Raw genomic sequence first — 144,179 nt, 5'->3', positions numbered from 1 at the left:
GATGCCGCTCAGGTAGAAGGCAAGAGAGGGGGTTGAATAAAATAAACATAACTATTTTTACTAGTTGGGGGTGCCATGGCCTCTCCCTGCAACCCAACACTCTAGTCACTGGTTCTCCAGTGCCTATCGGCAAACATGCCTGCTTAGTGGTAGTGTCACTTTTCTAATGAGGCATATAATAGGCAATATTCTTAAATAAACTACTCACAGGATTACGGGCAGCAGAGGCCGAGAGAACAGTAAAAAAAATCAATAGTGTTCCCGGACAGGATCCATCTTGCATCTTTCACAGGAGCCAGATCCCAACAGTCAGCACTTGTAATTACAAGCATATAGCAGCTCTGGCCGTCTGCACTTGTAAGGTACATTGTGCAGTAAAAATCATCATTCATAATACAAAACCTGCTGGTTACACATCGCTAAGCCACCTTCTTGCTGTAAACGTTATGTAAAACATCTTTCTCCTTTTCTGCTCTAACCTGAACACTTCTTCTTTCGTCAATAGTTGCAGAACCGCACTGTCAGATTTTGAAAATGAGTCCTCTAGCCTGTAGTGTAAAGCTATACACTGCAAGCACAGGAAGAAAACGGTTACAAATTAGTTAATGCATTCCAATTCCAAAAATTATTTTTGAGTACAAATGCATCAATTTAGAGAAAAATGTGAATGGAGGAGTCAATTGCCTTTAAGGTAACCAGTAACAGGCTTTACTTTGCAGCAGAATTAGCTATTCTGTCTTCTTGGCAAATAGTTTCAAAACTTGGTAGCACAATCTTTTGCATTTGCAACACAGTCTCGGTTTCACAGCTCTTGTGGTCCCAAGTTACAGTCTCTTTAAATACACAGCAGACCTGACATGCCTCCAGGAACAAACTCAATGGCTCACAGTCTCTATGGTGTAAAGGTTTCCACTCTTCCAGCTATACAGCAAGTCATCAACTAGAGCTTCAACCTGCTCCCACGGTCACAAGGCTCATGGGCTTTCTCATAGCATAGCTTTTGACTGCATTCAACCTCTCGGCAGGCTCCAGGCCGCTCTCACAGTTTATGGCTACAAGCCGCTCTAAACCTCTCAGAAGACTCCAGGACTCTAATGGCTCTCAGCTACAAGCCATACTCAATATCTTAGAAGAGTCCAGGGCTCTCTACTACAAGCCATACCCAACATCTCAGAAGGTGTCAGGGCTCTCTAGTGGTTCTCAGCTACTAGCCCTACCCAGCATCTCAGAAGGCTCCAGGTCTCTCTAGTGGCTCTCAGCTACTAGCCATACCCAACATCTCAGAGGGCTTCAGGGCTCTCTAGTAGCTCTCAGCTACAAGCCATACCCAGCATCTCAGCAGGCTCCAGGGCTCTCTAGTGGCTCTCAGCTACAAGCCATACTCAACATCTCAGCAGGCTCTAGGGCTCTCTAGTGGCTCTCAGCTACAATCCATACCCAGCATCTCAGAAGGCTTCAGGGCTTTCTAGTGGCTCTCAGCTACAAGCCATACCCAGCATCTCAGCAGGCTCCAGGGCTCTCTAGTGGCTCTCAGCTACAAGCCATACTCAACATCTCAGCAGGCTCTAGGGCTCTCTAATGCCTCTCAGCTACAAGCCATACCCAGCATCTCAGCAGGCTCTGGGGCTTACGAGCAGCTCTCAACTAAAGGCCACACTCAACCTTTCAACAGACCTTTCATACTTACTTGTGCAATCCACCACAGCATCAACAACTCCCTTGCATGCCACACCCACACCGCAATGTGTGATGATGAGACATGCCCTACCATTCATCCGACAGACTCATATGCTCTGCCCAGCATGGTGAACAGTTATGTAAACCTTGGAATGGCTAACAGACTGGGATCAAAACCATACAGTGTCTACAAGGGTCCACAACATTGTGACAACAATCAGATTATACAGTTGGATGATAAATATTAGCAGTTGTACAACAAACATCAGCAGCTATGACACTTATCCAACTACACAAAACTAGTATTTTCATCCCTCTTATATATTTCTCTGTAGATATGCAGGTGAAGGAGACCATCATTTGTCAAGTCTCAGTCTTCAAGTCCTCAGTGTACTGGATCTGCAATGGAAGTTCCAACACAGATGTGAGACCGGCCTTACTAGGGTATCCAAACCTCATAATAGATTTTAGCACAGTGAACACCTAGCGGAACAGAAGACACAATGTATCAACCATTATGCTTTATTTAAAGTGTTACGTTCATGACATTTGTAGCTGCGGTAGACTACTGCAGAGTATATTCAGAGATAGCAGTCAGGTTGTGGCTGTTTATTACTGTGACTGCCATACAGATTGCATCAAAATGCCATGGTGTAGCAGGGATTTGGTGATAACCGCAGAGTTTTGTCATGATTTTAAGATAGTAATGGCAAAAAAAACACTATGTTTCAGTATACTCTTAAACTACCATTAGAAAATGGTGCTAAAACAGTGTGTATCAAAATGATAAAACAACAATATATCAAGTGTTTAATATAAGAGATTTGTTGTTTCTGCAGAAGCGAAACACGAGTTATCCAGAATCTGAATAATCTGCATGTGTTTGCATGCATGAATTATAGTCAGCCTACACAATCACATTTGAATAGCATTTTTTGTGTATTGCTAGACTGTACTAGAAACCAGAAAGAAATGAAATGCAGACATCTTGTTATATAAGATGAAGAAACAATATAGAACAGTAATTTAATAGGGCTCAGACCTTCCATCATCTAAGGTGCATATTCCATCTGCATCTATTTATGCCCCACTGACCGCTTTCAGAATCCTGATCACCCAGGGTCCCGCTGCCGGCAAACAGCTGATTTAAGGCTTTTTCAGACGGCCATACCTGCACGTGTTTTTGCACATGTAAAATGTATGCACGCAAAACACAGAGAGTAGAACGCACGGATTTTTCTCACAAATGTGTTTTGCTCTATTTTCCTGTGTATTTGCGCACCAAGGGCCCCATAGAGGTCTACAGGAGATGTACAAATGTGCGCTCAATATGCGTGTAAAGGCTCAATATGTTGCACAATGCTGTGAAGAAAAAAAAACACATCTGGACCTCATTTGGCTAAATAGTCTTTTAATTCACGGAAGGGGTGTGTTGCACACAGGTGTGAGCATGCTTGAGAAAGGCTGCATATTGTAAAGCCGAAACGCGTCGCATTGTCAATAAACAAGTTAGTTCTTATCATCGAACCTCTCCATTGATGTCTGTGATATTATACGCTATGTGGAATCAGGGGTGCCGAGGACCAGGCACCCCTGTAAAGTAAGTTTTACCTTGTATATATCCACACCTTTTTATTTTCACTTATCTCACATTGGAGCGCTGGTACTTTTTTGGCCGCATTGTCTATTTAAATGGGGTGGGGGGATAACCTGTGACTGGCCCACTGTAGCCCCCTCCTCGCAGTTGGTGCCCTGTGCAACCACACAGATCGCACAAGGCAAAGGCTGGCTGCACTTGCAATAAGGACAGCTCAAAGTCTGCCAGAAGGGAAGCCAATCTAATAAAGCTACTCTCCATTCATAGAGCTTGGCCCCCTAGCAGATAACCCTGCTCAATGACATCCAAATGCCATAAGCCGGCATAAAGACCCGCATTACGTTCTAAGCACAACTCCATCACTGGGGCTTCTTCAAGGGTTTGGTCAAGAGCCATACCGCACTTATGCATGCTCACATTAGGCCCCTTTCACATGTATTAGCTATGTCAGATGAATGATATCCAAATTTATACAATTAAAGGGTCTTGTGCTATGTTTGAAAGTTACGTTAAGATCTGTAAGATCCGACTGCTGGGATTACGAGAACAGGGTAGTGGCGCATCTTGAAGTGGCGGCAACAATGGTTGCACATGTGCACCAGTGCTCCACTCATTTCAGTGGGACTGTCAGAGATAGCCAAACATTTGTCCTCAGCTATCACATGTGCACCCACTTCAAGACACATGGGAGCCCTGCTCTCAGTTGAGGTCCTTCAATCTGAAAGTTATCCCCTATCCTGTAAATAGAGAATAACTTCTAAACATGGCGCAACCCCTTTAAGTTAGTTATCTACTTTTCGAAGGGCCAGTAGATTATTATTTTTCCATATGTTTGACAGGTAATGGTATTCAATCAGAGGCGTAACTTGAAGCTTCTGGGCCCCAATGCAAAACCTATAACAGGGCCTCCAACTATAATGTTTTACTCATAGTACTGGGCTCCCTATATGGAGAAGAGAGGCCTTATGAGCCCCCTAAGGCTCCTGGGCCCGGGTGCAACCGCATCCCCTGCATCCTCTATAGTTACGCCCCTGTATTCAATATATAAAAAAGTATAGACTATATACAATTTTTCTGACAATGTAAGACAAGGGAAGATGTATTCAGTACAGTTATAGCCTTTTGCATAAAGTTTAGTATAGATTTTCTAAGAAAATAGAGTGCATTCCAGTGTACAGTTTGGCCATAAAGTGGTGAGAAGGCGGCGTTGATGCCAGTTGTCACTAAAAAATGTTTGTTGTATGGATGTGTGTGAATGGGTTTCGTTTTTCTGGAACTGCATTCATATAGTCCGTTTGAGACAGGAACCTTTCACACTTGCAGATTTGTGTATACAACTTCACGAGGTCACATTCATCTCTGTACCAGTAATTATTTCAGTCCAGTGATTGTACAACAATTCAGCAGTTATAAAATAGGTTTATTTTATTTGTGCTTGTTAAAAAATGGCAATAAAAATTATTTGCGCTCATTCACTTGTGGAGATGTATAGAGACATCTAATGAAATGGTCAGGAGTATTGAGAGAGAAAAACCCACAATAAAAGCTAAAGAAATCAGCTGGAGAGGATAAGTACTCCACCAAGAATACACATAATAAAATATTTATCAGCACAGTAAGAAAGAAAATCATGCTGCTGTCAGTTTCACTCTTGACCTTTTTAATCTCCAATCCAAGTGATTTCTACATTAGGATCGAGATTCCCCCGGAGTGAGCTAGAACACAAACATAATATGACCAACATGGGCACTGTATACTTCCTTTTATAATCACAAGATGCGATCATTATTTGTAAAAGAATAAAGATTATAAAGATTTATAGTATAAAATATTTATTCATATAAACTACAATTCCAAAAAGTTGGGATGCTGTGTAAAATGTAAAGACTGTAAAGTGTTTAAGAGGGGCCTGGATTAGAGATGAGCGAGCACGCTCGTTTAAGGCTCATACTCGAGCGAGCATCGGTCTTCTCGAGTAACTAAGCAAATGCGGGGGGGGGGGCGGGGGAGAGTGGGTGTTAGCGGGGGGGGGGGGGGGAGTGAGAAAGATCTCTCTCTTCCTAGCCCTCCCGCCGCCGCCTCCCCCGCATTTGCTCGAATGAGTAATCAGTTACTTAAGAAGACTGATGCTCGCTCGAGCATCAGCCTTAAACGAGCATGCTCGCTCATCTCTAGCGTGGATGCCTTTCTTGAGTCTAACAATATTGCAATATTGTATGTTATAATCACTGATTTCAGAAGGGTTGGTGATCCAGGGATTATTCCGACTGCCAGACTTGGAGTCAGGAAGGAATTTTTGCCCTTAAATGAGGATAATTGGCTTCTACCTCATTTACGTTTTTTTTGCCTTCCTCTGGATGAAGATTGGGGGTAATAGGGTGAACTGGATGGACATCTTTTTTGGCCTAGCATACTATGTTACTGTGAAGGAAAGAAAGCAACGATTTGGAGATTTCATCCAACCACATTTTATTCCCAATTCCCATTTCATTTTTTAAAAATTAACTCATTTAGAAATTAATGGCAGCAGCACATCTCACAAATGTTGGGACGGGGTAAGAAAAGGCTGGAGAAGTAAGTGATACTAATGAAAAACAGCTGGAGGGTCAATTTTCTACTGAGTTAAATGACAGTGTATAAAAAGAATATGTTAGAGAGGCAGAGTCTCTCAGAAGCAGAGATGGTCAGAGTTTGTGAAAAACTGGGTCTAAAATTGTGGAACAATTTCAGAAAAAGGCTCCTCAACATAAAATTGCGATTTTTCAATATACCACCACCTACAGTACATAATATCATTAAAAGATTCAGAGAATCTGGAAAATTCATGTGCACGAGTTACAAGACCAACAATCAATGTTGGATGCTCGAAATCTACGGGCCCTCAGGCCTCACTGTATTAAAAACAGGCATGATTCTGTAATGCAAATCACTGTATGGGCTCAGGAATACTTCCAGAAATTATGGTCTGTGAACACAGTTTGTCATGCAATTCACAAATGCAAGTTAAAGCTGTATCATGCGAAGAAGAAGCCATATATCAACACAATCCAGAAACATTGGTGTCTTCTCTGGGCCAAAGCTCATTTAAAATGGACTGAGGCAAAATGGAAAACTATTCTGTGGTCAGATGAATCACAATTTCAAATTCTTTTTGGAAACTATGGACACCGTGTCCTGCTGACTCAAGAAGAGAAGGACCATCCAGCTTGTTATCAGCACATTATTCAAAAGCCTGCATCTCTGATGGTAGGGGGTGGCATTAGTACCTATGGCATAGGCAGCTTACACACCTTGAAAGGCACTATCAATGCTGAGCAGTATAGAGGGGTTTTAGTACAACATATGCTCCCACCCAGACAACGTGTATTTCAGGGCAGGCCTTACATATTTCAGTAAGATAATGCTAAACCACATACAGTCCGGGTGCTGAACTGGCCGCCTGCAGTCCAGACCTCTCACCAATAGAAAACATTTTGGATATTATGAAATGAAAATTCTGGCAAAGAAGAGCCAGGACTGAAGCATCTAGAATCTTACATTAGACAAGAATGGGACAACATTCCTCTCCCAAAGCTCAGCAATTGGTCTTCTCACTTTCCAGACATTTACAGGTTGTTGTAAAAATAATTATGCAGGATTGCATAATGGTAGAAAAGTGTGTCAGAGGTGGAATCATCATGGAGGGCTTCACTCTCATTTAAATTATTGAGGGCTGAAGCCTCCTATTACACTTTCGACACTGGGGTCAGAAGTGGAAATGTTAAAACATGTTTCATCTTCCATTGGTTTCAATGGAAGGGAAGCCCTCTATGATGCTTCCACCTCCGGCACAGCTGATGATATCTGGCCTACACTGCACTTTCAGTAGGCTAGATGATCAGCTGATCACCGGTGATCCCGACTGGCAGGTCTCCAGCAATTATTGATGACTTATCTTGAGGATAGGTCATCAGTAAAATTTGTTGGGAAATTTCCTTCAAGCTGATCTTTGACCCATGTAAAAAGGCCTTTGGTCAACTTTGGCTAACCCAACATTCCTTTTCCAACTGGTACATCACTAAATTCCCCACTTAACCCCTTAACGACCAGCCCATAGTGTTTTTACGTCCTCCCGAAGTGGGCTTTATTCTCTGAGGACGTAAAAACATGTGTCCTGCAGAGAATAAAGCCCCTCGGGCTCTGGACGTGACAGCTCCATGCTGTCGGTGTCCGCAGGTAGCTGACAGCATGGAGCTGTCATCCCAGGCTGTTCGGACCCCCCCCCCCCCGGCATTGCGATCGGCGCTATCCAATCGATAGCGCCAATCGCAAAAAAGTAAATAAAACTGCAATAAAAGTTAAAGATTCAGCTGCTCTGATGGATCGGATCCATCGGAGCAGCTGAAATTACTCACCGAGGTCCGCCGCACGGCTCCCCGCTGTCCCGATGCTTCGGGCCCCGTAGCCGTCCTTCTGCGCATGCACGCCAGACGGCATTACGTCAGCCGCATGCGCAGAAGGCCCGGCGGCGCGGGAAATTTAAAATCTCCTGGCTCCCGGACCCTGTAGGTAGCCGGGAGGCAGTAGATGTCAGTGAGGACCGCGGTGAGCGGTCCTCGGTACCTCAATCGCCGTTATACAATGGATAACGGCGATCGCGGAAAAGTGAAAAAAATCTCCCTGCACCCGGCTGTCACAGATAGCCGAGTGCAGGGAGATATGACTGGGGACCGCTGTATGCGGTTTCCAGTCATACGATCACCGTTATCCATCAGATAACGGTGATCATATAAAGTTAAAAAGTAAAAAAAAAGTTAAAAGTTAAAAAAAGTTTAAAAAGTTAAAGTTTCATCTCTCCTTACGGATCGTATCCGTAAGGGGGGATGAAATTACGTACCCAAGGTCCCGGATTTGTTCCCTGGTGGGATGTTGATGCGTAGACCTTACCCCAGCTTCTGTGCATGCGCCTGTCAGCATGATGGCGGACGCATGCGCAAAAGTGAAAGATTGCCCAAGAAATTTAAAATCTCCCTGCTGCTGGCTACCAAAGGTAGCCAAGAGCCTGGAGATGTCACGGGGAGCCGTGGTATGCGGTTACTGGTCACGTGATCGCCGTTATCCAATGCATAATGGCGATCACGTAAAAGTTCTTTAAAAAGTGGCAGTTTCATCTCCCCTCACCGATGCGATCGGTGGGGGGAGATGAAACATCTTCTCGGAGGCTTCCGTATTTGAATCCAGATGCGATTATCCTCCATGGATCCTGCCAGCTACTGGGTATGTGCCCGCCGGCAAAATGCCGGACACATTCGCAGGAGCCGGGGAGCCCAGGAAATTTTAAATCTCCTTGCTCCCAGAGACCAACGGTCGCTGAGTGCTTGGAGCAGTGACCGGTGACCTCGCTGAGCGGTCCCCGGTCATGTGATAAAGTAGCGATCTAACATTAGGCCGGTCACGCATGACCGGAGAGGAATTACAGGTTCTGCATGCGCTTGATCAGCGGTAATCCACGGATCAATCGCATGCATTGGATTACACAATTCCCCCCAATCAGCGGGTCGGAATTACGTAATCCACTCGCAGAAACAGAACACAGCATGTTATATTTTACCGCGGAAATCCGCGACCTAGAGCCTATTGTGCTCTATGACCGCAGATATACCCGCAGCCCATATGCAAACACATTGTGTACGGGCTGCGGGTACCCGGGTCATCTCTAAGCGACGGCACGGGAAATATAAACAAAAAACCGCCTGTGTGAGCAGGCTGTTATGCGCAGTACATTACGCGGCCGTACGCAGGGTCACAGCCCATGCCAAAAAAATGGGGATGGCGGGGGGGAGGGATTATTTTTAGGAAGTCAGTTTTTTTTTTGTATAAGTGGGCAATGGGGCCTGGAATTTATTCAGTTCTGCCCTGAAATCCAGCGGGCATTCCCTGCATTATGGGCCTAGCCATGTGTCCTGTAAGTAGATTAGGGCCACAATGGGTATGTTTCTGAACACGGGACAAATGGGGGTATCCATTTTTGGGTGAATGTCTTTATTCCTATGTACACTGGACAAAAAAAACAGTTTTTAAATTGACAAAATTGCCAAACAAATGAAAATCGTAATTTTTTCCTTTTGCTTTGCTTAGATTCATTCAAATACTTTGGGGTCAAAATATGCAGTACACCCCTAGATGAATTTGCTAAGGGGTCTAGTTTTCAAAATGGGGTCATTTGTGGGGGTTCTCTATCGTTTTGGCTGCTCAATGGCTCTACAAGTGGGCAATGGGGACTGGAATTTATTCCGTTGTACCCTGAAATCCAATGGGTGCTCCTTCCATTATAGGCCTAGCTATGTTTCCTTTAAGTAGATTAGGGCCACAATGGGTATGTTTCTGAACACGGAACAAACGGGGGTATCCATTTTGGGGTGAACGTCTTCATTCCTATGTACACTGTCCAAAAAAACCAGTTTTTAAATTGACACAATTGCCAAAAAAATGAAAATCATACTTTTTTCCTTCTGCTTGGCTTAGATTCATTCAAAAACTGTGAAGTCAAAAAAGTCATCGTACCCCTAGATAAATTCGTTAGGGGGTCTACTTTTCAAAATGGGGTCACTTGTGGGGGTTCTCCATCGTTTTGGTCACTCAATGGCTCTACAAGTGGGCAATGAGGACTGAATCTCCTTCAAGCAAAATTTCTGTTCCGAAAGCCACCGGTTGCTCCTTTCATTTTGGGCCCCATTGTGCATATAGACGTAATACTAGGGCCACAATGGGTATATTTCTGAGCACAGGACAAACAGGGGTATCCATTTTGGGGTGCAAGTCTTAATTCATATATGTGCGGTACAAAAAAAAACTGCTTTTGAAATGACAGAATTACCAAAAAAATGAAAATTGTATTTTTTTTCCTTCGGCTTGGCTTAGATTCATTCAAAAACTGTGAAGTCAAAAAAGTCTTCGTACCCCTAGATAAATTCGTTAAGGGGTCTACTTTTCAAAATGGGGTCACTTGTGGGCGGTCTCCATCGTTTTAGTCACTCAATGGCTCTGCAAGTGTGCAATGGGGCCTAAATCTCCTTCAAGCAAAATTTCTGTTCCGAAAGCCACCGGTTGCTCCTTTCATTTTTGGCCCCATTGTGCATCCAGACGTAAGATTAGGGCCACAATGGGTATGTTTCTGAGCACAGGACAAATAGGGGTATCCATTCTGGGTTGCAAATCCTAATTTTCATGTGTACTATAGAAAAAAAGTCCTGTCTTTAAAATGACATATTTGCAAAAATATGAAATTTTAGTTTTTCTCTTCTAAATTGCATTGACTCCTGAAAACAATCTGTGGGGTTAAAATACTCATGACACCCCTCAGTGAATACGTTAAAGGGTGTAGTTTTTAAAATGGGGTCACTTGTGGGGGTATCTATCATTTTGACTCCTATGAGCCTTTCCAATCTTGGATTGGTGTAGGAAAACAAAGTGTTCCTCAAAATGCTGAAAAGTAAATGTTACATTTGTACGTCTCCTAAATGGTTAAAAAAAAACGAAAAGTTTTCCAATGTGCGCCCAAAATAAAGTAAACAGGTGGAAATATAAATCTTAGCAAAAATTTCTATATTATGTTTGCACATATTTGAGATATTGCAGTTGGAAATGTGAAAAAATGACGATTTTTTCAACATTTTCCCAATTTTGGCGCTTTTAATAAATAAACACAAATTCTATCGGTCTTTTTTTTCCACCTAAATGAAGTACAACATGTGGCGAAAAAACAATGTCAGAATCGCTTGGATATGCAATAAATTTCTGGTGTTATTCCATGCTAAAGTGACACGTGTCAGATTTGCAAAATTTGGCCTGGTCATTAAGGCGCAAACAGGCTTGGTCACTAAGGGGTTAAAAAGACTTTGACTGAACAACTCTTTGGTACCTGTCCCTTAATTTGTGGCTGTATCTATATATTCTTTTCCCATGTACCGTATACTATGCCCTTGTGTTTAAGCCATTTTGCTTCTTTTATTGGTCTAAGCATTTACATTTCTGTTTGCTTTGCCCTATAGTTTTTTTATAAGAATTTCTAATTGCTAAGATAAAGCATATACTTGGTTAGAGATTGGCTTTATATCTTCACATGACTTTAATACGTTACCTTTAGATTTCAAAAGCAAAATACTTATTTTTGTAAACACTCTAAGCAAATGAGTATTAAAATCCTAAAGTAGTAAAAATAGTCTCATATGTAAGAAATGTAGTTCATGTAATAGGAAATGAAATAGAGCATCTGGTGATTCGGACTTACTTGGCAGTCACACCTTCCCAGCTTGTATTGTAACAGTAAACACTTTGGAAGGAATAGATGTTTGGAGAGAATTGAGCTGTTACCGAAGCTTGCAAAGTAAAGCACAGTCAACTCTAAAATGTGTTGGTGACTGCAGTGTGAAAACGAAACTCTGCTTCATGATGCCCGAGGAAGGATCCTGAGAGGTTGGAAAGCTCGCTATAACATCATGTATTTTTGTTAGCCATTAAAAGGTATCATATCTACAAGATTACTTGGTTTCTCTTACTGAGAACAGTCACATTTTGCCCTACTGGCTAACACCGTACAAAACCTTTTTTTCGTTAAAATGAAACTCTCACACTGTAGTCATCAGCCTTGAACCACAGGGTGCATGTTCACTCAACTTGTATACTTTCAATGTCTGAAAATGTCCCCATCACAGGGCTACAGAGCACAACCAAAACACCATATAGGGAAAGCGCTCAGGTTCATGGACTTCTAGTTAGTGTCAAGATGGATTGGAAAGTTGAAATGGCCCTGAAAAAATTATATTGTAGGTGGGTCCAAATTACTACCAAAATGGGACAACCCAAGTATTATCTGGTGCTGGACCTGTGCTTTGAGATTTCCTATGTTCATTGCTTGTTTCTCTGGGCTTGGATCAGCTGAGTGCAATGCACAATTGCGAGGGTTAGACCAGGAAGTTCCAGGGTCATTTATTACCTCAGTAGACACCCTATACTGTACTTACTATTTGACTGCTAGTAATAACAAAGGAGCTGATTGCCATGAGTCAGATGTAGCTGTCATTAGCCTGGTGTGGCTCGATGACAGACAGCCTAGCTACTCTGGCCAACTAGTGGAAGTCTGGCTACCTGCCCTCTCTTTGCTAAGCCTGAGTCTAGACTACAATCAGTCAGTTCTTAAAAGAACTACCAAGGTGTGGAGTTGTGGAGAAACCACCTAGCATGGCCACTCCTTAAAATGTCATCAAAAGACTGCTGAACAGGCTTACCTATTTATTCCATATGCTCCTCCCCTACTAGTCCTGGAAGAACCAATAAAGAAATAGATGCACACCTGTAGGTTAATAGCGAAAGCTCATGCAAGACACTATCCAGATAGCAGACGTCTGTGCAAATCACAGACTTCAGAAACTGAGACACAATTGTCTCAGTTGGCAAGAGCATAGCACTAACAATGGCATGGTTGTGGGGTTGAGCCCCACACGGGCCAGTTACTTGGAGTACTGCCTTTAAGCAGAAGGCTAGACCCCATGATCAAATTTCCAACACCATGATCATTTTAGACCATTGCTATGCATTGCTCCTTTTATATGTGCGAAACTCCAACATGAGAAACCACAATAAGGTTAGCTCAGTCGGCAATTGCAGAACACTAACAATGCCAAGGTTGTGGGTTTGATCCCCCCCATGAGCCACTTACTTGGAGTGTCACAATATGCAGGAGGCCAGACCCTGAGATCCCCTCCAAATTCCATGATCATTTTAGCTATGCATTGCTAGTTTTAGATATCAGTCCAGCGATAATGGATAATGTCAGCAGACCATTGTACCTAATTAAGACATGAACAATGCCCCAGTATTAGTGTATCTTGACGCCACCAGGAAGTACTGGTGGAGTCAAATTTGACAGGGGCGTGACGCCCCCTGAACATGATTGGCTGGTGACCTGGATAGGATTTAGGTCCTGGCTGCCCACTAAGGATTTTTGAGGAAACCAGCATCCCATGCTGCAGGCAAGCAGCCAGCCGCAGCTGCAAGGTATTTCCCCCGGCGTGCAGAACGCGTCTGATCATACCGCAACCCATTCACTGCACAGGGTGGGACTCAGCAGGGACACCCGAGCAGCGTGTAGCCGGTTTCCTGATGGCGCAGCAGCACGGGGGCCACACCGCCCTGGTACACTCACTGGAAGCTGCCGCCCGCAGGTCCCCTGCTCCAGGCGCGCATTTGCTCTTTGGAAAGGGCCCTACCCGCCTGCCCTACCACCCTCTGTCTTAAACCACAGAGCGGGGTTAGCCTCAAGCAGTGGACAGTGAGGTGAAGCGGTTTTGGCGGTGCCGGCCCCTTCCCTCTCCCCCACTCTCCGCCGGCATATTACATTACTATAAGACGCTCGGCAGCACCGAGAACACAGCGTCAGGGGTACAGTGCCACTCCAGGGAGCCATAATGCAGCAGGGCTGGGGGACAAGCAGCTATCCGTGGTGAAGCACAGGGAGTGCTTCTCTGAGAGCACGAACTCATTGCCGGGGAACAGCCAGCTAACAGCACCTTGTAGGACCTTCAGATCTTCGGGAGCTAGGGCTGTAAGAGGGGCATTTCTCCTGTAAAAACCCCTACCTTCCGGTGGCTTCAAGATACACTAATACCCAATGCTCCTGCCCCTTATACAGTCTACAGTCCTTAGATCAGAAAAGACAGCAGATCCCTGTCATCACCAAGAAAAAACGCATCATGATTGAATTTATCAAGTAGACGAAATCGGTAAATCTATGGTAAAAACAATATACAAGCTTGGGATGTCATCGCCTTCCCACAATTATATGGCATAATCTCCCAAGCACAAACCGGAAAAACAGAGATAGACGAGGTAAACACACTTTTTTAGTCAACTGAGGAACAGAATCACCTAAGGGATAAATTAATCATGGATAAAACAGGTAAAGGACTAAATCTCATTCAACCCTTTAGGATGGACACAATCCAGTCTGAAAATCCATTGGGATTCTTTTTTCAGAATGCGATGGTCCCAAATACTCCCTCTTAACGAGGGCTATAAAAAACAAGATGGGACTACTACTTTGATCAGCTTGGTTCTGTTCTTGTATCTATGTAGTAAGCTTGGTTTTACTACTTTATCCATGTAGTAAACTTGGTTCTGTTACTGTATCTGTGAGCTATATTAATGTATTAACGTGAAAGGAAAGCTGCACTCCAGGATATTGTGAACTGCTCAACTTAATAATTCAACATTAAAACTAAACATGCATTGTAACTGTATAGATGGAAGGTGGCCCTGTGTTGACCTCCGTATGATACTGTTTGCATGGAGTTTTGACATGGGTTTCAGTATTAATTAGAGATGAGTGAGCATACTCGCTAAGGACAATTACTCGATTGAGTATTGTACTTAGCGAGTACCTCCCCGCTCGGAAGAAAAGGTTCGGCTGCCAGCGTGGGGTGACAGGTGAGTTGCGGCCATGAGCAGGGGGGAGCGGGGGAGATCTCCCCTCCGTTCCTCCCCGCTTTCCCCCGCCGCTCCCCGCCGGCAGCCGAATCTTTGCTCCTGAGCGGGGAGGTACTCGCTAAGTACAATACTCAATCGAGTAATTGTCCTTAGCGAGTATGCTCACTCATCTCTAGTATTAATACTTTAATTTTCAATAAATACTGTGAAATCTAAGAACAGTTTTCTTCTCACTTCCAGGGCAGAAAAACACAGCCTCAATCGTTATATTAATATTTTGGGATGGAACTGAAGAAAAATCTTGAACAACTATATATCACTGATAAAATGGTGATTAAAAACAACGAATTGTTGAGTACCCAGGAAATCTCATTCAAAGGCCCCATATACAGATGCCCATCACATGGCGCACATGTAGTCCTTGTTGCCATTATCTTTCTACAAAGATTTTTAAACTGAGATTTTATTAGAGATACCATTATAAAGGGAATGCGTTATCAACGGCCTATTATATAAATCAGGGGTCCCCAACTCCAGTCCTCAGGGACCACCAACAGGTCATGTTTTCAGGATATCCTATGGTAAGAACACCTGTGGCAATAATTACATCACCTGTGCAAGACTGAGGAAATCCAGAAAACATGACCTGTTGCCAGTCCCTGAGGACTGGAGTTGGGGAACACTGATATAAATGACAGTTTTGTGTTTAATGTATTTTTAAGTCCCTAAGGTTCCAGATCAGCTCTGTTAAGGGGGATGTTTTCCCGTGTAACTGGGGTTCATATGGATGCTCCACCTACAGTGTGAAATTTAAAGAAAAAGACAATGTGAATGACCCCCAGAGGTCTTGTATGAAGTCATGGAGGACATAGATGGTAAAAAACAAAAGTTACAAAAATAAATTAAAAATTGTATAAAAAAGAACAAGTCCATAAAGGACCCCTCCTATCTATTATGTGAATAACCTATGAGGCTTCTGTAAAGCATCTCTTTAAATGTAGCTCAGGCAAAATGGCCACCACCATTGTCATGTACAGACAGCAGAAGAAAAAATTCCACAATCAGAAAATAAAAACAGATTAGAAAGATGGAAAATGGTTTTCTATCTGGTTTTCATTAGTAAAAATAAAAATGTAGGCGATCTATTCCCTTTTACTGCCAACTACCGTATTTTAAGTACAAGGATGAATTCCCTGTGCAAACTAAGGGTACAGTAAAGAGGACTAAAGGTGGCCATACTCATTAGATAGGAGTTTGATGGTTGAACAACCATGGAACAATTGTCTGGTGAATGTTTGTTCCTCTGACACGGCTACACACATTTATAATGACCGCGAAGGGCAAACAATCTGTCTGGGAACGTACTTTTAAGGAAAGATCATTCATAAGAACGTAAGATCTTTCGACTGTCTGGCGGACAAGTATGTCAAGTCTGGCCAACTTCTTTTCAGATGACGAAGGCCTGTCATTGTGTGACTAAAACAACCCTTCCCATTGCGGCCCTTTTTTTTTTTTTTGCCCTACCCACTTTAAAAAAAAGAAATAATAAATAAAACTAAGGTTTTATTCTTCAGGCTGCATAGCCACATGAGGGCATGTTTTTTTTGCAGGAGATGCATTTTATTTTTCTTTAATAGTACCATATAATGTGCCAGAAAATCCTTAAGAATTTCTAAGTGAGAAGAAATGGAAAAAAAAGTCAACTGCGCCATTTTTTTTTGGGGGGGGGGGGGTAATTTGACATTCACAGAGCAGTAAAAATGACATTATCTTTATCCTGTGGGTCAGTACAATTACAGCAATACCAAATGTATCTCGATTGTCTTGTAGAGTAGTATGCCTTGTAAGAATAAAGTACTTTTTGAAATAAAAATTTACTTTGTCCCCATCTTTTAACCCCATTGCTTTGTTTTGTTTGTCAAAGGCTTGATTTTTGTGTGGTGACCTGCAGGGTTTATTTTTACCATTTTATCACTTAGTGATCACTCTTTATTCAATTTTATTTTATTGGATATGGGGTAACCAAAAAAACGCGCAATTCTGGTCCTGCATATGTTTTACCGATGGCATTCATTGTGTGGGATAAATAATGTGATATTTTAATAATCTGGACTGTTGTGGACTCGGATACCAATTTTTTACGTTTCTAATGAGACTGGAATTTTTTTTCTTTTTTTAAACTTTTTTTTAAAAATCAAAGCATTTTTAAACTCATTTGATTTCTTCTCTAAGGCAGACAAAGGACTTGAATGTAGAGCTCAGAGACAGGATTGTGTGGATGCACAGATCTGAAGAAGGTTACAAAATTGATGCTCTTTTGAAAGTAAAGGGCGGTCCCACCAAATATTGATTTGGTTAGTTTGGATAGTTTTCTCTTGTTCGTTCACTTTGCATGTTGTTAATCGACAAAAACAAACTATTAACACTTCTGTCTTTGAAAGCATTTTTTATACACCTACCTAAAACATTTGCACAATACTGTGTAAATAATACATAAAAATTTAGTGTGGCAAGGTGGTTCACATAAAGAGCCTGCAGGGGATGTGAAAGCAGGCCTTCTGTGTGATAATCAGCAGGGACAGCTATATGGGTGGCTGGAGGAGTTAAAACCTCCAGACGCATTGAGTCCACTGGTGAAAGCCAGAGAGAGAGGCTGCAGATGCAGCATCAGGAACTGAAAGCTTGACAAAGATCTCAATGAGATCGAAACGTTGCATAATGGGTGACTTGGAGGAATAAAGAAAAGATTTTATTTGCATCGTGTTGTGCTGCCGTGGACTTCATTTATCTATAGGAACTGAAAGCCTGAGGTCTGGTGTGGAACACACTGGGCCTGTCACGGGTCTGACGGGATGATGCCCCCCTAGACACCCTTGCTGGGTATAGGGCCGGGGACCCTGCGGTTTATGAACCCTGAAGTCGTATTGTATGCCGATGTAATCCTTTCCCATGGGTGAAATAAAGCTGGCAAAAGCCAGAGTTTGAAGTAATTCAGTCTCCTGATTCTCTATGAGAGTGGTGCCAACCATCCTGAAAGATGGCGTTTTGGGTGAGCGAGTAACACCCAGGTTCTCACAATATATAAACACATACAGGGTCCCACGTTAATAAATTGAACCCCTTTGTCAAGTGATCCGTTGGCTGCGTGAGCCATTACTGATGGTTGGGTGGCCACGACTGTGACACATTTCCAAATCTTCCCACTCAGGCCATCCCTTCAGTCTTCAGGCAACTGCAGCACTGATTTGTCTTTGGTGTTCACGAACAGGATGATACCTCAGCGCCTTGGACACTAAAGTGTGGAAAAGTTGTGGTGTATACATCGCTACCTAGTGTGGAATAAATTATGGACTTGATGGTTTGAACATAATTGAGAGGAGAATGGTGGATCTGTCGGGGGTGCAGGGCACAGAAGCCTCACCTATCCTGAGGGACTTGGTGTTGGAATATGAGACTGGTAAAAAGGGAAGAAAGAAAATAACAGATGTTTGCCAGATCGCCTTATCGACTTCAGGGGAACCGTGTTCAGATAACTTAGACTGACCAGTGTGGCTGTGGGATCAAGACAAGGAGAAGTAGACTGTGGTAAGGGACAGTTAGAGCAATAAGGACTGTTGGATACTACTGTTTAAAGAACAGTTTTTGTGGATGTTATCTATGCAATTTGCAAGCTACAGTAAAACTGTGTACCTCTGGTTTTGCACACACTGACTTGGCTTGGACTCCTTTATAATTTAATAAGGTTAGTATTAGAAGTTCTGGCATCATGTGACTACTGCTCTAAGCCTTTTGTCGAGTGATTCATTGATTGTGAATAATGGGCAGTATGAATCTGGAACAGGAATACCTGTTTTCCCCTATGCTTTATTCTGAAATGCTACAGCATTTCAGAATAAATACACTTTAAAGTTTGACTTGGAGCTTCAAGTCACGGGGGCGGGCACAAGCATGGAGAGGCCGGCATTGTCTGACCCGGAGACTCAGAGCTCAGATCCAAGCCAAACCTCAAAGTATATTTACTCTGGAAAAACCGCAGTGGGGGCAAAAGGTACCCCTGTCCCAGCTTAATGATGCTCGTGGTTCAGGCAGCAGGAACCTGATGACAGAACCCCTTTAAACTGTGCTGTCCCCCTTCTTTCTGCTCTGACCATGTGCTTATCTATATCCATCTATTTATCTATCTATATATAAAGACGAAAGCCCTCACTGATTCACTCACTGACTGACTCGCCCCTAATTCTCCAACTTCCCAATGTCGTAGAAACATGAAATTTGGCACGAGCATAGATTATGTCCAAAATAGGAAAAGTGAAGGGGTCCCAACTCGATTATTCAATTCTAGCGCAAAAGAATTTGCGTCCAAATTTTATGTACGTAATCTAATTCTCTCACTTCCCAATGTCATAGAAACGTGAAATTTGGCGCATTGATTGTCATAAATAGGAAAAGCTAATGGGTCCCAACTCGATTATTCAATTCTAAGCGCAAAAGAATTAGCGTCCAAATTTTACGTACGGAATCTAATTCTCTCACTTCCTGATGTCATTTTATATAAAGGATACGTCTCATGGTTACCTCCACGTGGTGTTTCCTGGGTAACGCAAAGAACCATGCAAAATGATGAACATATTTTTTACTTGGTATCTCTAAAGTAACCACGACTTCATAAGATTTTCTGTATGAACACCAGATAAAAATAACTCGGGCGAAGCTGGGTATATCAGCTATTTTGAATATAAATGAATGGAAGGTAGGGTGGCAAACTGAAAACTGTAGAAATGTGACACTACACAAAGTGCAACGTAGAATCCAACCTGCAAATGATTTATTTATTTGGATTCTCATTAGAAGCCTGTATTTCTTATTTCATGAATAATTTATGGCTGACTACCAGAACATCTGTTTACAAAGTGAAGCTTTTCAATGGCCCTTGGACCTAAGGCATGAAGATGAACTGTCAGCGCTCCTGCCATGTCTGCTTTATTAAATACTTAAAGTATATTCTTCAAGAAAAAAAACATTCCTGGAACTTTTTTTCACTGTGTGTTGTGCCATTTCTCAGTTATCCCTCCTGGAAACGTACGAATAGATTGACAACTGGGTGTTACTATTACCCTTGTCAAGAAACATAGTCTGATATAGTCCCTCAGTGCTAACAGCATCAGATAGTGTCAGCCAGGAGTCAGGTAATCAGGTTTCCCTTAGGCCGGGCTCACATGGGCGGTCCGGATTCCGCATGCAGCATCCTGCAGCGGGTTCTGATTGTTAGCCCAGCCGGGGACCCTCCGTATCTGCTATTACTGTATTGTGAATGACCGTGGCAACTCGCAGACGGTCATGCACAATATCGTGTTTTGTGTTTTTTTTTTCATCTGCGCATATGGGCTGTGGGTCGATTGGCCTTCATTGACATCAATAGATGGAAAAATAGAGCATGCTGCGATTTTTCTTCCGCTCTCTGAATACGCAATTCGTGTCCCCGAGTATACAGATTATACGAGCACAGGGAGGAGTGGAGGCATCGGGGGGGGGGGGGGGGGGGGGGGGGGGGGGAAGTGTTTTGATAAGTGGAGAAAGGCATTTTTATGTAATATACTACAAAGTTTCTCATCTTCATTTGTACTATTGATTTATGGTAATGAAAATTAAAGTGGTTATCCAGGATTTCTTTAAAAAAAAAAAGTGCACTACCCCGATCCAAAAATCATTTAAAATGTTAACGCCTGAAAGGGATATCTTGTGGATCACCCTTAATTACCCAATACCTGGTACACTTCAAACAGAACTTGAAGAATATTTTGTTCTAATAATCATCAGGGCCAAAATCTTATCAATTAAGTACTAAGCTGAGGCCTTCACAACAAGAGGATTTTTAATTACTCATCGTAAAATCCTTTTCTTCGATGTTCGTTGGAGGACACGGGTAGGACCTCGGGAATAGCTCCTGCCACACAGAAGCGGACACTGAGCAAAAGCAGCGTTAACTTCTCCTACCAGCTATACCGCTCATGCAGCCACTAAGCTATATTAGTTTGTACGCAAGCAGCAGGAGAGCAAGAGCCTTTAGGCCAAGTAGACATGTGAACTAGAATAAAACATACAACCAAAATGAAGAAATAAAAGGTGAAACCTCAGAAAAGAGAAACAGACGGTTTCCCCAAAATAAATGGGCGGGTGAGGTTCCCCCCCCCCCCAATGAAGATCCAAGAAAAGGATTTAACGGCGCGTAACAAAAAATCCTAATTTCTCAGCTGTGTCATTAGGGGACACAGCTAGGACCTTGGAACATTCAAAAGCAGTCCCTAGTAGTGGGTCAGAAATACTTGTGATGTGATCAGTATACTGCCACCTTCAGACTCCTGCGTCCAAGAACATAGTCAAAAGACGCAAAAGCATGCACCCTCTAAAATTTTGTAAACGTATGACACAAAGATCAGGTGGCAGCCTTGCAAACCTGAAGTGCAGAAATGTTATGTACCACTCTTTCGGATGCACCCATTGTTTTGAGTGGAGTAGGCCATGACCCGAAGGGGCGGAGTCCTGCGTTTGGAACGGTAGGCCTCCACGATCATCGACCTACTCCAGCGAGCGATTGTGGATTTGGTAGTTGCCAGACCCCAGGAAGGGCCATCAGGGATGAGGTACAGTGAATCAGAACGACGGTAGGGATCTGTGCGAGAGAGATAGATCCACAGTGCTCAGACAACATTGAGTTTATGAAGACTATGTTCTGTTTGTTGTGAAGGCTCTGGCTAGAAAAATTTCCTCATTGCGAGGGAAATTCGAAATCACCTGAGGAGAAAGGATGTAACTGGGTAAAGAACTACCAAATCCTGGGAGATCTGCATGATAGCGCAGCGAGTCTAGAGACGAGGTAGATCAAAGTGATGGCTACCAGGAAGGCGACCTTCCAAGACAAACGGAGGGAAATCTAATGCATGGGCTTTAAGGGAGATAATTGCAATGCATCAAAGGGCAAGTTCAAGTCCCATGGTTCTGACAGGCGATTGTAAAGAGGAGCAGTATGAGTTATTCCCTGAAAAATGTCCGAACCCCGAAAATGAAAGCCAGTGGGTGTTGAAAGAGGATCAATAGTATGGAAGCTTGATATTTTAAGAAGCTGAGGCTCATGCGTTCTTGGAGGAAGGAAAGCATTCTGGGAACAGAAAAATTCAGAGGCCAGAAGTGATATTGCTCACACTATCTGAAGAGCCTTCACACACTATGGTACATGTGAGAGGAAGAGGGTTTCTTGACTTTGAGCATAGTCTAGCAACATGGTCAGTGAACCCCTGCGCTCTCAAGCCTGCGGAAGGAGAAGTGATTCCACGGCATCAGTAAGAGACCACAGCTATCACTTAAGGATCATGAGTTTGTGACACAAACATTGTTAGCTAACTGTTGAGCCTAGATACCATCAGCTCCATGTCAGACACGCCCAATTTGGCGCATATGTCTGCAAAGACTTCCTCATGTAGTGCCAACTCTCCAGAGTCTACTCACTCCTTGCTGAGAAATTATACCACCTAATTTTCCACACCCAGGATGAGGAGGCTGGAACACGTGCTTCCACCTAGCGTAGAACTTCGGCAGCCTGCCTCATCACAACTGCACTTCTTGTACCACCCTGCTAGTTTATGTATGTGACTACCGTCCCATTGTCCATTTGAACACAGAATTTGAGAACAATGCGTCAGGGATAGGGGGATAGCTGAAAGTTCCAGTAGTGCTTGCACTATCCAGCTTCTGAGAATCCTTGCCCAGCCTAGGAGACTGGTATCTGTGGTAATCACTTTCCACCAGAGTAGGAGAAAGGACCTCCTTTTGAAGAGGTTGGAAGATGTTAGTCATCAAAGTAGGGAGCGACAGACCAAATGACGGAGAATCAATGGCAGATTCAAGGGCTTGTGCGACGTGTTCCAACTGTACAGGCTGGCTTGTTGTAGCAAGTGATGGTGGAACTAAGTGTACGGGATCGCCTTGAATATGGCGCCATCAGTCCCAGCACTAGCAGGCCTTGGTGGATTGGGAGGGGGTACAGGACCACAAAAGCACACCTGTTGCTGAAGTGTGAGTGTGTCCCTCAGAAGTTGTACTTTCGCCTGAACCGTGTGGAAGAATAGGCAGAGAAAGATGAGCTGATTTGATGGGATCAGGTTAGATTTTGGACAAATGATGATTCACCCAAAATGAGTATTCATGTCCAGCGATATCATAAAGCTGTCCACGTTGAGCCAGAGGGACGGTACTTTAATCAGTATATCGTCTATGCTCCCCCAGGAATGAAGAATCACCACAATGGTCTAGTGACACCTCCTCAAATATTCACAAAGGTCCTGTCGACCAAAGGGCAAGACGACAAATTGAAAATGGTTTGCATGGATTACAAAGCAAAGAAATCCATGGTGGGACTGGTGAATCGAAATGTGGAGATAGGTATTCACCTTGATTTATAGAAGCGATCACTGCTATGAGGAAGTCCATGCAAAAATGGCATACCTTAACGAAACTATGTAAGCGTTTCAGATCCAGGACGAGATGAACCGATCCTTCTGTTTTGGGAACAACTAAAAGGTTGGAGTAAAGTCTGGTAGAACGTTTGTGAGAAGAAACTAGGATGAGGACTCCCTGGTCGAGCAAGTCTTGAAGGGCTCGAAAGTTCTGGGAAGATCTGGCCTGATCACATGGTGGGGGAAGATCTGAAAAAGTGATCTGGGAGAACAGAAATAAAAATCAAGAGAGAAGATTTTGCATATCCAAGAGTCTTGAATGTGAGCGAGCCATACATCCCTGAATAGTAGACCATCTGCCCACCTTTTGTGACTAGGATATGGACTGCCCTTCATGCAGAGGAGTTTTTATCAGAGTAAGCCTTGGGTGCCTGCAGACAAGGGCACCATGAAAGTGCAGTTTGAAAGATGGACACTTTTTGAGATACTGGGAAGGCGAAAGCAACTCTGAAGGCTTTTTTTTTCTTCTTACCACTGTAATGCATAGTGGAATTATTTTATGTAAGATAGGAACTTTTTCCTCATATAACTTCTAAAATAATCTCATCGAGGTGGCTGCCAAAAAGACAAGATCCAGTAAAAGCGCAAGATGGTAAAGACCTTTTAGAGGTGGTGTCTGCAAACAAACATTTCAGCCACAACATGTAGCAAATTGCCACAAAAAGCGCAGAGGCACAGGCTAGGAGACTGGCAGCATCTAAAAGAGGCCTCACAGCCGAACTTGCCCACCTGATTGAGCTTGGCTAACTCCTCCTGGGGGCAATGGATAGGATACCTCTGCATAGCTATTTCGCCCATTTGAATGAGACCATACTAAACCCAGGATAAAGCAAAGAGGGGCGAAAGATCAATCCAGTAGCCTCAAGGGACAATTAGATGAAGGATTCCAGCCATTTATCATGCTGGTCCTTGAAAGATGATGCAGCTGCCAGGGGCAAGGTGGTGCATATGAAAAAGCAAGACACGGGAGGATGTATCGATGGAGAGGAGGACCACTTTTTAATCGATCCCTCAGGAAATGGATACATTACGTCAAGGCTTTTAGGGATGAGGAAACTTTTATCTGGAATGGACCATTCCTTGGAAACTACATTTTCAATATCTACGTGAGTGATGAATGTCTTGTATGTTTTGGACGTTGGAAGGAGTCTGTAGTAGTAGAGGAATCCTGGTCTTCTACAGACAGTCTCAGAGGCAGTTAAGGAGACACTATCTTGGTGGACACTTTGGATGACTGTTCCTCATCTAAGGAAGAGTCTGAACCTGAGATTTCACCCTCGGAGCAGGAGCTGTCCCTGGAAAGAATCACAGAGAGGGAGGCCACAAATGGACGGGAGGAGGTGACAGAGTATGGCCATGCGACCTTCAGGACAATTCCCGTTTCTTGGGCCTGTCACACGTGCATTCTGATAAGAAAGATTACTCTGCCTCAGCCCCTTCAGTTGGCCTCTGGCTGGATAATCTGCCTAGTATCTCCGCAATACACTTTGTGACAGTTTTGGACCTAGCAAAAGCCTCTGAAAGGGAGTGCACCCATTCGGGTTCAGGGCCCTGTAGGAGCATGGCAGCGGACATCCCTGAGACAGGTTTGCTGGCTAGTCTGGGAAGCAAGCAGTTTGTGCTGTAGCTCCTGCTGACCGCATGGGAATTTGGTGCAACAACAGGAGCAACAAGTGTGTGTCACAATAGCCACACTGTTTACTGATTTCTTCCCTAGAATTTGACATTGGGCTTGTATGTGCAAAAGGGGAAAATGCCTAACTGCAATCTGTGCGTATGGTAGCGAACGCCAACTGAGAATCTACAGGTGGGCTAAGGTGGTGAGCAACTGCCTGGGTCCAAGAGGTCCCTCTGATTTGTGCAATAGCGAAGTTGCAGAGAAAATGGTAGTTGGGAGTGGTAGCAGCATGGAAAAGCTGAGATGGACCAGTTTTTTTAGAAGTCCTACCCCCAAAAGATAGGATACCAGTAAATCATGTGGCAGCCGCAGGTGATTGTCAAACTGCAGTGATCGCATTCGAAAGGAAACACCCTTACCCCGGAAACAAGGGTAGATCGGAAGGGGAAGCAATGGAATGAGTGCAAGCCCGGCCATGAAATCGCACGCCATGTGATATTTCATCACGTAGCCTGCACAAACCAGAAGAGATTGCGACAGGCTGCAAATTGCCAAATACCCTTGAAGGGGAACACAGCCAAGTGGAAGCCGACTCTCCAAAAAAGGGAGGGACCCCCTCTGAAAAGGCAGCTGCGGTCAGACCCCTTACCCACGCAGGTCGTTACCTGAATGTGGAGCGATGGAAACAGTGAGGTGATGGGAACCGTGCAGAAGGGGACCACTTGGGCTTATACTCCCTTTTCCTGTAGGGATGATGATAGAGACAAGACACATGCCATGGCTATCCAGCATGATTCCTCACCTCCCTTTGGTGGGGTATAGAATCCAAGAGAACTTGAAGAGGATCTTCGTTGGTGGGTCACAGAAAAGTTAGGACTTCTGTGCCGCCTTGCCTTCAGGAGGAAGGGAGCCAGCAAGGAAGTTAACACAACCATGATGTCCCTCAGTAGGGTAATAAAAAGATTCGGTCATTCTGTGAATTCTCAAGTCCAAGTAACTTCAGGAACTGGGAGATCTACAGCAGGAAGGTCTGCCTCCTATAGACACTAAACTAAAATGGATTTAGCTTAGTGGCTCCAGGAGGAGTATAGCTGATATGAGTCAACTCTTCTTTTGCCTAGTGGCAGGAGATATACCAGAGGTTCTAGCCATGTCCCACAATAACAGCCAAGAAATTCTTATTTGCAGTAGTCTGGAGTAATAGTGCTTTCTTTTCAAGAGGCAGCAATAAACTTCAGGGTAATAGCACTTTTATTTCCTAGTCTAGAGCGGAGCATTAATAAGGTCATTAAGCATTTTTGTATCATGGAAAAGACATGTAAACTTTTCCTGTGACTGTATTATCTACTTCTTGGCTGTGGTAACCACATTTCTAACTCTCATTACAGCTGTGACTTGGAAGATCTACAGTCCTAATATATATTGTGCTTTTCGCTGTCTTAATTTTCAGTCTGCATATTCTCTCCTCTATATACTGTATTACCTGTACTTTTCAATTGTGTAATTTTTTTGCCATCTGAAGCCTCTGCATGACTTGTACTACTACTTGCTCTTAGCAGAATTTGCAAAGAGTCATGAGGCGCGATTCCACTGAAGCAGCTAACCTACTTGGGCACCGTTTTTAATTGAAAGGGGAAGAAAAAAAAAATATCTCCAAGGCCGTTTCCTGGATGTCTTCACTAAAGACTCAACAGCAGGCAAAAAACTGAAGTTTAGAAGTCATCTAGATCTTTAGAGTGGCCTTTGTTTTATGGTGTCTGGTATCTTTAAGTATTCTTTCAAACACTTTTTTTTGTTTAATCCTCAGTTTTGTGAGCCAAAGTGAGAAGGAGATCCAGCACGAAGGAGAAGTATAAATCCTTAAACTGTATTTCCCATTCCTTTTGAACCCACTCCTGGCTTTTGCTCAAAGAACTACATCAAAAACTGCCACAAAAAAACCTGTGTGTAAAACAACCTGAGTCGGGAGGGGGGAATGTTTCTCCTTGTGGAGAGCACTAGAAAAGGTGGAGGGAGTCTTATATAGGTCAGACAAGGCTTCTTAGTCTTCAAAAAAAAATGCTTGCAAATCATTGATGGAATAATCCTCCATAGCAGCATCTATTGGAACAGTAGCTACCCACAGTAGCTACCCTATGAGTCAATACCTATTAACAGGCCTCACAATATAACTAGGGATGGAAACCAAACCACAATATCCATCTAAGGACAGTTATTTTAGGGTTCTTACCCCTCATCATTGTGAGATAGGATTCTGGTTGGCTGGGTGAGAGGCCCTCAACGTGAGGAAGGAATTAAATAGAATGTAAAAATCTTGTTATTTGTATAGCGCCAACTTTTTCGGCAGCGCTTTCAAGTAATTTATTACCCTTCACCAAGCTGGGTACTCATTTTACCGACCTCGGAAGGATGAAAAGCAGAGTTGGCCTTGAGTGGGCTACCAGAACAATACGGGGGTTTAACTCGCAACCTTCAGGTCACGAGCAAGAACTTAGGACTGCATTTCTGCTGCCTTAGCACTCTGCACCACACGAGGAAGGAGAGGACAATGCACCAAATGAATCCAGTGGAAGGTGTGCACACACACATACTGTATAGTGACTGCAACAGCTGGAGTAGAACAGGGTTCTAACCCACAGCCACATGGGCCAGCTGCAGCAATACCTGCTAGCAGTGGTTGCTAATACAAGAGAGGGGGAAGCAGGACTGCACAAGTATATACACCGTGTGTATTTGCACCTCTTACCTGCTTCAGGAACCCTTGACTAACAGGAGATGGGTTCAGATTGGACCACCATCAGCAGCCAAAAATAAGCCAGTTCCTGGGATGTAGAAAGCACCTCAAAGTATCCTCTAGCAGCACAGAAGCCTTGATCACTTTCCCTATGGCATTTAAGTCAGGGGGAGTCAATTAGAGGATTCTCAGTTACATGATCTGTGACATTTTGTACTATTGAACTACAGGCAGGGAAAGGGACCATTTCATCAAAGTATCAAAGGTCACAGATATAGGTAATATACAATTGATTTATGGTCATGCAACTTGTATTAAGAGTAAAGGCCAATTTACACACAAAGATAATCTTTCAAACGATTAAAAATGTTAGCAATCTTCATTTGCATGTAAAAGGGCCTCCAGGAGCTGTTTCCAGAGCCCAGCATGTGGGCTGGGCTCTGCCTACAGCTGCATTGTTCTAGTCAGGGCTGCCAGTGAAATACAGTGTAATCTCCCACCTCCTGCTGAGAACACAGCATGCGGTCTGTTGAGAGATACTTTATCTCTCTGCTGCTGAGCGATGGATTTTAAGCTCACCTTAAAATCATCGTTCAGTCAAAAAGTGCATAAAAGGCAGCATTTACACACAACGATTATCGCTCATTTGTTGTTTGAACGAATTTTAAGTGATCATCGTGTGTGCAAATAGGCCCTAATGCTCCTCCAAATTTGGGCAAACTTAAGTATATTAGCAAGTTGCAAAAATATTTGTACGATTTAAATATATTTTTGAAAAGTTGGATAACCCCTTTAACCCCTTCCCGCTCCATGACGTATAGGTACGTCATGAAGCGGCGGGGTATGTATGAAGAGAGGTTGCGGGGCAACCTCTCTTCATACAGTGCGGGCGTCAGCTGTTTATTACAGCTGACACTCGCGGGCAATAGCCGCTATTGGCTGTTTGGCCGATCGTGGCTATTACCATTTAAATGCCGCTGTCAATTCTGACAGCGGCATTTAAATCCACCGAACGATATTCGGGAGTCCCGCAAGGCCCCCCCCACGGTGAGATCGGGGGAGCCGTGCAGGTGTCATGGCAGCCAGGGGCCTTCTGAAAGGCTCCAGGGCTGCCTTACCAGACTGCCTATCAAGCCATCCCCATGGGGTGGCTTGATAGACTGCCTGTTAAATGGCAGTATGACGTAATGCTATAGCATTACGTCATACTGCAGGAGCGATCAAAGCATCGCTGGTTGTAGTCCCCCAGGGGGACTTTACTTTAAAGTGAAAAAAAAAAGTAGTTATTTTAATTGTAAAAAAAAAAAAAAAAGTTATAAAAGTTTAAATCACGCCCCTTTTGCCATATCTATTATTAAAAAATCTATAATCATAAAATAAAAATATGTATTTGGTTTCACCGCGTCTGTAAAAGTCCGATCTATAAAAGTAGCACATTATTTTTCCCGCACGGTGAATGTCGTCCGAAAAAAAAAAAATAAAGAACGCCAGAAATGCACTTTTTTAGTTACCCTGTCTCCCAGAAAAAACGCAATAAAAAGCGATCAAAAAGTCGGATGTATTCCAAATTGGTACTATCAGAAACTACAGGACATCCTGCAAAAAATGAGCCCTCGGTCAACTACGTTGACTGAAAAATAAAAAAGTTGTTGTGCGTACAAAATGACCGCAGAAAATAATTGAAAAAAATGAAATGTCTTTGGAAAAAAAAAAAATAAAATAGTACAGTAAAAAAAACTATACAAGTTTGGTATTGTAGTAATCGTACCAACCCATAGAATAAAGTTATGTCGCTTTTGTTGCCGTTTGTGCGCCGTAGAAACAAGACGCACTGAAAGAAAGATGGCAAAATGTCGGGGTTTTTTTCATTTTACTCCACTTGGAATTTTTAAAAAGTTTTTCAGTACATTATATGGTACTTTAAATAGCACCATTGAAAAATACAACTCGACACGGGAAAAAACAAGCCCTCATACAGCGACGTTGATGGATAAATAAAGGCATCACGATTTTTTTGAAGGGGGGGGGGGGAAGGAAAATGGAAAAAGAAAAAGGGGCCGCGTAGCAAAAATGAACTAAGTCACTCTAATTAAAAGATCCATTTTCAAAACAAAGTCTCCGTCATTTGTAATTACTTTCTTAAAAAGAAAACCACATGTAATTAAAGAGAAACTTGACGTAAAGTATCTTACCCAAAGCCCATCAAGTACACTATAGTGGAAGACAGATTCAGTTTTCATGCTCTGAATAACAAACCTTTTAATCTATAGTGAAGTTAAAGTCTCCTATTACCTTAAAAAGGTAGCTAGGCATCAAGTTAAAAAAAAGCTAAAACTGTCTATTTCAACTTTTCTCCTCGATTATCAGCAATTGGTTGTGTTCTTTTATAGAAATTACCCATCACCTTACAAAATTGGATTTTTTTTTTGTGAATACGCGATGGATTGTATGGCGGTGAACTGCCCTTAGAAAGCAAAGCAAGTGAAATGCTGTTAGCAAATATCTTTTTCTCATATGTCGAGAAGTCCCATTTGCTTAGGCGTTCAAGTGGAAACTTTAGTGTTGCCCCTATTTCTGGACAGCCAAAGGATTCCCCTTGGCACACTTCCCATGTAGTTAAATGTGCATTCTCTTCCATCCGTAGACTTATGCACTCTGAAATCACAAGAACGGGAACAGCTATATTTAGGTCTCGTGATCTACCCATGGTGAGAACAAACATTGGAACAAAGAGCAAGCTAAATGCCCGAGGTATGAAGACAGACCGCTTCCTCCAAGATCCTCTCTAGCAATGTGCTCATCATTTCTGCCTTATTAGGTGCAGCCAATTTTAATTTTGGGTCATTAGTAGAGATGAGCGAGCACCAAAATGCTCGGGTGCTCGTTACTCGGGACGAAATTATCGCAATGCTCGAGGGTTCATTTCGAGTAACGAACCCCATTGAAGTCAATGGGCGACCCGAGCATTTTTGTATATCGCCGATGCTCGCTAAGGTTTCCATTTGTGAAAATCTAGGAAATTCAAGAAAGTGATGGGAACGACACAGCAACGGATAGGGCAGGCGAGGGGCTACATGTTGGGCTGCATCTCAAGTTCCCAGGTCCCACTATTAAGCCACAATAGCGGCAAGAGTGGGCCCCTCCCAACAATTTTTACTTCTGAAAAGCCCTCATTAGCAATGCATACCTTAGCTAAGCACCACACTACCTCCAACAAAGCACAATCACTGCCTGCATGACACTCCGCTGCCACTTCTCCTGGGTTACATGCTGCCCAACCCCCGCACGACGCAGTGTCCACAGCTCACACCAAAGTGTCACTGCACAGCCTTCAGCTGCCCTCATGCCACGCCACCCTCATGTCTATTTATAAGTGCGTCTGCCATGAGGAACCGCAGGCACACACTGCAGAGGGTTGACACGGCTAGGCAGCGACCCTCTTTAAAAGGGGCGGGGCGATAGTCCACAATGCTGTACAGAAGCAATGAGAAATATAATCCTGTGCCACCTCCATCAGGAGCTGCACACGTGGGCATAGCAATGGGGAACCTATGTGCCACACAGTATTCATTCTGTCAAGGTGTCTGCATGCCCCAGTCAGACCGCGCTTTTTTATAAATAGTCACAGGCAGGTACAACTCCGCAATGGGAATTCCATGTGCACCCACAGCATGGGTGGCTCCCTGGAACCCACCGGCTGTACATTAATGTATCCCATTGCAGTGCCCATCACAGCTGAGGTAACGTCCGATTAAATGCAGGTGGGCTTCGGCCCACACTGCATGCCCCAGTCAGACTGGGGTTTTTTAGAAGTAGACACATGCAGTTACAACTCCGTGTGGACCGACAGCATGGGTGGGTGCCAGGAAGCCACCGGCGGTACATAAATATATCCCATTGCATTGCCCAGCACAGCTGAGGTAATGTCATGTTTAATGCAGGTGGGCTTCGGCCCACACTGCATGCCCCAGTCAGACTGGGGTTTTTTTTATAAGTAGACACATGCAGTTACAACTCCCTGTGGACCCACAGCATGGGTGGCTCCCTGGAACCCACCGGCGGTACATAAATATATCCCATTGCAGTGCCCAACACAGCTGATGTAACGTCAGCTTTAATGCAGGTGGGCAAAAAATTAATTTGATTACACTGTAGGCGAGGGCCCCAAAAAATAGGTGTACCAACAGTACTAATGTACGTCAGAAAAATTGCCCATGCCCAACCAAGAGGGCAGGTGAAACCCATTAATCGCTTTGGTTAATGTGGCTTAATTTGTAACTAGGCCTGGAGGCAGCCCAGTTAAAATAAAAATTGGTTCAGGTGCAAGTTTCAACGCTTTAATGAGCATTGAAACGTATAAAAATTGTTTACAAAAATTATATGACTGAGCCTTGTGGGCCTAAGAAAAATTGCCCGTTCAGCGTGATTACGTCAGGTTTCAGGAGGAGGAGCAGGAGGAGGAGGATGAATATTATACACAGATTGATGAAGCTAAAAGGTCCACGTTTTTGATGGTGATAGAGAACAATGCTTCCATCCGCGGGTGCAGCCTACGTATTGTTTAGGTATCGCTGCTGTCCGCTGGTGGAGAAGAGAAGTCTGGGGAAATCCAGGCTTTGTTCATCTTGATGAGTGTAAGCCTGTCGGCACTGTCGGTTGACAGGCGGGTACGCTTATCCGTGATGATTCCCTCAGCCGCACAAAACACCCTCTCTGACAAGACGCTAGCCGCAGGACAAGCAAGCACCTCCAGGGCATACAGCGCGAGTTCAGGCCACGTGTCCAGCTTCAACACCCAGTAGTTGTAGGGGGCAGAGGCGTCACGGAGAACGGTCGTGCGATCGGCTATGTACTCCCTCACCATCCTTTTACAGTGCTCCCGCCGACTCAGCCTTGACTGGGGAGTGGTGACACAGTCTTGCTGGGGAGCCAGAAAGCTGTCAAAGGCCTTAGAGAGTGTTCCCCTACCTGTGCTGTACATGCTGCCTGATCTCTGCGCCTCCCCTGCTACCTGGCCCTCAGAACTGCGCCTTCGGCCACTAGCGCTGTTGGATGGGAATTTTACCATCAGTTTGTCCACCAGGGTCCTGTGGTATAGCATCACTCTCGAAGCCCTTTCCTCTTCGGTATGAGAGTGGAAAGGTTCTCCTTATACCGTGGGTCCAGCAGTGTGTACACCCAGTAATCCGTAGTGGCCAGAATGCGTGTAACGCGAGGGTCACGAGAAAGGCATCCTAACATGAAGTCAGCTATGTGTGCCAGGGTACCAGTACGCAACACATGGCTGTCCTCACTAGGATGATCACTTTCAGGATCCTCCTCCTCCTCAGGCCATACACGCTGGAAGGATGACAGGCAAGCAGCATGGGTACCCTCAGCAGTGGGCCAAGCTGTCTCTTCCCCCTTCTCCTCATCCTCCTCATGCTCCTCCTCCTCCTCCTCCTCCTCAATGCGCTGAGATATAGACAGGAGGGTGCTCTGACTATCCAGCGACATACTGTCTTCCCCCGCCTCTGTTTCCGAGCGCAAAGCGTCTGCCTTTATGCTTTGCAGGGAACTTCTCAAGAGGCATAGCAGAGGTATGGTGACGCTATTGATTGCAGCATCGCCGCTCACCATCTGGGTAGACTCCTCAAAGTTTCCAAGGACCTGGCAGATGTCTGCCAACCAGGCCCACTCTTCTGTAAAGAATTGAGGAGGCTGACTCCCACTGTGCCGCCCATGTTGGAGTTGGTATTCCACTATAGCTCTACGCTGCTTATAGAGCCTGGCCAACATGTGGAGCGTAGAGTTCCACCGTGTGGGCACGTCGCACAACAGTCGGTGCACTGGCAGATGAAACCGATGTTGCAGGGTGCGCAGGGTGGCAGCGTCCGTGTGGGATTTGCGGAAATGTGCGCAGAGCCGCCGCACCTTTTCGAGCAGGTCTGACACGCGTGGGTAGCTTTTCAGAAAGCACTGAACCACCAAATTAAAGACGTGGGCCCTGGCACGTGCGTGAGGCTGCCGAGCTACAGAGCTGCCACCAGGTTACGGCCGTAGTCACACACGACCATGCCCGGTTGGAGGCTCAGAGGCGCAAGCCAGCGGTTGGTTTGCTCTGTCAGACCCTGCAGCAGTTCGTGGGCCTCTTCTCTCCTAAGCTGAGTAGTTTCAGCACGGCCTGCTGGCGCTTGCCCACCGCTGTGCTGCCACGCCGCGCGACACCGACTGCTGGCGAAGTGCTGCTACTGACACATCTGGATTGCGAGACAGAGGTTGCATAGGAGGAGGAGGGTGGTTTAGTGGAGGAAGCATACACCGCCGCAGATACCACCACCGAGCTGGGGCCCGCAATTCTGGGGGTGGGTAGGACGTGAGCGGTCCCAGGCTCTGACTCTGTCCCAGCCTCCACTAAATTCACCCAATGTGCCATCAGGAAGATATAGTGGCCCTGCCCGCCCGTGCTTGTCCAGGTGTCCATTGTTAAGTGGACCTTGGCAGTAACCGCGTTGGTGAGGGCGCGTACAATGTTGCGGGAGACGTGGTCGTGCAGGGCTGGGACAGCACATCGGGAAAAGTAGTGGCGACTGGGAACTGAGTAGCGCGGGGCCGCCGCCGCTATCATACCTTTGATAGCCTCCGTTTCCACAACCCTATACGGCAGCATCTCCAGTGATAAATTTGGCTATGTGCACGTTTAACGCTTGAGCGTGCGGGGGCGTGGCGGCGTACTTGCGCTCCAACACTTGCGCTAGCGACGGCTGGACGGTGCGCTGAGAGACATTGGTGGATGGGGCCAAGCACAGCGGAGGTGAGGGTGTGGGTGCAGGCCCGGAGACGGCAGGCCAGTGGCAGGTTGGGGCACAGGGGGAGAGGCAGCGGTGCAAACCGGAGGCGGTGAACGGCCTTCGTCCCACCTTGTGGGATGCTTGGCCATCATATGTCTGCGCATGCGGGTGGTGGTGGCTCCCCGGCTGATCTTGGCGCGACAAAGGTTGCACACCACTGTTCGTCGGTCGTCTGCACTCTCAGTGAAAAACTGCCAGACCTTTGAGCACCTCGGCCTCTGCAGGGTGGCATGGCGCGAGGGGGCGCTTTGGGAAACAGTTGGTGGATTATTCGGTCTGGCCCTGCCTCTACCCCTGGCCACCGCACTGCCTCTTCCAACCTGCCCTGCTGCTGCACTTGCCTCCCCCTCTGAAGACCTGTCCTCAGTAGGCGTAGCAAACCAGGTGGGGTCAGTCACCTCATCGTCCTGCTGCTCTTCCTCCGAATCCTCTGTGCGCTCCTCCCTCGGACTTACTCCAATTACTACTACCTGAGTGATAGACAACTGTGTCTCATCGTCATCATCCTCCTCACCCACTGAAAGCTCTTGAGACAGTTGCCGGAAGTCCCCAGCCTCATCCCCCGGACCCCGGGAACTTTCCAAAGGTTGGGCATCGGTCACGACAAACTCCTCCGGTGGGAGAGGAACCATTGCTGGCCATTCTGGGCAGGGGCCCGGGAACAGTTCCTGGGAGTCTGCCTGCTCCTCAGAATGTGTCATTGTAATGGAGTGAGGAGGCTGGGAGGAAGGAGGAGCAGCGGTCAGAGGATTCAGAGTTGCAGCAGTGGACGGCGCAGAACTCTGGGTGGTTGATAGATTGCTGGATGCACTTTCTGCCATCCACGACAGGACCTGCTCACACTGCTCATTTTCTAATAAAGGTCTACCGCGTGGACCCATTAATTGTGAGATGAATGTGGGGACGCCAGAAACGTGCCTCTCTCCTAATCCCGCAGCAGTCGGCTGCGATACACCTGGATCAGGAGCTTGGCCTGTGCCCACACCCTGACTTGGGCCTCCGTGTCCTCGCCCGCGTCCACGTCCTCTAGGTCTACCCCTACCCCTCAGCATGGTGTATTACCAGTAGTGCAGAAACAGAATGCTGTAATTAAATGTGCCGCTTATTGGCCTGTGGTTGGAGGCTGACTTCGCTTACGGAACGCACAGCAGAGGCAGGAAAGAATTTTGCGCAAGCCTGCTCTAACACTTAGCTGGCTGCGTATGAATTAGGACAACTACCCCCAGCAGAGACCCAGTACACTTGTGGACAGGAATACAGCGGTGATGTAAGAGGCAACACAGAGGCAGGAAAGAATTTTGCGCAAGCCTGCTGTAACACTTAGCTGGCTGCGTATGAATTAGGACAACTACCCCCAGCAGAGACCCAGTACACTGAGGACGGTCACAGGCAGCCCAAATAGATTTTTTTTCCCAAATGTTTTTGGAAAGGCCCACTGCCCATATACACTAAATATGTCTTCTGTCCCTGCCTCACCACTACTGGCCCTGGACAATGTAAAATTACTGTAGGACGCAATGCTCTGCATGGCCGATATACAAAAAAAAAAAAAAGTGCAACACTGCAAAAAGCAGCCTCCACACTACTGCACACGGTTAGATGTGGCCCTAAGAAGGACCGTTGGGGTTCTTGAAGCCTAAAATAACTCCTAACACGCTCCCTATAGCAGCTCCGGCACCGGCAGCACTGTCCCTGATCTCTGTCAGAATGCATCTGTGGCGAGCCGCGGGAGGGGCCGATTTATAGACTCGGGTGACACCTGATCTCGCCAGCCACTCACTGCAGGGGGGTGGTATAGGGCTTGAACGTCGCAGGGGGAAGTTGTAATGCCTTCCCTGTCTTTCTATTGGCCAGAAAAGCACGCTAACGTCTCAGAGATGAAAGTGAAAGTAACTCGAACATCGCGTGGTACTCGTCTCGAGTAACGAGCATCTCGAACACGCTAATACTCGAACGAGTATCAAGCTCGGACGAGTACGTTCGCTCATCTCTAGTCATTAGGCTTCCTTCACATACTTTTTGTAAGAGTTAAGGGCTTGTAAAAAATGTGTTTTGTTAATTATTATTTTACACACATTATTTAGGATGCTTTTTCATTCACACATTTCTTGATGTGCCAACTTCCTATAGAAACGCCTATCGAAAAGCATCCGAAAAGAGCCATAATTAGTGCATGACATGCCTTGAAGTTAAAAAAAAAAAAAAACCAAAAAAAAAACCCACAGTAACTCATATTTGCCTATTGACTTTACGTATTCCAGGACTTCGTTTTTTCTTCCATTGATGATCAGTGCTTTCTGCTTCCTGCGCAGACCGCAGTGACAGCAGTCTCAACAATCAGCTAAGTGGTAGCTAGTCGAACAGAAGGTTTCTGTCAGTCCTCAGTTGAAAAATTAAAGTCCTGGAACACCTTTTTTAATATCTGGCTGCAGCAGATATTAAAACTGTTTGACATGCTTTTAACCACATTTACCATGTATTTTTAGACGCTTCCGAACTGTTTTTCCGACTGGTCCTTCAAAAAGCACATGGCCTAAAGATAGTACCAAAAACTGCACCGAATTACACCAAAATTTTGGCACAATTTTTGGTGTAAACTAAGCCAGCTAATAGGTGGATTGAGACTAGACGGTCGTTAAGGATAAGGAGGAAGACGTTCCAGGAAGAAGTAAAATCCACAGGATTACGAATTCTATATTAAAAACATAAATAGCGGTCGGCAGACCCCCAATTCCAATAGAATCCCAATGCGTTTTAAACTTTTCAGTTCTTCATCATGGCACCATGATTAGACAGTCCTTAAATTCAGCAGAGCCACCATGATAAATCCGGCACATTTTAAGACCGTCTAGTCTCTAATGGCCATTTAGGCCACCTGCACATGACCGGGTCAGATCCCACAGCAGAATTTGACCCTGTGCCCGGCTGGTGATCCACACACGGCCATCATACATGCACAATATAGATTATGCTGTGCTATCGCTAGGCGAGGACGCGGATCGGCGTGGGTTGGACGTTTTCCATTGACTGCAATGGAAGCCATCTGCATGGAATCCGCCTAGAAATAGAGCATACTGCAATTTTCTTAAACCACGAGCTGAAAATTGCAATTGATTTCTGCTCGTCGGCAGGAAAAAACGCTTTTCCATAGCATGCTATGGAAGGTATTTGATGCGGAATCCCAAGACAGACGCCAACTCTGGATTCCGCAATGCAAATCCATCCATGTGCAGGCAACAACAATGCCTCAGAATTTGAGCGATAATCGTTCAGTGTTCAGGCAGATACTCGAAAAGGACGATACTCGCTTGAGTATTTGTCCTTAACGGGTATGCTCGCTCATCTCTACTCAGTATGTCTAATTTGTCTAATTAATGCAAAATCAACTAATGTCTTTGCTGAATTATAATCACCTTTATATACTGTTTAAAAGAAGATCAAATATTGACATGTTCACATGTTAAAAAACAAAAAAACTTTACATCAGGTGATCTCATTCTTCACAGGACTATATAAAAAGGCATATATGCTCTTCAAGGTCCCAAACCTGTTAATTCGCAGGTTCGAGGAAAAGCCAAATACAACCATAGGCCTCCTTCACACGGGGACCTACGCGCGCAAAAAGTATGCGCTTAAAAAAAATCGCGGGCTAATAGAACCAATGGATTCCTATGGAACAGTTCAGACAAAAGAAATTTTAAAAAATTATAATAATTGGGAGGATTTCTACCGATTGATTGAGGGAATTCCGAACAGCAGCGCATTTTTTCCTGCAACACACAGCTCTCGATTGTGTGAATGGGCAATTTCACGTCTAATTAAGCTTGTGGCTCGATTACGGGAAACCATCCATTCACGCTATTTTTTGCGCAGTTAGCCACGATTTTTCTGCGTGGGTAACTCTGCCGTGCTTTTCACGCTCGTGTGAATGAGGCCTTAGCCAAAAGTATTTGGAGTGGAATCTATTGATATTTTATTGGCGTTCTTATATTATTTGAGGACTCCCAGGTAGAGAAACAGTGCAATGATGCCACGACGCCTATTCTTCCCAACTGCTTGAGCACAGCAGACACAAAAATAAAGTATAATCAGTTGAATTATGCATGTTGAGATGACAGATAGTGTTATCCGGGAGGCATGAACTACTACTGTAGTTTTAATGGGAATAGGCACATGCACAAAAAAAAAAAAAAATCCCACTAGCATGTGCACATATACACCAATACTGAAGAGGGCGGCTGCTGTTGGGCTTTCACCATGAAGGATATTAAAATCCCAAATGCGCACCGCCTGCTGGGAAAATCTATATAGGCCAAATGGATACCACTCGTTTCAGGAATCTAACAGAAAGAGGGAAAGAGCAAATGAAGAATATGTAACCATGTTCATACATGTGCCTGAGATCAGGTTGCCATATAAATAGGATAGAAAATGACAATTCATTTGGATTATCAAAATAATAAAAATTTTTTGAAAGGTAAAAGGTCCACAAGACTCAAAAGCCCTTGCTCTCAATTTAGGGGAGCCATATGCCATTCTGGTTCCCCCTCCTTGTTATACAAGAGTCCAGATTTACTAAAATGTCATCTTCCTTGACACCTTAGTCATTGTCCTTCTTCACAACGATCCAATAATACTTGATTCAGTTTCAGACACCTATCTTCTGTCTCAGGAGGGAGCCAAAACGGAGTCGTCACCCATAAGCTTGAGCCATAAATCAGAAACGCCCAAACGGGTTGGAAGCTTGCTGTGGCTGTGTGTCTGGAAAGAGAACAAGATTAGATACTCTGCCCCTGACCAATAACGCAAGCTGAGCATCACTCCAAAAACATAAAAAACATGGATGCATGCCTCTTCTGTGGTAATAATCCCGATTACCGTGACCATGAAAATCATCAAAAAAGTGGAAGGTAGCTTCCAAAATGTGGTGTCAAAAGAAAAAAAAAAGGGTCTTTTTATTCCGGTGAAGCAGCTGCAGTGTTTCGGGAGCATAGCCTTTTTCAAGCATAGCCAAACACTGCGTATATGCATTTTTTTAAATCCATCCAACGACATCAACATGTGCCTCGATTAGTGACATCATAGCAGTAGACGTACATACATCTATAGACTAATAAATATTGAGATACTCTGCCCCTGCGGGCTGCTGTATGGGGAGGGAAATAAAAAAAGAGCACAAAGTGCTGCGCATACTGTTCTAAGAGATTTCATTGTTGCAGGGTACTCAAGTAAACGTGCATAATTTATGAAACAGCAAGGTATACAGGGATAAGACAAGGTTAAATTGAACACGCACTCATACAGGGAATACTCACTGGATAACTGCTGTTGTAGTTGTCGTACAAGAGCTGCTGTCTGTTGCTGCTGCTGAGTTTGTTGCAGGCCTTGCCTCTGAAACTAAGAAGGCGAAGGGGGAAAGAGCGGCAGAAGGCGAAGGGGGAAAGAGCGGCAGAAGGGGGAAAAAGCGGCAGAAGGGGGAAAAAGCGGCAGAAGGGGGAAAAAGCGGCAGAAGGGGGAAAAAGCGGCAGAAGGCGAAGGGGGAAAAAGCGGCAGAAGGCGAAGGGGAAAAAAGCGGCAGAAGGCGAAGGGGAAAAAAGCGGCAGAAGGCGAAGGGGGAAAGAGCGGCAGAAGGCGAAGGGGGAAAGAGCGGCAGAAGGCGAAGGGGGAAAGAGCGGCAGAAGGGGGAAAAAGCGGCAGAAGGGGGAAAAAGCGGCAGAAGGGGGAAAAAGCGGCAGAAGGCGGAAAAAGCGGCAGAAGGGGGAAAAAGCGGCAGAAGGGGGAAAAAGCGGCAGAAGGCGGAAAAAGCGGCAGAAGGCGAAGGGGGAAAAAGCGGCAGAAGGCGAAGGGGGAAAAAGCGGCAGAAGGCGAAGGGGGAAAAAGCGGCAGAAGGCGAAGGGGGAAAAAGCGGCAGAAGGCGAAGGGGGAAAAAGCGGCAGAAGGCGAAGGGGGAAAAAGCGGCAGAAGGCGAAGGGGGAAAAAGCGGCAGAAGGCGAAGGGGGAAAAAGCGGCAGAAGGCGAAGGGGGAAAAAGCGGCAGAAGGCGAAGGGGGAAAAAGCGGCAGAAGGCGAAGGGGGAAAAAGCGGCAGAAGGCGAAGGGGGAAAAAGCGGCAGAAGGCGAAGGGGGAAAAAGCGGCAGAAGGCGAAGGGGGAAAAAGCGGCAGAAGGCGAAGGGGGAAAAAGCGGCAGAAGGCGAAGGGGGAAAAAGCGGCAGAAGGCGAAGGGGGAAAAAGCGGCAGAAGGCGAAGGGGGAAAAAGCGGCAGAAGGCGAAGGGGGAAAAAGCGGCAGAAGGCGAAGGGGGAAAAAGCGGCAGAAGGCGAAGGGGGAAAAAGCGGCAGAAGGCGAAGGGGGAAAAAGCGGCAGAAGGCGAAGGGGGAAAAAGCGGCAGAAGGCGAAGGGGGAAAAAGCGGCAGAAGGCGAAGGGGGAAAAAGCGGCAGAAGGCGAAGGGGGAAAAAGCGGCAGAAGGCGAAGGGGGAAAAAGCGGCAGAAGGCGAAGGGGGAAAAAGCGGCAGAAGGCGAAGGGGGAAAAAGCGGCAGAAGGCGAAGGGGGAAAAAGCGGCAGAAGGCGAAGGGGGAAAAAGCGGCAGAAGGCGAAGGGGGAAAAAGCGGCAGAAGGCGAAGGGGGAAAAAGCGGCAGAAGGCGAAGGGGGAAAAAGCGGCAGAAGGCGAAGGGGGAAAAAGCGGCAGAAGGCGAAGGGGGAAAAAGCGGCAGAAGGCGAAGGGGGAAAAAGCGGCAGAAGGCGAAGGGGGAAAAAGCGGCAGAAGGCGAGGGGGGAAAAAGCGGCAGAAGGCGAAGGGGGAAAAAGCGGCAGAAGGCGAGGGGGGAAAAAGCGGCAGAAGGCGAGGGGGGAAAAAGCGGCAGAAGGCGAGGGGGGAAAAAGCGGCAGAAGGCGAGGGGGGAAAAAGCGGCAGAAGGCGAGGGGGGAAAAGCGGCAGAAGGCGAGGGGGGAAAAGCGGCAGAAGGCGAGGGGGGAAAAGCGGCAGAAGGCGAGGGGGGAAAAGCGGCAGAAGGCGAGGGGGGAAAAGCGGCAGAAGGCGAGGGGGGAAAAGCGGCAGAAGGCGAGGGGGGAAAAGCGGCAGAAGGCGAGGGGGGAAAAGCGGCAGAAGGCGAGGGGGGAAAAGCGGCAGAAGGCGAGGGGGGAAAAGCGGCAGAAGGCGAGGGGGGAAAAGCGGCAGAAGGCGAGGGGGGAAAAGCGGCAGAAGGCGAGGGGGGAAAAGCGGCAGAAGGCGAGGGGGGAAAAGCGGCAGAAGGCGAGGGGGGAAAAGCGGCAGAAGGCGAGGGGGGAAAAGCGGCAGAAGGCGAGGGGGGAAAAGCGGCAGAAGGCGAGGGGGGAAAAGCGGCAGAAGGCGAGGGGGGAAAAGCGGTAGAAAGCGAAGGGGGAAAAATGCGAAAGACAGCGAGGAGGAAAGGTGAGAGAAAGCGAGAGACCAAATAGAGAGAGAAAAAACAAAACAAAAAACAGTTTAACAGTTGGTGACATTAAGTTGTCCGATTAAAATACTCAATATTGGTGCCATGGGGTTACAGTGTATCTGACTTCAGAGGACGTGTATGTACATGAGGAATAACACTATTTCAGACCATTCGATGACTTTTATCCTGCAATTTTGACCTCTGCAGGCTGTATATCTAATTCTCAGTTGTCCCTAAGTTGATGGGTGGAGACTACCTATAATGATGTCTCCAGACACTGAGCACAGAGAAGAGCAAAACAGCTTTTCTCTCTCTAGCACATCCTCATAATAAAAAGGATTATGCAGAACTCTATACAGCACTACTGAGATTTGTACTGTGTCTGAAAGCTGCTGAAATCACATCTAAAAAAAACAATTAGCTGCTGCAGTGCCTGTGTGCGAGTCTCTCTCCCTTCACCTCCCATGGACAGGATGAGTCACTACCCACTCCCGGTTATCAGTATCATCTCTGTTACTACAGACATCAGTTGACAGTGGAGAGTGGATTAGGAGGCCTCTAGTGGCAGCACTTTTAGCCCCTTTTGCACGGGCCGACTGTGGGGCACTTCAGTGTCCACAGCTCTTCCAGCAGTGATGATTGCTCCTGTGCCTTTACACAGGAGCGATCCTGGCTCAGTGAGTGGAGATGGAGCGGCCTGGAGATTATAAACGCCGGCCTGCTTACTGTAAATGGAAGCGAGAACTGATAGACGACCTGTTTAGTTGGAACGGTGCAGCGGCAGACCAATCATGTATTTTAGGTTTTGGATGACAGAACAATTAGAGATTTATTGCCGATTGTTCTTTCACTGCATGTGTTCACACTACACAATTATCGTGTAAACTGATTTATCCAACCATCGATTTGCATGATAATTGTGCCGTGTAAAAAGGTGCTTTAGAGGGATTTTAGACCACATATGAAACTGAAGATTAAAGTGAACCATTGGGTTTCAGGACAAAATTCTATCCTGGAATAGGAAGGGTGTAAACTACACCCCTCCGATCCATTGGTTTTGGGCTCCATGATTGGCTGTCCAATAAGTCTACAACTATTTTCCAACTACTAATGCACACTGTGCACTGCTCTAGGACAGCAGCTATGGCCAATCAGAGAGCAGGTATAGTGCACTAGTAGTCTAACACTACCAATGTACTGTAAGGATTAAGTAGTCTGTAGATTGCGTTGGCCATCATGGACAGACAGAAACAGGACCTCCCAACTCCTCCAGTCACTGGACAGAGTTTTGTCCCAAAACCAGAGGGTTGCTGTAACGTAATCTTACCAAAGGTTGCTGTGGTGCCAGTGTCTGCATGCCAAGCCCTGGGGGCTGTCCTTGTGTCTGTGCCTGTGGTACTGCTGCTACCTGCTGAGGTGGTGGCTGTGGTTGAGGTGGAGCTTGAGGCTGAGGAGGTGCCTGAGCCTGTTGTTGCTGTTGCTGCTGCTGCTGTTGTTGCTGCTGCTGCTAATAAAATTAGGAGGACCTGTTATACTGAACCTTTTACAAAACGGCTACTCATTTTCCTTCCATATAGGTTTTAAGCACTTACTCTTAATATCTGTTGCTGCCTCAGAAACTGCTGTTGCTGCTGGTCTGGTATCATCTGAGTGGGTCGTATTGTACCTGGTACATTCTGCGCAGCCATATGACCCATTCCGGTCATCATGCCAGCCTGTTGCATTTGTTGGTGTGGGAATCTGATGGAAGATGAATGTGGTAAAAAAGTAAATAATCCCAAAATAAAACGATAGAAGTTTAAAAGAGAACCTGTAGGTCCATTATGCTGCCCCCTCTCATGACAGAATAAAGTAAAGTAGTGACAGACATGCTGATGTGGCCTTTCATAGCTCTTGAATTTCGCAATGTAGACGCCAATGATATTCATATGTATTCTCCTCCCCATCCTCTACCGATTGATAGTTTGCTCACTACTACTGTGAATAGGTGAAAAACAAACAAACAAACCAAAAACAAATAAGCAACCCTGTAAATCAGTGACTGGAGCATGCATAACACTCTTTGCTGGCAGTGCTGCAGGGTTCAAGATGAACCCCTTAATGCTCCATGACTTAACTATATGTCATGGAGTTTCGAGACTTGTATGGAGCTGGATCAGGGGTCAATCCTGCTTCATACAATGCAGGCGTTGGCTGTGTTTGACAGCAGACACCTGCCCACAACAGCCGTGATGAGCGCTCATGCTGATTACGGCTGTTAGCCCTTTAAATGTCATTTTCAATTCTGACAGCAGCATGTAAATATCCCAAATGGAGTCTGGGGGTCCTGTGGATATAACTATTGCCACTAGAAGGCAGACACAAAGCAAAAAAGTGTTAACTGCTCCTACCAACTATACCCTTTATGGCGGTCTGTAAAACTCTTTGACCGAGAGAGGCATCCGAAGAAGTGTGTACTCTGTAAAAAAACTCTGAAAAGGTGTCTAGAAAGGCCCAAGTAGTGGCCTTACAGACTTGAAAAGTGGAAGCGTAATTGCGTACCGCCAAAGAAGCACCCACTGCTCGAGTAGAATGGTAACATGGAAGAGGGAGCACTGTGGATTAGGTCAGAGGTGGGGGAGGCCTATTGTGCTAAGAGCAAAGTGATACAACAGCTTTGGAAGCTGCAAGGTCACATATCAGGCCATCTGGGATCACACAATGAGTCAGAGTGCCTGAAAGCATACATCAGAGAGATAGATCAGCAATGCTTAGACTAGATTCAATATGTGGAGTGTGTGTTCCCTTGGATGCGAGGCACAGAACAAAGGTAAGATGAGGTCTTCATTGATGTGGAAGGCTACCACCACCTTAGGTAGGAAGGAGGCTAAGGGACACAGGACAACCTTGTCCTGATGGAAGATGGTAAACGGAGGTTTGGCCGACAAGTTTGCTAGTTCAGAAACCAGATGGATGGAGGTGACCGCCATTAGAAATGCCACTTACCAGGAAAAAAAAAAAAAAAAGACAAGCCGGGATGTCACGCAAGGACTTAAGTGGTGAGACTTAATCGCGTCTCAGTACCAGACTGTGGTCCCAAGGAGGGACAGGAGAATGGTATGAAGGGGTGGTTTGAGCAGAAAGGTACAGACGGCTGACTTGGAAGATGGAGCATTGGAAAAACATGGACAGCAAGTTGTGTTGTTTACAGCATAAGATGATAAACTCGAGAGGATGAGTGTTTTCTAGCTTTTATTCTAGTCTGAATGACAGATTCTGCAAATCTCAGGACCATGGCTTCAACTGCCACACCATTAAACGAAGCGTGGAGAACCTCTGATTGAAAAGAGGTTTCTGTAAAAGATCTTCTTAAAGAGTTTAAGGAGGTAGCACAAAGTGTTCACGGGATCCGCATACGTCGAGGCCAACCTGGAGTGATGAGAAATCACCAGGAGGCCTTCCATTTTCTTCTACTGGAGTAGTTGTGGAATGAATAGGAAGAGAGGGAAGATATATGGAAACTGGAAGTCGGTCAAGAGAAGTACAAGTGCATCCACAGCTTGAGCCTGGAGAGTTCTGAAACCTGGACACAAATGTTGGGACCTTGTGATGAATTCTGAACGCCATCAGATCGATGTCAGGTTGCAGCTCCCATTCATCCTAGGTTGACCATCTCCCTGCTCAGAAAGTTTGCTATCCAGTTTTCCACACCTGGTATATGGCCCGAGTGCGCTGAAAGGTGAGCTATGGCACATCAGGATCTTTGCTGCTTCTGCCATGACTGCTGTGCTGCGGGTCCCGCCCTAATTATTTATGTACGCGACAGCTATCACGTTGTATATTCGAACCCAAACTGGGAGACCTGTTAGCTGGGGTGTGAAGTTTTGAAGTGACAAGAGAATGGCCTGAAGTTCCAAAGAGTTTATTGGGAGAGCAGACTACCTTCTGGTCTAGGTGACTTGCGCCTTGAGTTTCTGCAGGGTTTTCTCTCCCCCAGCTGAAGAGGCTGGCGTCCGTGGTGAGTACCAGCCAGTAAGGTCAGAAAACAGAGCCCCATATGGATCTGAGGAGAGTCCAACCACCAGAGGAGTGAGAGTTGGAGCTGCTGAGGTAGGAGAATTTCTTGATCTAGAGAGTCCACAGATTTGTTCCATCGTGAAATAATGGCCCAATGGGAGGCAGAGCGTGAAATTGGCGGAAAGGAATTGCCTCAAAAAGGAGGAGACCATAAGCCACAGTACCCTAAGGCAGTGACAAATGGTAACAGGATTTTGCGTTTGCAGGGAGTGCTCCTGCACTTGGAGATGTCGTTTCTGTGGGAGTAGGACACGGGTACGTGCGGTGTCAAAGAAGATGCCCAAAAAGCCCAGATGTGGCGGAATGGGAGAACGTAGGGTGGTTGATGACCCCACCAAAATTGGTAAAGAGTCCAGTGTGATGTCCAAACTCCTCAGATTTCCAACCAGGGCCTTCACCAAGAGGTCATCCAGATAGGGTATGGCCACCATCTCCTTGCATTGGAGAAGAGCCATCACTGATGCCAGAACCTTCAAGAATACTCAGGAAGGCTGTGGCCAACTCGAAAGTAAGCCCCATAAATTGGTAATATGCCGACTAGATGGCAAAGCCGAGGAATTGCTGATGTCTTCAACAGATGGGGACATGAAGATAGGCATCCTTGATATTGATGGAGGATAGAAACTCTCCTGGTTCAATGGACACAAAGACCGATATCAGCAACTCCATGCAAAAGTGTCAAACCCTGACGCCCTATTTCAACTTCTTCAAATCCAGAATGGGGCCAACAGTGCCATCTTTTTTTCGGGACTATGAAGAGGTTGGAATAGAATCGAATCCCTTGAAGCGTTCTAAAGGAGGGGTAGGCAGGATTACTCCCCTAGTGGATAGCGTGTGTATTGTCTGGGCTAAAGCGTTGGCCTTTGAAGGAGACACAAATTCTGGAGCTGAAGAAGCGATCTGGAGGAGGTGTAGAAAATTCTATGACATAGCCTGAGGAAATGACTTCCTAAATCCAGACATCTGAGATGTGAGCGAGCCAGGTCTCCCTGAATACGGCAAATTGCCCCACCCAGATGGTTTGGGTGGGGGCCACAATCCAACAAAAGGAAGAACTCTTAGAGGCGGTATCTGCGGCCTAGGACTTGAGTCACAGACCCCGGTGTGTGGCTACTGAAGCTACTGAGGTGCAAGCAAAAAGTCTGAAGGCTTCACTTAAAATTTTCCCACCTGTCCTATCTGATATGCAAGGTCTGCCAATTCTTCTAGAGGAGAGACTGAAAAAATACCACAGCGTAACTGCTTAGCTCATTCAGTAGTGGCCCTACCAACCCAGGGAGAAGCAGAAATAGGCCAAACCCACTGCCTCAAAGGAAGTTTTGGCTAGAGGTTCCAGCTTTTTCTCACGCACGTCCTAGAAGGATGAAGTGTCCACCATTGAAAGGGTAGGGTGTTTCAATAAGCGGGATACTGGGAAATATATGGCTGGTGAAGACGACTACTTGTTGACTAACTCAAGAGGTACATGATGTGAAAACACTGGTTTGGTTAAGCATTTGTTGGGCTGGCTCCATTCTCTGGCCAAGACGTTCTTGGACGTCAAATGAGAAGGATACACCTTTGGAAAACATTTTGGGTGTCTGAAGGAACATGCTTCCACGGTAGTTGTAGGTGTCTGATCCTTCACGGCAACTACCAGGCTATCAACCATAGTAGAGATCTCAAAATTTGAGATGGACTTGGAAACTTCACCTCCTGATCAATTACAGTCTCTGAAGGAGGCTCGGGTGGTCACATTGCATTTTGATAGGAACTAAGCGAGAGGACAGTGCGGGGGATCTGGAAGACTGCTTCGAGCGAGAAGGCCTGACACACTTCCAGGTTCTACCATGGGAAAGGTCATGCGTGCATGACTCCTCTGTCAGACATCTTTGGGGATGGTTGGCAGTAAGTACGGTCATGTCTATAATGGCATTGGACACCTTACTCAGGTCTGACAGCAAGTGACAAGGAAGTGTACCTATTCCAGTTTGGCAGCCAATGGAGGTTGGGCGGGAGGTGTGACTGTAGGTGGTTGGATGGCAGCTTGCATCACTGGAAAACAGTTATGACAAAATGGCTCAGATCGTCCGCATGAAAATTTAGTATTACAGTGAGAGCACACAAAATATGTGGCTCTGGCTGGGCCCTGCCTGGAGTCTTCAGCTCTGGAGTCGAATATGGTACCAAAGGCCATGGACAGTAGTTTAGAGCACTGCTGTATAGGTCAACTGCTGAGGGCACTGCGAAAGGAGCAATAGGGAAGGGGAGCTAGAAGCCAGACAGAGCTTACCTGGTCCAGAGCTGGTCTGAAAAATGAGCTGAAGAGCCATTTAAATCGCTGCAAGATGAGGAGAAACACCCTTGAGGCACCACTCATCTCGGCATGCTGTTTATGAGATGACGCATAGCACCTGCTGGTGGCTCTCAGAGGGGGGGGGGGGGGGGGGGAGGTGGACAGCAATAGAAAGATGGAGGAGTGGCACACAAGAAAGGGACTGAAGGAAAGTAGGTAGATCTCCCTCAAGCACAGCCACCCGATTGGCCAGTGAGATCCACTGAGCCCATCACGCTGGAAATGGCCCAACTAGGCCTGAAGTCGGATTAGTGGGTGGCAAAGACTACAACCTATGACCAGAGCAGACCCCAGCCTGAGCAAAGCACAATGACCCACTGTCCACTGTGATTCAGCGCCGGGTTTGTGGCATCTGCCGCACGCAAGGACACAGAACTGCTGCGCACCACCACCCTTCACACACCCCCCCCCTCAGCTGCAGATGGAGTACGAGCCAGTTGGAAAGAATTAGCACCGAGAAATCATTGCCTGACAGCTCGCCGCATAAGGTGATGGACGGGTAGCCAAAGCCACGGCATTTTTTTTGCTTAGTGTCTGCCTTTTAGTGGCAGGAGCTATACCTATGTTAAAATTTGCTATCATTGTACTGAACCATAGGTTAAAGTTATGTCATCTTTGACAGTGTGTACATTGTAAAAACTAGACCCTCCCCCAAAAATGGCAGAATTTCATTTTTGTCCATTCTTCTCTGCTTAGAACTTTTAAAAGTTTCTCAATACATTATATGGTACAATAAATAGCACCATTAAAAAATACAATTTTCCCACAAAACACAGGCCCACAGACCGCTACATTGATGGATGAATAAGAATTACTTTTTTTTAAAGTTTGGAGGAACAAACTAGTGTCAAAAAAAAAAAAAAAATGCCACGTCCTTTAGGGGTTAAACACAAAGCGACAAATAGCCAAAATCTGTATCTCTGTCACTACTTTATGCGGACCTCAGTGCAGCAAAATGGACCCGACAGGTTCCCCTTAAGAAGTTCATATACCTCTGTCCTGTTTGGGGATTATGACCGTAACCAGATGCCTGCTGATGGACATAACCACTTGGCCTCTGCGGCATCTGTCGCACAGAGTCAAGGAGTGTTCCACCAGATGGTGGAAGAGCACCAGGGTATGATTGTGTATTGTATGCAGATGGCACCAAACCACTAGTCTGTGATGGAGGAGGATGCTGTTGCATGGGCACATGGGAAGTGTATGTTGTATAACCCTAAAACAAAAAGAACAGTGATGTAAAGTCATGCAACTAACAGAAAACAGGGTATATCAATTGTTAAACAGGTTCTCTCAACATTTCAATTTGACACAGACTTTATTTTAAGATTTCTTCCAAGTAGTAATCAAAATATGAACAAGACTCAAAAAACGCCATGAAGTAGCGATTACTTTTCTATCGAGTCGCTTCACTGTAGCAAATATGCAAAAAGTTTAGTAATGGAGGAAGCCAGGAGGGGCCCAGGTTTGCATCTTCTTTTGTGAGAAGCCCCATCCAGAGAAAGGGAACACCGATGTGTGTGCATCAAGCCTGGGCTCCTGCTCCTTGGTTGGCCATATTAGAATATTAATAGCATGCACAGCTTAAAAGTGATTAATTAAAATGTTTGTATGGCAAAAGTGCACAATATGAACCGTGTATACCTGTGAGGGTTGCATAGATCCATACGAGGGTGTTGGCGTCATCTGTCGAACAGGTTGAGTCATCATACCCTGCGTCTGCTGAGTGAGAGGAAGTAATAAATACAGAGGTAGATGCGTTTACTTATTTGTTTGCGATTGTATATTTTTTAGGGTGGTTTCACATCTGCGTTGGAACCTCCGACCAAAAGCTGGGCTGACCCTATTATAGTTAATGGGATCTGCCCGATCCTATTAGGTTCCGTCCGACGGAGCGGTTCGTGGAGCAGAAAAGGGGAATCCCGGCGGCCGGACAGAGCAGGAAAGCTGAATTCCCAGCGCAGGTGCGAAAGCACCCTTTTATTGGTTTTACACACCCTGAAATCACTCACCAATTTGGCCTGCAGATGCTGCCTTAGTAGTTGACCCTGGGGAATAGGAGGCTGCTGTCTGTACATGATAGGCTTGTAAGGATCAATCATCCCTCCTACAACCGGTGGAACACCACCTCCATAGGGAGGTCGAGACTGAACAACCTTTACCATATTCATGCGAGGGGGTCTGTATGTGTCCAGACGTGGTCCACCTGTTTCAAAATGTCAAGATAGTGGAGACACGCTGATGAAAGCGGATTGCAATGGGAACAACAATGATAAACTGATACTCTGCTATGTGGAATAGGTTTAGAAAATGGCTTTTGGAATTTACTGACCATGGCGAGAAGCAAGCTCACATATATGCTTCCTCAGTACAATTTTCAAAGCAGAGTACCAACTACACCTTACAGAAGTTTACAGACCATTTTTACATCATCTTCTTCAAAGGTAGCATAAAGTAGTGACAGATATGTCTGTCTTATGTATCTGAAAGTAGTATGTCAGGACCTTACAAGGACTACAGGAAGTAGTCCTAGATAGTCATGAACTGAAGGCTAGTCCCGCCCACCCCATCCTCTAGCCACTGATTGACAGCTCTCTCCCCATTACTGTGCATAGCGACAGCTGTCAATCATCAGCTGAAGGGTGGGGTGGGCAGGTCTAGCCTGCAGCTTATGTATTCTGAGGACTACTTCCTGAAGTCCACTGAGTTTGGCTGCTACTAATAAAATTAATATTTGACAAACTATTAGTCATGTTGAAGAAATCAACATGCCTGTCACTACCTTATGCCGCCTTCAGAAAGTATAACATGAAGGGGGTGATGAATTCGCTTTCAGCATTGTAAAAAATATCAGCTGGCCTGAACCAATCTATAAAACGCACCAGGAGGTAAGGGTTGATTCTGAGTGTATACACTCTGTGCTCCATAAGGCAACCGAGACATGGACCCTGCTCCTTGGGAGTGTAGAAGGTCAGTGGGAACTCCCATTTGATAAGGCATTGAACGTCCTCCACCGAGCCCATAATCCTGGATAAGACACAAAGTAATTATTTTACACTGAAGTCACTTTAACTAATTTCCAAACCTAAAAGAAACTACTACCTAGTGCATGTCTAACGGGAAGGCAGTAATAACTGTGCGATAGTCGGATATCTTCAATGTTACACAATTTTATATACCTCTCCTTTGTTTGCTGGTTGACGAGTCTTCTTGTTTTTCTTGCTTGGTTTCCTTTTTTCGTCGCCCGTACCCGTGCAGCCTCCTCCGCTCTTATCCACCTTGAGAGGCTCACTCAGCTTCTTGTCCGGCTCACTACTTGTTGGAGTTGGCGGCTCTTCATCTTCAGGAGGGAGAGACAATGGCTCCAGATAGTAAGTGCGTGGTTTAGGCTTCAGGTGTGTGTGGTACAAGAGTAATCTCTGCTGTTCTTCTAGCCGAGAGACACGTCTGTCTACACGCACTGTACCGAACCATCCCCAGGAAAGAGGAGCCGACTGTTTCAGACCTTCAAAAAGATCCCAAGGGGAAATCTTCTGCTTGGTGGAAACTTGAAGTCCCTATGAATGGAGATAACGGAAACGTAATTGCACTATATAACATGTAATATTGCACTATATAACATGTAATATTGCACGGCTTCACACAAATTCCCATTTTTACGGATAGGTTATCAAGATTTTCAACTTTCCCATAGGTTATCAATATGGTCTGCAATGTCTTGTTATACACCTCTAAGCGCAATCCTTAACCTTTTCACCCAAATAATTGCCATTTTTTAATTATTTACCTTATGTACATGCAAGTTTTGTTTCTAATTTCTAAATGGGTTAAAATTGTTTAATAATTAGTCATATTATAGTATTTTTGGGATTGAAGATGACTGTAAAAAAAAAAAAAAAAAAAAAATTCCTGTGACCACTAAGGAAAGTTTAGGAGCCTTTTGATGATAGTTAAAACCAAGTTCAGTGGGAGCTTCAAAAATCAGAAGTCTTTAGTTAGCTCTAGAGATGAGCAAGCGTACTCGGAAAAGCACTACTCGCTCGAGTAATTTGCTTTATCCGAGTATCGCTGTGCTCGTCCCTGAAGATTCGGGTGCCGCTGCGGCTGACAGGTGAGTCGCAGTGGGGAGCAGGGGAGAGCGGGCGGGAGAGAGGGAGAGAAAGATCTTACCTCCGTTCCTCCCCGCTCTCCCCTGCAGCTCCCCGCTCCGTGCCGGCACCCGAATCTTCAGGGACGAGCACAGCGATACTTGGATAAAGCAAATTACTCGAGCGAGTAGTGCTTTTCCGAGTACGCTCGCTCATCCCTAGTTAGCTCCTCAAGTCACACTGCAAGCAGCCAGAATTTTAGCATCTGACCTTTAAGACTGTGCGAAGGAATGAGAAGAATGTGATGCCCTTTAAATAGAAAAAAGAAGCTCTGACCCCTATAAATATGTACTATGAAATTAAAAAGCTCACAAATCCTGAAAGGGGAGATTCCAGTGCACCAGAATTATGCTCGGTCCATGCTCCAGCCCTGCACTGTGTACCAGGAAAGCAAATGGGAAGAAGTCCAGCAAATAGTCAAAACTATTTAAACTTTATTCCCACAGCATTCAAATCCACCATTACAAGATGCACAACAAAAGCGCAAATAGTTTTCTCCATTGGCTAGACTTTTTTTTCCTATAACTTCCCAGACACAAAAAAGGTGAAAATTTTGGTAAAATGTGGAGGCACTGGTTCAGATTTCTTGCTCTGTATCCAGTTTTCTTTCTAAAGGCAGACATCTGCACCCAATTGTCTAAAGCAGTCTTATGTACTAAGAGATCTGCCTTGGTAAAGACACCTCGTCTTGAGTCATTCCACAAAGTAGCAAAGACTTAAAAAGGAATGATTCACGACAGCCCATACCTGAAATGCAGAGTGCGCCTCCTGTCCATTCACTTCAATGTGACTGACGGAGCCAGCTATCTCCAGCGGTCCCACTGGCGTTGGAGGGAGGTGCGCAAGCGATTCTTCTGCTGCCACACACTTCGGGACACAGCTGGGCTGCATTCAGGTATGAGCTGTTGTGAGAAGCCCCTTTAATTTGCTTCCTTCTCCAGCTTTTAAGTGCATCCTTCTCCAGCTTTTAAGTGCATTTGGATATTCTTGAAGTCTTATATTCACACTTCTCTCAGAAGTATGTAATCGTAAGCCAGTTTAGTTTCTGCTGTAACCATTTAGGAGAAAGGCGGTAAGCTGCGATTATATGAATTTTAATGAGTCATATTGGACTCATCTATGCGGCTCAGTGGAAACTTTGATGTGTATGTTTTCTAGAACTCCTGAAGCCATCAGTATAACTGACAGGCCACTGAAGTCAGTGTGTCACCATACTGTACTGCTCTCAGCCCAGGCACTATTAGGGACCAGGCAGGTTCCTTTAAAGCTCCTTCACTAATAAGACTGTTTACTAAACAAGCAAACTTTATAGGATCATTATGAGGCTCCTCATCAGTAATGAGACACGAAGGTGTAACATTTGCCAATTTGTATTTTACTTTTTAACTAAAGTAATTCAATAGAAATTCCCCCATACACAAAAAATAGCGTGTTTAGTATGAGAAAATGAGACCTCTTGTAAGAAACCGCCACAGTGTCAGATGGAATTTCCCTTTAAGGGTTTTAGCACTGGTTATCACCTCCTTCTTGAAGATAGAGTCAAAGCCAGCAATCTTGTTTCCTTTGGTGTCAATAAGAGATCCCTGAGGTTCACAAGTTATTACATCTCGCGTCTGCTTTGGCAAGGGCAACAGCTGGCGTACTTTCTCCAAACTCTCCGACTGACGGTCACCTAACTCTTTCTGCGATACAGAAAAAAGTGAGTCATGAGAGCAAGAAAGAAAATTTGGAAAGAGAAAAAGTTATCAAAATGCCGCAAGTGGAGGGGAAATTACCCGCAGTTTTTTCACCAAATTCATATATGCCCTTTTGTTCTCCTCCATGCTGCCTTGGGAGATACTGGACATATCAGCAGCCAATGTCCCATTAATAAGCACACTCAGCATGTCCAACACAGTGGTGAAGAGCTCACTGCAACGGAAAGAGATGTTAATGCTACACAGTTAAAACAAGGAACTGACATCTTGACAAAACATGTAGGAAATAGGAGAACGCAAATTTTACAAACCTCCAAAATTTACATTTGGATATTTGACACTTCTTTTTGCATTTTTTGTGCCATAATGCAACATGTGTGGGGCAAATCCTGTTTTTGAAAGTTAAAGAAAAAAAATGTGCATGGAAGAAAAAGCTGCCGTTTCTGGAATAGGTTGGTGGAATACAATCGCTGCAAAGCCGAGAAAAGCCTACAGGACCATCTCTGTACCCAGTGTAGAGCTGGCAGGGGCAGGAAGCATGGGTAGGACCTAGTCTCGTTATTAGTGTATCTTGACGCCAACTGAAATAGAGGTGGCGTCCAGATACAGGGGGTTTGGCAGTGCGGTCATGCCCCCTATTTTGTGATTGGCTGCATGGCATTAATGGTTTCCTCGTTCAGACAGGTCCTGCTTCTTGTGCCGGTGTGAGTGTAGGCGGTGAACTTCAACGCTGCTGGGAGGGCGCCGGTACCTACTCTTACAGCGGGGCCAGGAGCAGGAGGTGTCAGCAGCGCGCCTACTCTTACAGCGGGGCCACGAGTAGGAGGTCTCATCAGCGCGGCCACCAGCCCGCCTACTGTTACACTGGGGCCAGGAGCAGGAGGTCTCAGCAGCATGCCCAGCACCTGCAGCTGTAAGCAGGAGGAAGGGCCAGCAGGAGACTGACAGTGGGGACCGCCTTACTAGTAAACGGAGCTGACATCGACGTCAGGAGCAGGCCAGCCACCAGCACGAGCTGTAAGAAGGAGGAAGCTCCGGCAGGGACAGTAACAGCGGCAGCCCTACAAGCAATCCGAGCAGACAGCGGATGTAAGCATTAGCAAGGGGCACCAGGGCGAGTGACAGCGGCCCCAAGGCAGTGGAGGGCATCAGCTGCAGGCCACCTTCAGCGATGCTGGCACGCTGGCTACAGTCAGAGCAGGGCCAGAAGCAGCACCTGTGAGGCAGAACAAAGGCAGAATGGCATGCAGCCAATCAGGAAAAAAGGGGCATCATCGCACTGTCAAAGTTCCTGTATCTTAACTCCACCACCATTTTCGGTGGCGTCAAGATACACTAATACCCCAAGTCTCTTTGCTGCTTGGTAGGTAAATTAGAAAGTTTGCAAAAGAAACCCACTGATCATAGCAGCGATGGACATTTATGGATGGAACCCTATTCTGGTGTAGTTTGTCAAGCATCATTAGCGACCTGCAAAGTGTCACATATTGTGCGTGTCTGTGTGTAAGGAAGGCAAGAACAAACTGTAATTTCAGCAGGCACACAGGGTAATTACTTATTTGATTGCATGTCCACAGTGCCACTGCTTATAATATCCAGGAGAAGGACTGCCCACTCGGTGGTCTGCTGAGTGCTGCGCTGAACTGTATCAAACATTCCACCCACCTGAAAAGAACACAAAAAGAAAAATCAAAGATAACAATATACATACAATAAACTACATGACATGTATATACACAGTTTGTTTTCTCCTCTCCAAATACACTATGCTCACATACTTTTGGTGCCTGGTTAACATCTATTATGGCATACTAGAAGTCTCGTCCTCATGACCAGTGCTGCAATCATGGCAGTGAAAGAGTTAACCGCCGGGATCCGTTTTTTTTAGGCAGCAGCAGCAGGTCTGTATGTAACAGCCCCACTCCTGCTGTTTGAAATACCCATGAGATTATGATGGATAGAGATGTAGCAAACATTAACATGTTATGAAAACTTATCCCCCTTAACGACCAATGATATACATGTACGTCACTGCTCTTTAGGGCAAGTATGGAGCAGGGTATGAAGAAGTGAAGCCTGCTTCATACGGAGCAGCTATCAGCAGCCGCCACGATGGGAGCTAGCTCCGATCACGGCATCTAAATGGTTAAAAGGCTAACTGCAGCACCTACCCAGCTAGCCACCGGGAACTGCCCGCACCAAAATGATTGCAGGGTGCTGATGGGTTGCCATGGCAGTCTGGCGCCTTGTGAAGATTCCCCGCTTGGCCTTCCATGAATTGTAGCCTATCATGCCCTGTGTTGTAGTATTTTGTACAAGTGATTAGACAGTCACAAGTTCAAGCCCCCTATCAGCATTTACTGATCATTGAGGATCCTGGAATGCTGTGCAGGGAACTATAACAGCCCCATTCACACAAGTCCCTTCATTCCTGGTGAGCAGCAGGTGTCACAGGGGTAGTTGGACCACCAATCAAAAGGTGATGGCACGTTACCTGGATAAGTCATGGCGTTATAAGATGGGAATACGCCTTTAAGGTTACAGTCCTCTAACAGAGGACATCAGGAACATTGTAGCAGATGGCTTTCTTCTACAGCCTGGTAATAGTCACATTTTACATATTTATAAATTGAAACACCATGCATATTTTATATCTGTTATCAAACCAACACATGGTAATACAATTACTCACCAGGTTCAACCTGAGCTTCAAGACATCATGGAGAAGCTGAGGCGTTTTACAGTCATCTTGATACTGATCATCTCGCCAGTTACTAACAATCTGCAAAAAGGTATCATTTAAAGAAATGAAGAAAACAATTCAGTAAAAACTTTTAAAAAGCTTAAAGAAAAAACAAAAACAAAACAAAAAATTCCTTATATGGTAGACGCTCCAAAAGTTGTGTGTTTCACCTGGTTTCCCACAATGTGACAAGTGCTTAACCTCTATATGATCACCCATATGGCTTTTGACGGTGGCCGTTAAAGGGCTTTAGTCTATTACCGGCGCTGCATCAGAAACCTGGCACAGAGACCTGTGCCAAGGAGAGTGGGTTCTCAGCTGTTATCCAACAGGCTGGCACCTGCTCAAACAGCAGGGATAAGAGAAACCTCCAATTCCTACTGTTCAACCCTTTACATGCCATGGTCAGTTTATTAATAAAATTCATAAAAGTTACAAAATACATTATATGTACCCAAAACTGATGCCATTAAAAAATACAACTTGTCCCGCAGAAAAAAAATCCCTTCATATGGCTATGTCGACAGAAAAATTAAAAGAGTTATGGCTTTAGGAATGAAATAAAGAGAAAAAAAACAGAAAAATTAGTTGGTCATTAAAGGCGCAAACCGTCACTAAGGGGTTAAGGGATTAAGCATGGTAGGCTCTGTTCACATTGAAATAGAGCTTTTTTTTTGTTAAAAGGTAAATGTTGGGGGTGGAGGGGTGTTCAGAGGGAAGGTCGTAACCTATGCTCACTGTATAATCATACACTGGCATAAGTCGCTCATTGTACTGTGGGTTTTTAACAGGGGTCATGGCATATAGAATAGCGCAGTCCACTATGCAAGTCTATATGGCAAAAGATTAAAAATGTACACAGATTGAAGGATGCCAAAATGAAACTCTTGGTATCCCTCAGGCAATCCGTCTGACACATTCTCCAGTAGCTCGCAAGGAGTATACAGCAAACATAGTGAACAGAGCCATATTAGCACCATTTTGACAGTTAAATAGACATTAACTTTTTACACAACTTATGCTTATCAGCCTGTGTATGTATTATCAGTCTAGTAATATGCCTGATTAACATTTTTTTTTTGTTTCATCACTGAAAATCAAGTTTGCCGTAGCTGCCACTAGGGGTATCTCTTCAAATAGCTTTGCAATCCACTGCCTGTTGTTAGGCATTTGGCTTCACTAGTAACAGGGATGTTAGGACACTGTTAGTTACTGCATGACATAGAGGGGCAGGCATACAGATGCTGTCTTACAGCTGATTGGAGCAGGGCTATGCAAAGCAGCATGGAAAGTGTGGGAGAGGAAGTCCCAGGCAGTACAGTACTGGCAGAATGGCAGGTTGAAAGGTCAACGACCAGCAAATTGTAGAAAGCACTACTTCAGCATTATCACTTACCTGTTGCACTTGACTGTACAAAGAAGTTAATAGCCCCTCCCTCTGTTCATCTTGCCCCTTTAAACAGGTTAACACCAATGATAAAAATGGCTGCTGACTGAGTAGAGACATACTGCAAGGAAAGAACAGAAAAAAATCCAACATTCAAAAAGGATCATCTTAAACAGGTTTTATCCTGTCATGCAGAAATCACAATAGCGGCTCATCCTGTAATCAATGGCAGTGGTTGCTCACACCTACGTTCCACCGGTCAATTCATTTCGATGGGAGCATAGGATATAGCAGAGTGGGGTGTCTCCAGCAGTCCCATAGAAGTGAATGGAGCAGTGGTGCACATGCACAGCCAGCCATCGTTCACTTCAGGCCGAGCTGCAACTAGGGTGCCTGCATGACAGGTAAAACTTATCAGAATAAATTCAATTAAAACCAAATCTCCAGAGCATCCATGCCTCCGCTGCAACATGGCAGGGTAAACCTTAGAAAAATCTATAGAGAAAACCTGATAACATCATATGTTATGCTGAAAACTAGACATATGTTCATCTAGTTCAGCTTATTCCCTGCCCCCCACCACCAGTTACAGCCTTCATCCAGCCAGGTCTCAGTTATTCCCACTATGTTGTAGTTTGCCTCAAACATTACTACTTCCAGGTCATCAAACTTTATAATTTTAAATGTATCCCTATTAACTGTTCTGCCAGTTCTAACTGTACTAACCCCTCCCACCGCTCCACCCCATTCTCATCACTTAGAATGTAAGACCATGTAGATAGTGGCCTGGGACTATCTCCTACGTCCCTCCCTCCTTAGTCCCTAGTTTAAAACACTCCTCCAACCTACTAGCCATCTTGCTCCCCAGCACAGCTGCACCCTCCCCCCATTGAAATGCAGCTCATCCCTAGGGTACAACCTGTAGCCAACAGTAAAGCTGGTGCAGTTCTCCAGTAACCCAAACTCCTCTTTGCTACAACTCTTGAGCCACTTGTTTACCTCCATAATCTCCCACTGTCTTTCTGGTGTGGCACAGTCAGTATTTTAGAAAATACTACTTTGGAGATCATTGCCCTAAGCTCACATCCTAGTTTCCTGAAATAGTTTTAAGGACCCTCCACCTACCTCTAACTTAATTCTTTTGTGCTAATGTGTACCATGACCGCACGGTCCTTTCCAGCCCCTCCCTGTAATCTGCCAACCCGATCCGTGATGTGTCAAACTCGAGAAATTAGGAAGACCACACACTGTTCGATGATCCTGGATTTTGTGGCACATTGCCTTGACTGTCCCCCTAATAATGGAGTCTCCCACTACCAAGACCAGTCTAGCATTCCCTGTGCTTCTATTCTCCTTCTCACTGGAGCAGACACCCTCCTGGTGGTCAGAGGGCATGTCGTGCTGCAGCAGTGCTAATCCTCATCTGCCAACTTTGCAAACTTGTTGGGGTGTGACAGTTCAGGACTAGCCTCCCTGGATCTCTTCTCTCTACCCCTCCTTCTGCCACCCACAGCTACCAGTAGCTGCCTGATCATCCTGCACGCTCATACTACTATCCAACCCTACAGCTGGCCACAGCAATGTATAGTGGACAGCATTGTCAATTGTGGAGCACTTTCTAAAATGGGGATTGTGCAGATAGGTTAGATAGAAGTAATATATGCAAAAATTTAAATAGATAAGCCGTAAATAAATACAAGTGACTCTTACAAAATCCCTGAATCCAAAGTCACTAATCTCATGTCACACACTTAAGAAACAGCACACTTCGAATAGAGAAATGCACGCTCTGCTCGCACGTTCACTTAGGTTTGCTTTATACATCTCTTTATCTGTAATTTCTGCTCCTCCTCTGTTTGGATACAGGAAGTTCGATAGACGCAATTTATCACACCCCGATAGGGTAACCCTGCCCCTAATCAATCACTTGTACAAAGCAATCAAGACCGAAACCCACAAGCAGACTGTTACGTTACTTCTTACAAAAATTGGGAACCGGACTACATCCATGCGGATAAACCTAAACCAATGACTGCCAAACGCTCAAAACACTCACCTACATACCTGCACACATAGCTAGATGGAATAACTTTAGGATGTACAAGATATTCATTCGTATTTTAACCAAGATACTAAAGCTTGCGAGCCCACTTCAAAGGTCTTTGTCTCGTGGGTCCCTACTAGAGATGAGTGAGCACGCTCGGATAAAGCAGTTATTCGAGCGAGCATAGCTCTTCTCGAGTAACTGCTTACTGGTCCGAGCAGGCTCGGGGGGCATGAATGCAAACCGCAAGGGAGAATGAGTAACACCAGCTCCCTCTAGCCATAGGGCTGATATTTATATGCAACAGACCGGTGAGGATTGGCTGGCTGGAGAACGCCACACCCAGCCAAGCTCAATCATGCCACACCTGTGACAGTCTGATCCTGGAAAGCCATAGGACTACAGGTTCCAGAAGCACAGTCTAGGGCCTCATATGCACATGGCCGTGACAGACCCCGCCAGTGGAATATCGCAGCAGAGTCAGTCACGGCGCCCCCCAAAGACCCGATACTCACCTCCCCAGGATCCGCCGTGCGTGTCCCACCTGCCGAGCCGGCGCACATGCACAGTACAGCACGTGACGCACCAGCAGTGCGACATGATGCGGCCGACGGGGACGCATAATCACTTGATACTTCTGCTGTGCTCACAGCGGAAAATATAGCATGACAGCCGGTTGCGCATTTTTCCGCTGCATTTAGAGCATGCCACGGTTTCTTTCACACTGTGGAATTCCACGGTAGAATTCCGCAATGTGAACATTGAGCTATTAGGTTCAATATAACCTAATAGCTGCGACATAACGCCGTGGATTTCCCCTGTGTGTAACGCGGCAGAAATCCGGCCATGGGCATTAGCCCTAACACAGACAGTATGTGCTTTTAAATGTAACAATGTTTACCAATATAACCCTCCAGTGTAAGCTAAACAGCCCACTTTAGAGACCGTACACTTAGATTACAGCACGCACACTCAACTAGGTTTGCTTTCTATAGCACTTATCTGTAACTCTTCTGCTCCTCCCTCGGTCATGTTTAAAAATTGAAATTAAAATCAACCTAAAATATGCAAATGTTCTTTAACCCCTTAGTGACCGTCCTATTTTATACATTAATGACCATTTCTAAGCCGCTTCATTGTTGTTTTGAGAGTGACATAGCTACATAGACAAAAAATATCAGTTATGTTAACGCTCGTTTTTTGCAGGACAAGCTTTATTTTTTTATGACATGTCTTGGAGACAGACAGACAGGAGACAGACAGACAGGAGACAGACAGACAGGAGACAGACAGACAGGAGACAGACAGACAGGAGACAGACAGACAGGAGACAGACAGACAGGAGACAGACAGACAGGAGACAGACAGGAGACAGACAGGAGACAGACAGGAGACAGACAGGAGACAGACAGGAGACAGACAGGAGACAGACAGGAGACAGACAGGAGACAGACAGATAGAATGGGGAGGGGGGGGTAAATAAAAAGTATTCCACCTTTGTTTTTTAGAGTTTGCTCTATAGGCATTCACTGTATGGTATGAAATAATGACATTACTACATTCTCTGGATCAGCATGATAATGGAGACACTAGGTTTATATACTGTGTTTTTTTCGTTGTGCTAATGTTTTTGCAGACTAAAAACACTTAGAAAAATAAAAATAAGATTGTTTTAAGGCGGGAATAGCAAAAAACAGCAACTCTAGAATAACCTTTTTTCTTCATTCTGTGGGTCAGTATGACAGTATGATTAAAACGATGCCAAACATATGTAGCTTACATTTTTTAATTAATTTTATTTATTTTAATAGAAATAAAAATTGAATTTGCATTGCTGCATTCCAAGACCCATAACTTTTTACATTTTCCGGAGCTTTTTAAACTTACTATATTAGGTCTTGGCAAAATGGATGAAAGATAGCAATTCTCACTTTCTTTTTAAAAATACTTTATGTTGGTCAGTGTGGGATAAATAACTAAAATATTACAAAATTGTTCTGGTTGTTACAAGCATGGCGATACCTACTATACACATATATATATATTTTTACATTTAAAAATTGTTTTGTGGAGGAATTCTTTCATTCATTTACAGTGGAATTTTTTTTACTTGAACTTCCTTTTTACGCTATTTTTTAGTCCCTCAACAGGATGCGACTGTTTGACCGCTAGACTAGTACACTGCATTACTTCTCTAATGCAGTACACTATGCATAAGCTTTCAGACAATTAGGAGGCAGGGTCTGATAGGCTCAGATACCTGGCAGACTCGGAAGCCTTTGTCAGGTCTCCTGCTGTCACTGTAACCCTTCGTACCTCGCACCTTGCTATTCATTGCGGCATGGAAGGGGATATAAAGTTAGGAATTTAAGTTTCTCTGCTCCTGGATCTTACAGAAGGGCTCAGCTGTCAGACAGTTAAGCACAAGCCCTGCTTCTGCAAGAAGCTTTAAACCCGTGCCATATATTTACTATAGGTGTGGGTTTAAAGCGCAGCGCCTGGTCACTAAAGGGTTAATCGCTATGCAAAAAGGTCTCGGTTTCCTGCCATCTTCAATATATTACTGCCATCTTCGATCTATCATTCCATTTTCCACATAAACGTATTTTCATTTGCACTGACCTTTTCTGCTTTTGACGGTCACGCTCCTTACGAGAAGACGATCCAAGATGTTGTCCTTTCTCCAGCTCCTCCCCAGCTGCTTTAAGTACATGACCTTGCACAGATGTTGGCAGCTTGGCAATCAGAGGAGCTACAAGCCAAACACCAGACCTCTCCAAAGCACTGAGATGACAAAGTGGAAGATAGGAGTCAGCAGATACTAAAACTGCGGTGTCAGATGAAGGTTAGAGAGATCACCTAGCTGCATTTACCTGAGCACAGGCTTAGATTTAGCATTGGGAGTTGCATTGCTACTTGGGGCATTGCTAGGGAGTGCAGCGTTAGCAGGGGTTGCACAGACATTCTCCGCCGACTGCTGGAACACTTCAATTGTAGCTTTAGCTATATTTTCCAGTAGAGAATTCATTTCCTACAAATTAACCACAAAAAAGATCAATTAGGTTTCTTCAAATCAGTAGAAAGTTTACGGTCCCCATCCTCAGCTAGTGAGCAGCGACAGCGCTCAGACAAGGGCTTCAGCTGGCTCATCCTAGCGGTCGGTGGGGGTCTCAGCACGATCAAGACTTCTGACATTTAAAAATATGCTGTCCAGGGTAAATAATAGAAGATTCTACACTCAATCATGTGGGTTCCTGCAGCTCCAGCATCGCTCCGCTGTTCTCCCCGCCAGGTCCGTTTACAGGCTGCAGTCAAGCCTTCTGATGGGATGTCAGAGTCTGCAGCAGCAAGTCACAGACTGATCACAGGCGAGAACGGAGATGCGGCGCTGGAGCTGCAGTGGCCCTGAATGGGCGAGTAGAGGATCTTTATTTTTTACCATGGGCAGCCTATTGAAAAAAAAATTAAAATAAACTTGGAAAATCCTTTTAAAGATATGCCAAAGGGACATTTTTAACCCCTTCAGCCACAGGGCGTAAGTGTATGTGCTGGCAGTGGGGTACTTAACTATGTAGATTGCGGCATGAGAAGGGTTCACAGAGGGAGCGCGCTCCCTCTTTGACATCATCGGTCTCTTGCGAGTATTGCCAGTGCTTGTGATTGCTGTAACAAGCGATAAGGCATTGCAGGACAGAAGTTCTGCAATGCCTTATCATAGTGATCAGAGCTGATATGGTGCAAGTCCCCCACAGGGACATAAAATGTGTATTTAAAAAAAAAAAAAAAAAGATAAAAATTATGTACAAAAAAGAAAAATGTAAAGGAAAAAAACAAAACATTTTTGTGCATATTAGGATTAAAAAAAGAAAAAAAAATAATAAGTTGAACATGCTTTTTTTTCTGCACAGCAAAAAGCATTTAAAAAAATCCTAAAAGAAACTGAGGCACAAATGCTAATCTACAGCATTTTGCCTCCAAAAAAACCTTAATAAAAGTGATCAAAAAAGCCGTATGTACCCCAAAATGGTTCCCATTAAAAACTACAGCTCGTCTCGCAAAGACCTAGCCCTCACAGCGCTCCATGCATGGAACAATGAAAAAGTTATAGGACTTTGCATGCAGTGATTTAAAAACAAAAAGGATTTCCAAAAAAAGGGTTTTTAATGCGGAAAAAACCCCTAAAAAAATAAGAATTTTGGTATCATTGTAATCGCACCGGCCCGCAGAAAAAAGTATTGGTGTCACTTATGCTGCATGATTAACGCAGTTTAAAAAACAAACAAAAAAACTATGGCAGAATTGATGCGTTTTGTCTCCCTGATATCAAAAAAATATAAAATTCATAAAACTTTTAAAATATAGTCTATGTACCCAAAAATGACACAAAAAAAAAAACTACAGTTCATCACACAAAAAACAAGCCCTTATACGGCCGCGTCGACGGAAAAATAAAAAAGCTATGGCTTTTGAAGAACGAAGATGAAAATCCGCCAAAAATCGTTGCGTCCTTAAGCCCAAAATAGGCCATGTCCTTAAGGGGTAATATAGCTATACAAGAACAGAAACTCATGCGCATGTTAAAGTCTAGATCTGTGTGCAGTTGTAGTATACACAAAAATAATGGGACGTTAAGTTTAGTATAAAAGAGAAAAATATCCGATTCCTTTATTGGCTAAACCAGAAAAATTATACATGCAAGCTTTCAGAGCTCGTCATCTTTCTCGTTAGCCAATGGAGGTAGCGGTTACTCTATACTTTATACAACAGTATGTAACATCATAGATTTTTCTGGCCAACATGGTAGCGCCCATTTTTACTGTACATTATATGCAAGTCAAAAAGCTTCACAGTTTTCTCCCCCTTCTTCATTGGCATTAGTTAAAGGGAACCTGTCACCAACTAGAAGCACCATAAACTAAGTAATAAAGCTTATATTTTGAGTCCGAAGAGCCACTTTTTATCCTCCCCCGATCATTCCTGCAGTGTTCCCCCGCAAAGTAGGCAACTGCGCCGCCAGCTTGACTTTTTTTTAGAGGGCTGGGCGCACGGAGACCCTTCTGAAAATAGTCATGCTGGCTTGGGTGCCTTGACTTTGCCAGGAGACACCACAGGAACGGGTGAGTCAGGAGTGTATGAAAAGGGGCCCCTGGACTCAAATTATAAAGTACCATAACTTAGTTTACGATGCTTCTATTTGGTGACCGGTTCCCTGATGAATGTTACATTATATTGATCTAAGTGCTTGCAACATCAAAATTACAGGATGAAATTTGTAACTTTATTAGCTTTGCACAAAAAAAAACAAAAAAAAAAAACACAAACACAAACTAAGGCTTCATTCACACGAGCATATATCGGCCCCATTTTCCCGTCCAGCTGATAAATGCTGCCAATCTGATAGGTGTATTCCTGCAGCGTAAAAGCGCCCGGCCAAGATAACGCATTTGGTGCGCATTTCGGCCAGGCGCTGTTACGCCAGCCAGGAAAGCTAGTTTAGGAACTATCTTCCGGCTGGAATACAGGGCGGCTCCCATAGACTCCTATGAGAGCTGCCGGAGAAGGGAGGTGTAGGAGTTTAGCAGCGTGTATGCCAACCTCCCACCCCCTTCCCTCCTCCTATCCGCCCCTTGCTCGCTACCAGCAATGGGAGGGGGCAGGATGGGGCGGGAACTAGTTGCTAAGCTCCCACCCCCTCCTATTGCTGGCAGCCGGTAAGGGGCAGAGAGGGCTTGGGAGCTTAGCATACTAGCTCCCGCCCTGTCCCCCCTACCTTGCAGAGAGCCAGCAGAGCTAAGCTGACTCCCCCCGCCTGATGGTATCCCAGGCTCGGTGTATACTCGCCGGACCGGGCCGTCTGAACAGGCGCACAAATGAGAGATTTGTGTGCCTGTTCATGCGATTTTCAGTTGCACTGTGGTCGTGACATGGGCAACCAAAAATTGCTTATGCCTGTGTGAATGAGCCCTTAACCACACAAAAACAAAACTAGAAAAACTTAACTTCTCTTACATTATTAGATGTCTGTTTGATCATCAGTTGAAGCTCTAGTGCTGACTGACGCATTGTCCACTGATCCAGGCTCTAATGGGTGAAAGTTATGGAAATCAAGGAAAAATAAGCTATTGAGGAAGAGACAATGAGCGTACAGAGATGTGTTAGGTGAAGTAGAAGAAGAGCGACACAACAACTGGTCACGGGTCTTTAAAATGTAGCATTATAATTGAACAGTAAGAACTCTTGGTAAAGGGTCAGTTTTTTCACCCACTAAGAGGTGTACGGATAAATAAATAGACCGCTAACTGGAGTGCCGCCTTTAGTTCTTGCAATTACCTAGTGTGTTGCAAGTACGAAACTATTTATGCAACTAGAGTACAATGTAATTATGATTTGAAAGTTGGAAAGACTATGAAACAGCAAGTAATTCCACTACTAGGTGTCACATTTGTCTCTTCTGTCTTTCTTACAGAATCCATTCTGTTAAGGTCAGTTTCACATCACATTTGGGAGATTCGCTCTCCTGTAGGTCTTCGTTGATGTAAAGGAGGATAGGATCTCCGCACAAGAGGAGAAACATTCTTGACATTTCTTAAGGCGACATTTCCCCTTTTGCTTACTCACTTTGGCTTATATGATATTCCAGCATTTCACAGTCAATAACAGGTTCTGTTTCCCTTATGAGAAGTGGTATAGACGGCGATGTTCCTTAGAAGGCCACTGCTATCTAGCCTTCTTTTGACAGTACATTTGCTAATTGAAGTTCCTCGTTCTTTATCCAGCATATATTTTTGTATTTCATGAGGCTGCTGTTCCCATCTTAAAAAGGGTCTGTGCCAACATGCACAACCCCTCCCAAAATGTTGGGTATATCTACCTTCTTAGTGAATGGCTAGCATATAAATGGTTAACTCGTTCCTGTTGTACACTGGTATGTAGATGCAGGCTCATACTACCCCATATCCTTTTCTGGCTTAGGAATGTCTTGAGATAGCGGGTTCTGAGTTGCTAGAACGAATACAGAATGAGCCTACTCTTCTTAAGTTTCGGTTTTCTAGAAATCACGTATTTTATAGTAACACACCTTAAGGTGTTAACATATGTCAAATCATTAGCTCCTAGAGCAAATCATGAGTTCTTATGATTACAAGGGGGTCGTGTATGTCTAACGATACTTAATCTAGCATATATTTGTACCGGGAGGATGTTAAGACAGAAGAGCATCATTGTCGGAGGATACTGGCTGTATCATGTGTCAGTGATTTGTGTACACAACTTCTCATATAATTCGGACCAGACAATGAAACATGCTAAGAAATCTCTGATGATTTCCCTAACACAACCAAGAAATGGATTATATTAAAGAAAATAAAAATCATTTTTCCTACATAAAGTCCCCCTCTCTATACGACACCCTTAACATTGGCTTGAGAAGCGGCATCAGAAAGGGCACATGTGAAAGCACCCTTCGGATCTGTCCCCTTTAAACTTTTGGTCAGCTTGATCAAGCGGCTTAAATAATTTAATGAACCATTAGACATGAAAAACCTTTCTTTATTTAGTAGAAATTATCACCCCACTATTATACCCCTGGTGTGTAGCTCAAGCTCCGATCAAAGTTGTATCTATATATACACTTCAACGAATAGAATAAGTCTAGAACTGCACATTGACATTGCAACTTCTACTAAAATCATAGCCTTAACATTTCCTTTTATGGGTGGGGTGGGAAACTGTGGTAAGATGCACAGGCATTTTAGGATCCATAGCTGATTGGGTGAACTATGCCCCACCCCCTCCCCTAATTTATTGGCAATTCATGCTTTTTGTTTTTAAGAAGTTGCAATATTCTCCATCCGATGTCATGTTTTTCAGTGCTGCAAGTGTAACAGCATGATGTATAGAACATTACTGACTGCAATATGGTGTGAAATGCCACTGAATTTCATGAAACATGAAAACTAGCTACAAAAGCACCGTGGGAGCATTTTGGAATAAAACTTTTCAATACAGTTTTGAAAAACATCCAGCGCTCTGCTTTCATTCCCTCACCTACCCCAGCAACACGAACCTCCCTCTGTCAGGGATCAGCTTGTATCCCAATACCGTCTGACTTTACCTGTAAGATATGCTTGATGCGCTGTCTCTGAGGGTTGTCCCCCTGCTCGGCATCACTTAGTCTGTGCGGATAACAAATCAACTGCATGAGACGTTGTGCCTGAGCACTGCTGAGAACCGGGTCCTGGAGATCAATGGAGTCTTCACACAGGGAGCGAACACATCTCTCCCCTACCCATTCCTGAAAAACGGAGGAAGCGAAAACTCATGGGGTAAGAAAAAGAAGCAGACAAGTAAAAAAAAGGACTACTTGGAAAAACACAAGGGTTATTCTCTGTTTGAAAACACAGTAAGTGAACTATATGTGACATGGTAGCGAAGATTCACCTGTTGGCAGATGCTGCGTAAAACATATTTGGCATACACATCCAAACTTGCAGTCTCTATGGATACAGATCGCCCACCTGCTCGGTTCGTTGACAAATCCTCATCAGTAATATCTTCAGTACCTGCGGGTAATGAAAAGCCAGAACCTTGCAACTCCGCATCGCCTGGAAAACAAAGGGGCATGGAAAGTTTATTGACACTTGTCATAGGGTTATCTGTAGTGCTGTACATGGAAAGTATTGAACCCCATCATACTTCTAGTAGACCAATTAAAGAGGTTGTCGGACTTTAAACCAGTTGTATGTTTATAGATTTTATATTATATTTATTTATATTTTAGGATTATATTATTTAGGCCTCCTGCACACCGCAGAGCTGAATTCCGGCCCTGCGAGCAGCGGCGTCCGCGTTTACCTGTTACTTTCAGTTTTCATCTGTGCCGTGGATGGTCTGCACGGCTCGCTGGCGGACATGCACAGTACAGTTTTGTTTTTTTTTAACTCCTGCATAGGCGATTACGCTGAATCCATGACCTTTCCGCAATGTCAGTTGCAGAAGGGCCACGGATCGGACTGCTTCCATTCACTTCAATGGAAGCTATCCGTGCGCAATCTGTGGAAGAATGGAGCATGCCGTGATTTTTCCTCTGCTTGCAGAAACTGCAATTGGGTGGTATTTGGGGCAGATCAGTGATGTGGACGCCCACCGCGGATTCCGCGGCGCAAATCCGTCCGTGGGCAGGAGGAGGCCTTATATAAAATATTGACAAATTTTACATTATATGTATAATATGTATAAATACATACACATATACAATTATCTACAATCCAGCACTGAAGCTGCGGCGGTTCCCCACTGTTCTCTGTTGTAACATTTCATACTGCTGGTGACCGCTACAGCCAAAAACAATAACCACAGTAGTGATACCAGTCGTAGGGCACGTGACCGCTGGGACCACCGCTTGGCAACGGGAGAGTTGGAAATTACTGAATACAAGTGCTTGCCAATATATACAGGGCCCCCACTGAAACGAATGGAGTAACAGCACACATGCATATCCTACACTGCATTTATAATGTAATCTTCAAAATCTTTGTTTGCGGGATTGCTAGGGGTTCCCACAGTCAGAAGCCTGGTTGCTCACATTAAGATAAACACACACACAAAAAAAAAAGCCAAGAAAAAAAACCCCAAAAAAACCACAACTGACCCAACATAAATATTGCCTTGAGCACAGCAAAAAGTGCCCCTGGTACGATGCGATTCTGAGACGCTGCTAGAAGATGGCGGTCACAAGATGAGCGAATACCAAAAGTTGCTTTATCTGAAATGAAAAAAAAATATATAGGAATTTTTTTTTTTTCTATGAAAAGGTCCACGTTCTAAAAATCCTCCATGTAAACTCTTTAACTTACTGCTGTCCGGTTCATATGGATTCAGCTGAGGAGTTCTGAACAGATGAAGCAAAATCCGACAAGTGAGCCGCGCTCCAGATTCAGAATCCTGTTCGCTACACGCTGTAAAGGAAACAGGATCAGATGTTACTAACAGAATGGACGACAGATGAAGTGGAAAGAAAACACAACTTTATCCAGTATGTTCATGGAATAAACTGAAGGCCAATATTTCATGAGCGGCGAATAATAATCAACCGAATCAATTAAAGTGCAAACAATGGTAAAGTAATTAAGGGGATGTGTAACCAGACACATCGCACCTTTCATCAAGTTCTCAATCTGCTGCTTTTTACACTTCCCCCTCAAATGCACAATATCGAACGACACTACTGTAAGTGCAAACAGGCAGAATCCCCACTAAACTGAAAAGTTCCTTTTAATGGTTTTACAAGAAGTCAAAACACACGAGAAAAAGAACGCGTTGCATTCGAGGAAAGCTAAACCTAGAAATGAATGAGACAAGTAAAAGACACACGTAGTTCCCCTCGTTGTCTGGATGTTCCTAAAACTGTCCTGTAGAGACCCTGCAGAAACCAAGAGGGTTAATGCAGAGGCATAGCTGGGTCAGGTGGTACCCGGTGCGGAAATTTTTTTTAGGAACATTTGGGCCGGATAATCAACCTGTGGAAAAGGACCTCACTAGAGAGGAGCGAGCGTACTCGGTTCGGGTGTTTTTGCGCTCGAGCACCGCTTTTCTGAGTAACTGACTACTTGGACGAAAAGATTCGGGGGGCGGCGTGGTGGAGCGGGGGGGGGGGGGGGGGGGGGGGTAGCAGTGGGGAACAGGGGGGAGCTCTCTCTCCCCCCTCCCACTCCTCCTGCAACCCCCGCTCACCCCCGGCGCCCCCCGAATCTTTTCGTCCGAGTAGTCAGTTACTCGGAAAAAGCAGTGCTCGAGTGCAAAAACACCCGAACCGAGTACGCTCGCTCATCTCTAGACCTCACATCTTTGAATTCTTTCTTCCTGAGGGCAATCTTATTTCATTTAATTGCAAACCTTAATAATCTTAAACCCTCTTGTATAAAAAAAGGCAGAAGTATTACAGAGGCGTAACCTTTATTGGGAAACCAGAAAAAATATATATTCAGGTTATACTCATTGAGCACTGGGTACCCGGGAAAGGAGAAAGCAGAAACGGTTAAAAACTGCTTCTCCCTGCTCCTCCGGGTTCTTAGCTGTGACTAACAGCCGAGTATCCGACCGGCTCCTGCTTGATAGCAGGAGCAGAGGCTTTAATTCACCTCCATATTTTTGCTATCGGCGGGGATTAAAGCCCAGGACCAAGCGCCGTATATTTACCGCACTTTGTCCTCAAGGGGTTAAACATTACTGAACAATATGGTACCCCATTATTTTTGCTCTACATCTCATTACAAACTCCAAAAAAGCCTTGCCATGGAACTGTTCCTAGTAGAGGTGTGCCTAAACTGCCTGGAAATTAGAATGGACCCCACAAGGACATTCACGCTTGATTATGTATTGAATAGTCCAACAGGTCTCCTTTTAAATGCATCAACTGCCTTTTTCTACAGTGATTGGGAGCCTTAGCAAAAATAGAGAAAATTTGAAGGTAGAGCTATTAAAAGGGTTTTCCCAACTTAAAAAGTGATGGCTAGGAAATAGCATCACACTGTGATCAGTGGTGGTCCAACCTCTGGAACCACAACCGATCCTGGGAACGAAAGGGCCACAACTGCAGCACTGGTTAAAACCACTAGACAGGGAACTGCATCTCATGAATGGGGTCCCCTGCATAGTCAGGTGGCTGGGAGCACCACTGTGAGGGGAACACTTACAAGGAGACACATAGGACCATCACTTCAGAAAGTTGGGAAACTCCTTTATCCTTTTGAGAAACAGAAGTGTATATTATAACACCGGCAAATCCTGACTCACCCGCTGTAAGAAGGGAAGGGATGGCTGCACATCGGATTAGATCCTCAAGTGGAAAACACTGGCGAGCCACAAGAATTGCAACAAATGTTGCAAGAGAATCATGGAAAGACAGATCACTGACCTACAATGAGTGCATAAGAAAAAAAAAATGTAAAAGAGTACGCTGAACTGTTAGGAAAGTAATATAAAGTACTTACGTTGTCAAATATAATTAAAAATTACGGGTAACACTTGTGACGCCATTTAAAGGGCTTGTCCGAGTTGCGTAAACTTAATGTAAAGGGGTCTTCCCTAGTAAAAAACGAAGCAGCTCATACTCTCCTTTCCCCACTTGCCCTCCGCCGGCAGCTCCTGACTACGTAATGTTTCCAGGCTGCAGCCATGACAGTGATGTCACAGGCTGCCTGTAATATTACGCTGGCAGGGGGACCTGATGCTGCCAGTGGGGGACGAGGGAGAGGAGAATATAACCTGCTTTTGTTATTTTTCACCATAGGAGGACCCATTTACACGCAGTTTACATAACTCAGACAACCCCTTTAATTGTTGTCCTTCCAAATACCCCATATTATGAACAGAAAATACCATTTACTTCTACAATGAACGCACTCCGAAATAACTTTGAATGGGAAACACCCATGAAGAGCAGCCCAACTATCTTAGTAAATGCTAAGCACACAACAGCATGTCGAGTATTTTCAATGGGCAAAAAAAAGTGAGACAAACAAGACTATATAAATATACGTTTCTGTGGGACTCACATCTACATTACACAACAAGTCATTGAAGCCACAGGTGCCATTATTAGATGAGCAGCACAGAGCTTTCAGGACACCCAGCCATTCAGAGCTCAGATCTTTGCAGGATCCAGTCAACTCAGCGCACAGAATAGCAATGTCATTAATTCTGCATAAGAGAAGCACAAGATAATTGTAATTACACCGATGAGATGAGCTGAACTCTATAGCACTTTACATTTGGGCGCTCTATCTTTACCCATCAGTGTCATGGTCCCCGGCACACACATGTACCAGTGCGTTGCACACAAAGCTGTAACGGTTGGTAGGAGAGTCTCTCAGAAGTTTTCCCAGCATGCCAAAGTTATAATTATGTTCCGTGGGGTTAGAGATTGTTTCCAACATAAACTCCTGTTCCCACAACATGTTGGAGTCGGATGGATCCACTATGCAGTATATCGTGTTCTTCACTTTGGAGCAGAAATCACTATATAAAAAACAGGAAAGGATAAATAAATGTGAGAGCAGTGACAGTAGGTCAATAAGAAAAAATAGTAAAACAATGAACAGATTGATAGTTAAAGGGGTTCCACTAAATGGTGGGATCTGTGGTGATCTGTAGTGGAATGGCCGCTGCGGACATTCTGCTGCAAATCAGCCAAGTGTGGACCCACCCTAAGGCCCAATATCCATGGGCGGATTGGATTCAGCATGCGGGAGCCTGCAGCGGATTCCGACCCTACAATTGAATTGTGGACTGGACTCAGATTGGACGGCTTCCAATGACTTCAATGGAAGCCATCCATGCGGGATCTGCAGCGAAATGGAGCACGCTGCGATTTGTTTTCCAGACCAAAAGGTCCGCAAAACAAATCCGCATCCTTTAATTCATGGGTGGAAGGCCCATGCTTTCCTATGGCCGGTGTTAAGAAAATTGTAGATTAATGTATCAGTTAATTATTCTATATTGCATTGTAGACTAGGAATATATAGCATGATACTAGTATAAGTAGTGAAGGGGTTAAATGAAACCCTTCTATAGGCCTGCATGTCTTCTGAGGTAGACAGATAAAATATAAGACAGTCTGCTAGACCACCCATGTATGAGGCCCACAGGAAATAGGACAGACGTCTAGATATGCTTTGCATTCCTTTCTCCTGAATTCATAACGGTTTTATTGTATGTAATAGATACACCTTAGGAGGTGTAACTTATGTTAATCATTTTTGTCTTAGCCTATCATGTATTCTTATTAATCTTGGAGGTATATACTTTTGCTGTGATGTCATTTATGGTACATAAGCTTCAAACACCTTAGAATAAATTAGAAATCATCTGATACCGCACAGGCTGGTGTGATTTGTATTTCTCCTGGGCCCAGACTTCCGCACGAGATCTGGGATCGTCTTCTCTTTGATAAACACATAAATTCTCCTTACAGTCGGCTTGATTTGCGGATATTCCATGTGGATTCCACAAATCAGATCCATGCATGGACATTGGGCTTCAGACTCGCTTCACATAGTGTTTCTCGCTATGCTATTGGAGGCCGTCACAGGGAGCCGTCACAGGTACTGAAAACGGCCATGGAGATTGAACCCCCAAACAGAGCCGTTACAGTCAGTCAAACGGCCAATTTTTGATGTGGTGTGATGTGTTTCATAGCTCTCGGTCAATTGAATGGGAGCTAAAGAAACGAAAAAACCCACAGTATAGCACAGTGCGCTACGCTGTTTATACAAATCCTCATGTTCCAGAAACAGCGTACCGCGTTGTGCTACAATGTATCTGTAGCTCTCAAAGTAAATGGGAGCTACAGAAATAGTGTTGTGCTAAGCGCTTGCCTCCTTCTGTAGGCTTCGTCCTGATGGCCGGTAGCCATGGAAGAGGTTTCCCATCTCTGCTATGAAAAGCCAAGATAGGAATACCCCTTTAATGATATCTTGATGACATTGTTGCAAAGCCATTGTGGTGGTGTACAGAGCCCAAATTATGACATCTGCGTCGGTGTCAAAATATTTCTGGACCCAACTGTACAAACACAGAAATTCTAGCAAATACAACTGTTTTACAGTATATATGTTCTCCTAATGACAGTTTTCAGTTTAAAAACCATTTCATCAGCAATAAGACGAAGTTTCACTTGAGAGCCAGAATGCTCCACTTTATATAAAGGGCATTGCCGAAATGAAGGCAACCCTCCATTCGTGGACAAAGATGGCCATACCGCTTTTCTGACTACTAGTTTGCATCATGAGTCTAAATATGCATGCTGCTTTGATTGGCCAGTGTTGCCCACATGAGCAGCATTGGCCAATCAGAGGAGCATGTAGGGTCTTAGACTACCGATACGTACTAGAGCACAGTGTGCATCAGGTAGTCCGAGAAGCAATGTGGCCATCTTTGCTTGTCAAGCACCGAATGGTTGCTTTAAACCTCCATGTAGGGATCCAATGTATTGGGAGGTAATATATGATAACTGGTGCCAAGAAATTATGGGATAGTTTCCCATGGCAACAAAATTATATCTGCAGGCTTTCAGAGCACAGAGACTAATTCATCAGGCAGGTAAAAGCAACCTCCTGGAGAAAACCAAGATGGCAGCGTCACTCCTGCTACATAGTGGTCTAAGTTTACACGCTGCTCTGATTGGCTAGTGCTGTTCACATGAGCAGTGGTGGCCAATCAAAGCAGCCTGTAGTGTCCTAAGACTACCAATGTGCATTAGGTAGTCAGAGAAGCGGTGCACCTTGGTTTATTAAGGACTGGAGGGTCACTTTAACAAATGAATGCCTAAGAGGCCAACACAAATTTGCCTGGTTAACACAGAACCCCACGATTTTTGCCATAACTTTGTCGTTTACCAATTTAATCTTTTTTTTTGTTCTACAGCATCAACCACAACGCACCTCCCAATCCATATTTTATATACTTTGAAAACATTGCATATGATCCGTACATAAAGCATATTTTTTCTTTTTCCACTAAACCCCTACTCCCAGCAGGCAAACGATTGGACAGTTGTGATGAACGAGGCCCAGTATGCCCTAGTTAGACATCCACTTTCACTGTGGAGCCATGCTGTGAAGCATCTGCACGGAATCGAGCATAATGGATATTGGAGGAAGTCCTGCCTTGGAGCGTAAGTTTTAGGACAGTCATTTCCCTATGGAAGAGTCTGCCTACCAAGAAAGCATTAGCAGCTAAATTAAAAATCAATACATGGAAGAGATAGCCGAGTTGTGCAACTTAAATGTGTTCCACTTACCTAAACAGTTCTCCATACTTGCTTTTGAGGTGACTGCAAGACATGTACAAGTCATACAAATAAGCAAGAATGCAGCGCTCAGCAGAAGAACCATCCGACCGGTTCATGCCGTGTTTCACCACCCCACACAGGCTGGAAAGAGAGAAATTAAATAGTCATGGCTCCGTTAGCCTACTAAAGATGGTTACACATATATTAGTTCCTGGCAAGGCGACCTACTGCGGGGAAACCTCAGCATTCAGCTGTAATCTGTCCTGCAGAGAGCGCCTCCGCAGGTGAAATTAAAAATTACAAGGCGCCCATTGAAATCAATGGGATGTGTACTTTCAACGTGCCAGGTCCTCTGCTCTGGATAAGTGAGGAGGGTCCGCCACAACCAAGTCCCGCTCCCCACCCCAACCGTGTAAATAAAAATCAAAAAGGTTACACAATTTATGTTATTTAATAGCTCCAATATCGTCTTTATTTAAATTGCAATACTTTAACAAAAGGCTACTGCAGTTTTTAAAAAAGGAAAGTATCCCATTTGCTCTTCATTTAGATGCAAGTCCCTGGGGGCAGCCATAATAGATGCAGAACAGTTGCTTTCTGAATTACAGCAATGTGTGCGCTTTATAGCGGCAGCAATAAATGGGGGTCAACGGTCAGACAAACGGCAATAGACTAGGTGTCTTTTTATATAGGATGATTAGCAGGCGCTTCAGCTTCTGACAGTCATCCCAGCAATAATCTTTCTTGTGCTTTCACAGAAGAAAGATGATCACTCAGCGAATTTAGGCGGAACGGGCTGGGAATCGCTTCCGTCCGTCCACCTAAATTTACAGTAAACACGCTGTCGTATATAGACCAACGACTGCCTGTTTACACAGTCCAATCATCGTTTGATTTTTTTTATGCCTGCAGAAAATGATGGAAGAATTAATTATTCAATAGAGCGATCATTAAATCCCCTGCTCTGCTGACCGTGTCTTAGTCTACACAGCAAAGCTCAACAAACAGGATTATTGTTACTTACCATAAAATCCCTTTGTCTTTCATTGGGGGACACAGCAAGACATTGGGTATAGCGCCTGTCAATAGGAGGCAGACACTAAACAGAGTTAGTCCCTCCTACCAGCTATACCCCTCCTGCAGGCACTAAGCTAAAATTAGTTTGTACGCAAGCAGGAGAGAACAACACGAAGTCGATCAATACAGACCAGAACCAGAAAACAAATAGTATTAGGTAAAAACCAGGCCAGATTGAGGATCCCTTTTTGAGAAAAGCAAACAAACAACTGGGTGGGTGCTGTGTCCCCCAATGAACATGACGAGAAAGGGATTTTACAATAAGTAACAAAAACCCTGTTTACTTTTCCATGTCCTTGGGGGACACAGCAAGACCTTGCAACGTTCTAAAGAAATACCCAAGGGGGTGGGAGAAAGAAAAGGTGGTGTGGTCAGCCAGTGGGTACAACTAACCAACAAGTTCACCGATGGCTGCCAAGTAATGCTTTCTATAGAACCTAAGAGATAATGAAGACTTCAAAGCATTCTTATCACTAGAAAGACAGAATACGCTGAGAACTGTCAAGAGAGCGCGTGCAAATTTAGTAGGGTGGTACCAATGAGGGAGGGGGACACCTTTGTCCTTTAACAGGTATGCCATGCTGAAAACAGATATGGAGAGACTAGTCGACAGAAGGTGCAGTCAGAGCCCTGCTTACCAAGGACAACTGATTTATGTAGGAGCTGAAGAGATAGACTCGACCCTTAAAAGAGCTGCAGAACAGGCGAGAAAGACAAAAAAAAAAAAAGAGGAAAGTACAGAATAGTGTCTGGTTGACACAACACTGAAAAGAGATTCCATCTTGACCTTCTTCAGAATCCTCAAAAATATAGAAATATCCAGCAGCACTCACTTAATCCCAACGACAAGTAGGGGGAGTTTAAATTATGGATAAATGCATAGCCAACCACGAAGTTGTGAACCATCAACCCCAAAAGTCACTCCGATATATAATGGATTGTGGCAGCATAACTGGTATAAGCAGCCTCTATATTAAAAGAGCCTTTATTGTTTCATAGTCAGACGTGTAGGCAACGTTTCGACCGCATAGGTCTTTTTCAAGCTTGCTACTAACGTGCAGCAATGGTCAGCAACCAGCAGAAGTCCAGCAGGTAGATGAGCTCCACAATTCATTATCTATCTGAGTGATCTTCTCTAGAATAGCAGGACCCATGCTCTGACTGCTCTATTATCGACAGCTGATGTTGGCCCTCCCCTGCCTGCTCTTGCATATAGAAACTCAGAAATGCTGTGTTGAAGCTGACTCTCCGGCTGTTCGCTCTTGGATGTAGAAAGTCAGTGTAGTACTTGAAGTAGCTCACCACCGTACGCTGGATGCCGCTGACATGGTCATAGCGTTGTGTTTTTGTCTGTGTTCGGTTGGCTTAGTAGGCCACTGCTGTAGTCTGCTTCGAGTGGCCCAGAGCAGAGAACAAACTAAGTAGGTCTGGTGCCTTAAGGAGAGAAGGGTTCCAAGAAGAACCTAGATGATGATCTCAAGGCATGATTCTTGAGGGATCTGTCCCGGAACGATAGAAGGGAATAGCCAGAATTCCCTTAGAGGGGCAATAGCGCCCATTGGAAAGCGAACAGCACCAGAGGAGAACAAGGCCCAGGGTGCTCCAAGTCTCTGTTCATCCAGGCGGGACGGCTCACAAAATAGGAGAGTGAAGTACTGGGAGAAGGATTGGGTTGTTTGAAGCTTGGATGTCCAAGAGAAAATAATTAGGCCAATCTGATGCTCGCCAGACTGCGGGAACCTGCTATATGGAATGTAGCAGCATTGTAACTGTGGTACTGTATGGAGGGTAGTACTCTGGGCTACTTGGATACTGCGTCACACAGTAATATAGATTACTCCTCCATGAAGAGTGAAAAGTGACCATTTGATGGTAGCAAGCACTGCACGATACCACAAGTCTCTGTTCGGGATAATACAGTAACACGTCATATGATGGCGTTAATGTGGCTGATTGAGATTGACATCACTACTTCAGAGGGTAGCTGTAATACAATTGTTCTAACCACAGAGGGGAGTGGGGTGTAGTGGCCTAATCTTGCAATCCCTGCCTAATGGCCCATTTACATGCAACGATCATCATTTAGAATCGTTCATACTCCCGCGGAAATTTGACCGATAATAGTCCCGTGTATATGCATGCTGTGACTGAACAATCATTCATTCTACCCGTGGGGCAGTAAAGGCGGCTTTATGTCTTTATTTACTGCATCATCATACCAATGCAGAGGCTAGGCGTTGGACATTTAGGTCTTCAGAAAATGACGTGCCCAATAGCTACAATTGCAATCATGGCACAAGTCCTCCAAGTGTGACTGGTCAATAAGGGGGTAGGATGCCCACTAGATCTGTAAAGTCATGAGTGTTAGTGCACCACATAGTATCACAGAACTACAGTTACTAATCCTACAAAAGGAGGCAATGAGAACGAACACCGCTTGCCATAACTGCAGTCATGTCCGATGCAGACTCACGGTACTACAATTACCCCTCCGAAGGATGGGGGTAATGCGAATGGACACTACTGCCATAACTGTGAAGTCCATTCCGCCTCAGAGACGCACAGTACTACCATTACTCCTATAGAAGAGATGGTTGTCAGTATGGAGTAGTCGTGTCCGGCATGGGGATTTGCAGTATCACAAATGTCCTTCCTATGACAAAACTTATCATAACTGTGTAGTCATGTCCAATAGAGACTCAATTACTCCTCTTTTGAAAGGGGGTAAGGAGGCTGTAGGTGCTCGCCAATTCCGGGACCCATGTCAGGTGCAATCTCAATGTGCAACAGTACTGTAGTACTACTACAAGTGTACTTAAAGTAGCTTCTCCACCATGTTAAGTACTGGTTTCAGGTGCACCTGTAGTATCCCAAGGAGGTCCTGTGCATCACCCAAAAAAACAGTAGGTATAAGTGTGACTAATCTGGATGAGAAGCTGTCAAAAAGGGGAAGCTCGCCCACTCCAGTTGAGGGACCGGTCAGCCTGAGGTGCAGGTCCTGATTGAAGGAATTCACCAATACCAGGTGCAAAAATATACTAAGGGAAGGGGAAAACTGGGCATCAGTGCCATGATGCCAATGTGTCACACACCTTCTAACCACGACTCTTGAGAGTCTAGAAGCCGGGATGCAAACCAGCAGAGCTGACCTGGCCAGAGGCACACAGAGGTCCCAGGGAGGTGCAGAGCCGGAGAGGTGTATGGCCCTCCACCCAGTACAGGTGTGCGCGAGAAATGGTGTCTGCGACAGAGCTGTCATGAGGGCAGGTCAGGACTGCTGGAGGGGATAGGGAGACAAGGGCCAGGACGGCCGGCAACAAAGTCGACTGACCATCCTCTTCGCTTTGGATCTCGCCAGGGCACCAGCAGGGCCACGGCTTCAGCGATGGTCACTTAGTGGTGAAAGATCGCTGGATATGGGGGAGCAAACCGGAATCTCACGTGACCACATGGCTGGCAGGAAGCAGAGTGCTGATCTGTTCCACTTTGTCTTCTTGAAGGAGGGAGTAACAATGTGTCAAATGCAGCACTGTTTGTTCCCCCAGCCCCACACACACTTAGAGACAATCAGAGAAGTTAGCTCACCTCAATTCCCACCTAGAGAGGAAAAAGTTAAAATAATGAAAGCAGAGCAGGAGTTCTGCCTCCTATGGACACCAAGCTAAATGGATTTAACCAAGTGCCTACAGTGGAGAATAGCTGATAGGAGGGACTAACTCCTTCTTTGCTTAGTGTCCACCTCTTAGCAGTAGGATCTACACCCAAGGTCTTGCTCTGTCCCCCAATGACACAGACGAGAAAGTAGGCTACATGAAGCATCAGCCTATTATGTATTGCTCTAGTGGCCAGTGTAAAAACTGGACTATTTCAAGATTTTTTTTTTATACTATCATAAAAAATTACCTCCAGGAAGTGTGCACGCATCGATCACCAGAGAGGCTTGGGCACAACTTGCATTGGACAGCTGTAGATGTGCTGCCCAGTTTATGCACCGGCTGCACATTGACATGCTTTTGCAGGTCTTGTTTCTCATCCAAGATTCGGAGAGGAATAGGACATGCAATGGGTATTAGTGCATCTTGACGCCACCACAAATTGCTGGTGGAGTCAAGTTTGACGGGGGGTAGGGCAACGCCCCCTGTACCTGATTGGGTTGCGCGTTTGCTTGGCTGCAGTTCCTGGCAGCCCACTAGCAGACAGCTGAATGTGTCTTAAATGGAATCTGCGGCGCCGGCTATACTGGCGCATCCACCGCAGTGAGGAGACTTTTCCTGTGGCGGCCGACAAGCGCGGCACCCTCCTTCAAACAGATGTACACGAGAAATATGTGGCCACAGCATAGGAGGAGAGACAGTGACAGACGCCAGGGCAGGACTGAGGGCACTTTCCCTTCGGCGGGTGACAAGCACCGCTCCCTCGTCTTGAAACACATTAAAGGGAGAAAAGTCTTCCCACAGCATGAGGGGAAAGACAGTGACAAACGCCGGGACCAGACTGTGGGCTGTGAGTGCGCCCAGAGCACAGCAGCACATGACACTCGCTGATATTACTCCCTCCGCACACAGCTGTGGTCAACTGCGGCGGGGGACTGTCACTGCTAGCCACCGGCCACAGACAAAAGCAGGAGGGCAGAGCGCAGAAGGGGGACAACCAGTTAACTGCTGTCAGAGCGCTGGAGCTCAGCAGCGTCCGCTTGTAGAACAAAAGCAAGGTAGGAGGACCTTCCAATCTTGAGCCAATCATAAGCTAGGGGTGTGACATGGGGTGTTCCTCATCCAAGCCCTGTCAAACTCCTAGCTTCTGGTGGCGTCAAGAAGCACTAATACCCATGCAATGTCCATGTACATAGCCTCATATGTTCTAATGTGCAGCGTGTGCAGCGTGCTATCCGCAGATTAACACAAATAGCAAACTGCCACAAATACGCTAGTGTATCGGAGACCTACAAATGTAAATGTTTATAATGAAAAAAAACTCAAAATAGAAATCAGCTTTCTAAAAAAGTATATTTAGAATTTGCCTGCTTTATCACCGCTTTGTTGTAATCTGTGCAAAACTGCGTAAAAAAAAAAAAACACACAAAACCCAATTGTTACCCATATTAAAATATGCTTATTAATGAGCAAGTTTACGGAATAAGGAGTCCATGTAAATGAGGAATAAAACCATTTCAGGCCATTATTTGACTTGTAGTTAGCATCTTTTGCTACCATTCTCCTTCTCTGCAAGCTATATCTCTAACTGTTAAGAAATTACTGAGACAGTGGGAACTTACTATTTAGAAATGCCCTTCACAGATTAAGCACCCTTAAAACTTTCACTAATTTAAAACCAAAACCTACAGGCCATACAAAAGATAGACATGACATACAAACAAACTGTATTTCCCCGGGTCAGTAACCAGGGTCACCCAAAATGAGCCTCTACACCCACTCATTGGGGGAACCAATATGAATACATAAAGTCAGGCTATAGGAGTCTCCCAGTAGGATGAACACCTGATCTCTCAGTGAAGCTGAGAAATCAGTTAGTTTGCCTTGTTTATAGATTTTAATTAACAACTTTAAAATGAGTGATTAACGAAGTAGTAAGAAGTAGCCCTTTTCTGTACTGACTGTAATGAGTCATATTACAAAGTTTATCTTCACTTGTACTACTGACTTATATAATATTTTTTTATTGCATATTACACACACACTATAATTATATATTATATTTAATATATATATATACACATATATATATATATACACATACACACACACACACACGCAGTATATGTATCTATTTTTTTAATATATATATTAAAAACATACATACATACATACATACACACACACACATACATACACATATATATATATATATATATATATATATATATATATATATATATATATATATATAATATAAAAAGAGTTTAGTAACACTCGCTGTCACTTGTTACTTTTTCTGCACTGCTCTCTTACCCTTCGAACACCTGTGCCGTCTGCTCCTGGTTGAGAATCAGGCATGTGTTATAATGTCTCAGTACAGCAACAATACACAAACAAAGCCCCATTGTGTAACTACCAACAAGGTCGGAAGACTTCAGGAGGAGCTCCGCTTCAACAACACTCAGCTCATTTAACAACTGCAAGATGAAAAGGAGAAATTAAAAAAAAAAAAAAAAAAGAATTAAATACATTAAAAAAATTTTAAAAAGTTTTAAAAAAGGGGAAAATAAATAAATAATGCAAACCTGAATGGCAAAGTCAATGAGACCACTGATATTAAGAGAATACTCCATAAGGTCGAAGATGAACTGGACATGCTGCACAAGAGGAAGGTGATAAGACAAGCCCAATGCGAAGCTTGTAATCTGTTCCAGAACATTTCGAGAAACCTGTAAGCAGCAGAAAAAGAAGTTACACTTCGACACGGCAGACCTGGGGTTCTCATTGAGGAATCCACAATCAGAGTATAGTGCATTACAAGTGATTAGGGCTTTAGACATCCCAACTGATGTGTGTGTGGAGGGAGACATACGCTAGTATGCCCGATCAGTGGATTTCACACACTACCATGCAAAGGATGAAATCTGCAACAAAGTATTACATGTGGATTTTGCTGCAAGTATAAAGGCCATCTATTAACAGAAAGATCTGATCAGGGCTTCAGAACAGGCCTAGCTACAAGAATATTAGATAGAATACACAAGTACCATGCTTTCCCTGAAAATAAGCCCTAGCATGATTTTTCAGGATTTCTGGGGAGGCTTGAAATTTAAGCCCTACCCCAAAAATATTTCCTAGTTACAGTTCATGAAAAAAAAGTCATTAGGTGCGTGAAAAGGGCCATAAAAAAGCAATTGCTGCATTTTTATTGAGCTTTTTTTTTACACAGGTCAGCCGAGTAACTTACCCAGCAGACTTTGTCCATGTCCTACCCATTGCTCTGCTGAACCCCGACGCAGTTCCCACAGTCCTTAGCCCCCCCACACAGAATCAGTTCCTGGTTACGGGATTCATAAATCCCGCCTCTGCGGCTCAGCCAATCAATGCAACATTCAAAGAACCAATCACAGCCATCGCTTTGTAAAGGCGGGATTTATGAATCCCATAACCAGGAAGTGATCCTGTGTGGGCGGTGATAGCGAAAGTCTGAGTGACAATAAGGGTCGGAATTGCTGGGTTTCACACACAGATCAGGTAGTCCCACTGTTGTCAAAATAAGACATCCCGCAGTGCAACCTTTGGAGCAAATATTAATAGCAGACCCTGTCTTATTTTTGGGGAAACACGGTAATACTATATCAGGCTATGGATTGAGTATATTCATAAGTATAAAGAAAAGGTCAGATGAAGGAAGTATAGAAATTGGGTAAGCCATGCTGGAGGTCAATGGACAAGGTTACATTAGTAGAGGCAATTGAGCAAGTACACAAGTACAAGACTTATTCTCTATAACTCAGTAAGCCATAAAGGTAGTGCAGTCGGTATGCTGCGATCAATGAACAAGGTTAGCCTTAGTACTAGGATGTCAGGTGGCGTAAATCACAGCCTAACAATCCCGCGCCTTACACTACACTGAATAAAAGGAAAAAGGTTAATCGATTCATAAGGACAGCATATTCACGGAGGAAGGTCACCAACAATTACAGTTTCCAGAGCAATGGAACTATTCTTAAGGAAATGTATTGCTTAGTTTTTTTCCTCCTAATTAAAAACCAGATCATGAAACATTCTCTATTTTCCTAATCTGTTTTTATGTTCTTTGTTTTTTTTTACTCCAATGTCTGTGCATGATAATAGGGGCTGGCATCTTGCCTTTTCTGTAGTTATCAGCAGAAATGAGGCAATTCTGAATGAACAGGAGGGGTCCCATTGACTCCTACGGTAGAGTATTGAGGGCATGCTCATTGCGCAGGGAGGGGAGGAGGTGAGCCATGTTCATCATCTATTGTGAATTCAGTTTTTCTATTTTTTAAATCTGGAGGCTGGAGGGTGAGGAGCAAATTAAGTTTCAACTCTTCCGCAACCAGGGAGGTTTTGGACATCATTGGGGAGGAGGGGGAGGGGGTGGATGATGACAACACATGGTAGCTTTTGGATTTTCTTACTTAGAACTAGGACAGACTATTTACAAGATCGATCTATAAAACTAATGGTCAGAAATTTCTGATAGTTCCGATTGGTGAGAAGAGATGACACATAGTATCGGAGGTCCGGCACTGTCCCTCGCCGGTGATTAGAGTACATAAGCTATATGCCAGGCTGCCGATGACAGTAGTCGGCACATAGCAACTACAAGGAACCATTGTCATGGGTCCCTGGTCACATGGATTGCTGGGATGCACTTATGACAGCCCTCCATACCACTTGTTTAGTAAATACAGTACAGTATTACTGCTGTTTATATCTCCTCACTGAGATCCTCGGAGAGGAGAGATATAGCGCTACTAATACTGTGCTGTAGGGTTAAAGAAAGCACCCCTCATCACCCTGATCACCCCCTTCACCCACAAAGTGAGCTATAGTCCTGTTTACGCTTTTGTTTGTTTGGTGGGTTATAAAACTTTTTAGGCAGCGTTACGCTATTGCGTGTTGTTAACTGCTGTTTATCTTCATTTTTATTTCTCAGTTTTCATGGTTTATGTGGTTGCAACGGTTTTAGACAACATTATGTTATTACGTCCGTTTCACATCAGCCACTTCTACGTTGCTCCTTACAACAAACAAAAAAAATTGTTTTAAAATGACGCATAGCAGGGATTCAATTTTTTTTTTTGTACAGGTGTGCAATGGGGCCTGGAATGTATTCAGTTGTACTCTGAAATGCAATGGGTGTTCCCTCTATTGTAGGCCTAGCCATGTGTCCAGTAAGCAGATTGGGGCTACAATGGGGGTATATTGCTGAACACAGAAGAGCCAGTGCAATACAATGCTTTGAATTCTCCCGCCGTCAGCGCTGTGTAAGTAAGGGCTGTGATTGGATCGAGCGCCAGCCAATCACAGCGGGCGTTCAATAAACCAATCACAGCCATTCAGTGATGTCATCCACTGAATGACTGTGAATGATCGAGCGCCAGCTGGGATTGGCTGGCGCTCGATCAAATCACAGTGCTTACCTACACAGCGCTGACTGCAGGGGAATTCAAAGCCGAGCAGGGAGATGACAGCAGGGAGAATTCTCAAGCAGCTTGCCGCACCACCGGGGAGACCATTGCAACGAGGACACAGACGCAGGCTGGGAGGTAAGTGTTGCAGGTTTTTTGTTGTTTTTTTTCACCTCACTCGAGTATAAGCCGAGGGGGGCTTTTTTAGCATAAAAAAATGTGCTGAAAAACTCAGCTTATACTCGAGTATACACGGTAATTTTTTTTTTTATTGATTTTTTTAGTTTTTCTAAACTCAATTACTTTTGGCAGCACCGGCCACTAGGATCAACATTGTGTTCTTTGCAATGATCAAATGTTAACAGTACATCAGATCTAATTCTTAAGCGTTTAGGTCTTTCACAGCTTGTGTTTTGGGCATTCGTGCTCAGAGCATTTTTAAAAGGTGACTTTTTTTTTAGCCTACCCCAAAATGTTTCATATTTAAAACTACAACATATAACAATAAGCATGGACACGTAGAGAGGACACACATCACATCCTCTCTCCATGCCTCTAGGCCCCCATCCGCAGAAGGAATCTCTGTTAATGTCATTGCTAGAGATGAGCGAGCACCAAAATGCTCGGGTGCTCGTTACTCGGGACGAAATTATCGCGATACTCGAGGGTTCGTTTCGAGTAACGAACCCCATTGAAGTCAATGGGCGACCTGAGCATTTTTGTATATCGCCGATGCTCGCTGAGGTTTCCATTTGTGAAAATCGGGGCAATTCAAGAAAGTGATGGGAACGACACAGCAACGGATAGGGCAGGCGAGGGGCTACATGTTGGGCTGCATCTCAAGTTCCCAGGTCCCACTATTAAGCCACAATAGCGGCAAGAGTGGGCCCCCCCCCCAACAATTTTTACTACTAAAAAACCCTCATTAGCAATGCATACCTTAGCTAAGCACCACACTACCTCCAACAAAGCACAATCACTGCCTGCATGACACTCCGCTGCCACTTCTCCTGGGTTACATGCTGCCCAACCCCCCCCCCACGACCCAGTGTCCACAGCGCACACCAAAGTGTCCCTGCGCAGCCTTCAGCTGCACTCATGCCACGCCACCCTCATGTCTATTTATAAGTGCGTCTGCCATGAGGAGGAACCGCAGGCACACACTGCAGAGGGTTGGCACGGCTAGGCAGCGACCCTCTTTAAGAGGGGCGGGGCGATAGCCCACAATGCTGTACAGAAGCAATGAGAAATATAATCCTATGCCACCGCCATCAGTAGCTGCACACGTGGGCATAGCAATGGGGAACCTATGTGCCACACACTATTCATTCTGTCAAGGTGTCTGCATGCCCCAGTCAGACCGCGTTTTTTTTATAAATAGTCACAGGCAGGTACAACTCCGCAATGGGAATTCCGTGTGCACCCACAGCATGGGTGGCTCCCTGGAACCCACCGGCTGTAAATAAATGTATCCCATTGCAGTGCCCTGGACAGCAGAGCTAACGTCAGATTAAATGCAGGTGGGCTTCGGCCCACACTGCATGCCCCAACCTGACCGGGCTTTTTAATTCATAGACACGGGCAGGTACAACTCCCTATTGTGAAGTCCCTGTGGACCGACAGCATGGGTGGGTGCCAGGAAGCCACCGGCGGTACATAAATATATCCCATAGCATTGCCCATCACAGCTGAGGTAATGTCATGTTAAATGCAGGTGGGCTTCGGCCCACACTGCATGCCCCAGTCAGACTGGGGTTCTTTAGAAGCTTACACATGTAGTTACAACTCCGTGTGGACCGACAGCATGGGTGGCTCCCTGGAACCCACCGGCGGTACATAAATATATCCCATTGCAGTGCCCAGCACAGCTGAGGTAACGTCAGCTGTAATGCAGGTGGGAAAAAAATTAATTGGATTACACTGTAGGCGAGGGCCCCAAAAAAATTGGTGAATTGGTTAATGTGGCTTAATTGGTAACTAGGCCTGGAGGCAGCCCAGTTAAAATAAAAATTGGTTCAGGTGCAAGTTTCAACGCTTTAATGAGCATTGAAACGTATAAAAATTGTTTAGAAAAATTATATGACTGAGCCTTGTGGGCCTAAGAAAAATTGCCCGTTCGGCGTGATTACGTCAGGTTTCAGGAGGAGGAGGAGGAATATTATACACAGATTGATGAAGCAAAAATGTCCCCGTTTTTGATGGTGATAGAGAACAATGCTTCCATCCACGGGTGCAGCCTACGTATTGTTTAGGTATCGCTGCTGTCCGCTGGTGAAGAAGAGAAGTCTGGGGAAATCCAGGCTTTGTTCATCTTGATGAGTGCAAGCCTGTCGGCACTGTCGGTTGACAGGCGGGTACGCTTATCCGTGAGGATTCCCCCAGCCACACTAAACACCCTCTCTGAGAAGACGCTAGCCGCAGGACAAGCAAGCACCTCCAGGGCATACAGCGCGAGTTCAGGCCACGTGTCCAGCTTTGACACCCAGTAGTTGTAGGGGGCAGAGGCGTCACGGAGGACGGTCGTGCGATCGGCTACGTACTCCCTCACCATCCTTTTACAGTGCTCCCGCCAACTCAGCCTTGACTGGGGAGCGGTGACACAGTCTTGCTGGGGAGCCGTGACACAGTCTTGCTGGGGAGCCATAAAGCTGGCAAAGGCCTTGGAGAATGTTCCCCTGCCTGCGCTGTACATGCTGCCTGATCTCTGCACATCCCCTGCTACCTTGCCCTCGGAACTGCGCCTTCTGCCACTAGCGCTGTCGGATGGGAAGTTTACCATCAGTTTGTCCACCAGCGCCCTGTGGTATAGCATCATTCTTGAACCCCTTTCCTCTTCGGGAATGAGAGTGGAAAGGTTCTCCTTATACCGTGGGTCGAGCAGTGTGTACACCCAGTAATCCGTAGTGGCCAGAATGCGTGTAACGCGAGGGTCACGAGAAAGGCATCCTAACATGAAGTCAGCCATGTGTGCCAGGGTACCTGTACGCAACACATGGCTGTCCTCACTAGGAAGATCACTTTCAGGATCCTCCTCCTCCTCCTCAGGCCATACACGCTGAAAGGACGACAGGCAAGCAGCATGTGTACCCTCAGCAGTGGGCCAAGCTGTCTCTTCCCCCTCCTCCTCATGCTCCTCCCCCTCCTCCTCATGCTCCTCCCCCTCCTCCTCATGCTCCTCCTCAACGCGCTGAGATATAGACATGAGGGTGCTCTGACTATCCAGCGACATACTGTCTTCCCCCGCCTCCGTTTCCGAGCGCAAAGCGTCTGCCTTTATGCTTTGCAGGGAACTTCTCAAGAGGCATAGCAGAGGAATGGTGACGCTAATGATTGCAGCATCCCCGCTCACCATCTGGGTAGACTCCTCAAAGTTTCCAAGGACCTGGCAGATGTCTGCCAACCAGGCCCACTCTTCTGTAAAGAATTGAGGAGGCTGACTCCCACTACGCCGACCATGTTGGAGTTGGTATTCCACTATAGCTCTACGCTGCTCATAGAGTCTGGCCAACATGTGGAGCGTAGAGTTCCACTGTGTGGGCACGTCGCACAGCAGTCGGTGCACTGGCAGATTAAACCGATGTTGCAGGCTCCGCAGGGTGGCAGCGTCCGTCTTGGAGTTGCGGAAATGTGCGCTGACCCGGCGCGCCTTTCCGAGCAGGTATGACAAGTGTGGGTAGCTTTTCAGAAAGCGCTGAACCACCAAAGTAAAGACATGGGCCAGGCATGGCACGTGCGTGAGGCTGCCGAGCTGCAGAGCCGCCACCAGGTTACGGCCGTTGTCACACACGACCATGCCCGGTTGGAGGCTCAGCGGCGCAAGCCAGCGGTCGGTCTGCTCTGTCAGACCCTGCAGCAGTTCGTGGGCCGTGTGCCTCTTATCTCCTAAGCTGAGTAGTTTCAGCACGGCCTGCTGACGCTTGCCCACCACTGTGCTGCCACGCCGCGCGACACCGACTGCTGGCGATGTGCTGCTGCTGCTGACACATCTTGATTGCGAGACAGAGGTTACGTAGGAGGAGGAGGAGGGTGGTTTAGTGGAGGAAGCATACACCGCCGCAGATACCAGCACCGAGCTGGGGCCCGCAATTCTGGGGGTGGGTAGGACGTGAGCGGTCCCAGGCTCTGACTCTGTCCCAGCCTCCACTAAATTCACCCAATGTGCCGTCAGGGAGATATAGTGGCCCTGCCCGCCTGTGCTTGTCCACGTGTCCGTTGTTAAGTGGACCTTGGCAGTAACCGCGTTGGTGAGGGCGCGTGCAATGTTGCGGGAGACGTGGTCGTGCAGGGCTGGGACGGCACATCTGGAAAAGTAGTGGCAACTGGGAACCGAGTAGCGCGGGGCCGCCGCCGCCATCATGCTTTTGAATGCCTCCGTTTCCACAAGCCTATACGGCAGCATCTCCAGGCTGATCAATTTGGCAATGTGCACGTTTAACGCTTGAGCGTGCGGGTGCGTGGCGGCGTGCTTGCGCTTGCGCTCAAACAGTGGCGCTAGCGACGTCTGGACGCTGCGCTGAGAGACATTGCTGGATGGGGCCGAGGACAGCGGAGGTGAGGGTGTGGGTGCAGGCCAGGAGACGGTAGTGCCCGTGTCCTCAGAGGGGGGCTGGATCTCAGTGGCAGGTTGGGGCACAGGGGGAGAGGCAGTGGTGCAAACCGGAGGCGGTGAACGGCCTTCGTCCCACCTTGTGGGGTGCTTGGCCATCATATGCCTGCGCATGCTGGTGGTGGTGGCTCCCCAGCTGATCTTGGCGAGACAAAAGGTTGCACACCACTGTTCGTCGGTCGTCAGGCGTCTCTGTGAAAAACTGCCACACCGTAGAGCACTTTGACCTCTGCAGGGTGGCATGGCGCGAGGGGGCGCTTTGGGAAACAGTTGGTGGATTATTCGGTCTGGCCCTGCCTCTACCCCTGGCCACCGCACTGGCTCGGCCTGTGCCCACACCCTGACTTGGGCCTCCGCGTCCTCGCCCGCCTCCACGTCCTATAGGCCTACCCCTACCCCTCAGCATGGTGTATTACCAGTAGTGCAGAAACAGAACGCTGTAATTAAATGTGCCGCTTATTGGCCTGTGGTTGGAGGCTCACTTCGCTTACGGAACGCACAGCAGAGCCAGGAAATAATTTTGCGCAAGCCTGCTGTAACACTTAGCTGGCTGCGTATGAATTAGGAGGACAACTACACCCAGCACAGACCCAGTACACTGAGGACAGTCACAGGCAGCCCAAATAGATTTTTTTCCCCAAATGGTTTTGGAAAGGCCCACTGCCTATATATATATATATATATATATATATATAAAGCTGAAAGCCCTCACTGACTCACTGACTGACTGACTGACTGACTGACTCGCCAAAAGTTCTTCAACTGCCCACTGCCTATATTCAATAAATATGTCTTCTGTCCCTGCCTCACCACCACTACTGGCCCTGGAGTATGTATAATTACTGCAAGGCGCAATGCTCTGCACGGCCGATATACAACAAAAAAAAAAATAAAATGTGCAACACTGCAAAAAGCAGCCTCCACACTACTGCACACGGTTAGATGTGGCCCTAAGAAGGACCGTTGGGGTTCTTGAAGCCTAAAATACTCCTAACACTCTCCCTATAGCAGCTCCGGCACCAACAGCACTTTCCCTCCTCTATGTCAGAACAAATCTGTGGCGAGCCGCGGGAGGGGCCGATTTTTATACTCGGGTGACACCTGATCGCCCCAGCCACTCACTGCAGGGGGGTGGTATAGGGCTTGAACGTCGCAGGGGGAAGTTGTAATGCCTTCCCTGTCTTTCTATTGGCCAGAAAAGCGCGCTAACGTCTCAGAGATGAAAGTGAAAGTAACTCGAACATCGCGTGGTACTCGTCACGAGTAACGAGCATCTCGAACACGCTAATACTCGAACGAGTATTAAGTTCGGACGAGTACGTTCGCTCATCTCTAGTCATTACAGGATTTCGTTGCAACTACCTGGATACGGGAAGCCATCCTTCCGCATTTGGGAACATAGCATTCTATATGAGCACTGTGTTTGGAGTTCCTTGTGAAAGTGAACTGATTACAACTCCCTGTTACAATACAGGATTGGCTAATCAGTGCAACAGCTCGATCCCGCTGATAGCCCCCGTGTGCGGGAGCGCACCATATCATCAAATATAACAAGTAAATTAACTGGCTGAAGGGACACGGACCAGCCTGCTAGTCAGTTAATTGATGTGGCGTGGTTGGGAAGAGGTTAACAGAGAAACGCCATTTATATACTAATTTCTTGATAACACATTCCCTTTAAATGTCAACAATGTAATATCATCCAACTTGCCAGCAAGAACTTCCCAAACTTCACCCCTCTCCCTTGATCTTAATTTGGTTTACCTGAGCTGTAACTTGATGCTGGTCAAAGTGCGAGAGCTGTTGAAACCTGTGGAAAATTTCTTCTGCTGTCGGAAAAGCTTCAGGCTTTACCCTTCGCCTCCGTTGTCCTTCATTTGACCCTGGGAGGGATTTAAAGTCATAATTAGAGATGAGTGAGTATACTCGCTAAGGCACATTACTCGAGCGAGTAGTGCCTTAGCCGAGTATCTCCCCGCTCGTCTCTAAAGATTCGGGGGGCCGGCGCGGGTGACAGGTGAGTTGTGGCGGGGCGCGGGGCGGGGGGGGATCTCCCTCCGTTCCTTCCCCGCTCTCCCCCACCGCTCCCCGCCCCCCGTCGGCCCCCGAATCTTTAGAGACAAGCGGGGAGATACTCGGCTAAGGCACTACTCGCTCGAGTAATGTGCCTTAGCGAGTATACTCGGTCATCTCTAGTCATAATCCATCAACCTGCGTATTTCACAAAAATGATCAAATCATGAAGTTGCACCCGGATTGTTCTCACCTGTCTCCGCAGTGCTTTTCCTGTTCAGTACCTTCAGAATGTCTCTAGTGATTTTCTTAATTACATGGCGGGCGTCATCTCGTTGCCTGCCCACGCCGAACAGAACTACTAACCGCTGATTGCACTCATGACTACAAGATTCTTCCTGGAAGGTAAGAAGTTCAAAGCTGAAAGAAAGATCATCTCAGCAGGAGAATGAAAGTAAACTGCAAGTCAACACTAACCTGCGGGATCGGGAAATGAGTTGCGTACTGAATATGACGCGGTTGATCATAAAGGGAAGCTAGCAACCCATCGCCACCTGAAGTCTTCCCTGGCCTACGGCCTTCACTCTCCCCCTCATCGGGGCCTGGGCTCCGTCCTTCACAACGCATGGCAGGAGAGAACATCTAAAAGAGATATCCAACAACTTACTGTAAATGGTCAGCTAATGTGTCCAAAGACAACGTTTACCATCCGCTAAAGTAGCTGTACCAACTATTTAGCGCAAGGTCTACATTCAAGTATCAGCAATGATTGTCTAAAAGAGTTTCCACACAGACCGCAGTCTAGAGCTGAGATGCTCTGACATTTGCAGCCAGGCCTCTGATGTTCCAGTCCATTTAAACATAACAATAGTATTTTCACTTGATATATGCTGACTGTCCAACAGAAATATGGTGTCAAGTAGATATTGAAAGGTTGTTGCTTAACCAGAGTCACGACTTAATGTGGTGGCGAAATATGCAGAACACACATCAGACTTACCTGAAAATCACTTTTCTCCATATCATCAAATAAAGCCCCGGAACTGTGATCAATATCCATGGTTTCCGAAAGTGCTGTGTCCTAAAAGAGAAAGATGGCAGAGGTTACACTGACAGCATGGACTGAAACCCAAGAGGGGCAACACCCACCGAGACCCAACTAGGCTTTGATAGGTTTACATATAAACCAAATGAGAAAGCATATATTTATGTATAATAAGTGAAGTTAAAGGGATTCTGTCACCAGGTTCATGAAGTTTGAGCTGAGTTCTGAGTCATGGAGGTGACCCATGCCGGCCTCTCCCCGCCTGCAGCGTGCAGAGCGACAGAAGTGGAGAGAGCTGTCCGTCTGCATGATGCAGGCGGGAAGAAGCTGGAACAGCCCACTTCCATCACTCGAAGCTCAGTTCCATGTCAAACTCCATGAACCTTGTCGCAGAATCCCTTTAAATGAGGCTTAAATTGATGCTAAAAAGGGGATTTTCCCAGGTCTTTAAAATTGATGACCCATCAGCCATTTGCCAGGCCAGCTATCACCGTGTATGGAGCAGTGTACACTGCAGTGGCTCGGTTTGGTACTGCAGCCACAGCTTTCATCGAAGTGAATGAGAGTTGTGACTGCAATACCACACAGAGCCACTGCACAATGTATGGAGCTATCCGCTTCCTGTTCTGTAGAGGATAAAAGCTAGAACAGTATGTATTACAGTATGTATAATATGTGGTGGAATTGAATATTTGCACAGCAAATCTGGTCTGGACAAGAGGGTGATCTTTTTAAAGAGGGTGCGCTGCAAATCCTTTTTACAGTTGGAGAAAAAAAAAACATCAGAATAAGTGTATAGTGATAGGAAACACATTTCTAATATCACCTTAGAAAGGATATCCAAGATGAGAATACCCCAAGTGACAGAAACAGCAGAGCACGCTTGAACATCTCTGCACTCAACTGCACCATGGATGTGGTGGCCAGATTTCTACTCAGTGGGTAAGACCGGGTTGGAGGTCCCCCAGGACAGATGTGGGTTTCACCTCTGGGACACATCAGACATTTATGACATATCCTGTGAATACTGGATGAATGTTTAAGGCTGAACTCACACGCGTGTCGGCACAGTGTAATCGGAACTCCGGTCTTGCGCACACAATACGCTGTATTATTCTGCCATAGGCGCCCATGTTGCCGCTCACACAACTTGCAAGAAATATGCGCACAAAAATAAAAAATTTAAAAAAAATCACAGCATGTTTAATCTCGGCAAGTATTACACAAGAATACACGCCAAGATAGTGCATGAAGATAGGCGGAATGCAGCCAGTATGCAATATCATTGCATACTGGCTGCGTGCCACGTGCATATATCTCAGAGTCTGCTAGAATACGTTTGCGTGAGCCCCGCCTTAGATAAAAACGCTCCTTTAGGCCTCATGTCCATGGGATAATTTTTATTTTAAATCCGCAGCGTTTCTTCCGGACGCGGATCCGCGCCCCATAGGGATGCATTGGACACCCGCAGGTAGTTAAATACCTCCGGATGTCATTTTTCCCATCAGGCGCGGATCCGAGTGCGGGAAAAAAAATGGACAAGCTCCATTTTCGTGCGGGTCTCCCGCGGGGACTGCTCCTGCAGGCTTCTATTGAAGCCTATGGAAGCCGCCCGGATCCGGATCTTCTTTCTTCGGCCCGGCGGACGTGCCCGGTGCCAGCGTGCCGAGCACATCCGCCGGGCCGAAGAAAGAAGATCCGGCCGCGAAGGAAGGAAGATCCGCATCGTCCGGAGCAGGTGAGTTTATTCTGATTTTTAGGCCTCATGCCAGCGGGGCAGAAGGGACCAGCTACGGATTCTACATGAAGAATCCGCGGCGGGCCCGATTTTCCCCGGGGACATGAGGCCTTAAGGGGCGATTCACCCAGGCATCCCCATGTTCAGTCAGCAAAATAACAGATACATTAAAAATTCGGAAATCATACAGACGCTGCTCATATGCTGTGCAATGTTATGCAAATGTTGACCTTGAGCGGACTACTCTCATCCAAGGAATTGGAACAGTAAAGCACATGCTACAATGTGTGGGTTTTTTTTGTAAGCCCGAGTGAACGGCCTCATTGACTATTATTGGTGTGTACGCTGTCTGTGGGAAGTCCACTGAACACAAAAGTTGTAAATAACTCCCAAGTATATGAGCCCTCAGGGTTTATAGGCTCATATACTCCAAGTTTTTTTCCAACAGTCAATCACTTAAAGAGTAGATTGCAGACAACCATAAACAATCAACATCAACCATCCTAAGGCCCATTTACACGCAAAGATAATCTTTCAAACGACTAAAAGATTTTGCAATCTATTTGCATTAAGTGTTAATTGTCATTAAGAGTATCATCTTCATTTGTATGTAAAAGGGCCTCCGGGAGCTGTTTGCAGAGCCCAGCCTGTGATTAAATCACACGCCCAGCTGTATACACAGCTGCATTGTTCTGCTGGAGGCTCCCAGAAATGTTACAGTGTTATCCCCCGTCTCCCATGGAGATAATAGCTTGCGGTCTACTGAGAGGTAAATGTGTTTGTTTTACGTCCCAGTAGATGAACCATGAATTTTAAGTTCACCTTAAAAACATTGTTCAAACGAAAACTGCACAATGCCTGCGTTTACATGCAACGATTATAGCTAATTTTTGGCCTTTTGAGCGATATTCGTTGCATGTAGAGGGGCCTTTAGAGTAGTCACCTATTTTACGTACCTCTAGTTTTATGCTATTGTTTGTCTCTCCTTCTTTGCGGTCTGTATCATCAGCAGTGTCCTCGTATGGGGAGCGAGGTCGAGGGGCATGAGGGTCTAGTCCCAGGTCTCCTCTTGATATCAGTGTGCACATATACATGTTGTGGGAAAAGACGTCATGTCGGATAAGCTCACAAAATAGCAACACCAGATTAAAAAATTCTACACGTTCTCCTTCATTTGTAGGGTCCGCTGTGAAAGAAAACAAAAAGGCAAGGATTAAGAAAGCCCTCACAGCCCCTTCATAGTTAAAGGTAGTGACATAGGCACAGTGTAACCAGCTGGCACAGGACAGAGGAGCTGCATCACCTTCTCAGACATTGCCCAAAGTCGCCAGTCCGGCCACTATAAATTATTCAGGCCTTAGGCCAGCTTTACACGATCAAATTCCTATTGTTGAATCCGCAATTGGGGTCCGTGCCTAGGATCCGCAGCGTATCCCACCAATTGGAAGGTATGTACTTTTGTTTTTTCACTCACACTCGCGGATATATATTCCGTATAGAGATGGCGCAGGAAATACAGATATTGGGGGAAAAAAATCTGTACTGCACGTAACAGACGGCGAGCCGCAACAAAGGGTCACTGGCCAGCTTTACAGTCCGAATCTGTTGCGGGATCCCGTTTGCAGAATCCGACCTTACGCAGCCAGCAGTGGATTTCTGCAAATTAGCTGATAAGTTACACAAATCTACACTAAAAGCTGAAGCAAAAAGAAACAAATTAAAAAACACATTGGAAACATGAAGAAAACAAGAGGCAGGGCAGTGATGGCGAACCTTTTAGAGACCAAGTGCCAAAAACTGTAACCCAAAACCGACTTATTTATCACAAAGTGCCAACACTTCAAGAAGGAGGGGAGGGGGGTTATCATGACGTAGGATTTTACCTCTGTCGTTCTAAAAAGGACAGGGCAGCTTCAAACTAGACCGGGTTTTGACTGCTTTTTGGATGTGGAAATGTTGCAGAATTTGCCACGGTAATTTCCGCTGAGAACATTCTGCAGCATTTCCGCCACATGTAAACATACCCCAGCGGTGACAGTGACCCCACCCTCCTTCCCTACACGCCAGCCCCAGCATTAACAGTGACTCCCCCACCCCCCACCCCTCCACCCACGGCGGCCCCCGAGGTAACAGTGACACCACCACCCCCCCCCTCCACCCACGGCGGCCCCCGAGGTAACAGTGACACCACCACCCCCCCCCCTCCACCCACGGCGGCCCCCGAGGTAAGTGACACGACCCCCCCCCTCCACCCACGGCGGCCCCCGAGGTAAGTGACACCACCCCCCCCCTCCACCCACGGCGGCCCCCGAGGTAAGTGACACCACCCCCCTCCCTCCACCCACGGCGGCCCCCGAGGTAAGTGACACCACCCCCCTCCCTCCACCCACGGCGGCCCCCGAGGTAAGTGACACCACCCCCCTCCCTCCACCCACGGCGGCCCCCGAGGTAAGTGACACCACCCCCCTCCCTCCACCCACGGCGGCCCCCGAGGTAAGTGACACCACCCCCCTCCCTCCACCCACGGCGGCCCCCGAGGTAAGTGACACCACCCCCCTCCCTCCACCCACGGCGGCCCCCGAGGTAAGTGACACCACCCCCCTCCCTCCACCCACGGCGGCCCCCGAGGTAAGTGGCACCCCCCCCCCCTCCACCCACGGCGGCCCCCGAGGTAACAGTGACACCCCCCCCCCCCTCCACCCACGGCGGCCCCCGAGGTAACAGTGACACCCCCCCCCCCTCCACCCACGGCGGCCCCCGAGGTAACAGTGACACCCCCCCCCCCTCCACCCACGGCGGCCCCCGAGGTAACAGTGACACCCCCCCCCCCTCCACCCACGGCGGCCCCCGAGGTAACAGTGACACCCACCCCCCCCTCCACCCACGGCGGCCCCCGAGGTAACAGTGACACCCCCCCCCCTCCACCCACGGCGGCCCCCGAGGTAACAGTGACACCCCCCCCCCCCCCACCCACGGCGGCCCCCGAGGTAACAGTGACACCCCCCCCCCTCCACCCACGGCGGCCCCCGAGGTAACAGTGACACCACCCCCCCCCCCTCCACCCACGGCGGCCCCCGAGGTAACAGTGACACCAACCCCCCCCCCCCCTCCACCCACGGCGGCCCCCGAGGTAACAGTGACACCCCCCCCCCTCCACCCACGGTGGCCCCCGAGGTAACAGTGACACCCCCCCCCCTCCACCCACGGCGGCCCCCGAGGTAACAGTGACACCCCCCCCCCTCCACCCACGGCGGCCCCCGAGGTAACAGTGACACCACCCCCCCCCCTCCACCCACGGCGGCCCCCGAGGTAACAGTGACACCACCACCCCCCCCTCCACCCACGGCGGCCCCCGAGGTAACAGTGACACCACCCCCCCCCCTCCACCCACAGCGGCCCCCGAGGTAACAGTGACACCACCCCCCCCCCCCTCCACCCACGGCGGCCCCCGAGGTAACAGTGACACCACACCACACCCCCTCCACCCACGGCGGCCCCCGAGGCAACAGTGACACCCCCCCCCCCCCAGGTAACAGTGACACCACCACCCCCCCCCTCCACCCACGGCGGCCCCCGAGGTAACAGTGACACCACCACCCCCCCCCCTCCACCCACGGCGGCCCCCGAGGTAACAGTGACACCACCACCCCCCCCCCCCCCTCCACCCACGGCGGCCCCCGAGGTAACAGTGACACCACCACCCCCCCCCCCCCTCCACCCACGGCGGCCCCCGAGGTAACAGTGACACCACCACCCCCCCCCCCCCTCCACCCACGGCGGCCCCCGAGGTAACAGTGACACCACCACCCCCCCCCCCCCTCCACCCACGGCGGCCCCCGAGGTAACAGTGACACCACCACCCCCCCCCCCCCTCCACCCACGGCGGACCCCGAGGTAACAGTGACACCACCACCCCCCCCCTCCACCCACGGCGGCCCCCGAGGTAACAGTGACACCACCACCCCCCCCCCCCTCCACCCACGGCGGACCCCGAGGTAACAGTGACACCACCACCCCCCCCCCCCCCTCCACCCACGGCGGACCCCGAGGTAACAGTGACACCACCACCCCCCCCCTCCACCCACGGCGGCCCCCGAGGTAACAGTGACACCACCACCCCCCCCCCCCCTCCACCCACGGCGGACCCCGAGGTAACAGTGACACCACCACCCCCCCCCTCCACCCACGGCGGCCCCCGAGGTAACAGTGACACCACCACACCCCCCCTCCACCCACGGCGGCCCCCGAGGTAACAGTGACACCACCACCCCCCCCCCTCCACCCACGGCGGCCCCCGAGGTAACAGTGACACCACCACCACCCCCCCCCCTCCACCCACGGCGGCCCCTGAGGTAACAGTGACACCACCACCCCCCCCCTCCACCCACGGCGGCCCCTGAGGTAACAGTGACACCACCACCCCCCCCCTCCACCCACGGCGGCCCCCGAGGTAACAGTGACACCACCACCCCCCCCTCCACCCACGGCGGCCCCCGAGGTAACAGTGACACCACCACCCCACCCCCCTCCACCCACGGCGGCCCCCGAGGTAACAGTGACCCCTCCACCCACGGCGGCCCCCGAGGTAACAGTGACACCACCACCCCCGACCCCTCCACCCACGGCGGCCCCCGAGGTAACAGTGACACCACCACCCCCCCCCCTCCACCCACGGCGGCCCCCGAGGTAACAGTGACACCACCACCCCCCCCTCCACCCACGGCGGCCCCCGAGGTAACAGTGACACCACCACCCCCCCCTCCACCCACGGCGGCCCCCGAGGTAACAGTGACACCACCACCCCCCCCTCCACCCACGGCGGCCCCCGAGGTAACAGTGACACCACCACCCCCCCCTCCACCCACGGCGGCCCCCGAGGTAACAGTGACACCACCACCCCCCCCTCCACCCACGGCGGCCCCCGAGGTAACAGTGACACCACCACCCCCCCCTCCACCCACGGCGGCCCCCGAGGTAACAGTGACACCACCCCCCCCCCTCCACCCACGGCGGCCCCCGAGGTAACAGTGACACCACCCCCCCCCCCTCCACCCACGGCTGCCCCCGAGGTAACAGTGACACCACCCCCCCCCCTCCACCCACGGCTGCCCCCGAGGTAACAGTGACACCACCCCCCCCCTCCACCCACGGCTGCCCCCGAGGTAACAGTGACACCACCCCCCCCTCCACCCACGGCTGCCCCCGAGGTAACAGTGACACCACCCCCCCTCCACCCACGGCTGCCCCCGAGGTAACAGTGACACCACCCCCCCTCCACCCACGGCTGCCCCCGAGGTAACAGTGACACCACCCCCCCTCCACCCACGGCTGCCCCCGAGGTAACAGTGACACCACCCCCCCCTCCACCCACGGCTGCCCCCGAGGTAACAGTGACACCACCCCCCCTCCACCCACGGCTGCCCCCGAGGTAACAGTGACACCACCCCCCCTCCACCCACAGCTGCCCCCGAGGTAACAGTGACACCACCCCCCCTCCACCCACGGCTGCCCCCGAGGTAACAGTGACACCCCCCCCCCTCCACCCACGGCTGCCCCCGAGGTAACAGTGACACCACCCCCCCTCCACCCACGGCTGCCCCCGAGGTAACAGGGACACCACCCCCCCTCCACCCACGGCTGCCCCCGAGGTAACAGTGACACCCCCCCCCCCCCTCCACCCACGGCTGCCCCCGTGGTAACAGTGACAGAGAACAGAGAGGCAGTATATAGTGTCGGGGCGGTAGCACGACTACTTCAGACTACAACTGACGGTCAGGCTGCAGGCTTCAGAGCCAGGAGTGGGATACGGAGAGCAGAAGTTGAGCTGCCATCATCACCACCACTTTCACCGACATCGACATCTACCCCATATTACAGTGTTACCCAGGTGAGCAGCTAGTCCTTCATCGCCCAGCGATGGGTACATAACACCCTTCCCCCCCCAAACCATCCACAAGCACAGAGTCTGAATGCAAACATAACACAGCTGCTTGCAGTCATGATGACGCACTGATTAGTATGACCATCCCTCTTGCTTGACTGTTGGAACTGCTGCTAACAGGCCTCAGGGACAATGGTGTATTGTCACAGGAAGAGGAGGAAGGCATACCAATCTCCAACTGTCTGGCCAGGTCGCCATTACTCAACACCACAGGGAGGGTGGCATCTTCTCAAACACGTTTCTCCACTCATGGGAGAAGTAAACAGGAAGAAGAAGAGGAGGGAGGATACTATAGGACCAGAGGAAGGGGAGGAATCTAGGCAACATTCTTTTTATCCATGACTAACCCCATCTATTCTATGTGGATGGCAGGATCAGCCAGAGGTCACTATTATTCCTCGCGGTCAGGCCTGTGGGCAATCACCCTTAGGCACTTTAAGGCATACAAGTGCTTTTATGCTGCAGTGCTTGCAGAAGGGCCGTCGCATAGCCCACATCAAAACATTAGCCTATTACACCCTCCTTGATGCACGCTGCAAATTTAAAACGATAAATCTCGTTCTAGCACTGGAGAGGGACCTTAAAATGCAGCATTATTAGGACAGACTTAACCCCTTAATGACACGGCCCTTTTTCCCCCTCCATTTCCGTTTTTCCTCACCCCTTTTAAAAAAATCGTAACTCCTTTATTTATCCAGACACGTCGCTGTATGGGGACTTGTTTTTCGCAGGACGAGTTGTATTTTTAATGGCGCTATATAATGTACCATATAATATACTGAAAAACTTTTAAAAATCCTAAGTGGAGTAAAATGGATAAAACAAAAAAAAACAAAACGACATTCCGCCATCTTTCAGTGCGTGTTCTTTCTACGGCGCACAAACTGCAAAAAAATGACATGATAACTTTATTCCATGGGTCAGTACGATTACTACGATACCAAACTTATATAGTTTTGGTTTTTTTGCTGTACTTTTATTTTTTTTCAAAAACATTACATTTTTTAAAATTATTTTCTGCCGCCATCTTCTGCGCGCAATAACTTTTTTATTTTTCTGTCTACGTTGTTGTGCAAGGGCTCGTTTTTTGCGGGGGCTCATTTTTTGCAGGATTTCCTGTAGTTTACGTTGGTACCATTTCAGAATACATACCACTTTTTGATCGTTTTTTATTGCATTTTTCTGGGAGACAGGGTGGCTGACTGCAGTTATTGCCCGGGGGTGTCAGCTGTAATAAAGAGCTGACGCCCACGCTGTATAAAGAGGGGTCGCCCCACGATTGCTCTTCATACATACCCCGCACCTGCATGACGCAACGGACAGACGCATCCGCCTGTCCACAGACACTGTGAATCACCTGACATTTCTAAAAATGAACCAGTTGTGGATTTACCTTGACTTTTGCACCCCCATGGCAGATTAGTTAGCACACTGGCAATTTTCACTCACATGACTGAAGATAGATTTTTATCAAAAGACCACATTGCGCCCTCAAGGTGCGATAGCTGTTCTCTTTCTCTTGCTTCAGCCATGTTTCCTCCTCCTACTTTGCAAGTAGTAAATCCACACGAAAATTTGCAACAAAATCTTATGTGGATTTGATTGTGAAATTGCGGTGCGGATTTATAGCAAAATTTTTATTTTGTGTGAAACTAACCCTAAAAAGTAACAAAAAAAGTACAAAAAGATCAAATTTGAAGAGCTCACACTCACTTAATACTGGGGCCTGCGTATCAAGAAACTGGAGGAGGACATCCTGGAACACAGGGGGTGAACTAAGTGCAGATAACGACCCTGAAGACACAGAGCCCTTCTCATCAACTGCTTCCGAGTCTCCACATCTCTAATAAAGACACAAAACGACCATTAAAAACAAGCTAAAAACCAAAAAAGCCTTCTAGTAGGAAGCAAAGTAATTTACTATAGATACCTCAGCTTCAATCTCCATCTGCCTCTTCTCTAGCAATTTAGCTACAACTAAGGCACGGTGATGTCCATAGCGCTTGCAACTGACAGCCCATTCACACAGAAGTGCAACAACAGCATCATCATCTGGAGTGATCTACAAGGCAAAGACAATCAGAACGCACTAAAAACAAGTGCAGGCACCACCAATACAATAATATACTAAAGCATGGGTCCCCAACTCCAGTCCTCAGGGACCACCAGCAGGTCATGTTTTCAGGATATCCTATAGTAAGAACACCTGTGGCAATGTCTGAGGCACTGACAATAATTACATCACCTGTGCAACACTGAGGAAATCCTGAAAACATGACCTGTTGGGGGTCCCTGAGGACTGGAGTTTGGGAACACTGTACTAAAGTACAGGATTCAGAACGGTCAGACTTTTCCATCACCTCGTGACCATCCTTGCCAAGACCCAGCCCGAAAATGCGATTATAAAGAGAATCCAAATTGTTACTAAAGTCAGACTTTTCAAAGCTGTGGCTGTCCAGAACCTCCAGAGTATGAAGAACACGTCCAATGGGAAATCCTAAAAAAACAAAAAAAATGGTAACTTGAAAAAAACAAAAACAAAAAAAACAAACATAAGCAAAAAGGCTGAAGTTTTACAAGTAGGACAATACCTGCTGTAGCTTCTTGACACTTATCAAATGACCACCGAACCTCTACTGCTCGTCCACGCTCCTTTATCTGCTGCTCCATTTCCCGAAGTTTCCTTCGAACCTAATTCATACAAATAAGGAAATTGATGATAAATCAATAGAAACTTATAAGAAAAGCATTAAAAGATATATTTACTTAAAGCAGCATTTTAGACCCCAGTCTAAGCAAAGGCAACGCTATCCCAAAGTGCTCCAAAATTATTATAAGCACAAGTCTCTTAATGCATTTGGTGCATGTTTCGGGAGGTCGTGCGCCAGAGCTGGCTTAGAGCTCAGCTATATATTAAGCCAGTTTCAGGTGTAAATTATAGTAAATGTGATGGTTGTACGTTGACCTGCCTCCTTTTAGAAAAGTGGAGGAGGAAGGCATACATTGATGTGCAATGTTTATTACATATGCGCCAAAGTACTAAAAAGGAATATTCTGTGTCAACGTTTAGACCCCATTTACCTGCTGGGTGAATGCAGAATTGCCACCTGGCATGGGCAGACTGGAAGGAGCAATAGGAAGATGATCCAGAGGTGATCCAGTCTTTATTCTGTTGTCGGTTAAAGAGTAATGCCACACAAGAGCACTGGGACAACAAAGCACAATACTCTACAAAGGGAAGTGAGAAAAACAAAGCAATATTAATGTGTTTTTATGTTTAAAAATGAAAAAAATAAGATTAACCCTTTCCAATCCACTGTCTGACGTCTGAAGACATTCTGATTGAAGGCTGTACAGCTTCTGAGGTTGAAAAACGTCCGGCGGGGTATTCTTACTGTATATTACTGGCCGCTCTGTTTTTGGGGGCCTCTCCAGCATGTCCCATACCGCAGTACTGGCTTTAGCCAGCAGATGGCACCATTGTATAACGGCAGGAAGAGAAAGCACCCTAGGAAACCATGAATCCAAAATTGGATTCCAAAGGGTTAAGGCCTCATGTGCACAGGCGGATCGGATGCCTCCTGTGGAAACCATTTGCGGGAGATCACGGATGTACTGCGGATCATCCGTGCAGAAAAAGATTCTGCAACCCCCACCTCCCTAATTGATTTTAACCTTCGCACCCGCAATTGTAATTGCGGATGCACTGCAGATCATCCGCACCCACTGACTTCCATTGAGCCTGTTCGCACAGAATCCGCACTGAAGTAGAGCATGATGCGATTTGTTTTCCGCACCAAACATTTCGCAAATCAAATCCGCACGCCGACATTCAGTTGTGGACGCAAATGCTTTCCTATGGGCACTTTGAATTGAGGATCTGCCGCGTGGGTGGCCCGTGCAAATCAAATCAGTGCATGGTGTTTGTGAGAAATACAGTCCAGATAACATACCTGTAGCATGCAGCTTAACCCGAACACAAGAGGCCGATGCTGCGAGCACTGTAGAAGATCGCTGAATGGGGAAGATGGAGCGGATCCTGAAGGCGGAGGGGGTGCGGGTGCAGGGGGCAGAGCTGTACCAGTCTGTGCTGTAAGAAGGTGACCTGTATGGCCCCCACTACTTTCCAACAGCTGCGCCAAACGTCTTGTGCAGAAATAGGCAAGCCGCCGTGACAGGTAAGCAGACTGGACTAAAGAACCTGAATACTATAGAAAGGGGAAAACCAAACAAAAATAACACAATAAGTGGAATGCAACAGGGACAGAAAACAGAAGATTGACTGTATATCACACTCACACGAAGGAGGAGAGGAAGCAGCAGCTTCAAGAGCTCATCTTCCCCTGGACGGATCTTCTCAAAACACTCCAGGACCCAAGTTAGGAACTCATGTCGATCCAACATACCATCCTTTAATAGTATATATAATATAAAAGGTTACAAATATAAAGGCCCTGCATACTGTATATCTACCACCATTTACAGGCGGCTCATATATAACTTGTTGCACACAGCGTTTGGTACAGAATTTATACCTGGAACATGAACATGGCTAGCTTCTCATTATATTCCCATTGTTTAAGGGCCAGCTCAACCTCCGGAGGCATCGGTCCAGATGAGGGTCCAGTGCCGCCGTTTACTTGCCGGTAATACTCTGCAATCTTCTGCAGCTGCTCCCACAGATAGCGGGTGATGATTTGTGTCCACTCTGCCAAACCAGAAGTAGTCAGCAAAAGAGCAGATCCATCTCCATCAATCATCATCATCCAATACTACAAGAGGAAACGGCGCATTACCTATGAATGGATCCATGACGTGCCTTTTTTTCACTTTGGTTTCTGTAATGGCAGCATAATAAGCACAAGTCATCTTAATAAGCCAAGCGGCGCGCATAACAGGAACAGAATACCGTGCCAGAAACCCAAAAACCTCTTCCTTCTTCCCAAAAATGGGAACCTGTTAAGCAGAAAAAAAAAAATTTGCGATTGAGAAATTATCTAGATTTTTCTTTGTAGAGCGTTACATTTTTGCCAAACCATAACACAATATCCTTAACCACTGGCGCCATTCGACATGTGTGTAAGGTTTGTACGGAGGGGGCTTGGGAGTGGAGTCCGCTCGGACCATAGCGTGCGTCAGCTGTCTGGCTGCAGACACCAGACCACAACAGCTGCTATTGCAGATCGCTCCGATTGTGGCAATTTACAATTTAGATGCTGCTGTTAATTCTGAGAGTGGCATTTAAATGGCCCAACAAAGGGTGGGAGCTCCTCCCTGTGTGACCCGAAAGGTTCAATGGTGGTGAGATTGCAGGCAGCTCTTCATTCATTATGTCAGTCTGGGGCCTTGTGAAGGCTTCCAAAGTGGTCATGAATGCATGTCTATTAGGTTCCTTCACACGGGCAACAGTCAGGATTTTCTCGCCTTGTGACAATGCTACAAAATCGCATGTATGTGAAGCCCATGCTTTCCTATGGGTTCCTTCACATTTGTGAGGTTTTGTAGCATGCGACATTGTGAGTTAAAAGCCTTGCAGGTTTCGCGATATGCGCGCGACTTGCAAGGTTTTGTAGTCCATGTCTCCTGGAGCCTTCCTATTTTGTTGCATCTCATTAAAACGCGATTTTCATGTGGGATGATGCAACTTTGACAGTAGGAAACCCTACTGTCAAAGCCCTAAACTAATCCCTGGCTACAGGAAAAAAATAAAAAAAAATACATCCCCTAGCAGCACTGTCCGCCTCTGCTGCATATTAATCCTGGTCCCCTGCACAATTCTTCATCGCCTCTTCTGGCTGGAGATTGAAAAATCCCCGCCCCCTAGAAGCGCTGCCTCTGATTGGCTAAGCATCATAGTACTCAGCCAAGCAGAGCCAGCGCTCAAGGAATGGCTGTGATTGGTTCATCGAGAGCTGGCTCTGATTAACTGAGCACTGTGACGGTCAGCCAATGAGATGCAGGACTTCCAGGAGGCCGGGGATATTTCAATCCCCGGCTAGAAGAGATGAAGAAGAATAAATGCCGGGGATCGGGAAGTAGATGCAGCGGAGCCAGACAGCGCTTTTAAGGTGATGTATTCTTTTTTTTTTTCTTCCTTTCCCTGCAGCTAGTGCTTATTTTTGGGGTAGGACTTATATTTCAAGACTTCCCCCTGAAAATCCTCGCAAGTGGTGCTACAAAGTCACACGACTTTGTAGCGCCACAGAATCTTGGTATTACTGCCAGAAACCACAGCGATATTGCACAGACCACCGATGCGATATCTCTGCGATTTTCTAGCGGTGACATTGTGTTGCCCCTGTGAAGGAGGCCTTTAGCCCTGTGAGTTCTGGTGCTTTACACGTTTTTATTTTTTATTTTTTTTATCCCCAAATTAGATAACTACTTGAAGTTAGACATATGAAAAACATTCACTGGCACGAAGCCCAGCGCTCACCTTCTTAGCAAGATGCGTAAGAGGTTTGGTTCCTGACAGATCTGTGAACCAGTTGTTGATGGAGCTCTGCGAGCGAGCAGTGACCAGCCAGAAGTTGTCCTTCTGGTTAACTTGAGGCTTTCTCCGACCGGTGTCCGGTAGGGTGTTGCACCGCAGCTTCTCCGCCATGATGTTACTGAAATTGGAGCTAATCTAAAAAAGTAACAAAAGGACAACATAAGAACAAAAAAGGAGAGAAAAACAAACCAACTGATCAAAGCGATCCGTGCCCGTCACGTGGTTACCTTGGCTGGGTTGAAGTTGACATTTTTCGCGCTGCCATGTTCATCTCCCGATACAGCCGGCTGGTTATTGAATCCTTGCTTTACATTAAGTGCTGTAAGCTCGTCCTACAAAAATAAAAAGTGGCAGGCATCACATAAGGGGGCACAGAAGTCCTGGACCCAAACACAAGCTTTTATGGATACATTTTTTACTTTACCTACTCTTATTTCATGTTTCATCCTACAACACTATGCTGCACCCTAGGCCAGTGACATTTTGGTTATAGGCCACTAAGGGTTAGGATGGGGTGATACAAAGACCAAAGTTTCCAAGTTAGAAACAAGTTATGAAACTATTAGATACATTTACCAAAAGTATGTTCTTTTGCAGTATTGCAGGGCGAGGACAATGTAAGGAAATCCGTCAAATAAACATCCCTGCAGTACAGATAAAGGCGGTTTTCAACCATGTACTTTCAAGGCACATCCACAGGATATGCCCTTAGTGGGGGGTCCAAAACAACGGATCAGGGGAAGATTGGGGTTCCTCAACTCTTGTGTAGGCAAGTGAGCTGGCAGCATGCAGATAGGAGGTTGAATGGAGAGGTGACCCCACCGAAAAGACACTTATAGCATGTACTGAGGTGTAGCTAGAAGTCTGATTTCATATGGGCACTATCTCCATTGTTAAAGTCACGCTCACTGGAATGCTTCAGCTATATATGACTGCAGTAAACCTACCATTAAAAGTGGACAGTATAAAAAACAAAAACAAAAAACTAGTAGTTACATGGGAGACAAGTAGATTTTTTAAGCCCAAAACTGCATTTTGTCCTGATTTGCGACAGGTTCGGCACTCTCTGCGTGTGTTCTACTGAAGCCGCGCCATTTCCGGTGTATGCCCACACAGTGTATGTCCTCTGCATATTTTCCACCACAAAATAGTCTGTAGTGAGTTCAGTGTATTGGAGTACGAGTAAAGCGGATCAGATTTAACGCAATCTTATTTAGAGGCAATAGAAAAAACTGCAGCATAATGCCGCCCGCCCTCAGGCGGGACGGACTTCGCATGCGGAATTCCGCAGCCGAGTTCACCCCAGTGCCCGGCCAGCGATCCCTGCGTACCTGTTCGGCGTCTCTTCTCTGTGCTGCGGATATGCCGGCCTGCACTACGGCACGCAATGATGATTGCAGAACGGCCGCGGGATGGATGGCTTCTTCGGACTTCAATGAAAGCTGTCAGTGCGTACCCCGCACAAAATTACGGCACGGTGCAATTTCTTCTCCGCGACGTGAAAAATTGCAATTGATTTCCGCTCGTGGGCAGCTCTATCCACCGCTGAGGTGACTTAAAGGGAACCGGTCACGTCCAATAAGCACCATTAACTGAGTAAGGCTACATTCACACGGGTGAGTGTGATACCAGGGCAAGAAACCCGTCCCGATATCGTGCTTGTCAAAACGAGTTTTAGCCACGGATGCGAGGCATTTTTCATGCAAACAACTTCAGTGAAATTGCACTCCTCCGGCGCTTTTTTCACCCATGTCGCAGGATCTGCCAGTGCTGCCCATTGATTTTTACAATATGTGAGGGATTTGACTGTCTCACCACCGGGCTTCCTGCCTACTATTCTCTGGGCTGCTGCACTTGTGCACTGAGCTGATTCCTGCAGGAAGGAGACAGCTCCATTTTCACTGCAGTGGCCAGGCTTAGCATTACATGCAAAGTTGCTATTCATTTTAATGCCTGTAATGCCAAGCCTGGCCACTTCAGTGGGAACGGAGCTGTATTCTTCTTGCAGGAATCAGCTCAGTGCACAAGACCACCAGCCCAGTGAACAACTGATTAGTTGGGGTCTGGAGCATAGGACCCACTGCTGATCTACTATTGATGACTTATCCCACAGATAGGGATTTACAACTGGGCAACCCCTTTAAATCAGCAGATGCAATCTATTACGGATCACTTCTTCCCTGGCATGAAGTTCAGGTCACACAAATGAGAGAGGAGAATTGCAGAATGAAGACTGAGAAAGTGAATATTTCTACTAGGGAGCCATAGCAGGCACTGCTTGCAGAATTCTGAATGCCAACCTAGCACTGTGGGGCATTTTAGTAAATACTGGGGATATTGTGGTTGGCATTGTAGATAGTAATGGGGATTTTATAACTGGCACTGGGTGAAGCATGTGACTACAAATCCAGCTCTGGGGACGGCGTAGAAGATATATGGGATATTGTGGCAGCAGATGGTAAGGTGAAGAGGAATTTATTATGTTTCAGGCTTCTTTCACACGGGAGTATATACGGCTTGTTTTCACACCCAGGCACATATACGGTACCCACATGAAGCATTGGTTTCCAATGCAGCCGTTCACATGGGCAAATGTACAGCGCATAAATACGCCGGCAGCGCGATAAATAGAACATAGATGCGTCCGGCACATATACACTGGAACTATGTTTTGGCCAATATACGCCGGTGGGACCTATTGATTCCTATGGTAGCAGGGAAAGAGAAGGGAAAGCGAGGCATTTTTGCAGCGTCCAAGGCTGCGAAAAGCTTACAGGTGTCTCTATATAAGCACTGGAAGGCATCCCCAGGATTTTGGCAGAGCGAGGGTTTTTCGGGGTGCGGCGTATTTTTCCGCTAAAAATAACACTTGCGGTTGTGTGAATGGAGGAGAAAATGCTGGTCGTGGTCGCAGAAAAATGCCTATTCAGGCGCTTATATGGAGCGGGCATAAAAACGCCGCCGCCGTTTATGCTCTTGTGTGAAAGAAGCCCAACATTAAGGAATCCGTTCAGTTACACAGAGGGGGTGGAATTCAGTCTGAGGATGGTCAACGCCTTCTGGGGAATTAAGGCCCATTTACACTGGACGATTAGCGCTAAAAATTTGCTAATCAGCGATCGTTTCAGCGATAATTGGTGCGTGTAAATGGGCACATTACAGTCACTTTTATCCGCTAGTTAAAATCAAGCTCACCTAACCTCACTTTTATCAGCAGTTCTCCATGAGGAGTGCTGATCGCATTGTTTTCCTCTGGAGAACACATGATCTGAGTGCAGATAAGAGCCTCTGGCTATTAGCTGTGTTCAAGGAAGGCTTCATTTGCATATATAATTGGTATTTAAATAGCTTAGTAGCTACTTAAGTACCAATTATTTTTTATGCAAAATAATCGCTCAAACTGTCAACTGAGAGATTATCTGCTCATGTAACTGGGCCTTTACTCAATGGCTGGAACTCAACAATCAGTCAATACTTCTAGATAAAATCATTGGTATGTGTCACTCAGTGCCAATTCATGCCAAGAGGGCTAATCTACAAGAGTACACAGTAGCCTGAACTCTACATCTTATAAGCCGATGTCTTACAGCACTTGACTCCTCTAAGGGTCTGTTCACATAGGCGATTTTGCGCCAGGAAAAACAGCACATACGCGACCAAAATTATACGCTGCCAGAAAAGCTAGGTCTTGCTCCATCTTTCGACAAATATACGCTGGCGGCTCCCATAGACTCCTAGGGGAGCTGAATGTGACAGTCCCAGAGATTTCTGCAACAAGCGGCCAGAAGCAGGAAAGCCCCGTTCAACAATTCTATAAGGGGGGAGTGTGTGTCAAGGATTTTCAGGCCCGAAATCGACATCAAAAATCCACAGCAGATTGCAGGCGTACTAAGCAAAGCAAAGGGCGACATCCGCAGCCAGATATACAAGGTTATTCATAGGTAACGCGCTATGTCATCAGATCAGCATAAGCCATGAACTGTATTGCATTTCCATTCCTAACAATTACCAGATCCTATAATCCGCTTCTGCCTTCTCCTTTCCCCAGTACATAGCACTCAACAAGTGCTATGTACAAAAGAGTGAAAGTCAAAAGGTTTCTTCCACTATGCAACCCGGCGATCACGTGACCGCCGCTTCCTCCTGTTACAGCAGAGCTGCAGGGTCCTAGCAGACCCTGATCAGCTCTATCAGTGACTATTGTCACTACAGGGGAGGTTTACCCCTGTAACTGCTGCTCATATGGATGCATCAGCTACAGTAGAAAAGTATGGAAAAAAAGAAGGAAATGACCCACTGCCAATTAAAACAGTTACCCTAGCACCCTGTAATCCAAAACTATACAAGTTATAGATCACCCCATTCCCTTAGTATACTTAAACTGAGATAAAAGTAATTTTAAAAATAAACTTTTTTTTCCTTTTTTAATTATTTAACCCCAATAAAGCTAAAATTCGGGGGAAAAAAAAATCAAAAGAAAAAAATCAATGAAAAAACCCTGGCCCGTAAGGTGTTAAAAGGAGAAGCCAGGAGGCCACCATGAGCAGGGCCCAAGCCTCTGTCCACAGGCCCTGAGACCTTGCCAAGCATCTGCAGTCTACCCAGTGAATGGTAACTATAGTGACACTGTGCATGTGACAATGCGGATATCTTACAAGGACAGAGCGAGGCGGGGTGACCGATGAGGGACTGACGGGACGTGCAACCAAGAACGTCAGTCTCCACATCACCTTGGGGGCGCTCTAAGCCGGGCCGCCAAACTCAGTCACCGATTGCCACATCAGCCTTAGGCCCTATTCACACTAGTGTAAGCGGATTTGCACGCTTTTTTTGCGTAATGGCCGTTGCCCTTTGCACACGCATCAGTGTATTTTACTGTACAAGTCACATGTAATAAAACCGTAACAGCGCTCTGAGACGTGGAAATGGCCAATAGTTCCACAAATTCAAAAGGGTCTCTGTCCCTGCAGGATAACGGAGCCCGCTGCAAATTTCTAGGAGCAACCGAATTGCACACGCCAGATGGGCACACGTGAACCAAGCCACCAAAATCAATGGGTTCTATTTTCTATGTATCACACGCAAGAGTGTATATTAATAGTGTCTCCTACATTGCCCCCAGTAGTAATAGTGCCCCCCCTTTTGGTCAGCCAGCATCCCTGCAGGCATTCATCACTCAGCCAGCCAGCAGCCGCTGCAGATTCTCTGACTGCTGACATCCCAGCGCCCGCAGACACTGGAGGAGGGAGGGCACAGACTCTGCACAGCCACCGGCGAACCGCAGCTGCAGGATGGGTGAGCAGAATGCCCGTTGGTTCGCTGCACAGCCGATGGGCCACATAAATGAGGCGGCGGGCCGGATTCGGACTGCGAGCCTTGTGTGCTCTGGCCAGAACAGCTGCACTTGGCATAACACAAGATAAGACCTGAAAGCGAGCAACTACTGAAGTGGTCGAAGAACAGAAGCAGAAGGCAGAAAAATAATACCAGCATCCCTCCTGGAATATCAGGGGGCAGAAACTTTAGTTTTTTTTAGTAAGCATAAATGAAAAATATTTAGAATTATGGGCTTTAACTATAAATATTCTTCGTGGTCAACCACTTTAAAAGGGTCATCCTATCACACTCTGGAGGTCTCCTCTGTGTATTGCAGTCCATTCCCTGCAGTGCAGCCCCCTGTTTGATGCTTATCAGGCTCCATGTTGAGAGTTTATTTTATTTTTTACTTTCATTTTTAAATCAATCGCATGAGGCATTGCAATGGTATTGCGTCCTCCGTGCACAGTGATCGGCGGCACGCAGCATCTCGGAGTATATGCGTCAATCTGCGCCGAGATACAACAAGCTGTGATTTTTTTGCGCAATATGTGTGAGCGGCAACATCGGTGCATATGGCAGACTGGTATAGCGGACTCCACACGGAATACACTGCCGCGCCCCAAGCAGATTCTTGGTCTGTGTAACAAAATGAAACGGGTGCTGATCAACATACAAGTCCTTCGTACAAAGGGGCAAGAACGTGGCCCGTGTAAAGCCACTGTTAACGATGTGTCCCCTTTTACATGCTTGCTGCCACCTGGCTGTTGGTGTACGCGCCCCATTCAGGCGCTGCCGTTCCTATACGGTAGGTGTCCGCGGCTTCACCGTACACCGAAGATGATGCAGCGCAAAAACAGCACTGCAGTCCCTTCATTCTCAGGATCGGTGGGGGGCCCAGAATGTTGGCCCCTCTTCAATCAAAGGGATGCCAAATCCTACAGATCTACTTTAACTTTATGAGGTAGGAGACAAAAAAAGAAGCAAAGCTTTTAGGCCTCATGTCCACAGGCAGAATTCATTTAGCAAATCCGCGTGTCTCCCGTGTGTGAAATCCGCAGATCAATTTTCTGATAGGGAATCATTTACCATCCGTGGTTAACCCCTTAGTGACAAGCCCATTGTCTTTTTATGTCCCGCCCAAATGGGCTTTAATCCCTGAGGACATAGAGATATGCTTCCTGCAGGGATTAAAGCCACGGGGGCTATGGACATGACAGCTCCATGCTGTCGGTGCCCACAGGCAGCTGACATCATGGAGCTGTCATCCCGGGCTGCAGGGCGTCCCCCCGGCCCCGCGATCAGCGCTATTCAATGGATAGCGCTGATTGCATTAAAGTGCAAAAAAGTTTTTAGAAAGTTTGAGTTTCAGCTGCCCTCATCGGATCCATGGAGGCAGCTGAGAATACTCACCTCGGTCCTCCGCGCTGTCCCCCACTTATCTGGTCCTCCGGGAGCAGATTAGCCTATTACTCCCCACTTCTACATAAGCCGACCTAAACAACCAATCACCGGGAATCAGCCAGCTCAAATAACCAATCACCGGGAATCAGCGAACCCAAATAACCAATCACCGGGAATGAGTAAATCCAAACAACCAATCAGGTCGCACATGGTGTGCATTTCGGGAGTAATATAGATATTGCCCTCTGCCCGGAACCGTGGCAATTTCAAAATCTCCTGGCAGGAAATGTCACCGGGGAACGTGGTCCATTGTCCCGTGATCGCCGTTATCCAATGGATAACGGCAATTACAGAAAAGTGAAAAAAAGTTAAAGCTTCATCTCCTCTCATGGATCAGCTTCATCAGGGGAGGCGAAAATACTCACCTCCGTCCTTCATGATCTCCGCCAGCGATGTGCAGCTGCCGTGGGCTTCTGCACATGCGCCGATGCGATCGGTGAGTGGAGATGAAACACCTTCCCAGAGGCCTCTGCAGTTGAACCCCCGACGCAATCATCCTCCCCATGGACCATTCTGGCTTCTGCACATGTGCCCACCAGCAAAATGCCGAACACGTTCGCAGGACCCAGGGAGCCTGGGAAATTGAAAATCTCCTTGCTCCCTGCAACCAGCGGTCGCCGAGAGCCTGGAGCAGTGACCGGTGGCCCCGTTGAGTGGTCCCCAGTCACGTGATAAAAAGGTAGCGATCTACCATTAGGCCGGTCTCACATGACTGGATAGAAATTGCGGATTCCGCATGCATTAGATCCGTGGTAATACGCAGATCAATCAAATGCACGGATTGCATAATTTCGCTCACATTAGTGAGCCGGAATTATGTAATCCCTCGTGGAAAACAGAACACAGCATGTTCTATTTTACCGCGGATATCCGAAACATACAGCCTATTGTACGCCATGGTCGTAGATATACCTGTAGTCCATACGGAACTACATTGTGTACGGATGTGGGTACCCGCGTCATCGCTAAGCGACAGCGGGGGGGGGAATATAAACTAGGAAAAGGTGTACTGTGCATGACCGCCTGTGTGCGTACGCAGTTATGCGCAGTACACAGATGTACACAGCGCCACGGCCGTGCTCACAGCTGAGATACGCTGCTGCCCTTGCAAGCTGATTCCACCTACGTCCGTGTGAGCCCGGCATTATTCAGGCCGCTACCTGTAATACGTAATTTACAAGAAGCCCCGGGAACGCTCGCCTTCCTGCAGTTCCAGGAGTAGCTTGTTGAGCGCCTTCTGTGTGAGACCGCCGCACCTCCGCAAGATCACGGAGACTCACAGAGCGCTACTTTTTTCACCCCATCCCTGCCCCGCAAGAACTACCCCCCAAAAAAAAGCATGAAAGGAGGAGGGGGGATACCCGGTTTTATTGCCCCATGTACCCATCCCATTTCTCCTCTAAATTGCAATAACCCCTGAAAAAAAAAAAAAAACTGTGGGGTCAAAATACTCCTGACACCCTTCAGTGAATACATTAAGGGGTGTCATTTTTAAAATGGGGTCATTTGTGGGGTATCTATCATTCGGACACCTATGAGCCTTTGCAGTCTTGGCTTGGTGCAGGAAAACAAAATGGTCCTCAAAATGCTGATAATCAATATGAAATTTGTACATCTACTAAATGGTTAAAAAAAAAAAAAAAAAAGACAAAAGCTTTTCAAAAGTGCCTCCTGAATAAAGTAAACAAATGGAAATATATATCTTATCAGAAATGTGTACAGTATGTTTGCGCATATTTGATTTATTACAATTAAAAATGCAAAAAAAAAAAAAAAGACAATTTTTTCTAAATTTTCCCAATTTTGGCGCTTTTAATAAATATGCACAAATTCTATCGGTCTAACTTTATCAGATAAATTAAGTACAGCATGTGGCAAAAAAACAATGTCATAATCACTTGGATATGCAAAACGTTTACGGAGTTATTCTATGTTAAAGTGACACATGTCAGATTTCCAAAATTTGACCTAGTCATTAGGGCGCAAACAGGCTTTGTCACTAACCGGTTAACAGCCGAGGACGTGATTTATTTTGATTTGCAGATGTCACGAGAGAAAAAGAAAAAAAAAACACATCATACTCCATTTTAGCGCGGATGGGCCCCATTGATCTCTATGGGTGTGGGAGATCCACGGTACACCGGCGCGTGAAAAATCCGCAATCCATGATCTCCTGCTAGCCAAAAAAATACAATTTAAAGATAATCCACAGGGCATCCTCTGCAGAAATCTGCATCAAATACCCACGCGGGCCGTATTATGCCCGTGGACATGAGGCCTTAGGGTGGCTTTCTACTTGTGAGAAAATTGCATGTTTTTTGAGCGATGCGAAAGTGAGTGAAAATGCAGAATTATGAAACCAATGATTTTTCAATGCTTTCCTTTACATTTGTAATGTTTTTGCGAGTGATATTTTTGTGAGAAAAAGCAGCACTGGGGCGAAAAAGAGAAAAAAAAAGTGTTGTGATTTTCTCGCGGCAATATCACAATCGCCAGGATGGAGGAGCCCTTAAAGGGAGTCAGGCAGCACAATTTTGCCCAAATGAACGCCAGTGCTTAGTAGAGCGCCTAAAGACAGGTTGACAAGTACCGCTGTTGCCCTCCATGACATCTTCATTGCAGAGAAAATCATTTTATTCAATATGCAAATTAGCTGGCCAGTGCCCCGCCCCCAACCCCAGCAAACACCCCATTCTGACTTGGTATTCCCGCCTCACAGGTCACCGTTCGCCCTGACTGACAGCTCCAGCTTTTGCCGTGGCTAACCCTCACAAACACATCATTCATTTCCGCTGATCTCGCTCCGTCCGGAGCCGGGAGAAGAGTACCGACCCCCGCTGTTCTATAGAAGATTATACAGATGGTGGAAGTTCATTCACTGCAGACTTTGTTCCACATTTCTCTTCATAGGAATTTAGGAAAGTTTTGAGATGTCCTAGAACAGTGGTGGCGAACCTATAGCACACGTGCCAGAGGCGGCACGCAGAGCCCTCCCAACTGGCACGCGCTGCCATCGGCCACTCACCACGTTAGTGAATACTGGCAGGGGCTGGGGCTCCCCTGCCGGTATTCACTCAGCTGCGCTGATCCCGGCACACACTGGGATCCTCCTCTCCTGACGTCTCCTCTCAGGTTTCGCGAGAGTAAGGGGAGGAGGTGTCCGGCAGCACACTGACATCACAATGTGCACCCGGGATCAGCACTGAGCAGCAACGACGAGCAGAGGAGGAGCTTTCAAGAGGAGGAGAGGGTATGTATGTGGGTCTCGGGGGAAATGGGGTGTCACTATTACACTGGGGGCCACTGTGGGGGTGTCACTATTACACTGGGGGCCACTGTGGGGGTGTCACTATTACACTGGGGGTGGGGGGCACTATTACCGCTGGGGCTGCTGGGGGCGGGGGGGGGGGCTGTCACTATTACCACTGGGGTATGTTTACATGTGGTGGAAATGGGCAGGGCTGTTACAAAATAGACCGGGTGCAGATTTTGACTGCTTTTTGGATGCGGAAATGCTGCAGAATTTTTCACAGAAATTTCCACTGAGGACATTTTGCAGCATTTCCGCATCCAAACAGAAGTCAAAATCTGCACTCTGTTTATTTTGAAGCGGCCCTGTTGTTTTTAGAACGATGGAGGAAAAATCATACATCGTGATAAGCCCTGCCCCCTGACATGTTGGCACTTCACAATAAATAAGTGGGTTTTGGGTTGCAGCTTGGGCACTCGGTCTCCAAAAGGTTCGTCATTAGGGATGAGCGAACGTGTCCGGTACGGACACATCCGCACCCGGACACCGGCTTTGCCGAACACTGCAGTGTTCGCGCGTAAGTGTCCGGGTGCCGCCGGGGGGCGGGGAGATGCGCGGCGGCGCGGGCGGCAGTAGCGGGGAACAGGGGGGAGCCCTCTCTCTCTCCCTCTCCCCCCCACTCCCCGCCGCACCCCCCCGCGCTGCCACGGCGGCCCCCGAACTTTTTCGCCCGAACACTGAAGTGTTCGCAAAGTTCGGTGTTCGGGCGAAAAAGGGGCGGAGCCGAACGTGTTCGCTCATCTCTATTCGTCATCACTGTCCTAAAACTACCGGTATATACCCGGTCAGAAAAAAATAAAAACTTTTCTTTTTTTTTTTTTAAATCCTGCCCCTAGAAGTTATCGTCGAGCTGTAAAACCCGGCATGCAGTTCCATCTCAGACAGATATATAAATGATGAGAGTTGTGGTGTGATTAGATGAACGGTCTTGCCACCTGAGGTCCTACAAGTGGTTCCCCCCTTGGCCTATAAGAGGCTCTCGGAGGCTCCTTGTGTGTAGGGACCTCTTCTTCTGCTCATGTAGAGCTTGTTGACCACTAGATGCCTCTACGACTCAGAGAAGAGATGTCACCCCGTTACCAGAGTCTGAGGGGGGCGCATTATTGGAATGTGAGAAGCTGGATGGTCGTATCAGTGAATTGCCCGCCACCTGGGCTGTTCTGACCAGACTGTTAGGTGTTGGACCAGTGGATGTGTGAGGGCACACTAGGTGACCGGGCTCAGGACCCCCGACAGAACACCAGTAGAGAGGAGCGTCTGATTGTTCGACAAGCACGAGCAGCTCCAACTGTTCCGTTGTCCGCCATCCAGAGACAGGTGGCGCCATTGTTACACCCCTGTGTCTGTCTGAACTATTTCCAGGCACTTGGCTGAAGGATATTTGAGCCCCCAATACAGGTTCGGCCTCTAACACCCGCCGTCACCTGTGTTTGCAGCTTTGTTATGAACAACAAAATCAGACTGCTACAGAGAGGAACGGGTTGTCTTCAGCAATGAATACAGGTTTAGTTTGCACCCGGACGACAGCCATGTTTGTGTCTGCAGACTTAAGCGTGAGCGCCTCAATCCTGCCTTTGCTGTGGAGCACACACTGCCCCCTGCTGGTGTGATGGTCTGGGGGTCATCGCATATTACAGTCGGTCACCCCTAGTAGCGGTACGGGGTACAATGACAGCTCAGCGATATGTTCAGCACATCCTGCAGTCACATCTGTTCCTCTCATGGCGGTTTCTAGCAGTATAACCCTCAGCCACACACACAAGGAGGTCACAGGAATGTCTCCACAACATTGTCACACTTCCATGGCTGCCCGGTCACCAGGTTTATCACCAATATAACATGTATGGGACCATCTGGGACGCCAACTTCCACAGCCTACGAGTTTGCGCAATCTGGAGGCTGAGTTAGAGCAAATGTGGAGCGATATGCCACAGCAAACCGTACGGTACCTGCATGCCTCCATGCCCGGCCGTATCACAGCTTGCATCCAAGCTAGAGACGGTACAACAGAGTACTACAGCCTCCATGCCCGGCCGTATCACATCTTGTATCCAAGCTAGAGATGGTACAACAGGGTACTAGAGCCTCCATGCCCGGCCGTATCACATCTTGTATCCAAGCTAGAGATGGTACAACAGGGTACTAGAGCCTCCATGCCCGGCCGTATCACATCTTGCATCCAAGCTAGAGACGGTACAACAGGGTACTAGAGCCTCCATGCCTGCCTGCATCACATCTCGTATCCAAGCTAGAGGCGGTACAACAGTGTACTACAGCCTCCATGCCCCCCTGTATCACATGCTGTAGCCAAGCTAGAGGTGGTACAACCGGTTACTAGGGCCTCCATGCCCTCCTGTATCACATCTTGTATACAAGCTAGAGGTGGTACAACAGGGTACTAGAGAAGCTATGTCTGCCAGTATCACATCTAGAGGTGGGACAGCAGGGTACTAGAGCCCCCATGCCCGCTCGTATCACATCTTGTATCCAAGCTAGAGGCTGTACAACAGGGTACTGGTGCCTCCATGCCCGCTTGTATCACATCTTGTATCCAACAGGGTACGGGGACTATTCAGCTGAGCCCCCATTTATCGGACACATTGAAGGAGGATGTGACGATTATATTGTCATAACGGTGATGAAAAGCCGGACGTTCCCATCTTAACGCAGAACTTTATCGCCGCCGGTTACATGAAGGAGTCGGAGTCGGTGGCTGGGGAGTTGGGGGTTTTGGCTTCTGCCCCTTTCCCCTGGGCCTGGAACCTCACCATTCCCGTTTGCCCGATGGAACGGGCTCGTTGGCGCTCGGGCAGCACGATCATTTTGAGTGACTTTGTGAACGATAATCGTTCTGCGTAAGCGCGGCTCCCGTCTGGGGGCAGAGGCGAACGTACGGCATGTCCGCAGCAGGGAGCTTATCACCCACAGACCAGGAACTAACAGCGCGTGTGCAAAACATTACAGGCCAGGAATAGTAACCATGACAACAGCGACAAAGGTTGGCATCAATCAAGGTAAACCAGAAGCGGGACACTTGGCACAGGCGGCGCGCCCCGCGGTATTTCCAAGCCGTCCAACATAACGAAGAAGACATTTTCTCAGCAACGAAGACTTTTTGAAGAGCAACAGTGCCAGCCCGGCTCATGCCAACTTGCATCTAAGTGCCCACCAAGCGCTGGCTAGTAAAGTGCCCATCAGTGTCAGGCAGCCCCTCTGTACATGGCAGCTGCACCCTCTATATAAGCCCCGCCCCCTGTCTATCTCCACCAATGGCAGGCGGAGCTCACATTTCCCCGCCCACTGGTGGCCCCTCTTCCCCCTTTGTCCCTCCATTCCTCTGGGTGGCGCTCCCCACCCGCACCCCCTCATCCTATCACCCCCGCACCGACCCCATAGAGGAGCCGAACTCTGTCTTCCCCATTTACCCCGCACAGAGCAGCCCACGTCCTCCCCTGCAGCGCCCCCTAGCTGTACTCGCCTCCTTCTGCTTGGCGTCCTGAGGGTACACGTCGGGTGGTCCGAGCCGCGGTCTTTTCAGCGGCCGATGTTCGTAGCTTAGTATACCGAAGGCCGCCATCTTCCTTCCCTGCTAGTGGGGGCGCGCATAATATGACGTATGAAAGAAACAACTAGTCGTGAGCCGTCTGTAGGGAGCGCGCTGATTACGTCACCAGCAGTGAGGGCAGTGGCGCCATGTTTGTGAAGGGCAAATTCCTTCTGAGGTCTAAGATTTCCTTATCATATGTACTGAATGACATCTTTTAGATGCAGATTTATAAAAACTGTCTAAAAATAAGAAACAACTGTCTTTGTTGCCCATAGTAACCAATTTGGGCGCAGATTTCATGTTTGAAGAGAAGAATACAAAGTAAAAACTGCTACAATAGGGTGCTAGTCGCCATACCGCCCAAGTAGTGAAAAGAGGGACAAGACCTACAGTGCGCGACAGAGCTAATGTTTTCACATCTGGCCACGTTCCTTTTACATTAAAGGGGCTGTCCAAGTTTCACACAAGTAACATAACAAACTCATATTCTCAGCTCCCCGCTGTGTCTCGCTCGGTCACCGCTCCGGTCTCTGCTTACAGCTGTAGTCCCGCCCAGTTTACGGGATGTCGCAGGGGCCACAGCCAATAATAGAGCTGCATGTTTGTTATGCACTGCGTTTTCCCATCTATCGCAGGTGGTTAGTCTATCTCCAGGTAGCCAGCGCTCGCATTCATGGGGAGGCTTTGTAGCCCAAATACAGATGTCTGGGCACCCATCTATTAAGGTTCGCCTTGACGTGGCAGATGGGAATACACGAATTTGCATTTTTATGCGGTTAGGCCAATTTCACATAGTGGAGAAAATCTCACACGAGCGAGCATTGCCTTTAGCGAGTACCTGCCCGCTCGAGACCAAAGGTTCGGGTGTCGGCGGCGGGCAGGGAGCTGCGGGGGAGAGCGGGGTGGAACGGAGGGGAGATCTCTCTCTCCCTCTCTCCCCCCGCTCCCTCCTGCTGACTGCCGCTACTCACCACTCCCCCGCGCCGGCACCCGAACCTTTGGTCTCGAGCGGGCAGGTACTCGCTAAAGGCAGTGCTCGCTCGAGCAATTGCCTTTAGCGAGTATATTCGCTCATCTCTATGAATGATTTATTTCCCGTATGTCATATATTTGGGCATTCCCTAGGAACGCCTCGCAATGCATCACCCATTGTTTTCAATGGGTCGGCAAAGCATCGCACGGCATGTGAGGTGCACGCAAGTGAGATGTGATACGAGGTTTCCTGATGAAAACAATGGGAAACACTCGGCGGTCCTCCGCCGCGTGGCGAAGAATCACTACTTCCCTGAAGTGATGCAAGGTGGTTTTAACATAAGCCACAGGGATTTCACATGTTGGCGAGCGTGATATCGGGCAGAGTTTTACGGCCCAGTATCGCACTCACCCATGTGAAATTAGCCTTAGTATAAATAACGGTTGTGCATTTTTCTGCATATATTAAGTGCGTACGAGTGTTTGTTACCATGATGTAATAGCGTGACATAAAGCGCTGCTGTGTCCGCACCATCAGCCATAAACAGACAACCTGCTGCTGTACGTCCATCTAAGAAAAGAAGCGATACCCCGCTGTCCCTACTTACCAAAGCGGCTCACAGCCCCCTGTCAGGGGTGCGGAGGAGGCAGAGAGCCGGGTGCTAGATTCAGACGCTCGGCAGTGCAATCAGACACCGGAAAGCTATAAAGCTTACAGCTTAAGTTTATTATCAACGCGTCGTAAGGGAGGCCAGCTTAAGTAAAAACCGCTAGCTGTGCACAACCTAGGAATGCGCACAGTTAAGCAACAGGCCCGTTGTGCAGGATGTGGACGGTACTGGTGCTCGTGGGTGTGAACTAACAGGATAGAGACATATGAGCAGGAGTTCGAATGCTGTGTCTCAGTTGGACTGTGCTGCTAGTAGCAAAGTGGTCTCCCCTTAAAGTACAGACTGTCTGATACAAATTTTGTTTAACAAGATTGAGCCCTTTACAGCATTAAGCGTATGCGTTTTTATGTTCCCTCGGCCACGATATTAATTCACATGAATGGACGATTTTCCGCAATCAAGTCCCGAGCTTAATTAGCGTTTTCTCGCCCATTCACACGGCTTGGCGTGATATTTTAGCGAAAAAATATGTTGCCGCCTGGAAATCCCTCGCTCAGCATAAATCTTTGAAATGACTTCAAATGCCTAAATACAGGGAACCAGTAAGCTTTCCCCTGTGTTGGATGCGGCTAAACTCCCTCCCCCTCCCTTTTTTTCCAGCTCCCATGAGAGGCAATGGAAGCCAGGTGTGTATATTGGTCGAAAGATAGAACCAGAACTATCTTTTCCGGCCGTGCGTAAAAACGCCCGCCAATTTTGGTTGTGTATGTTCTATTATTTACTGTGCAACCTTTTTTGCGCGCCGCAAATTCGCCCGTGTGACCAAATGCAATGGAATCCAATGCCTAAGATGGTCACGTATATCGGCCGGGCATGAAAGCGCAATATCAGGCCGAGAAATCCATATCACTCTCTTCAGCGTGCTTTTTACACGGAGAATCCAAACCGAACAGCGCCAAATGGAAACCATTGACTATAATGCGGTCCGCTTGATTTCCGCTCAGCTGCCTGGCTTTTGTATTTTGACCTGGATCTGAAACCGGCCTTAGCATTACTTAAATCTACGGTAAGGCTGTTCCACCCGCGGCTCCTAATCCCGGGATTAGCCAGCCATGTGGACGAGATTTTGCAAAAATCTCACCCACAGGGGCGGCCAATCTGTTGCAGCAAAGCCGGGCGGAAATGGACATGCGGCTTTGAATTTAATTCCGCGGCATGTCAATTCTTTTTTTTCCACTGTGGCCTTACTCCTTTCTATGGGGAGAGAAAGCCGCGGCGGAATGCCAACGGCCGAACCGCTTCGGCTTTCCCGCAGAAATCTCAAGGTTTTTCGGTGAGGCCAAGCCGCGAGATTTCTGTTCCGTGTGAACCCAGCCTAAAAGTTAAACTTCTGGCTTTTTAATACAAAACTCACTTTCATTCATTTGTTTTGTAACTCCTTTTGCTGCATCCTGAATCTGCGTTGCAATGCCACCACTTGCTATAGTGTTGCTTATTGAGTTTAACCAACACATACACGCACGCACGCACATACAAATGTTGCAGTTTAGAATTAGTCAATGTTAGAGACATTGATTAAAAAAACCTCGCTATGCTGGTCCCACTTTACTACAGTGTCACATCCGGCTGTGTTTTCCTGTGCGTATCAAGGATTCAGAGGATGACTCCACCAGCAGATGGCAGTACATGAAAGCAAAGGGAAGCCATTTGCTATTAATTAGAACAAATGTAGCATAAGTGAAGTAAATCGTGGCCCGAAGACTGGATAAGATCTGTCTTCGTCACACTTCCAAAAAAGGTGATGTTCCAATAACCGCCCCATCGCCCTCATACCTCACGCCAGCAAAATTATTTTAAAGATCATACAAAAACACATTGCTACAATTGTTGAACGGGAACTGCTGGTCGTTCAAGCTGGCTTCTGCAGAGACCAAATCGCGAACCTGCGCTGGATCATGGAGAAGACCCGGGAGTATCAAAAGGACGTGTAAAGAGCCAACAATGCAATACCTGATAAGGTGCAGAGCAAGCACTATTGCTGTAGGGTAGGCACTATCGCAGTAAGGGTAGGCACAATCGGCGGAGACCCCCAATAAGATGCAGTAAGCCAGACTATAGACTGTAGGAACGAATTGTCCAGTGCAGACTAATATGCAGCCACCCACTGAACTCAGCCCAGATTGGGGAGGAGTGACTGTAGATGAACCTAGTCTGCAGTGTGAACCATACCATATAAGCCAGCCAATGGATGGGTGCGTCCCACCATACAGGATTACAACTCACACTGAGGGCTTTTACCAACTAGAGGTTTGTTTTTTTTTGCTGCGAATTCGCTGCATTTTTTTTTCCAAATGTCAATGGGACTTTCTAATGTTAAAAACGCAACGCACCAAAAACGCAAGTTGGAAAAAAAAAATGAAGCGAATTCGCAGCGAAAAAACCCCCCACTTGTGGGTAAAAGCCCCGACATAGTAGCCAAAACGCAGAACTAACACCCGCATTTTATTAGTGTGTATCAGTATTTCCTTTATGCAGTTTGCTGTAGACATCTAGGGGAGCCCAAGATGTCAGCCAGTGTGACCCACTGTTGAGATACGGGGCAACCCACTGCTATGTCAGTTGGTATGTTCTATCTTTCTGTGTGTAGCGATTATTTTTATATATATATATATATATATATATATATATATAGTTGCGATGCGATTCTAGTATTTTTTTTTAACGCAGCATTTTTTAACGCTAATGTCAATGGGACTTTCTAATGTTAAAAACGCAAAGCACAACAATTGCAAAGCACAAACCTGCGATGTGTTTTTAACATTAGAACGTCCCATTGACACTTGCGACAGTGCATTTCTCTAGTGCTGATGTCATTAGCTTAAAGCTAGACTAGTTATTTCACAATGCAAATTGTCAGTTGTGGCTCTTACATCAAATTTAAGTGTTTGCTCAGTTCTTCCAGTGCCGGTGTCTGCAGCCCATACATCTTAAGTTGGGAAAGTTTCTAGGGTCCAGACAAGTGTAGTCAACAGAATATTCCACTGGGGAGAATTCATACTCTTAGTGATTACATCAATTATGTTGTGTACTTTCACAGGTTGTAATGCAGCGACCGGGAACCAGGCCTTCAGCCGAGGGGACGGCGCAATATATTTTGGCAGACAGTTCGCGGTGGCTCTACCGTCTCCCTCTTTTCAAGATGGCCGAAGGATAGCCTAGCCCAGCCACACACCCTGGGAGAGGATAAGGGGACTATGGGGACTTAACTTAATTATCCCAACGGTGTCCTTATTTGTCATCGTGACGCCAGTGCCCCTGAATAAGTGACAAATTACCCACCCAGAATAAAGATCAGTCCATAACAAAATGCTTTTTAAAACCGGTGTGCTTTTACTCACGGTTAACGTGGTTATTTGCAAATACAAACAGTTCACTTGACCTTGGCAAAGTACGGCTTTCAGAGGTTCAGCATAAACCTTATAGAATTTACATTTCTTGACTCATTCAGAACAAAGTAAGTTCTTCTCCCAAGGCACACACATCCTCAGTCGCAGTTATCTGATGGACGCTTCTCTTGAGGCAAACTCTCTAAGGCCCATTTACATTGGACGAGTGTCAGGCAAGCAATGCCCAACGCTCGTCCCTGTATCCCCGCACTCCCGTGCTCCTGCACGGGAGCTAGTAGAGCTGGCTCGCCACGGAGCGGCCAGCAGGGGGGCGGGGCAGTGCAGGAGATTTCTCTTCTCTTGCTCCCCCGCCCCTCTCCATTCACATAACACAGGTGCCGTTCGCTATTGAATGGTGGCTGTTTAAACTGCACGATGAGCGATGATTGTCATCGCTCATCTTTTGTGCTGCTGGCGAGCCAGCTCTGCTAGCTCCCGTGTAGGAGCACGGTAGGGCGGGGATACAGGGACGAGTGTCGGGCACCGTTTGCCCCACACTCGTCCAGTGTAAATGGGGCTTTAAACATCACCTTTCTTTCAGACACGTTCCTTTCTGTTGCTAACGACAATCAGCTTTCTTACTGGTTTCTTTAAGCTGCAGTTCAGCGGGGGAGAGGGCGGCATTCTCACACCAACTCCTTCTCTGCCTTTCCTACATTCCTTTCCCCGGATGGGATGAACTTCCCATGAGGAGAGACTTTGTCTAGGCTCACCCCCGGCAGGAGCAGCCCTTCTCTCCTCCATCTCCATTTTCTCTACTTCACTTCTCTTCCATCAACTCCTGTCTCTTCTTCTCTCTCACACTGTCTCTAACTCCTCCCTCTAATACCTGACCTACTACAAGGCAGGTGCCTACAGAAGTTAGGACAGACAATACAAATGACTAGACTAGACTGATACAATTCCAGACACCACAGATTAACTCTTTCATGCCCTGTTTTGTGTTAATACAGATTACACTGCACCATACACCACTCATATCATACAGTGATATGAGACAAACACAAAGACAAACAGGTTCAGTTCTGGAGGGGCCCCTAACTCTGGGCCACTACAGTAATAGCATTACATATTGCTTCATCCTAACAGATTTACCAGCCATGATTTCCTTCCTCCTTAGAAGGGTTGCCTGAGTTCTGTAAAGGGCATCCCAACGGATCTTCCATTGTGTAATATAGCAAAGCAGCTGATACTCACCTTTCCTGATCCCCGCTATTTCCCTGCTGGCGGCTCTGGGTCTTCCTGCTGACATCATCTTTAGAGGCTGCAGTAGAGTTGAGTAGCAGCTTGAGTATGCCCTTTTTTTATAACTCAGACAACCCCTTTAAGCTTTTTAAAGAAAAGGTAATGTGTATGTCAGCCCGCAGTCGTTAAGTTATTGCAGTTTATTTGTCCACTTGATGAAATCCTCTGCAGTTTTGTATGCAGCAAAGCGTTTAGCGAGGCGGCGTGGGACTGGGGGCGGGGCGAAAAAGGTGAGGGAGATTCAAAATAGTGAGGGTTTAGAAGGAAGGGGAGGAGCTACAGGCAGGAAAAGACGAGAGCGGGGGAGCGGGAAAGCAGTTAGGTGTGAGTCAGCGAGAGAGAAGGAGCGCTAGAGAAGAAACGGGAATAGAAGTGAAAGACTGCGTGAAGAACGGGGAGAGCGGAGTGAAGAGACGGCCGGAGAAAGCCAGGAGTATCGGGTGGAAGAGGACGCCAGAGAAGAAGAAAAGGAGGACCGGGACCAGCGTGTGGAAGAGGGCAGACGGCGAAAGGAGTAGAGCGGGATTATCGAGTGGAAGTACAGGCCGAGGAGGCGAAGAGAGTGCGGGACTATCGGGAGAGTTTCTTTCCAGCGCCAGCCCAGAGGAAAAGTTTTTCCCTTGGATTACAAATATGGAGGACTTGCAAGGCCTGATCAAGGAAGCGGTGAGAAAAGACGGGACCCGGTGGCTCGAGGAGCTGCTGGCGGCATGCCAGACACCAGCGGTCCAAGCAACGAACACCGGGCAAGAGGAACGTCGCCAGGAATCGGGAGAAGATGTCGGCATTCAAGAAGAGGCTCCGCGAGGCCGGCCGAGGAGACGGAAGCAGCCGCCGGTAAGGCTCAGCCCGAGCCCAGCGAGGAAGAGGGGGGGGCGGAGGGACAGCCGTGCCGGCGATTGCCCGAGAGGGTCCGGTAGCCCCGGCGGAGGAGGGGCGCCGGCACCTCGGCGCGCGGCAGAGAGACCGGCAGCACAGGCCCTACGGTCGGCGGCCAGCGGGGACACCGAAGGCCGAGGACGGACTTCGGCAACGGGGACTGGCTCCAGGCATCGTCATGAGCGCGCATCCGGGCGCAGGACAACGACGGCGGCAGCAGGTGAGCTCAGGCCGAGCGAAGAGCGGCAGGGAAGCGCGCGGTTAGGCCGCTCGTCCTCCCAAGATGGCGGCCCAGCACGTGGGGGGGGGAGGGTAGCGCACGAGGTGTGCAGCAGCTTTGGCCCAGGCAGGCACACAGGAGGCAAAGGTAGGGGAAAGGGAAAGGAAAAAGCAGCCAGCAGGCCTGCATATAACCCCCCTACACATAGTCCGGAGATTTTTAGTAGCGAGTACAGCAGCAGTAGGGAGGGGGGGAGCAGCTTAGGGGAGCCCATAGGGGAACCAGCTAGTTCCGAAGAGGAAGGCCACACAGGGAGGGGGAGGGGGGCTAGGAGGCGACAGCATTTTCCCGCCAGCAGGCCTAGCGTACAGCTGCAGTCACCCCGGCACGTAGCAACCCCTTCACAGGATACAGCCATGGGGAGGCAGCAGCCTCCGGGCCAGATGCCATTCTATGACCTTAACGAACCGACGGTTTCCTACCGTCGGTGTTATGTTAACCCACGATACACTGCCCCGCAAGCTGAATATTCTGATTACACTTACCCACAACCCCAGCCCCCGCGCAGGAGCTCCAAGCGGCAGGGCCAAGGGGCAAGGCAGAGGCAGAAGGCGCGAGCCAGGCAGGAGAGGCAGGAGCGTTTAGAGCGGCAACGAGCGCAGCAGTCAGGCTTGGCATGCGTAGGCAGGGAAAGGGGCCGCGAGTCAAGTAGCAGCAGCGGGCTAGAGGAACCGCAGCGATTGGTGGAACAGCCTCGGCAGTCGGACCCGCAGTTATCCCTCTATCGCGAGGACCGGGAACGGCAACGGTGGCGAGACCACGATCACAGTCGCTCAAGGCGGGAACAGCCTGGCACGTCGCAACCACACAGCGAAGGAAGGGCACTGTATACGGCAGTGCATCAGCCCGGATATGAATCGGTCAGGAGCCGCGGGAGCGGAACAGCGGGGACAACACCCTTGGCAACGCCGGAGGTCGGTCCAGCTGGTGAGTCCGAAATGTATGATTTGATAAAATGTTTTATGGATCCCGCAGCGGGTGCGGAGAGGAAGGATGTAGTAGAGTTGTTGCGGTCGCTGCTGAGCCGGATAGAACAAAAAAGAGGGCTTTTAGTGTCCTGCGCTCCAGGGGGTTCAGGCCCGCCTGTGGGTAGCACCGGTGGTAGCTCAGCAGCGGGTTCGGAAATAGACCCGTCAATTGGTTTACAGTTTGGTGATTCAATGTATTGTGGTGTCGCCCCATTGGGGGTGGGTCTGACGGATGAGTTGCTGGAGAAGATTAGGAGTGGTTCGTATATAGATATATGGTCCTTGCTTTCGGCGGACCACGTGATGGTCGATAAGGAGCGTGGGTCAGAGCGCGGTTCTGACAAAAAGCCCAAAATTGCAAAGACCTTCGGTAACTGGTTGCAGGCGTATATGGTGATGGTACACGTTATGTGCCAGCACCAGCCCGCAAAAGGTCCGGAAATGATGGTGTACTTAAACACCATCTATAGCGCTTATCGGCTGCACGGGGGTGCGGCCTGGTGGCGCTACGACGAGGACTTTAGGCGTCGCATTTCGGGAAAGAGCCACATCAGTTGGGCTTCTAAGGCCACTGATGTGTGGATACAACTAATTTTAGCGCAGCGTCCGGCCAAGGCGTCCTTTCCAGGGGCAGCCGCGGGGGGCACATCCCAGCAGCCCGCGGCCTCCTCTAGACCAAACGGCTCTTGTTGGTTATACAACGAGGGCCATTGCAGGTTTTACGCCACCTGCAAGTTTAGACACGAATGCTCGGTTTGCGGGGGACAGCACGCAGCAGTGCGCTGCTTCCGCAAACAGAGAGCAACGCCCGTGGTGGGCGGCGCCAGCGCCCATGCGAACACCGGTGAGAAGCCGCTTCCTGGATCCGTGGTTAGACAGATACCACAGGAAACAGGAAGCAAAAATCATTAGAGCGGGTTTTTTGGAGGGCTTTAGAATACCTTTTTATGAGCAACAGATAACGACGTTATGTCCTAACTTGAAGTCGGCAAGAGACGACATTGAGTTGGTGACGGAGAAGGTGATGAAGGAAGTGCAGCTGGGCCGTATGGCTGGCCCCTTTAATGTTCCTCCATTCGAAAATTTACGGGTATCCCCGTTGGGCCTCGTGCCTAAGAAGGAATCCGGAAAGTTTCGGCTCATCCATCATTTATCGTTCCCAAGTGGGGGATCGGTAAATGATGGTATTTCGAAGGCAGAGGCAGCAGTAGCTTACACGTCGTTCGACTGCGCGGTACGTTTAGTGAGGTCGGCGGGCAGGTTTGCACAGCTGGCAAAAACCGACATAGAATCGGCTTTCCGGCTGCTTCCGGTTCACCCCGACTGCTTTCATTTGCTCGGCTGTAGGATCGAAGACAGGTTTTTCGTGGACATGTGTTTGCCGATGGGATGCTCCATTTCATGTTATTTTTTCGAATTGTTTAGTTCGTTCTTGGAATGGATGGTTCGTTATGAAACGGGCATCTCATCGGTGATACATTACCTGGACGATTTCTTGTTCGTCGGTTCGGAGACATCGGGCGATTGCGGTTTCCTATTGGCGAATTTTCAAAGGCTGATGCGTTTAGCGGGGGTCCCGCTGTCGGCAGAAAAAACAGCGGGTCCGGTCACGTGCCTGACCTTCTTAGGCATCGAGATCGATTCGGAAAACATGGTTTTTCGGCTACCGGCGGATAAAGTCGCAAAGCTGCGCCAAGCGGTGGGGGACGTGGCCCATTGCAGGAAAGTAACGCTGCGCCAGATGCAGAGTCTCTTGGGCTTGTTGAACTTCGCGTGCAAGGTTATTCCGATGGGGCGGGTTTTTTCCAGAAGATTGTCCTTAGCGACGGTGGGAGTTCGCGAACCGCATCACTTCATACGGGTAACAGCAGGAATCAGGACAGACCTGCACATATGGAGGGTTTTCCTTCAGTCCTTCAACGGGCAGGTGGTGTGCCCAAAGGAGGATGTGGAAAGCCCGGCGATCAGTTTGTTCGCCGATGCGGCGGGATCGGGCGGTTTCGGCGTAATTTTTACAACCCATTGGTGCAGGGAACCCTGGCCGATGCTATGGAAAGAGAGAGGTTGGACAAAAAATATCACGTTGCTGGAATTCTTTCCGGTGGTGGTGGCCATCGAGGTATGGGAACCAGAATTACGGGACCGGAAGATTTGCTTTTGGTCTGACAATGCGGCGGTGGTGCACACCATAAACAAGCAAACGTCAGCGTCACCGCCGGTGTTGGCATTGTTGAGACACGTGGTATTGCGGTGTTTACAAAGTAACATTTATTTGCGTGCAAAACATGTCCCGGGTTGTGACAACGGAGCGGCTGATGCACTCTCTCGTTCACAGATGGACCGGTTCAGGGAGCGGCACCCAGAGGCGGATGCCGAAGGGGTACGGTGCCCGCCTTCCTTGTGGAACCTGGCCGAGGAGAGCTGCTGAGGCTGGTGGAATCATCGGTGTCTGGGTCAACGTGGAAAAGCTATAATGCGGTTTGGGCAGCGTGGTTGAGTGTGGTAGGAGGAACGGTAGTAGGAGGTGCTAGAGCAAGGGCGGCAACGTTGGACTTATTGGCAAAAGTGCGGGATAATGGGTCGTCCGTGTATGTGGCCAAAAAACAGCTGGCAGGGGTGGCCTTCCTATTGAAGTTACATGGTATGGCAGACGTGACAAAGGAATTTGTGTTCCAGCAGATTATCCGAGGTTGGAAAAAGGAGAAGGCGGGCGTGGATGCACGGCGACCCATTACGAAAGAATTGCTATTTAAGTTGTTTCAGGCATTGGAAAAAGTGTGCTTGGATGCATTTGAAGTGTCGTTATTTAGAGCAGCCTTTGCTCTCGCTTTTTTCGCGGCACTGCGCATCGGCGAGCTGGTCCCGGCGAGCAAGGCAAAATCGGGTGGCTTGGGGCAAAGGGACGTGATTGCCACGGAATCAACGGTTAAAGTCTGTGTCAGAAAGTCTAAAACGGATTTGTACGGTAGAGGCGAATGGCTGTCCATTAGCAGTCTGCAGGATAGATGGTGCCCGGTGGGCATACTGAGGCTTTTTATCGCAAAGCGCCCAGCGGTGGACAAATTTTTAGCACACGCATCGGGGGCACCGCTTACCCGTTTTCAGTTTGCGGCAGTGTTGCGTTCGGCGCTGAGGGAGTTGGGACTAAATCCGATGGAATTTGGAACCCACTCGTTCAGGATCGGGGCCGCTACGACTGCGGAAGCGCACGGCATGTCAGAAGAGGGTTTAAAAAAGTTAGGAAGATGGAAATCGCAGGCCTATAAGTCTTATGTTAGACCAGATCGGGTGATTGAAGTAGGTGAGGATTGAGAGGCAGTGTAGAAGCGTTTATGTTTCGTCAGTTATATGTTTTAAATATGTTGGGTTTGTTGTTTTGCTATATCACCTCTCTATTGCAGTGCACGAGCCATGGCATGTGTGGATCATCGGACACTCCTTCATATATTGGGCAGAGAGGAGAGCGGCAACACGACCCATGGGCAGGAACTTGGGTTTGCGCGGAGCGTTGGTAAATTGGGTGGGAGTGCGGGGGCTGCTTTGGCCCCGTTTGCTACAACTGGTGCTAAGAATTAGCAAATGGACCCCCCGGAAGGTTATACTGGTCGTTCATGCCGGGGGGAACGATTTAGGATGCACGAAAATGAATGACTTGTTGGTACTCATGAAGCAGGATTTGCTTCGTTTCCGGGACTGTTTTAATGACTGCACCCTGGTTTGGTCGGACATAGTGGCTCGGAGAGTTTGGAGAGGGGCCAGGAACACGGACGCCATCGAACGTGTAAGGAAGGTCATAAATTTGCGCATGTCTCGTTTTGTGCAATCGATGGGTGGAGTGGCAGTCCGCCACTGGGAGCTGGAGGACAGGGAAAAAGGGGCCTTGAGGATGGACGGCGTGCACCTCAATGAGGTGGGTTTGGACACCTTTTTGTCCGGACTGCAGGACGGAGTCGAGATGGCACTGGAGAGGGTTGGCGGGGGGGGGCGGTACGCGCCATAGGCGTATGGCGCATGCCGCTTGGCCGGGAGCTTCCCATGCGGGCTACGGCGCAATAGGAAGGTTTACAGGCCCATGTAGAGGGGCTTACGAACGTCCTCTGGGCCGTTACAGTTTTTGACAAGAGTTTCAGTTAGGCATGGGAGGTTTAGAGTTAGAAAAGTTAGTAAAGTTAAATTAAAGAGTAAAGTTAATATATATGTTTGGTATTATTTAATAAAGCTGTGGCCAACCCACAATTTTCAGCAAGAAGTTGTGTTGTTATGTTTTTTGGGTACAGGTTAAACGAACTATAGGTAAGTAAAAGGTGCCCCCAGTCTTGTATGCAGCAAAGCGTTTAGCGAGGCGGCGTGGGACTGGGGGCGGGGCGAAAAAGGTGAGGGAGATTCAAAATAGTGAGGGTTTAGAAGGAAGGGGAGGAGCTACAGGCAGGAAAAGACGAGAGCGGGGGAGCGGGAAAGCAGTTAGGTGTGAGTCAGCGAGAGAGAAGGAGCGCTAGAGAAGAAACGCCCACCCGCCCGCCCAGGTGGAGGGTAAAAGGGGGAATTGGTTGTAAGGAAGTAGGAGTAGGTAGGAAGTTGTCACAGCAGGAGGTATGGCCGGGAGCTTCCCATGCGGGCTACGGCGCAATAGGAAGGTTTACAGGCCCATGTAGAGGGGCTTACGAACGTCCTCTGGGCCGTTACAGTTTTTGACAAGAGTTTCAGTTAGGCATGGGAGGTTTAGAGTTAGAAAAGTTAGTAAAGTTAAATTAAAGAGTAAAGTTAATATATATGTTTGGTATTATTTAATAAAGCTGTGGCCAACCCACAATTTTCAGCAAGAAGTTGTGTTGTTATGTTTTTTGGGTACAGGTTAAACGAACTATAGGTAAGTAAAAGGTGCCCCCAGTCTTCTTTACTTCATCAAAATCTCTTGATCTTTTTGGATTGTCCTATGTCCCAGGCATTATTTGATAAGCTGACAAGATATCCAATTCAGTTGTTTGCAGAAATTTTGACAACGATGATGTCAAAATGCTTGTACTTTTGAGGTGGTGTCTAGGAGTGGGTCAAGAATTGCATTGAAGTCTCCACCTTTTAAGTGTGTTGATTAGCCTGGGAATTTTTTTTTTATTGGGTGCACAGAGACTTGCTAGTGAGACCTTAGTATTAGAGAGGGTACCTTTCACGAATAGATAACGTCCTTCAGGGTCTGAGACCAAGAGAGATGGCAAGAAGGGAATATTTTCACCTATGGAAATTGAGGTGCCTCTTGAGGCAGAGGTGTAAGTGCTGTGGAACCATTTTCTATATTTGTATAACAGGAGCTTGGGGACATGATTGTGTCTAAAGTGCGTTTCTTGAAGAAATAATATGTCTGACTTTAGTTTTTTCAGAATGTTAAATATTTGGTATCTTTTTTGGGGAGTATTTATCCCTCTTGCATTGAGGGAGGTACATTTAATGTTGGCCATTATACTCGGAGGAGTGCGAATAGCAAAATATTCTGTCTTCATATAAGCCCAAGAGAGTGTCGACTGGGTGGGTAAGGGGGGAGAACTTATGTACAGAGTGCCAACTTATAGTTTTAACAGTTGAGGAAACCAAGTAGGTGCTGGTTCTTTTAGAGAACCCTGAAGAAGTTGGAACCCACGTAATGCAATCCTGATTTGCACCTTGTCTAAAGAAAATACAGACAAAATCCTAAACAACTCTGATGGTTTCTCAAGATGCGTCCGCATTCAAGAAAATCCTTTAAAATTTATTACAAGATGCTGCAAAACTCCCCATCAACTATTTAAACTGAATTTAACACCCTGGGATAGCTGTTGGAGATGCGGCCACCAAGGGGACACCCTCCTCCACATTTGGTGGAATTGCCCAGGGATAGTTCCATATTGGAAACAAATATTTTCTCAAATCACAAAATCTGTTTGACCTCATTAAAATTGTCACCCAAGGAGGTATTACTGGGGCAACTATCTAAAAACAATCGTAATATCCGCAGCCAAACTACTCAACCCTCTAGTGTGGCAGAACAAAGAACCCCCTACCCAGTGGGAAAACAAAATACACCAAATATACCGCTTTGTAGAACTCATAAGCTGGGAGAACGGCACCAGAAATACATTTCGAAACATTTGGTCACCATTAGAGATGAGCGAGCATACTCGGTAAGGCGATTTACTCGAGAGAGCATCGCCTTTTTTGAGTAACTGCTAGCTCGTCCCTGAAGATTCAGAAGGGGACGCACAGGGGTGAGTGGAGGGTTGTGGAGGGGATCGGGAGGGAGAGAAAGATCTCTCTCACTCTCCCCCCCTCCCCACTGCCGCCCCGTGCCGCCCCTCCGCGGCCCCCCGGAATCTTCAGTGACGAGCCAGCAGTTACTTGAAAAAAGCGATGCTCTCTCGAGTAAATCGCCTTACCGAGTTGCTCACTCATCTCTAGTCACCATAACCGGAATGTCACAGTAATATAATTCTGGTACCCCACGCTTAACTCAAACACATCCCCCTCATCCATTGAGGGTTTCACATACAGTTACGGAGGAAATACCTCATAAATAACCAAGTAGCAAGTCTTCAGGCAAGAAGCTATTAAGAACCAGCGTAGATGACTCTCTACCCCTCCTATACCCCCACTTTGTCCCCCTTTTATTAATTTATAGGTTACTGTTTTTATGGTTATTGACACCACCACTGTCTTATGATGCGCTTAAAAGACATAATCCTTACAGAATTAAAATATTTATGAGAACATTCATGAGCGTTTTAAACTGTGACAGATTGTATCTCTTGCGAGACCTGCGTGTCTCAATCATAAATGTTCGCTCCTTCCTGTATGTTTAAACAATCTGTATGGACATGCTTCTCAAACTTATATGTTTTATTAAGCATTTCTCAATAAAAAGAGATTATATAAAAAAAAATGCTTGTACTTTTACACACACTTCAGTCTCTGACCTCGGGTTCTCTCGAATCTTTGCTAATGTTAAAATAAATAAAATCAATGTACAAAGCAGAATCTGGTTTTGCAAACATTTTTCTCAGTTCTGCATCCTTAGACCACCGGCGAACTAACAAATTATTAAATGCTGAAGCATCTGGAAGCATATAAACTTTGTGGCATTTCCCAGCACCAAACTCAGTACTGAGCATAGTCCAAGGTAGGGGAATCTGGTGCCGCTCGAAGAACAATAGGGGGATGCCAGTGGATTGTTGAGCAACTTTATTAAGGCAGGCTACACCTGCCTTAGACTAGCTTCACACAGGCGATTGCAATTTTGTCGCGAGAAAATCGTGACAAAATCGCGTCTTTTTTCCCCACGATTTTTGAGCGTCCGCACTGCTTTTTCTAGCAAAAACATCACTGCCGCTTGCATTTTTCTCGTGTGATTTTTCTTGCGCGAATTTTGCCGCAATTTTTTTAGTGCGAAAGTCAATAGGACTTTCTAATGTTAAAATCGCATCGCATAGCAAGTCCGTGCTTTGCGATGCGATAAAAAGAAGGCTCCACACATGGGAGATAAAAGATAGAGCATGCTGCAATTTTGTTTCTTCGCAACATCACATGAGTGAAACATTGTAAATGTGAAGTAAACCATGGAAAATCATTGGTTTCATAATTCTGTTTTTTTACTCACTCTCACATTACATGAAAATCGCACAGTTTTATCTCCCATGTGAAACACCCCTAATTCTCCTCAGTGATCTGCTGGTATCCACCTGTTGTTCTACAAGCAGTGATGGATTTCCCTGCTTTTCTCCTGCCTTGTTCGTGAATCACACGGTGGATCCCATCAGTACGGCTGGGGAGGCTGCGGCTTACAGGTTCAATTAGTGTTGCCAAGTGCGCAACCAGTTACATTATTCCTGCTATTGTACAACTGTCAGTCCCTCCACACTATGTCCCTCCACACTACACGCGTGTCTGCACATAGTACTCTACTTTTTGCACATGTAGGGCCAGTTCACATACGGACACGACACACCCCTTCTGTGGTTTAAAGGGCTACTTAGCCTAATGAGGTCCAGATGTGTTTTTTTTCACAGAATTGCGCATTTGCGTGCATATTGAGTGCGTATTTTTGCACCTCCCTTGGACTTCTATGAGGCTTTTGGTGCGCAAATATGCAGGAAAACAGAGCAGGACCTATTTTTTTTGTGCACACATACAATGCGCACGCAAACACACGCTCATGAGAACCATCAATGGGTTCTATTCTCTGCACATTGCACAAGCAGAAATATGCCTCAAATACAGTCGCCTGGAGAAGCCCTAAGGGTTTATTCACAAGGACGTATATAGGCCGGCTGTGAAAACGGCTGCCGATATACGCTACCGTGTGATGCACGGGGCAGCATATACGCTGTTGGGCGAAGGGGGACAGTCCTTCCCTCCCCCTCGCCGACTCTCTGCAAGGGGAGGAGGCGGAACGAGGCGGGAGCTAGTGTGCTGAGCTTCCTCCCCTCTCCACTGATTGCAGTATGAAGGGTGGGGTTTAGCTCTGCCCCGTCCCGCCCCTCCAATTGCAAAGAGCGGCAAGGGGCGGAGAGGAAAAGAAAGGGGGAGGGAGTTTGGAAGTCACGCTGCTTAACTCCCTTCCACCTCTCTTCTCCTGCCATTGGTGCCCATAGGAGTCAATGCAGCTGTCACCGCCAATATGGAAGCGTCCGACCGGGCGCTTTTACGCTGCGGAGATACACCCCTGTGCACTGATGCATTGTAAACCAATGCATCAGACGGGCAGCGTATATCGTCCGGGGCGTGAAAACCCAGCCGATATACGCCTGTGTGAATAAGCCCTGTATTCCAATCTTATTATGGCACGATAGTTGGTGCATAAACTTAGAAGTTGTACTCTGTTATCATGGTCATGGTGTTTATTTTTTAGCGATGATGATGATGATGATGTCACAACACCGTCCGCCTTTATTCTTCTGGCTTTGTTCTTCTGTGATACAACAGTGTTTGTCTTCAGTCCTTGGCTGAGTTCCATTGTGATGTGTTTGTATTCAGTCCTTGGCTGTGATCTGCTGTGATTGTGTCACATTATTATTAGACTATGTTCGATTGTGATGATAAACAATTGTTCCCTAAGAATCACTAATCCCTGTTTATCAAATACCCATAAAACAAAACTTTTATTAAGTCAATTACAGTCGCAGTCAAAATTATTCAATTCCCAGTGCAAATTAGTTTTTTTTTTGTTTTTTCATGCAAAATTTACAAATTTTCAGCAGTTTGCAAAAAAGGAATAAATGTAAATAACTCAACACAACTAATATTGTATAATATTGATAGTGTTTTATCCAAATTCTACACAAAAGTCACTTTTAATGACTACTGCTCAGAATTTTTCAACCTATGACAGGATGATAAGGGTGGCAGTAGTGCAGCGAGCAGGAGTTGGCAGGCATAGCCCGAGAATGTTCGCTAACTCTGACTTTGTCACAGTGGTTACTACTCTGCCTAAAATGGTGGCCCGTGTGGTAGGTGGGATTGCAATAGGTTTTTTTTGGAGAGAGTACTTAGTGATTAGTGTAAGTTCAGTGTGATGCCAGTGCCTTTGACTACGTTGCGACAATGAAATAAAAAGGAAAGTCCATGGAAGTATCGGTAGTTACAGTTTACTGGAGCTTTACAGACGAAATACAATATTCACAATCTTCCAACTGCATGCAGTAAATTCTCTATCAACTTCTTGCGTAGATTAAATATCATACATTCATTCCTTAATTTTTTTCTGCAGAGTGAGGTTACCAGCCTGAGTTGAGTGGGCATTGTGCTAGCAGGTTATTTCTGGAGGAATGGAGGGATCAATGCAGGCTCTCCTGTGACACATTAACTTCTGATGGTGCAAGGACAAGTTAAACTCACAATTAGAGTGCCTGACTTCCTTCCAGTTCCTGCGGGGTCTGCCCTGGCTCAGACACGTCCGACCTAGGGTGAAGAAGACTTCTCTCTGTTCTCCTGCGCTCCCCTCTGGCTGACTCCACAACTTGGCTTCATGCATGACTGGGGTGTGAGACTAGCCTGCCGCAGGCTAGCCTGGGTTAAGGTGCATTTACACACAAAGATGATCGCTTAAAAGATGGATTTTGAGCGATCATTTTGCATAAACTACTACTTGGTACTAATGCCTATTAGTACCACATAGTAGCGTGTGAGCTGCAGGGAGCTGTATTCAGAGAACAGACCACCCGCTGTTCACTAAATAAATTCCCTTTGTTCTGCCAGGGGGCTGAAAACTGAGACAATGTAATCAGCGCTCCCTGGTCAGAACACAGCCTGTGGTCCTTCTTATCAGCTGTTCTGCTGAAAGATGGATTCCCTGCCAAACTGAAATTCATCGTTCGCCAGGAAAGTAAAAGATGGGCACATTTACACACAATGATTATCACTCAAAAGACGGCTTTTGAGCAAATTTTGAGCGATAATCTAAAATGGGCCTTTTAGGCCTTTGGGATAGTCTAAATGGGCCTTTAGACTTGCCTATATCCTCTGCTTCTCCTCTGCTCTCTCCTACAGACTCCATACTTGACTTGACTAGACTCCACTCGCTCCGCTCTCTAAACTAAACTGGCTAACTCCACCCACCCTCTGTCTTTTATACTCTCTCAACTAACCAATCTTGAGCTAAGGGGAATCGTTCTACCCAATCCCAGTACTAGCTAAGGGTGATTGACAAGTAACAGAGCAAGGTAGGGTGAATTCTGCATAGTCATGCAGTGTTAGTTAGAGAAGGCACCAGACATTAACCCTTTAGTGACCATTCAAGGCCAATATACATAACTACATGTTAGTACAAATACACATTACTCCACATTTATGTGAGGTAGCTATAAAAGTGATGTGGGAACCCAATTCTGGGGAACAACAGTTGATCGGAGGCATAGTTCCCCCAGACATATTTCCTTGTGGGAGGCAGCAGGTAGCAGGGTTATGGGCCATTTTCATGGGACGATTAATAATAATAATCTTTATTTGTATAGCGTCAAATTATTCCGCAACGCTTTGAATTCGAATTTGAGCAATTAGCATGCAGTGTAAATGCAAAAAAACAAATTGATCACTGTTCATTCACAGGTTCTTATTGCTGACTTTCATCCAGCATAAAAACCATCGCTGGATCGCGGGCTTGTCGTTCAGTGTAAACGCTTCCCACTTCACATAAAAGGTGAAGTGCTGAGCGAGAAGCCCGTGATCCGGCAGTGAAGTCTGTCTGTGTAAATGCGCTGCGCGAACGACCTTAGCGGTGATGTCAGCACTCATGCTGTCGTTTCCCCGACTGTTGTCACCGTGTAAAAGGACCATTAACTGCTAGATAACTAATTAGTTGCTCCAGTGGGTGGATGTAAAAAGTCAGAGGAAATGTGCAGTCTCTCTGCTCTGGAGACATAGACCCAAACCTGTGGAAACTAATAACTAGCTCTGTGTAAGGGGCCTTTTACAAGAGATAGTAAAATGTCAGATTTCCGCAATCCAGCTATAATCTGTGTGATTATCGCTTAGTGTAATCATCATTTTTGCATAAAGTGTCAATGGTCATTAACACTTTATCATCTTCATTTGCATGTAAAAGAGCCTCCAGGAGCAGTGTGCAGATTAATGATTACTGCATGCAGCTGCATTACTCTCCTCGCAGCTGCCAGTTTACAATGTTATCTGCCACCTCCCCAAGGAAATAACAGCCTGCAACCTACTGAGAGATAAATATGTTTGCTTTATCTCCAGTAGCTGAATGATGGATTTTAAGTTCCCCTTAAAATTATTGTTCAAACAAAAAGTGCCCGATACCCGCATTTACATGCAACGATTATCGCTCATTTTCCGTAGTTTGAACAAATTTTGAGTGATAATCGTTACGTGTAAGGGCTCAGTCAGACCGGCGTTTTTTGCTGCGCATGTTTTTTGCGTTTGCGATACGCATCTATATAGAACAAATGCTTTTCAACGGTAGCGGTCACATGTCCGATTTTTACATGCGCATAAAATTAGCACCTACAAAAAAATAGAACATATGGGTGTCACGCAATTCTTTTACACGCAAAGTGCGATTTTTTTTTTCACGTGCGAATAAACATATGTAAAAACGCCCGTCTGACTGAGCCCTCAATGGACCTTCAGAACCCAACAAGCAGATGCTTTTTTTTTTTTTATACAATCACCCGAAAAGGCTGCAACAAGTTAAAGAAAAAAAATAAACCTCACCTGAGGTTTGAAGATCTGCATTCACATCAGCGTCGGTGACTCCCTTCAGAATCTCCATCACTGATTTCCACTGGAAAAAAGGGACGAACTAGAACAGCAAACAGCGCTATATCATCTCTAAATTCTGTCAAAATGCCAGACTACTGGTCAGAACGTGAACGAACCCCTAATATAGTCAATGGGTAACTGTTTGGTGTCATTCGGTTTCACTATAAGATGGAACCATTTGGTATGGGTGTGCCATTTTCCTGTTCCCCGAAAGGAGGAGTAAAACAGAATCCCCTAACGTTTATGTGAATAAACCCGAGGCCTCTTTCAAACAAGCATTATTTCATAGCTAAGTTAGCCATGCATAAAAATCGCGACCATCGGAGCTGAAAAACGCACGAACGAAGATTAGCCACGACTTGGTCGCGGCTATTATCCATGATCTCCTATCCTTCCACACGGCTGGCTGTGGCATAATGCAGGCAAATTACGCCGCAATCCCAAAATCCCTCGGTTGGCAGAAATACTATTAATGACTGTCACTAGAGGCACCTGTCAGTGTTTAGCAGTGCTAGCCAATGCTAAACTCCCTCCACCTCCCTTTTCTGATGGCTTCCCTAGACTCCCTTAGGAGTTTATGGAGCTTCCGGCGTTTTACGGTCCAAAGATAGGGCAAGACATATATTTTCGGCAGCGTGGAATTTCGGTTGCTGAAATCACGTGCCTATGTGCTATATTTTTTTGATTTTTTTTTTATGAATCCATAAGAAACCATTGGCTCTGATGGCCGCAGTTTTTTGCGCGGCTAACTTAGCTGTAAAATAATGTTCATGTGAAAGAGGCCTTAAGCTGCTTGAATTGACGGTGTGTCTGGCGGTGTGTCCTAGGTGATCTCAAGCTAATTTCCCACATTTAGGGCTTAAACACGTGAACGTGAATTTCTCCCTTTATAGAGCCGTGATAAACTCGGCAGTATAACGGGACAAAATGAAACCACTGATCTCAATAGGAGTTCAGTGGTTTCGTTTTCACTGCTGGGATTTCTCGGCCTTGATTTGTATGGCCGAGAAAATCTAGAACCTGCCCTATCTTCCCCACAGGTGGTGAATGCATCGTGCGGGGATGTCGGGCAGCCGCTATCTCCCCGCCTCTTTTTTATTCTAACTCCTGCGCTCTGGCGCAGAGTTTGAACTGCCGTCGAAGGAGATGAAATCTCCCTTATTCAGGTGCAGCTACACTCCATACTGCCGTGCGTAGTTGTGCCTCCGGCAGTGTGTTTTAGCCCTTAGTCCTAGTGCCCACGGCTGTCACGGGCTCCGCAAACGGAATACAGCAGCGGAGCCCGTCACGGCGCCCCCCCAGAGACCCCATACTTACCTCCGGATCCGCCACCTGACATCCCGCATGGCACTCTGGAGCGCATGCGCAGTAGAGCATGACGTGCCGGCAGCGTTTTATGATGCGGTAGGCGGGGAAGCGGTTTCACGCTATCTTCCGCAGTGCTTACACCAAGTGAGTCTCAGCTATTTCTAGCAGTCCCATTCAGATGAATGCAGGAGCAGTGCACGTGCTCAGCCACTGCTCTGTATAAGCTCCTCCTCTTTGGGGAGGAGGGTTGCAGTGAGGAGGAGAGGAGGACACAGGACCCCTGATCTTGGGATTGGTGGGGGTCTCAGAGGTAAGATTCCCGCCGATTAGACTTTTATAATCTATCCTGTGGATGGGTGAAAACTTGATACTGGTACAGCCCCTCTAAATGCAAATACTTTTATTCACAATGGAGCCCTATGGCTGATGGATGCCGCTGTAATGTTATGTGAACATAGGCCTACATGTCTTGAGGGGTTAGAAAAACATGCCTGCTTTCTTCCAGAAAAAGCACCACTTGGGCTGTTTTTGATATTGCATT

At 46.8% G+C, this 144,179-nt stretch overlaps 1 protein-coding gene across 3 annotated transcripts; it reads right to left on the bottom strand.

Moving 5' to 3' along the window:
* Window positions 1-37,825: 37,825 nt before the first annotated feature.
* MED12 (mediator complex subunit 12) lies at window positions 37,826-121,729 on the bottom strand. 3 transcript variants are annotated; one of them, XM_066580885.1, is made up of 44 exons: window positions 121,621-121,729; window positions 108,280-108,384; window positions 107,996-108,187; window positions 106,356-106,515; window positions 106,095-106,267; window positions 105,859-105,969; window positions 105,513-105,767; window positions 104,641-104,787; window positions 104,151-104,250; window positions 103,920-104,056; window positions 103,490-103,621; window positions 103,273-103,402; window positions 96,575-96,804; window positions 93,836-93,916; window positions 93,313-93,477; window positions 93,089-93,233; window positions 92,587-92,705; window positions 83,361-83,504; window positions 83,089-83,252; window positions 76,052-76,183; window positions 73,042-73,269; window positions 72,807-72,951; window positions 72,046-72,166; window positions 70,107-70,208; window positions 69,902-70,015; window positions 68,692-68,855; window positions 68,366-68,545; window positions 66,262-66,333; window positions 63,126-63,283; window positions 62,875-63,036; window positions 58,218-58,329; window positions 56,771-56,860; window positions 55,634-55,743; window positions 54,157-54,292; window positions 53,902-54,063; window positions 51,413-51,790; window positions 51,116-51,260; window positions 50,246-50,439; window positions 49,878-49,955; window positions 49,226-49,449; window positions 43,435-43,582; window positions 43,170-43,349; window positions 39,745-39,826; window positions 37,826-39,190 (listed from the first exon to the last, which is right to left on the bottom strand). In XM_066580885.1, exons 1-44 carry the CDS (start codon window positions 121,717-121,719, stop codon window positions 39,147-39,149), a joined length of 6,450 nt encoding a protein of 2,149 aa, XP_066436982.1. In that variant the 5' UTR covers window positions 121,720-121,729; the 3' UTR covers window positions 37,826-39,146. The 3 variants fall into 3 exon arrangements, with proteins under 3 accessions (XP_066436982.1, XP_066436984.1, XP_066436983.1); XM_066580887.1 differs by having other exon boundaries at window positions 43,170-43,346; XM_066580886.1 differs by having other exon boundaries at window positions 49,878-49,952.
* Between the last annotated feature and the right edge of the window lie 22,450 nt (window positions 121,730-144,179).

This window comes from Eleutherodactylus coqui, chromosome 10 (assembly GCF_035609145.1).
Source record: "Eleutherodactylus coqui strain aEleCoq1 chromosome 10, aEleCoq1.hap1, whole genome shotgun sequence".
NCBI classification, from domain to species: domain Eukaryota; kingdom Metazoa; phylum Chordata; class Amphibia; order Anura; family Eleutherodactylidae; genus Eleutherodactylus; species Eleutherodactylus coqui.
This window is presented reverse-complemented; position numbering and strand designations above follow the sequence as displayed.

What these genes read in the sequence shown, in the direction of transcription:
- MED12 (XM_066580885.1), bottom strand. Translation starts at nt 121,719, where the DNA reads ATGGCGGCCTTCGGTATACTAAGCTACGAACATCGGCCGCTGAAAAGA. An exon ending in TGCTTCCTCTCCTCCTTCGT is followed by an intron (nt 105,768 to 105,858) that starts GTGAGTGTGATA and finishes CCCTTTCTATAG; the next exon opens with TATTCAGGTTCTTTAGTCCA. An exon ending in ACTACAACAGCAGTTATCCA is followed by an intron (nt 39,191 to 39,744) that starts GTGAGTATTCCC and finishes TTCTCTTTCCAG; the next exon opens with ACACACAGCCACAGCAAGCT.